The 121,896-nt window shown below is 50.8% G+C and overlaps 4 protein-coding genes across 10 annotated transcripts; 2 read left to right on the top strand and 2 right to left on the bottom strand.

The window, feature by feature from the left end:
- The first annotated feature begins 8,546 nt into the window (after window positions 1-8,546).
- OLFM2 (olfactomedin 2) lies at window positions 8,547-69,439 on the top strand. 2 transcript variants are annotated; one of them, XM_079115759.1, is made up of 6 exons: window positions 8,547-8,725; window positions 64,157-64,306; window positions 66,052-66,198; window positions 66,414-66,633; window positions 66,948-67,054; window positions 68,351-69,439. In XM_079115759.1, exons 1-6 carry the CDS (start codon window positions 8,654-8,656, stop codon window positions 69,026-69,028), a joined length of 1,374 nt encoding a protein of 457 aa, XP_078971885.1. In that variant the 5' UTR covers window positions 8,547-8,653; the 3' UTR covers window positions 69,029-69,439. The 2 variants fall into 2 exon arrangements, with proteins under 2 accessions (XP_078971885.1, XP_078971884.1); XM_079115758.1 differs by lacking the exon at window positions 8,547-8,725 and adding an exon at window positions 22,722-23,057.
- Window positions 69,440-73,252: 3,813 nt separating this feature from the next.
- On the bottom strand, window positions 73,253-85,593 carry PIN1 (peptidylprolyl cis/trans isomerase, NIMA-interacting 1). The gene is made up of 4 exons (XM_079114623.1): window positions 85,379-85,593; window positions 82,944-83,156; window positions 74,821-74,931; window positions 73,253-73,819 (listed from the first exon to the last, which is right to left on the bottom strand). The coding sequence occupies exons 1-4, from the start codon at window positions 85,434-85,436 to the stop codon at window positions 73,710-73,712; spliced, it is 492 nt and encodes a 163-aa protein (XP_078970749.1). The 5' UTR covers window positions 85,437-85,593; the 3' UTR covers window positions 73,253-73,709.
- Window positions 85,594-91,284: 5,691 nt separating this feature from the next.
- On the bottom strand, window positions 91,285-92,907 carry UBL5 (ubiquitin like 5). 3 transcript variants are annotated; one of them, XM_079116618.1, is made up of 5 exons: window positions 92,760-92,907; window positions 92,367-92,433; window positions 92,078-92,161; window positions 91,904-91,941; window positions 91,285-91,422 (listed from the first exon to the last, which is right to left on the bottom strand). In XM_079116618.1, exons 2-5 carry the CDS (start codon window positions 92,420-92,422, stop codon window positions 91,379-91,381), a joined length of 222 nt encoding a protein of 73 aa, XP_078972744.1. In that variant the 5' UTR covers window positions 92,423-92,433; window positions 92,760-92,907; the 3' UTR covers window positions 91,285-91,378. The 3 variants fall into 3 exon arrangements, with proteins under 3 accessions (XP_078972744.1, XP_078972746.1, XP_078972745.1); XM_079116620.1 differs by having other exon boundaries at window positions 92,367-92,423; window positions 92,752-92,855; XM_079116619.1 differs by lacking the exon at window positions 92,760-92,907 and adding an exon at window positions 92,548-92,745.
- A 5,752-nt stretch (window positions 92,908-98,659) lies between these two features.
- FBXL12 (F-box and leucine rich repeat protein 12) lies at window positions 98,660-107,101 on the top strand. 4 transcript variants are annotated; one of them, XM_079115963.1, is made up of 4 exons: window positions 98,660-99,135; window positions 104,372-104,452; window positions 105,406-105,461; window positions 105,729-107,101. In XM_079115963.1, the coding sequence occupies exons 1-4, from the start codon at window positions 98,868-98,870 to the stop codon at window positions 106,548-106,550; spliced, it is 1,227 nt and encodes a 408-aa protein (XP_078972089.1). In that variant the 5' UTR covers window positions 98,660-98,867; the 3' UTR covers window positions 106,551-107,101. The 4 variants fall into 4 exon arrangements, with proteins under 4 accessions (XP_078972089.1, XP_078972091.1, XP_078972090.1 ...); XM_079115965.1 differs by lacking the exons at window positions 104,372-104,452; window positions 105,406-105,461 and having other exon boundaries at window positions 98,660-98,953; window positions 99,063-99,135; XM_079115964.1 differs by lacking the exon at window positions 104,372-104,452.
- The last annotated feature ends 14,795 nt before the right edge of the window (window positions 107,102-121,896 follow it).

The following is a 121,896-nucleotide window of genomic DNA, read 5'->3' as shown; positions in this document are numbered from 1 at the left end:
CCTGTCCCCGGGAATGAGTGGAAAGAGTGGTCAAGCAGACGTGGCATGAGGTCCGCCTTCCCCGTCGGTTGGAGAGCACGGTTTGTGGCACTAAGAACATTCACTGGCTCAGGGGCCGTCTGCACATCCATCTCCAGGATGTCCTCATTGCCCCTGATGAAATTCCGTCTCCGGCCAACATGGGCTGCCTTCGCCCCCTCCCCGAGCGTTTCTCCGTGTTTACTGAGCACGGTGGGCGGTCTCCACAGGCGACACATGTGACCTGGCAGGGGTTTCAGCCGCGCTCACCGCGAAGTACTGAGCACATTCTTCTGCCACTTGGTGCTGGGCTGGAGCTTCTGCCCCTTCGGGTGGACAAGCGGCTCTCTCACTGCCTTTGTGTTGGGCTGGTTTGGGAGTGACCGCCAGGGAGGGAATCCAGGGCCTCCACCCTGAACCTCACCCCCAGCCCTTTCAGGGTTATTTTGGGGCAGGGTCTCACTCCATTGCCGGGGCTGGTCTGGAGCTTGCAGCCCTTCTGCCTCGGGCTTGGGGGTCGCTGGGTGACCCTGACTTCCGACTGCAGCGTGGGACTTTCTCGTCAGATGTTCTGTGTCCTCCGCCTGAATCAGAGGTGTTTCCCGCTTCGCCGGGGCGTCAATGTCTGGCATCTCTGTGCGCACATTTCAGTGCCTCTAGGCTGGAGGGATGCCCGAGAATGCAGGTGCCGGGCTGTGCAAGAGGCCCCCACATCCTCAGTGGTCAGGGGTGGGGACTCCATGCAGGTCACCGAGCCCCATGGTCTCTTTCTTCTCACCACACTTCAAAGGCTCCCTGATGGCCGCAAATTACAGGCCATGTCTTCCTACCTGGCAGCGGCCCCATTGCCTGTCACCATCCCTCACCAGGTGACCTAGCCCTCTGCGCCTTGTAGCCTCAGGGCTTTGGCATCTGCTGAACTCTCTGCTCACTGAGCCTTGCTAGTTCCTCCTCATCCTTTGGGTTTCCGTATGAGTATCACTCCTGACACCAACCACCCCAGGGTAGATCAGGACCTTCCAGACATAACCAGATACCCCATCCACATGTGCATGCCCCATACTCTAAGGCTGCGGACTGCTGAGTTCATAGGCACACATCTGGAGGAGGGTCTGGAATGAGCACTCAGTGCTCAGTCTATACTTGTGGATCAAATGGAGGAGGCCTCGCACCTACCTCAGGCCAGGGGCCAGGCCTGCACAGAGTCCTTGACCAGAGTCCCAATTGTATTTCCTAGCTGTGTGACTTTGGACAAGTAGCGTAACCTCTCTGAGCCTGTTCTGTCCCATGAACCCCTTCCCAGGGCTACTGCAGGGGTTGACATGAGCAGCAGCCTGGCCCGGCCCAGGGTAGACCTCTCGGCAGCTGTAGGAGCTACTGGGCTTCCCAGCCAAGTTCCGGCCCTGTAACCTCAGTTAGGGCCTTCCCTCTTCCTGCCTTGGCAGAGCATGGAAGTGCGGCTGGGTCTTCTCGTCCCGCCAGCTCATGCCTCAGTTCCCAGGCCCTTAATTGGAACCACATGCGCTGGACACCCGCCCGCCTCCGGTCCCCCCCTGCCCAGGAGGCCTCCTGAGTCATCCTGGCCTCCTTGTCCCACTCAGCCTCATTCCCACGCTGCCCCGGCCCCGAGTTGCATGTCACAAGATGTCAGTGTGGTGAGTCCCTGTGGGTCTCTTTGTGTGTGAACACCCCGCCCGGGCTGCGTGTGAGTGTGACTGTGTTCGAACTGTCCCTGCAGGTGTGTTTCGTGCCTTTGTGGTGTGTGTGTGTAAAAGCACGATTGCATGTGAATGGCCTGCCTGTTTGTGGGTCAGTGGGAGGGTGGGTGCACGGACTATGTCTGGTTTGTGAATCTGCGTGTGGGTGTGAGCTTGTGCTTGCACTGTGAGTTTCGCGTGACCATACCGTAGACGTATGGGTGTGTCGTCGTGTGTCCGACCATCTACGCTGGGATCTGAGTGTGCCGTGTCTGCCACGTGGGTTTTGTGGGGTTCTGCGAGGATGCCCTGGTCGTGGATCTGTGCGCGTTGGAGCGAATGCATCTGCGAGCTCCTGTTCCTGGGTAGCTGTGACTGATTTGCCTCTGGCTGCTCTTGCACCGTCTGACGGCCGGGTGTGTGTCCGTGGGTTGCCGCGCCTGGGCCACTTGTCCAGCTGTGCTGTCTCTGGCTAACTGAGTGCCTAAGTCCTGCATGTGTGCATAAGTTTGCTGGAGGCTCCATCTGGGTAACCGAGGTCCAAGTTCCTGTCCCATAACTGGGTCATTCGGCAGGTGCGCATGTGTGTGTGTGATGCCCCAGGGGCAAGGAGTCCCAGCTGCGGCAGCAGTTGGACAGTGACGAATGTCCAAGAGGAGAAGAGTGAGGAATGGATCCGACAGGACAGCTTTGAGAACCCCTGAGTGTCCAGGGCTGAATCCAGGCCTCCCTCAAGTGCCTCTTCCCAGACTTGGAAGGGGCCTGTGTTCCCGTCTGTGTGAACACTTGGAGAGGAGGGATCAGGAGTCCTGGACCCGGAGGACACCTGGTGTGATCCCCGTGGAGAGGCAGGGCTGGGGAGGGCTGAAGAGGATGCTCAGCTCAGCTGGGCACAGCCAGGCCGTGGGAACCCAGCTGTTCCCCTACACCTGCGGCATAGGGAGCCTCACGTCTGGAGTTAGACAACACCCAGTGAGCATCCAGCTCCGCTCTGCATCTGCCACGGGGCTGGGTAGAGAGTCTTCACCTCGCTAAGCCTTGACTTCTCCAGAGGGGCTGAGGAAACACTGTGGGTGCCCTGCCTCCCCTCAGCCCGCATCTGTTCCTGTGCACACTCCTTCCAGCTCACACCTGGGCGAGCAGCCGTGCTGAGCCAATGGTTGGTGGTCTGCGAAGCTGGTCCCCATGGTGGGCGGGACCCGGAGAATAAACACCGCCCCCACTCTCAGGTGAGCTCTGAGGTCCGGACTCTACACAGTTTCCCGGGGTCCCCAGCAGGATCGAGTCTCAGTTGCCTACATGAGTTTGATGCAGAAGGACAGATGCAGGGGAAAACCTCACTGGCATGCTGCAGAGGTCCAGAGGTCGGCTTTGAGGAGGGTGGGGTGCGGTTGGAATCCCAAATCTGTTCCTCATAGCTGGGTGACCCTGAGCACTTTACTTGACCTCTGAGCCTCAAACTTTTCATTCTTGAATTGGGGATAAGCATCTCTAGCTCACAGGTTTCAAGAATGCGAGGAGGTGATGCTGGGAGAATTCAGTCCGGTGCTCAGGGCTTAGTCGGAGTTCAGTGAGTGGGGACTGGTGTTACGAGGGAGACGTTCCCAGAGTGGCCTGGGGTAGGAGGGCTGCTGAAGTTCTCACCAGACAGATGCAGGGAATGAACGTTCTAAGCATATGTCAGTCAGGGCTTAGCTGTGGAAGAGAAGAATCGATACCAGGTGCTGTGGTTTCGATGTGGTTCAAGTGTTCCCTAAAGGCTCATATATTGGAAGCTTGGTCCTCAGTGTAGTGATGCTGGGGGTAGAACCTTTAAAAGGTGATGCTAGTAGAAGGTGACTAGGTCTTTGGGGTGCTGCCTTTGGAAGGGATCAATGGAGTCCTCACAGGACCGTGGTTGGTTCCTGGGAGATTGTGTGGTTATAAAAAGAGCAATTGTGACTCCTGAATCCCTCTGGCTTCCTGTCCTACCAGGTGATTTTCTGAATCCCCCTGGCTTCCTATCCTACCAGGTGATTTTCTGAATCCCCCTGCTTCTGAACACACTCCCACCATTGCCATGTCATCTGCCATCAAGTCCTCACCAGACAAGAATATGCAAACATCTTGCTCTTGAACCTCCAGAACTGTAATCTAAACAAACTATTTTCTTTATAAAGTCTCCGCCTCAAGTATTTTGTTATGGCAACAGAGAATGGACCAAGATACCAGGGATCTTGGTACTTACAAAATGGTAGAAGGTGCCAGATCTGGTGGTGCATGCCTGTGACTTGGGAGGCTGAGGCAAGAGGATTGCTAGTTTGAGTCCAGCCTTGGCAACTCAGCAAGACCCTACCTCAAAATAAAAAATGAAAAGGGCTGTGAATGTAACCCAGTGGTAGATTGCTTGCTTAGCTACATGTGTCAGATCCTGGGTTCAATCCCTTGTACTGGACAGAGAGAGAGAGAGAGAGAGAGAGAGAGAGAGAGGGAGAAAAGAAGAAGAAGAAGAAGAAGGAGGAGGAGGAGGAGGAGGAGGAGAAGGAGGAAAGGGAAGGAAGGAAGAAAGCGGCGTGAGGATACAGCTCATACCTCAGTTAGAGCACTTGCCTAGCAAATGCAAGGTCTTGAGTTCAATCCCAAGAACTGCAATAAAATAAAATAAAATAAAATAAGAATACATCACTGTAACAGACAAAGTGTGTTATATCTACACAACAGAATATTATTCAATCATAAGAAGAACTAAAGTTCTGATGTACACTACCACTTGGATGGACTTTGAAAACACTGCTCTAAGTGGAAGGAGCCAGGTGCAGCAGGACAAATACCATGTGACTCCACATACATGGACATACAGAGCAGGCAGAGAGTAGATGGGAGATTGCCAGGGGCTGGGATGGGGAGGGCAGGGAGGCATGGCTTACTGGTTGCAGAATTTCTGTTTGGGTTGAGGAAACAGTTTTGGAAATGGACAGTGGTACTGGTTGCACAATGTGGTAGAAGTAATGAGTGCACACTTAAAACGGTTAAAGTGACAAATTTTATGTTATGTTTATTGTATCACCACTTAAAACTAATGACGGAATATACCCAAAGCCATTGATGTGCACATGTTAGAGGGTGAATCGTATGGCATGTGAATTCTACCTCAATAGAGCGGTTAATAAGAAGAAAGCACTGCTCTGGTTGCAATGTAGAGATTTGGGGGCCACCCTCATTTTTACTGCAACTGCCTCTCCATAAAAGTGGGTGATGACATTCATGGCAGGAAATAGGAACAGACCTGCAGGAAAATCCAGCCTGCACAGCTGTGGCAACCGCTGCCTCTACCAAGACGGCAGGAAGATGACTTTCCCACTTCCGCCAGCACTTCTCAGGCTTCAGGTTGATAGAAACTATTGGCACAGGGAGGGTAGCTGCAAGGGAGTCTGGAACAGTGTTAGCCGTATAGATCTGCCTTGTAGGAAGCACACTAGGAGGATGGGCCCGGAACCAACCTGCTGTCTTTTGTTTTGCTGACACATTATCCTCTCCCTCTTACTGGTAAAGTTCCCCATCCCCCTGCTTCCCACCTCCCTCCTGGTGGAGTTGAGGGACAATGACTGTGCTCTCTGTCCCAGGGAGATGATCTCTGAGCCTGATCTGGCTGAGCCAATCCCTCAGATTGGTTCAGGATGGGCACATGACTGGTGATGGACCACATTCAGTATTTTGCAAGGTCTCTTTTTGCTGATGTTGCTGATCTTGGAAGATAGAAGCCTCTGGGAATGGATGTTGTCACCTCTTGTCTCAAAGAGAATTCCTCACAGAGGATGGCAGAGACAAGAAATGGAGAGAGACAGAATCCTGATGATATAACAGAACCCTGTGAATGCAGCCGTGCCTAAATTCTATTACCCCTGGATTATTGTTTTCAGGTACATAAGCAATATATACATATATTCTTTTTCTTTTGTTTTTTGCAGTGCTGGGTGTTGAACCCAGGACCTAATGCATGCTAGGCGAGCTCTCTACCAGTGAGAGATATACCCAGTCTAGCCCTTCATTTTTGCTAAATTCAAGTGAAGTTGGGTTTCTGCAATTGCTACCAAAGGACCCTGAATAATAAAGACAGGCATATGTAGACAAGAATGCTATCGATTCATTCATTCATGAACTTCTTGATCATTTTCCCTCTGACGGGCCCTGTGCAGGGTAAGGAAACAAAGGCCTGAGATGTGTCCTTTGGTTGAACACACGAAGGGGTCATAGGAGAGCAGACACGATGGCTGCCTTACCACCAATTAGGAAAAATCAAGTGTCGAGGTGGCAAGATCCGATGCCCTTCCTGCTTCCCACTTGTTGTCAGAGTGACCTTTGCCTGATGCCAGACACTGACCCACCCAGTTCATCGATTCTGCCACAGGAGATCCTTGAGAATCTGACCCTGATCTCTTTTCAGGGGTGGTTCACAGTCCTGACCACTACACTGTAGACACCATGCTCATCATGACACGGGCCCCAGTGCTGACGTTGAAGCTGTCACAATACAACCAGGAAACCAAGTATGACCCTGACCACAGTGTGACCTGATCATAATTTTGACCATAGCATGGCCAGGCCTCTGTTGAAAGCAAGTTCAGGACAAGGACCACAGCACCAGGACAGTGATTGTCTTGCCGAGCACATGGCAGCCAGGAAACTGACAGTACTGGTCACCACACTGACCACAGCACAACCAGGAATGACCAGCGGTGACCACAATGCTGACCACAATGCTGATTGCAACGGAACCAGGATGTTGATGACAGCAGAGATCACCATTCAGTAGGACACTGACCACAGCCTGATGAGGACACTGAGATTACCACTGACCACAGCAATGGTCACGATAATAGCGTAACATTGTATTGGCTCCAGTCCAGTCTGAAAACACCAGAGCCCCAGTCAGCTAGTTCAATAGAGGGGATTTCACAGGGGGAATCAGTCACAGAAGCATTGGGTAGGTTTGAAGAGAATGGGGGAGGAAGCCACAGCCACAGTCACCTGGACAGAGTTCAACCACGATGGGGGACACCTAATGGGGCTGAGACAACCAGGAAGATCCAACAGCCACTGTAGAGTCACCCAAAGTGGAGAGAGGGGAAGAAATATTCTGGTTTAGACTTTCTTTTCTCCCTCCAATCTCCTTCCAGACCTCCCATTTGGCTGGGCCTAACCAGAGGCAAGGGAGCCTGGGAAATGTAGTTTGCTGTAGTCAAGGGCGCTTGGGAAATGTAGTTTACAAGATCTCTCTCTCTCTCTCTCTCTCTCTCTCTCTCTCTCTCTCTCTCTCTCTCTGTCTCTCTCTCCTAATACAGAAGAGAACATATGAAAGATGGACCTGAAGTCATATTGGCCAAAGTTCAGCATTATAACATGGGCCATGGCCTGGCCATAACAGTAACCACATCCCTGATCAGAACCCAAGGAGGACACTATTCATGGTCCTGAAACTAAGCCCTTTACAAGGATGCCCACTCTTGGTCAAGACTTTTAAGAATCTACCAACCTACATGGTGACTGCAATTTTGGCCTAAGGATCCAGCATAAGACAGTCTCCCATTTCAAAAAAGGAGGTAGAGGAATAGATGCAATGTCTTCTCAGGCTCAGATTCTGCCTTGTGACCAGATCCTATAGCCAGTGTCCCCAACTGCTCTGTGACAATGTGCTCTGGGGACTGGTGCACTATTTGCTCCTGGGTCACAGATGTCTCCCAATGATAGGAGATGCTGGGAGGAAACAGGTCTTTTAAAAGAGGGGAAACTCCTTGCCTGAGGTCACATGGCAAAATAGTGACAGAGCCAGGGCTATTGGACACCAAGCTCTTCCTCTTTGGCCCAGCAAAACCACCAATAATATGCTATCTGCCTGGCACACAGTAGGGTCAGAAAAATGCCAGCTTTTCTCACCCCTTCCCCATATTTTATGGCAGATTCCTCCATAATTTGATTTACTTGCCCTTCCCCCAAAAATCACTGAAGGGCTACAGGGATACTTGATGACTGCAGAGACAGACCTGGGGCAGTGAGAGGCATAGAAGGGCCACAGAGCCTCTCCAAAGAAGGCGGACAGGACAAGGACGCCCTTCATATGCAAATGCTTCATGTGGAGGCGGCCTTCATATTTTGGTTCTCTCGGGAATCTGATCTGTCATTTTGGGGCATTGAAACATAAACAAGGAGAGGCTGTCCAGGTGTGGCTGGGGGCTGGGGGAGGGGAAAGCTTCCATCAGGAACGCCCTAGGGAATGTGCGCCCAGGGAGAGTGGAAATGAGATGCCCCTGCGGGAGGCCAGGTCAGCTCACCTGGTCCCCCCACCGCCTCTTCTCAATGTCACTTTCCTGCTCGGGTTTCTGCCTCTCACTCGCAGTGTCCATCTCTGTTCTACCTGCCCCTGTTCTGGCGTTGACCCCTTCCCAACTGCCCATTTCACAGGCTCCGTGCCTCAATTTCTCTGTAGATGACAGTTCTTGGATAATTTCTCCTCCCTGCTACCAGGCCTTCCTCCCCACCGATCCCCCTCCCACCTCCATCCTCAACGTGGGAAATATCCCGGGAGGTGAAACTGACAAGCACGTGACGGACGCCCTCGCCCCATCTCCGTGACCCACTCCCGTGATGGCCTGGGGTGGGGCGCCGGGTCTGGTCCCCGGCTCCACGCGCCAGTGCCAGCTCCCGCCTCCCGGGTCCCCCGACCCGGCTCGCTCGGCGCCCGAAGACGAGCTGGGGGCGGGGCGGGGGGCGGAGCCCGCAACAAAGACTCGCGGCGAGCTGGGGGCGGGGGTGGGGCGGAATCCCGGCCGCCGGCGAGGCGGGGGAGGCGGCGGAGGAGGGTCGCCCCTGCCGCGCGGGCGGGGTCGCGCCTGGTGGCGGTCCCCGCGCCGAGGCGCCGCTAGGGCGGGCGGGGGGACGGAACGCCGGGCTGGGGGCGCGTCATGTGGCCGCTCACGGTCCCGCCGCTGCCGCTGCTGCTGCTGCCGCTGCTGTGCTCAGGCCTCGCCGGACAGGTAGGGGCCCGGCGGGCAGGTGCGGGCGCGGGGGAGTCCCAGAGGGCAGGGGCGCGCAGAGGGTCCTCGGAGAAACCAGGTCGGGGTCTGCACGAGCTCCCCAGAGCCGCGGGGCGGCGAGGGACGAGGGGCGGGGGTCGCAGCGGGGGAGGGGTGGGCCATCACCCTGGCCTGGGGGAGTAGTAGGGGACTTCAGATGCAGCCTCCAGCTGGGATGCTTTGGGAGACGGCACGATCCTGCTTTGGGGCTCTTAACCCCTCGGTGACCTGGAGCCCACACCCCGCCGTCTCGCTGGAGCTGAGTGGGGTGGAGGGGGAAACTTCGGGGGCCTTCGGGATGTGGCTTACCCTTCACTTCTCCATCATGGCCGAGGCGCCAGCTTGTGAAGCCCCCCACTTCTCCTCTGCACCCCCAGAGTGGGGAAGGGGGCGGGACTCACGTGTGAGTGACTGATGGGGACGTGTGTGAGATGCTGGTGGGGGTGCAGGATAAACGTGTCTTTGTGTCGCGCTGGGTGTGACCGAGGGGAGTTTGTGTGTGTGGCTGTGCAGGTGTTGGTCCAACTGTGAGTGAGTTGGGGTGTGACTAGGAAAGGGTGTTTGTACACGAGAGGCTGTGTGTGACAGTGGGTGGCTGTGACCGGAGGCTTGGTGTGACTGTGAGGCTTGTGAGCTTGCCGTGAGAGTTGTGCGTGTGTGTGACTGGTAGTGGGACACCAGTTCAAGTGAGGACCATGTTAATCCTGGTGGTACTTGTGCAGCCCTAGCTATGTGACCAGGACCGTGTGACAGTTTTTACATGACTGTGTCCAAATGCCTGGGTGTTGCACAAAACGCGTGTGACCAGGTGTGTGACTGAGTGAGAGCTCTAAGACGACCATGTGCCATTCTGTGCCTTTGAATAAATCGCTCTACAAGAGGGTGTGGGGATTGTGTGTGCAAACGAGCATTCATGTACCCATGGGTGTGCGCGCCTGTGGGTTTCCTGCACACCCCATTCATGTTCTCACAGACACAGGTCTGTCTCAATGTGGCACCCCATCGCTTGGGCAGGTTTGGGGAGCCCTGCAAAATGAGGAGAGTCCAAGCTTTCTTCAGTTATTGAGAAGCCTCTTTTTCCTCCATCTTATGGGTGGGAACACCCCCAAATTCTAAGATCCATAGGGGCTCAGAGGGAAGCTGGGATCAAAAATAATGAAATATCATTCTAACAGCAAACATTCATAATGCTCGTTCTGTGCAAGGCGCTCTTTCAAGCACACAGCCCCAACGAGGCATTGACGCTCCTCAGTGCCCTGCTGGTGGATGCTATTGTTGCCCTTATTTTAGAGATGGGGAAACCGAGGCAGGGAAAGGTACAGGCACTTGCTCAAGCCCAGACAGCTCAGGAGTGGCAGAGACAGGACTGAACCGAGGCAGTCAGGTTCTTGAGCCACGTGCTTGCCAGCTTGTTGAAGAATTCATTTCATGGGTGTGGACAGTGCCTGTGCAAAGGTCACTAGGTGGGGTTTTCAGGTAAAATCGCAGAAGAAAAACAGTCTAGCACCTTCCTTAACCTGATCAAGATAAAAGGAATCAGCTGTGCCCACCCCTAGTGTGTGTGTGGGGGGGGGGGGATTGGGAGGAGTTGAGGATGTATTCTAGGAAGGAGGATTTCCATGAGGAGAGTTTGTGGGGACCCCTCCCTCACAGTTCCCCATCTCAGTACCTACACATTGGGTGGGAAAAGGAGTGCATCCAGCACCTGTCATCGGGCTGCACACAGTAGGTACTCAATTGATAGGTGAGCTGGAGAAAAGCAAAGAGAGACATATGAGAGAGAGAGAGAGAGAGAGAGAGAGAGAGAGAGAGAGAGAGAGAGAGAGAGAGAGAGAGAGAGAGACACTAAGTGGCACACACTTAAACTGCACCAGGGATGAAGTTGAATTTGGTTTCTATGAAGGGTTTTTGGAATCATCCCCTGGGGATTCTCCCCCACCCTGCCCGTCCCTAGACAACTCTAGATTTCCTGTTCTTTCTCCAAGTGGTGCCAGAGAGTTTGCTGAGAGAGGTGCACTTAGGGGTGAGTCCCACCTACCCCTGGGACTGGGAAGAACTTGTTCGGGGGCGGATCTAAACTGTGTACTCATGGAGGCGGGGCTAATCAGAGAGCCATGGAGGCGGAGCTAATCAGAGAGCCGTGAAGGCGGGCTAAATGGCAGATGGGGCGGGGCTAAGATGGGTAATGAGTTGGGGCGGGACTGATGGAGTCCTGCCTTGGGCTGCAGTGCCCCAGGCGGCCTTGAGGGGCGCTGCATGGTGGAAAAGCAGTTTCAGTCCCCGGCTAACCCCTAGGAGAGAGGACTCTGCCTGCCCCGCCTTCGCTCCTTCCATCGCGTCCCAGATACCTCCCCAGTCCCTAATGGGTTTCTCCATGTGTCGTTCTTAGAAATCATGTATTCATCCTTTCAATCAACAAGTCTTCTAATCCCACCCTCCTGGAGCTGATCTGGCAGAGGAGACAGAAAGAACGACATAAACATATAATACCATGTAAAAGACATGAAGAATAATAAATAGGATAAAGGAGATTAAAGAGTGCTGGTGGAGCCAGGCACAGTGACACACGCCTGTAATCCCAGTTACTCAGAGGCTGAGGCAGGAGGATCACAAGTTTGAGGCCAGCCTGAGCAACTTGGCCAGATCCTATCAATAATAATGATGATGATGATGATGATGATGATGATAATAATAATAATAATAATAATAATGGGCTGGGGAGATAGCTCAGCTGGTAGAGTGCTTGCCTCACAAGCACAAGGCCCTGAGTTCGATCCCCAGTACCGCAAAATAAATAAATAAATAAATAATAATAGTAATAATAATAACAATAATAAAATAAAAAGGGCCACGGTGTAGCTCCATGGTAGAAGGCCCCTGATTCAAATCCCCACTACCAAAAACACAAAAAACGAGCAATGGGGGACACTATTTGAGCAGGTTTGGTCAGGGAGGTTCTATGAGGGGTGGCATTTGAGGCAACGCCTGAAAGAAAAGAAAGAGGATGCCTTGTGAGTATCTGGGAGAAAAGCCTCCAAGGCAGGAGGAACAACAAGTGCAAAGGCCCTGCGGTGGCAACAGCTGGGGTGAATGCCATGTGGCCGGAGAAGTCCAGAATGGCAAGACCACACAGGAACTTGTGGGTTGTGGGCAGGAGTTTAGATTTAATTGGAAAGCAAAAAAGTTGCGATGTAAGAGGTACTGTTCATCCATCCAGGGTTTCTCCCACTTGTTCTGGTTTCTGGTCAGAGAGTGGCTCTGTGAATGACCTGAAGCAACCAGAGGACCTGATGCCTCTAAGCCCACCATCTTTCTTAAGGGAAAAAGTTCCCTCTTCTGACCCTTGGGAAGTTCTCCCTACCATTTAACTGTGTCCTGGGCACTATCTGGGTTCAGGGTTGACCCTTTCAGGTGTTCTCAGGAGCATGATAGGGAGAGAGAGTCCAGTTTGGATAAGATGCTCCAGGACCTTTGCATTTTCCATTCCTTCTGCCTGGGACACTGTTCCCCAGGAACAGTTACTTGACTTCCTCCCTCTCTTCTTTCTGCATAGATGTCACCTCCTCCAAGAAGCCTGCCCTGATAGCCATCAAAATAGCCTCCCCACTTCCACTCGTAGAGCTCTTACTGATATTTTCCTGTATCGCCTTGCTACTGCCTTTCCATGATTTGTCTGTTCATTCATTGTCTGTCTCCCCACTAGAACAGGAGCTCATCAGGCAAATTTTGTTCTCTTTCCAGTGCCTGGAACAGAGCCTGGCACACAGTAGGTGCTCAGCAAATATCTGGTGAATGAGTGAATGGATGGACCTCCTAACACACACACAGGGTCTCTTTCTTTCTCAGATCATGAGGTTCTTGTACAGTAATCCCCTCTAACCTGAGGAGTAGTACATTCCAAAACCCCCAGTAGATGCCTGAGACTTGGGATAGTACCAAATTCTGCATCTACTGTTTTATCCAATATGCCCTGCATGTTCTTACCACTACCCATGGAACCGGATTCTGTCCTTCCATATTTCATTCCCTGGTGCTTCTTTTATATCATCGCACTTATGCTTTGGGACAATTATCAGGTAAAATAAGAGATGCTTGAACACAGCACTGAAATATCAAGATGGCCAATCTGATAACTAGCAAGTGGGGAGCATGCCAGAGGGATGATCCATGTTCCAGGCAGCACAGTGCAGAGGTGTTCCAGGGTTCGTCCCAGTTGTTCTGGGCCTGACCACGCTATTAAGAATGGTGTGCAATTGGGCTGGAGATGTGGCTCAGTGGTAAAGTGCTGGCTGCCTGGCATGCACAAAGCCCTGGGTTCAATCCCCCAGGGCCAAAAGAAAAAAAAAAAGAATAGTGTGCAATTAAAAACTTAAGAAGCTAGGCCTGAGGCACATGCCTGTAATTCCAGCAGAGCTCTGGAGGCTGAGGCAAGAGGATTGCAAGTTCAAAGCCAGCCTCGGTAATTTAGCAAGGCCCTAAGCAACTCAATGAGACCCAATCTCAAAAAGGGCTAGGGATGTGGCTCAGTGGTTAAGCACCCCTGGGTTTCATCCCTGATTAAAAAACAAAACAAAACAAACAAACAAATAAAAACCCAAAAACGTTATGAACTGTTCATTTATGGAACTTTCCATTTAATATTTTCAGAATGTGGTTGACCTCAGGTAACTGAAACTGCAGAAAGCAAAACTGTTGCTACCAGGGAACCACCGTGCCCAGGGAGGATGAGGGGCTACTCACCCCTGGAACAGAGGCATTAAGAAAACCCATCCTCTTTACTTGTGCTTGAAGTCCCTTCCAGGGCAGCACGGTTTAGGTTAAAATGCTGTTCTTCCCGAGCTCCTTTGGAACATGTGAATGTCCCAGGTGGAGGGAGGTAAATGAAATCTATCAGACTTCAAAACTCAGAGCTGGCCACCGCTAGGCCTAAGATAAGGAGCTGGGGCGACACCTAGTGGTGGAGTGAGGTTTGTGCAGGAACTTTGTTCCTGTGTGCTTGAGGCCGTGGGCCGTGTGTGTGTGTGTGTGTGTGTGTGTGTGTGTGTGTGTGTGTGTGTGTGTGTGTGTGTGTGTGTGTGTGTGTGTGTGTGTGTGTGTGTTGTCTCAAGCCAACATAAGATTAGTCAGGCACTTGTTTCTAGTACTACATTTAAGCGGATACAAATCTTTTTTTTTTTTTAATTTAGTTAAAATAATTTTTTGTGGTACTGGGGTTTTAACCCAGGAATCTTTGCCACTGAGCTACACCCCAACCTTTTTTAATTTTAATTTTGAGACAGTGTCTGGCTAAGTTGCCCAGACTTGCCTTGAACTTGTGATCCTCCTGCCTTAGGCTTCTGAGTCACTGGAACTACAGGTGTGCACCACCACACCCAAATAATGTAATACAGGCAAAATTTATGCAAAATATCTCTGAGCAAAATTTCAAAAATTTATATAAAAATAGGATTCAATTCTGCCCCTGTACAGCTTGCCTCACTTTAACCCTGGCCCCACAGGAATGTGTCTGTGTATGTTCAGAGACAGTGTGTGTGTGTTCAGGAACAGTTACCGTCGTGCCTCCGTATCTGCAGGAAATTGGTTCCAGGACCTCCTACGATACCAAAATCTGTCCATGTGCAAATCCCTTATGTAAAATGCTGTAGCTATTGCATAGAACCTTTGCAGTCCTTCTGTAGACTTTAAATCATCTCTAGGTGACTTGCAATACCTAATAAAATGTAAATGCTATGGAAAGAGTTTTACTGTTTTGTTTAGAAAATAATGGAAATAATAAAATGTCTGTACATGTTCAATACAGGTGCAATTTTTCCCCAAATATTTTTGACCCAGGGTTGGTCGAACCTGCAGACATGGATCCCAGGGATATGGAGGGGCCAGCTATATTCAGCATTGGCCAAATGTGGCACAGGGACATGTTTGTACCACAGTTATACCTATGGATGTGTGTGCACCGTGACCCTATTCCCTGTGGGTCAATCATGTGGGTGGGCGTGTATTTCTTATGAGCCCAGTGGCTAGTATGGGCAATGGCTCTGTCTCCCCAGAATTCAGTGTCAGTTTTGGGGAGCCAGTAACTTGCGGTTGTGATTTGTTTGTGCTTTCGTGTATTCACCCGGAAACCATTCGCTGAGAACCTTCTGTGTTTCAAGCCATATGCTGCACGCCAAGGACTGGGTGATAGTGTGCACTCTCAAGCAGTGGGGAGGAGAAACTTACCTCTCCAGAGGTTTCGAGCCTGGTTGTGTTGGGAAGAGGGTGTCATGACAGGAGCAGAGTTTGATGCCACTTTTAGCTAGCAGAGCATCAACACACCTTCACCCCCAGGAGGGAAACCCAGCCTGTCTCCCATTTTCTTCCCTCCATGGCTCAGCCACAACCCAAGTCGAAACCAGAAAAGAGCAGAGAGTAGTCTGAATGAATTTTGAGGTCTGTATGCGGACACTTATTTGCCTGGCACCCGTAGTCTCTTGTGCCTGTCTACTTCCATTTTACACATAGTTCTGACTATCCTAGGCAGCTAGCATCTGAGTCCTGCTTAGCAGATAAGAAGACAGGGTGTCAAGAAAGAAACCAAGCGGCAAAGTCAGCTGAGACCATTGAACAGGAGGTGGACAGTTCCCCATCTTTTAGGTCCCAAGACAGCACCACAGATTCCCAGTTCTTTTATTGCTCACCTCTCTCGTAATTCCTATGGAAAGGACCCTGAGAAAGCTCTGGGGTGTGGAGAGATGTGAGAGCTTGCTGCGGAGTGGCTTTCAGTTCACAAGTCAGGGAGACGGATGTGGGGATATGGTGCATTGTGCAAAGTGTTAAGTCACACAGGCTTCCTGGAGGAGGTGGCTCCAGGTGAGCCTTGAGGGTCCATGGGTGAAGACTGGAGAGTGGACGTTCCACGTAGAAGAAGGTTGCTGGCCAAGCTGACAAGACCCAGAAGCAGGCAGTGTATTCTGGAATGGGAATGAGGGTGGAGCGTGGCTGGTGTCCACGGGGAGGTGAGACCTGGCAATGAACTTCAACCTGACTCTAAAGACGTTGAATGTTGGGTTAAGGGTTTTAGAATTCATGAAGCTGACAATAAGTCATGGAAGAGATGTGGGAGAGAGAGTTCAAATGAAAGATTTAAAGAATTTTAAATTGTGGGTAAAATACAAATAATATAAAAGTTATCATCATAACCATTCCCAAGTATTCAGTTCAGAAAGATTAAGAAAATTCACACCTTTGGGCAACCAGCCTCTGAAACTCTTTCCATCTTGCAGAACTGAAACGCTGCCCCTGTTAAACACCTCCTCGCACCCCTCCCCCTCCCCTGGTACCCCTCCCATTGTGCTTTCTGTTTCTGTGAATTAGACTGTTGGTAGATGTCCTTATAGTATGACTTAAAAGAGGCCTTTGGTGACTCATACAGTCCTCACGGTCCATCCATGTATACAGGGATCATTTCCTTCCTTTTTAAGGCCAAACTGTATTGCATCATAAGGACGACCACACTCTGTTGATCTGTACCTGGACACTTGGATGGTGTCCGCCTCTTGGCTCCTAAGGGTAATGCTGCTATGAATATGGTGTGCAAATATCTTACTGAGACCTTGCTTTTGATTCTCTTGTGCCTACACCCAGGAGTGGAGTCCCTGGATCATACAGCAATTCCATACCATTTTTGGAGGGCCCTCTGTACTGTTTTCCACAGCAGCTGTGGCCTTTTACATTCCCTGCTACGGTGCCCTGGAGTTCCACATCCCTGCAAACACATGCCGCTCTGTCTGAAAGTCTCTAGCCACAACATTTTTGTTAATGGAATAATAGATAGTGCTGTTCGGTGTGTATTTCTTTTAAAAACTTTAAAAATTTGATTCATTAACATGGAGCTTGTGGCCAACAGCATTATAACTCATGCCCAAAAATAAAGTTTATCTAACACGCAGTTTTTTTCAGAGCCTTCACTGGCTCTCCGTGGAGGGTAGCATTTAAGACATGAAGGTGGCCGGGCATGGTGGCTCGGGAGGCTGAGGCAGGAGGATCTCAAGTTCAAAGTCAGCCTCAGCAAAAGCAAAACTAAGCAACACAGCAAGACCTTTGTATAAAATACAAAATAGGGCTGGGGATGTGTCTCAGTGGCTGAGTGCCCCTGAGTTCAATCCCCAGTACCCCCCCCACCCGCCCCGCCAAATAAGTACTCATTTATAGTATGAAACAAAGTCATTTCCTTGTTCAGCCTCAGCTAGGAACATTCACAGTCAGTTCATGCAACATTTTGATACTCTGCATATGGCCACAAATTACCACAAAGTCACAGCGAATCATGGCCTTAGACATATAAATAAATTGTATCAGATAGGCAAATTTGCCAGTAGGGAATCTGCAAGTGACCAGGCTGCATTCTGTGTGGCTAGGAGTGGAACTGCTGGCTCTGGGGGAGGTCCTGCTGAACAGCTTCCAGAACCCCAAGACTCTTCCAGAGAGTGCAGCAGCTCCCCTCCCACCAGCAGGGGGAGCATTCCTCCTCAAAACCTGCACATCCCTCTTCCACTCTAGACCTTCTGAGGGGTGCACAGTGGTTCTCCCTGTGGGCTTAATTTGCATTCTCTGATGGTTAATCATGCTAAGTACTTTTCACCTCTTGATAGACCACCTGGATACCCCTTTTTGTCTGTTTCAGTCTTTTGCCCGCTTCTCTATCAGGCTGTCTGCTGCTTTTCCCTTATTGCTCTGTGGGAAGGTGTGTGTGTGTGTGTGTGTGTGCAGATTGTATGTAAACACACACTTTCATAAATATAAAACCAAAATATGAGTTCTTTATTGGACATAAATTTTACAAATATATTCTCCTACTCTGCGGCTTGCCTTCTCATTCTTTTAATGGTTCCTTTAAACCAATAGAATTTCTTCATTTTAACATAGTTTAGATCATAATTTTTTTCCCTTCATGGTTGGTGCTTACTTATGGGTCCTGTTTTAAAAAATTTCTTGCCCACAGCAGGGTAATGATGATACCCTTCCACGTTTTCCTCCTGAGAGTTTTACAGTTTGTCTCTCACGCTTACATGAATGATCCATCCAGAATTGGGTTTTGGACATGATGTGAGGTAGGGATCAGCCTTCAGTCTTTCCTTCCATGAACTGGTTCAAATAACCCAGTACTATGGAGACCCAGATCAAAACCTGGGTGACTTTGGGAAAGTTCCTTAGCATTTCTGTGCCTCTATTTCCTCCTTTAAGATGGGAACGACAGTCCTGTCTATTCTGAAAGTTAAAGGAGTCATTGCCTGTGTCTTACAGCAAGCGGCGCCTGGTGCCTGACACACTCGGGACACTTTAGCAGTGATTAATATTACTCCAAACGCTGTGAACTTTTTTCCCCGTGGGAATTTTTCTTTTGTGGGGGATGCTCCCGTTACCTTCAGTGGCTCTCCAGCATGAAGCTCAGAGCGATGGGGAGGAGAGGAAGAGCCACTCTGTTGAGATATTTTCTGCATCAGGATCCCTTGGCTCTGGTGGGGGAGGGAGGGAGGATAAGGAGTTAAAGGTGAATAACCTCCAGTTTCTGACTGTGGGTCATCAGGGCCAGGACCAGGGTGGAGCAAGTGTCCCCAGTCCCTCAGAAGGCACTCACTCTCATGTTAGTGCACGCACAGGGCACCTGGGTGGGGCGGGGGGGGAGGGTCACAGGGAACGTATAAAAAGGTCCTTGCTTTTTAACAGCTGCTTGGAATATGGTTCATATATCATAAAATTCACCTGTTTACCTGTGCAATTCAGTAACTTTTCATAAGTTTGCAGTTATGTACCCATCACCCCAATCCCATTTTAGGGCATTTCTATTCCCCTGAAAAGATCCCTCATGCCCCTTGTGCTCCCTCCCCACTGCTGACCCCGATTCCAGGCAATTGCTAATCTACCTTCCATTGCTATTGATTTGCCTTCTCTGGACATTTTGTATAAATGGAATCATAAAATATGTGGCCTTTTCTGTCTGGTTTCTTTTACTTAGCAAAATATTTTTGAGGTTCATCCACATTATAGAAAACATCAATAGTTGTTCCTTTTGTGGCTGAAAGTGTTCCCTTGTATTGATGGACCCCAGTTTGTTTCTCCATCGTGAGGTGATAGGCATTTGGTTCCCTTCATTATGAATAATGCTGCTCTGAATATTCATGCACATGTCTTTACATGGTTGTGTGATTTACTTCTCTTGGATGGATGGAATTGTTAGGTCCTATGACAAATTTATGTTTAACTTTTTAAGAAATTGCTAACTTGTTTCTCAAAGTAGTTGCACAATTGATATTCCTCGTAGCGATGTATTGGTTCCAGTTTTTCCACATCCTTATCAATACTCGATACAATCTTTTTGATTCAATGCCATTCTAATGGGTGCAATGTGTCATCAGTTCTGTGAAACACACTAGTGGAAATGTCCAAAACTCAGGTGGGCTTAGTGGTCTGAGCTCTAGGTGGAGATCTGGGCTATAGATAAGCCCCAGGTAATAGATTCATTTGGTCAGTCAATCAAGAACAATTTCTTAGAGATGTGGATGTAGCTCAGCAGTAAAGAACTTGCCTAATATGCACAGGTCTTGGGTTTGATCTCTAGCAACACCCCCCAGCCCACCCCCACACACACATAAAGAAAGAAAGAAAAAAAAAAAGAACAATTTCTTGAGCATCTACTATATGCCATGCTGTTCTAGGTCCTGAAGATGCAGCTGTGAAAAACATAGACAAGTTGGTGACAGTTCTAGGGGCCTACAGTCTAGTGGAGGAGCGAGATCATAAACAAATAAAAGTCCAATATAATAATATCACATGGTGACAATGCTGTTAAAAAATAAAGTAGGGTAAAGGGTAAAGCTTCATGGGGTTCTGATTGTAGATGAGGTGGTCAGGGAAGGTCATTCAAAAAAGATGGCATTATTTGGACTTGGGGGTAAGTTGGGTGGGGGAGCTATTGCTGAACACTCATGAGGCCCTGGTTTCAGTCCACAGCACCCCAAAGACCAGATCACTCAGGGTCCAGTCAGGGAAACAAACAAAGTCAGGTATTTCAGTGAGAGAGAATTCAATACAGGGGATTGGTTAGGTGGAGATGGAAGAGTTGAGAAGCCAAGTGGAAATCCAGCTACAGGCCTCAATGGAATGCTGCTGGAGGGACCCTGCAAAGGGGTGGTATGAGGAAGGGTCTCTTGTGGGACAATGGAGGGGGTGTGAGCACAGTCACAAGACACCCCCCACATACCCCAAGCAGAGCGGAGCAATGCCTGAGCTTTTCCCCACTCACCAGTCTCCCTCCAGTGCCTCCCATTGGTTGAGCTTAACAGGAAGTCAGTGTGCAAAGGAACCTGGGAAATGTAGTTTTTCTGGAGGGCATGGCAGGACTCTGACCCATACAAAGATATAGAGTAGACATAGATGAAATAGAGGAATAAGCCATGTGGGCATCTGTGGTAATAGAGTTTTGGATAGAGTGAGCAGCCAGGGCAAAGGTCCTGAGGCAGGGGTGTGCCAGATGGAACCAAGGCCTGGGGAGTGGGTGGGATGGTGCAGATAGAGTGCACCAAATGAGAGGGGCAGGGGCAGGACGAAGCCCAGGAGGGAGATGCAGGCATTTAGGAAGTAGGGAGGGACAGTGAGGCCACAGAAGTGGGGGAAACTAGGGAGTAATAAGGTGTGTCTGAAATCAGGGAAGAAACAACTTTCAAGAAGAAGGGGAAAGCCAGGCACAGTGGCACATGCCTGTAATCTCAGCTACTCTGGAGGCTGAGGCCAGAGGATGGTGCCAGGCTTAGCAACTTAGTGAAAATAAATAAATAAATAAGTAAATAAATAGAGGGTTGGGGTATAGCTCAGTGGTAAAACTCCATGGAAGGTGATCAGTGCCTTTGGGGAGAGGAGTTTGGGAAGTGTGGAGGAGGTGGGAGGCCAGGAGGTGCATCCACTGGGTGGAGAAGCTTGATTGTGCTGAGCTAGGGCAGTTACCCACAGCCCTCAGGCAGAGAAGAGAAGCGGTATCATTGGGTTTCAAATTGTCTAAGCCAGGAGGCCTGGAGCCAACTGGTCTTGGGATCTGAAAACAGATAGACCTGCCTTCAGATCCTGGGTCCTGTTTACCTGCTGGGTCTCCCTGGGCTGCTCCCCTCTCTTCTCTGAGCCGGGTCTCCTTATGGGTAAGGGGACTTGTACTTTTCTTAGGAGGTTGAGTAAATGCTAGCAAGTTCATTTACAGTGTACAGTGCTAATAAATGGAAGCTTTGATACAACTAAGCAAGGTCACTGTTTGTTTTTTTGGTCATTTATCACTTGCAAATAATAACAACAAATGGCATTTACTATTTATGAAAATTTATCATGTCCCAGACACTCTGAAAAGTGCTTTACAGGCACTGTCCTTCCTCTCTTTTCCCCTGGCTCACTCTGTTCTGACCACACTGGCTTCTTTCCTATTCTTCGAACATTCCTGCCCCAGGGCCTTTGCACTTGCTGTTCCTGTTGCTTTGAATTCTTCTCCAGATATCCAAATGGCTCCCTCCCTGGCCTTCTTACCTATCTGTTTAACTGTAACCTTTCCCAATTTAAAGTCTACTCTCCCCTCCTTAGTCCCTATTCCCCTTCCTCCTGATATTCTATTTGTATTTCACTTTCTTTGTCTATTTCTTGTCTGTCTCGCTCCATAGCTCCCCTCAAGTAGGCATTTTGTCTGGGATGTGGACCATGCTCAATAGAGCACTTGGTTTCAGGAGAGCCAAACCATTTACTTGTAACAGATCCACCAGTCCTCAGAACCACCCATTTTGCAAATGAGGAAACTGAGGCACAGAGGGGCAGCCATTGCTGGAGGTCACACACGTGTAGAATCTGCATCCCGGTGTGGTCGAGCTCCGAAGGCAGTCCAAGACCCCCGCTTTCTCCCCTATGTTCTGCGCCTCTCCCCGGGCGAGCCCTCCGAGAGCGGCAGCGGCGGGAAAGGCCTGAGTCATCGCCGCCTCCAGACGGCGGCGGCCGCGGGCCGAGGGCCACGGCGGCGGCGGCGCGAGGTGATGCGGGGACGCCAGGAGGGGGCGTGAGTGCAGGCAAAACAGAGGAAATTAAACCCCGCCGGCGCTCCTCGCCGCTGCCCCGCCGACCCCGCCAGCCCCGCCGCCGGCTGCCGGGAGGGTGGTGGGTGGCCGCGCGTCCCTGTCCCCCGGGAGCTCGCCCCAGAGCGGACCCCGTCCTGGAGGAAGACGGTCCCGAGTCCGAGAGCCCCGCCCCCGGCCCGGGTTCCCCGGAGGCGGCCCGGCCTGCACCCGCCTGCAGAAGGCGTCCCCCGGGTCGCGGCCGGCGCTCTGCGGCCGCCCTTGGAGGCCCGGGGAAACCCTCCCGCCGCCCAAGTGACCCCGTCGCCGCCCCGCCAGCGAGTGCTCGCGTCCGCACCGGGCCACGCCACGCTGGCGTCCCTCGTCCGAAACTAACGAGGGACCCCCGCGTGGCCTTGGCACCCGGGAAACCCCTTCCCCCGGGCGAAGGAGACCCTCGGCTGCTCCTTCGTGGGAGCGCACGGGGTCTGGCCCCACGCCCCGCTCTCAACTGGACCCGGGCTTAGAAAGCCGGGCTGGCGTCCCACAGTAGTAGGTGGGTGGGGACTTGCGACTCCGGCCCCCCGCCCGCTTTGGTGGCCGAGGCGGGGCGGCGGCCCCCTCTCCAAGCGCGGCGCGCGGCGGGGACCTCGGAGGGGCTGCGCGCGGAGGGGACGGGAGCCCCCGGCCGCGGGGTGGGAATGCCGCCGGGGCGGGGCTGGGGAAGCCGCGCAGGCGGGGCGGCGCCCGGGGGTCCCCACCGGGGGCGTTCCCCAGCCGGGCGGCGAGCCGCGGGGGGCAGTCTGGCCGCCCCCCGCCCCCCCGGGCTCCGGGCCGGAGCCGTGACGTCACGGCGGCTGGAAGTGCCCGGCGCGGAGGCGCGGGAGGGGGTGGGGGCCGAGCCGGCGCTTTATAAGCGGAGCCCGCGAGGCGCGCCGAGCCGCAGCCCGCGTCCCCGAGCCCCCCGGCCGGCCCGGCCCCGGCCCCCGGCTCGCGCTCGCGCCCCTGGGGCGGCTGGGTGGTGAGGGACCGAGCGCCTGCCTGGTGGCCGGCCGGACAAGGGACGCGCGGCTGGTGGCCGCGGGGCATGAGGCGGGGGCGCGATGTCTGTGCCGCTGCTCAAGATCGGGGCCGTGCTGAGCACCATGGCCATGGTCACCAACTGGATGTCGCAGACGCTGCCCTCGCTCGTGGGGCTCAACGGCACCGTGTCCCGCGCGGGCGCCTCCGAGAAAATCGTGAGTGGCCGCCGCGCAGGGGGCGCTCCCGGGGGGCGTGGTGCCCGCGCCGCGGCCGCCGCAGCCCCCGCAGCCCCCGGGGGCCCGGCACCCCCGACCGCCCGGCGATCCCGGTCGGAGAGTGCCCTCCCGAGGGATGCCTGTCAGGGCTCGGTGGCGGGACGCAGAGGCGGAGGGAGCCGGGGAGCCGGGACCCCCAGCCGCCTCCGCGCGGTGCAGCATCCTTATTGTTATTAGTGAGCAGCGTCCGGGTGCCAAGCTCGCTCCAGCCCGGGGCGGAGGCGGCCAGGGCTGCGGAATTGAGCCGGGTCCCGGCTGAGTGGGGCGGAGCGGGAGGGTGAGATTCGAGGGGCTGGGAGCGACCCGCCTCTGCATGGGGGCGGGTCTCGGGGTCTCCGAATGCCTCCACCTTCAGGGTCTCTGTCTGGTTGTGTCTAAACGCATCGGAGTAGTTCGTGTTCTTTCTCTCTCTCTCTCCCCCCTTTTCCTTCTGGTTTGCTTCTTCGAGGCTATTTATGTCTCTCCAGTCTCTTTCTATCTCTGTCGCACTGTCTCTGACTTTGCATCTCTTTTTGTTTTTCTCTTTTTCTCCCCCTGCGCCCACCGACCCTAACCCCACCCCAGCCCCTCCCTGCTCCTTACCTGTCTAACATGCGCTGAATATGTATCCCCATAACTCGCCCACCCTGGAAGGCAACGGGGCTGAGCCCGAGGCAGGGGCTCAGACTGTCTCCAGAAGCTCCAGCATCGCCCCCTCCACGCCATCCCCCTCTATGGCCCTATCCTCCCGCTTACCCGGAGGGAGATGGAGGGTATTCAGTCAGATTAATAATGGTCCTGTTGTCCTGAGGAGCGGGGAGGGGGCTTCCTCCATTGCAAACTTCCCTCAGCCCCTCCCCTCACAGCCGCCGCCCCTCTGGGAGCCCCTCCCATCTTCAATCTGTTTGAGGAACTCCTCCCAGTAGATGGGTCTGGGATGCACTGGACTCCAGTTCTGCTCGTGCTGCCCCAACTCCTCCAGCCCCCCTGTTTAGCCCTCCATCAGCCTCACAGCTTCTTTCTCTCCCCTGGCTGGAAGGAGAGGTCTTTGCTCCCAAGGGTTGCAGGCAAGCCTGGGTGTGTTGGAGGACACCATCCACTGTGCCCAGATTCTGCCCAGTCCCTGGGGGGAGGTGGCATTGGGCTGGACCCAAGTGAGATTGTTCATTCCACAGTCTCAGACTTGCAGCCAATGTGTGAAGCAGTATTTTTCTGTGTGTCTCACATCAAGTGACATTGTTTGGGTCTGTCCTGGTGTGTGTATCTGTGTGTGTGTTTCAGTATATGAGTGTGGGGGATGTGAAGAGAAAGTTTATGTGCTCTGCTAACATGAGGGTTCCAGTTGCGTTGTCCTGTGTGTGGGAGTCCATCCAGAATCAGCGTGGGTGTGTCCCTGAGTGTGTTTGGATATGGAGGCGTCTGAGTATGTCTGCAGTTGTATGCCCCTTGCTGTGGGTGCGTGTTATGTGATTGCATATGCACATCAGAGTTTGTATACTTGAATGTGACATGGGCTTCTTGCTGCTACTATCTGAGGGGGGAGAGATGCATTCACTGAAATTGGAGGCCAGTTCCCCTCCCCCATTGGAGAGTGCCAGTGTGTGTAAACTCATGCCTGTGTTACATGCAGGTGTGTGTGTGAATGTGAGCTTATTGTGTATCTGGGGAACGTGTACATAAGTGTGCAAGAGTGTAATTTGTGTGTGCATATGTGTGCAAATGTGTTCACGTGGGCAGGCACTTTTGTGTGCACTAAGGGTGAATGTGTATGTCTTTGTGTGTGCACAGATGCAGAATATGTATGTATTTGCTTGCCTTGTATGCATGTGGGTGTGTATTACATGTCTTCAAGTGTGTATGTGTGTCTGTTGAAGTTCCAAAATAGACTTGGAATCCTTCGTAGCTAGCAGTCCCCGAACCAATGCTGTCATGAAATCACCTGCTGAGAGTTAGTGGCCCTCCCATCCCTGACTCCCACCCCATCCCTCAGTCTTACTACACCTTGACAAAAAAGCTCTGTGAAATGAGATGCTAAAGGACTCAGGATGGGGCCTGGGAGGGGATTGGCACCTGGGGATGCTCAAGAAAGGGTCTCGGAAGTCTGATAAACTTACATTTGAATCTAGATTTTCTCCCACCTTGCTCTGTGCCTCTGGATTGATCCACGAGTGGCTATACCACTCTGAGCTATAGCTTCCTCATCTATAAAATGGTAATGATAATTCCTACCTCACAGAATAATTGTGGGTAACAGAATCTACTGTCCAGGTCCCCATTCATCCCTTCTTCTATCTGCCTACCCATCCGACCATCTATCTGTCTTTGCATTCATGTGTGTGGGAGTCCATCCCAGAATCAGCGTGGGTGTGTCCCTGAGTGTGTTTGGATATGGAGGCGTCTGAGTGTGTCTGCAGTTGTACGCCCCTTGCTGTGGGTGTGTGTTATGTGATTGCATATGCACATCAGAGTTTGTATACATGAATGTGACATGGGCTTCTTGTCACATTCTTTCATCTCTCTCTCTCCAGCCAGCATTTCACCAACCCGCCCATCTCTCCATTCTTTATTCCATCTGCCCAGCCATCTTTACACCCATTCTTCCACGCATCCATCTTATCTCTGCCCTTTCATCATCTTTCCATCCATCCATCCATCCATCCATTCCTTCATCCTTTTATTCAACTCCCATCCACCTGTCTCTCCTTCCACCCATTTCCATCACTTATCTGACCTTTCACAGATCTCTGCTTCCATCCATCCATCTCTATCATGTATCCACCAACCCCTGCCCCCCATTCTCTATCACCCAACCATCTCTTTGTCTGTCCTCTATGCATCCATCCATCCCTCCGTCCCTCCATGTGTCCATCCACCCATCATCCATCCCTCCATCCCTCCATGTGTCCATCCACCCATCATCCATCCCTCCGTCCCTCCATGTGTCCATCCACCCATCATCCATCCCTCCGTCCCTCCATGTCTCCATCCACCCATCATCCATCCCTCCGTCCCTCCATGTGTCCATCCACTCATCATCCATCCCTCCGTCCCTCCATGTGTCCATCCACCCATCATCCATCCCTCCGTCCCTCCATGTGTCCATCCACCCATCATCCATCCCTCTGTGTCTCCATGTCTCCATCCACCCATCATCCATCCCTCCGTCCCTCCATGTGTCCATCCACCCATCATCCATCCCTCCGTCCCTCCATGTCTCCATCCACCCATCATCCATCCCTCCGTCCCTCCATGTGTCCATCCACCCATCATCCATCCCTCCGTCCCTCCGTGTCTCCATCCACCCATCATCCATTCCTCCATCCCTCCATCATCCATCCATCCATCCATCCATCCATCCATCCATCCTTTGATCCATTTTATTTACTGAACAAAACTACCAAGTGCCTCTTCTGTGTCAAGTTTGTGTGTATTTGAAAGGCCCCAGCTTAATGTCTTTCAAAACAGATGCTCAATTAGTAGTAGGACTTTGAATTTAAAATGTTGAATTCTGGTCTTGCCATTTACTGACTGTAAACTTTGGGGAAACATTTAATCTCTCTAAACTCCAATGTTTGTGTTGGTCAGGGAGAATTCAGTATCTCCATTAGACTATAAGATGCAAGAGGATGTCTGTGTTTTGCATAGTAGGCTTACAATAAATATGTGTCAAGTGACTGAATGAACAATCACGCCATCATAGAGATTCTCAGATTCCACCTTCAAATGGAAACAAATGACTGGGCACATAGTGGGTGTTTAGTAAGGATGGGTTGTGGTCACTGTTGTAGCCAAGCACATAGTAGGTCTGGAATAAATATTTGTATCTAAATCAATTTCCCTTTCATAAGGATTGGGGAGGGGAATGAATGGAAGTGACCGGGCGCATAGTAGGTGCTCAGTAAGGAGCAGTTGTAGGAAGATACAGCACACCAACCCGGGAGAGGCTGAGGGTTTAGAAACCTAAGCAGTGTGAATTCCCGGCGCCCTGATGCAGTAGGTTAGGTGCTGGCATTTGGCTTAATAAAGGACCTCAGCGATGTGGAAGGGGTGAGCCCAGACCCCAGGTTGTGCTTCTCTCTGGCTCACCCCCCCTCATTCCAGAGAAGCAGCTTAGCATTCTTGTGGTTATGGACCATTTTCGGGCAGAAGGGGAGAGGAATCTGCAACTGCTAGTACCTCTGGACATCTCCCAGCCATAAACCACCCCTGTGGGATGGGAGCCTTCGCAGAAAGGCTTCTCACCTGGGGACCATAAATCCAGACCCAGACTAAGAGCTGTCAGCGCCATTGCCAGCGGCTGCCATCATTACAGGGCCTGAAGTGAGTTACCTGCCTCTTGCATGCTATGCCCTTGTGCCTTCCCTCCACCCTAAGGGCTGGAGAAATGGGGGAGGGGTGTTCTATTTGGGGAGGACCCTTTTGCTCCCAGGAAGTATGGGGAGGGTCTGAGCAGCTGTCAACAAAAGGCTGTTTGAGTAGCTCTCCGCAAAGAACCAAGATGCAGAATTCATATTTTCTTGATGAATTTTGGGTGGGGGTGGGGGAGAGTCTCAAATCAGTCAAGAGAGGCCAAATGACACTGAACCGACCAACAACCCCAAGCAGCATGCGTTTGACACAGCCTGGTTTACTTCCTGCTTCCCTGATGTGTCCGTCTTTGACTGGTGGGGGTGGGTGGAGAGCTCTGTCCATGGTGGTCACCCACGGACTCAAGGTGATGGATGGACCCAAGATGATGGGTGCTCTCTGTGACATGATCGCGGAGGGAGGAAGAGTCTGGGGCATGGCAAATCCCCTGCCGATTCCTAAAGCTTTGCCTGAGAAGGGACATGCATTACTTTTGCTCAAAATTCATTGGTTAAAAGCAAGTCACATGGCCATGCCCTACCTCAGGAGGGTGAGAAATATGATCTGGACCACGTGAGATGAGAGTCAGGTATTTGCCAGTCCCACCTACTCTGCCAGTCTCTCCTCCTCGACTTAGATGACAGGAATTCTCACAGGTTGCCTCTGCATTCATTCATTCACACGCTTGTTTATTCAACCACTATTTCTTAGGCATCTACTATGTGCCAAGCATTGAACTACAAACACAAGAGACAGAAACCCTTATCCTGTGGATCTGACTTTCTGGGGCAGGGGTGCGGGGTGACAAGTGTATCCAAATCTATCCTATGTCAGATGGCACTCACTGTCCTATAAAGGAACATGGAGCAGGGGGTGGAGAGTGAGTGACCTCTCCGAGGAGGTGACTATTTGTGCAGAGATCTGAAGGAAGCAAGGGAGGATATCTGGAGGAAAAGAGTCTGAGGTGGAGAGAACAGAGGTGCAAAGGCCCTGAGGTGGAAAGTGCCTGAAATTGAGGAACACTTGGGAGGCCAGTGGAGCTGGTGCAGAGCGGAGGCGGGGACAGTGAGGGGAGGTGAGGGTAAGGAGGTGACAGGGGCCATATCTCGTCCGAGGGCTCGTGCAAGGACTTTCGATGTGATCTGCAGCCTTCCCAGCCCCTTCCGGGCTGCTTTCTCTCTGTTGCACTCTGAACCTTGGACAGCCTCTGTATCGTCAACTTACTCACCTTGTTTGATTTTCCTGCTCTAGAATGGCGTGGCCATAATGGTAGGGATTCTAAAAATCAGTCTTTGTAGACTCTTTTGGGCCCAGTGCCCATCCTGGAACGTAGCACATAGTGGGTGTCCAGTAAATACTTGTTAAATGAATACATGGATGACTGAACCGGACGTTTTGGAAGGTTCTGTGCAGGGAGGGATGGGATCTGACTCAGGGGTCATGGTTGCCTGCTGGGGCCTCTGAGAAGGGCAGACTGGCAGGGACACAGGGTGGGAGCCAGAGGACCAGGGCAGAGGTGGCTGCACTTCTCCAGCGGGGGGGGATGACAGAGCTGGATTTTGGAATTGGCCTCCATCTGCCGGATCCACTTGCTCCCTGTCGTGGACTCCTAACATCCGCTCGGCCACCCTCACGTGCGAGGGCGTGTTGGCTGAGCACCTACTTTGTAGTGGAAAGGGTTGCAGAGTGTGGGAGAGTAGGATGCCTAAGGACTGGGGTGTGGCTCGGTGGAAGAGCGCTTGCCTCGCACATGTGAAGACCTGGGTTCCATCCCCAGCTACACACACACACACACACACCAGGTCCCTGACCAGTTAGATCACAGTCTCATCTGCATTACTTGTGACATGACATGGTTTGTTTAGTGACAGGGATATTTCTGGAAGGTTGTGGGAGCAGAGAAGAGGCACTGAAACCAGGCTGGAGGTTTCCTGGAGGTGGCCATGCCTAAATTGAGTCTTTTATTTATTTTTTGTCCTGTGGCAAGCTAAGAGCACACTCTACCACTGAGCTACACCCCCAGCTCCTACACTGAGTCCTAAGGTCGAGAAGGAAATGGTCGGGGGAAGGAGGGCTGGACCTCTGGACAGAAGGAAGGGAGGATGGGGGGCACTGGAAGTACCCGGAGCGTCAGCGATGTCCAGGGCACAGGGATTTGGTCTGGGTGCTCGGACATCACGTTGGGCGGGGCAGGAAGGGACTGTGAGGCCGGCAGTTGGGTTTTCGAGAGGCTCAACCGTGAGGACATCTGTCTGGATTGTGGGTTGGAAGGCTGCTGCTTTTCAGCAGGTACCTACCTTGCCTGGCTGAGCGAGGAAGGAAAGCAGCCGTCTGGGGGAGGCCCAGGTGCTTTGGAGGAGCTTGGTGTGGGGTTGGGCATGTTCATGGGTGGGAGGGAAGAGGCCAGGCTGGGAGGCCAGAGGAGGCAGGGAATGGGTCTGCCTGTCTTTGCCCCTCTCTGTCTCAGCCTCAATGCCTATTTTTGAGCTTTTTGCACCCCCACCCATCTCTGGCTCAGTGGATAGAGATGTCCTTTATTTCCTTCTTTTTAAATAGCAGTGGATCTCACTATGTTGCCCAGGCTGGCCTCGATCTCCTGGGCTCCAGTGAGCCTCTTGCTTCAGCCTCCTGAGTAGCTGGACAGCAGGAGTGCCTGACTCAAAGTGTTCTTTCCTCGCTAACTGTGTATTCACAGCCCAGAGCAGATCCCCCTTAAATGTTGGCTGAGAGACCACTGCTGGCCCTCCGTGTGTGTTTATGTGTCTCTTTATCTCTGTCATCCTCTCTTCTGTTTTTTTCCAGTACTGGGGATAAACTGAGCCCCGCTCTTGCTAGAGAAGCACTCTCCCGCTGAGCCCCAGCCCGCCCCCGTCTCTCTCTCTCTCTCTCTCACTGTTTCATTCTCTTTGTCTTATGTGTCTCTGTCTTTCTGACATCTCTGTCTCTGGACATCCCCAACTTTATATCTCTGTCATGTCTGTCTCTCTATGTATGTCTGCATGTCTGTCTATCTGTCTTCTCTCTGGGATTCTGCCTGCCTGTTACCATCCGACCCTGACAGGGCTGGGGTGGAGGGCGGGATGTGTATCAGGAAGGCTTCGGTGGGTGGACATGATGGGCCAGGTGAGCATAAGGCCATGAAGGCCCCACAGAGGCCGGGGCATCTAGACCCCTGCAGCCCCGGGGATGGGCGTTGGAGGTGGAGGTGGAGGCGGGCAGCTGAGTTCCAAGCCCCCTCCACCCGCCACCTCACTCTCCTGCTGCCATCCGAGAGGGCGTCCCTCTAGGACCCAGCCACCAGGCCCCAGCGCTGGCTCCAAGATGGAACAGCTGTCTGGCTACAGCTGCAGAAGCTCATTTTGAACAAGGGAGATGATTGCGGGAGTGACTGGGGGAGGGAGAGGGAAGGGAGAGGGAACGGGAGGCTGGCGAGGCCCGGGAGGAATCAGGCCTGATTGTCGCTGCGGTGGCGGGTGCCGAGGCCGGCCAGGCGGGAAAAGGCAGAGGGAGCCGCGTCCCCCGGCCGCCGGCCCACCTGCGCCGCTGCTGCCCTCCGCCTTGCTTGCGAAGTTTCTCGGCCTGCCTCTCGGGGCCTGGCCTGTCCCCACCGCCCTCCTCCCAGGCCTGCGGTCCGCCTCCTGCCCTCTTGCAGCTTCCCCATCTCGGTCTCCGCCTGGACCTCCGGATGTCCAGCCTGGCCGCCGGTCCCTCGTCCGGTCCCTGGGCACCGCGGTCATTATCGGAAGCGGCCGAGGCAGGCGGCAGCCCTCCTCGAGTGCTCTTTCTTGTCATTTCTGCCATACTCCAGGGCCAGAGACAGAGGCGACAAATTCCCAAGGAGCAGATGGAATCGTGTCCTTCAATAAAGGGATATTTGCAAAGATATCTCAATTAGGACTAATTAATTAAGCGAGCCACTTCCCCTGCCCTCTCCCCGACCCTGCCGTCCGCAGCCCCCCGGGGGGACACCAGCCAGCCCGTGGATGGCGGAGCCTAGGGCTCCACAGTCTCCTGTTTAATCATAACCGCTTCTCCCTGATGCCCCCCAATCCATCCAGAAGGGCAGGATGGCCGCGGGAGTGCAGGCCCTGGCAGACGCGGGGAACTGCTGGACCCCCTGCCCCTCTGGCAGGGTGCATCCCGGTGTGCTGGCGTGTGCCTTCATGGCAGGCAGGCACCCCCGTGTAAGGGAAGTTGATGCCACCCATGTGTCTGAGCCCAGGGGCGTGGGGGAGCATGTCAGAGCGTGTCCCTTGCGTGGGGACTGTCTGGGCATGGTGAGGCAGGCTCGAGCATGCCGTGGGCCCCGCGGGGGCGGGGGGGGCTGTCCTGGCGCCACTGCAGCCTGGTCCTGCAGAGGCCCGAGCTTGCAGGGAAGAGCTCTCCTCCGGGGTGTGGCGAGGGGTGTTTTGTCGGGCCCCTAGGCAGGGAGAGCTGAGCCATGACAGATCTACAGCTTCCTGGGCTCCGTGACCAGCTCCAAGCTGCACTTGGTGAGTCTCCCCAGCTCCTTCAGCACCCCTAGATCAAGAGGGTTGGGTTCTAGCTCTTGGGGTACTAATTCTCTGTCTTCTGTGCCTGACTTCAGGTTCCCAGTTTCTCCTTTGATACTCCTACTGGACCCCTTAGGATCATCTCTTAAACCCACCTCTGCCTGTCCCTTTGTACCCCACACAGGAGTTACGGGTGCTGAGGGAAGGTGCTGCTTCTCAATTTTACTTTCTAGTTATGAAGGCTTCAGGATAATGCTCAGTCTAGATTGGGGCCTTCAGGTGTATGATTGAAAGAATGTTTCAGTGTTCATGTAAAGACAGGTCTGTTGACTCAACCCTTGGTGTAATGCCCCAGAAGTTCATGTAGCCTTCGGTATGACAAGTCTGTTGATGCAGCCCTCAGTGTAATGTGTGATGCAGTCTTTGGTATAATGGCAAATCTAGTGATGCAGCTCTTAGTATGATTCCAGGATAGTGTTGGGGCCATAAGCACATCTCGAAATGTGGCTTACATTCTGCAGATAGACACTGGCTGAGACATTTGGTGCGGTGAGAAGGAAGAGGAATCCGTTTGTTCTTGTAAGTGCATTCTCTGGCCATTCCGGAGTTCAGGATTCCCTAACCCTGTTGGCCAAGGCCGGCTCCATTAGCCCTGGTAAGTGCCATGTGACCTCAGCAGGACATCAAGCTTATTAGTAAAGCATGAATTCTGCAGGAATATTTCAGGACTGACTGCAATGCTAATGAGTTCACTAGGGAGACCTAAGAGGGCAGTTGACAGACGGTATACAGATGTCAGTTCCTACTGAGATGATGTAGGGATGTTCGTGGATACAGGCAGGTGGATACAAGTGGACGAAAGAGTTATACACGGAAGGACACAGGTGTTCTTAGATAGAACCAGATGTGTAACATGTTTACGGCTTCTAGGTGGACTTACACGTGCACCCGGTTGTCCAGAATGTACAGAGGGCTGCGGGCATTTACAGGGAGGTGTTTACCTGTGTGATGGGCGTTTGTCAGTGTGGCACGCCTCTGGGGACAGGCAACGTGCACGTGTGGACATGACTGTAGAGTGTCACAGGGTCATGAATGATCAGGGCTGGAGGAGAGCAGACCCCGTATCCCCAGGATACTGGTACACAGTTCTCACACTGACCTGCGAGCTCGCAGTTGAACACTGTACAGATGGTCCCTGAATACAGTGTTTTTGACTCATGGTTTTTCAGTTTTAGGGTGCGAAAGCAATACCCATTCAGTACAGACCACAGTTTGGTTTTTGATGGGTTGGGTTCCCAGGTTAGCACCGTGCAGCATGATAGCGCCATGTGATGCTGGGCAGGGTTGGGAAGTCCCAACCCCATCAGCCTCGCAGTCACAGGTGCAAATAACCAGTATTCTGTGGCGTGCCGTGTGGCTGAGTTATGCTGTTCCGCGGGTTGGGTGTGTTAAGGGCATTTCAATGTCTGGGTTTATTCGGACATAACTCCGTTGTGCGTCGAGGAGCATTTGAACGTGAGGACAGGATGCTCGCTCACATATCCAACAAGGGAGCGAGGGCGACCGTGGGTGTCCCCATCCTTGCTCCTGTCCACCAAGGCACACGGTCACTTGTCTGGATTTCTGTTGCTATGCTGATAGGTACATGGCCAATCACACCCCTGACACCTGTCCCCTCGGGACAATTATGGGGCAAATGCACAGAAAGATGCCTGGCACAAGCAAGGGCCAGGTGGTGCCAGGGATTGGCGTTGGCACCGCAGAGTCCCTATTACCCTCCGTCATGACGAGTCCTGCGTGAGGCGTTCTGGTCCTCTGTGTCTAGTTCACCTGCTCATCTCTGGCCCTGCCTGTCCTCATGTCCACTGTGGCATTTGTCCAGCTCCAGCCTCATCGTTCGCTCCCCTCTCTTGCTCCAGCTGGAGAGGGTCCTTGGAAGCATCCCGCCTCCCCTTCCTGGTTTCTCTCTCACCAGTTGGCTGGTCCCCCACGTCCCTGTCCATTTTCATTTGCCTCCTGTTGGGCTGGGGTGGGGGTGCGTCAGGGACTGGGTATGGAATAGGAATCTCCCTAACGGGCCCAGGGGCACAGGAGCTGTCAGGGGACCGCTGAGGACCCGGGAGGGAGAAAGCCGTGATGCATTCATTCAGTTGCCCCTTTGTGGATTCGAGTGACAAATACTTCCAGCACACGGCACCCTGCCAGAGACAGACACGGGTTGTGCTCCTGCAAGCTGACCTTCGGTGGGAAGAGACCGATGGCAAACAAACGAAGGAGAAAGTATGGTCTGGTTCCATGCGCAGGGCAAAGCGTCGAACAGGACGGGATGGTGGTGCACAGGGACAGTGCTCATCAGCTTTCTGTCACTGTGACACGTACCTGAGATCATCAGCTTACAAAGCAAAAAGGTTTATTTTGGCCCACGGTTTTGGAGGTTTCAGTCCATGGCTCTGTTGCTTTGGGGCCTGTGACCAGGCAGCACATCATGGCAGGGGGCACGGAGTGGGACAGAACCACTGATCCCATGACCAGGACATGAGGGAAGGAGGGAGGGGCGGGACTGGGTCCCACTGTCCCCTCCCAGGGCACGCACCCAATGACCTAAGACCTCCAGGAGACCCTATCTATGAAGAGTTTCACCAACCCCCACTTGTGCCAAGTGGGGACTAAACTTTTAACACTCAGGCCTTCGGGGAATGTTCCGGGCCCAGCAACAGCAGGGAGCTACTCCGAGCCCTCTGGAAGCCAGTGCAGCACCAGCTCTTGGGTCTGGCCCTGGCGTGCCCCCGCACCCGAGGCCTCTCTTTTCTGCACCCCTCACGTCCCCTGCCTGTGGCTCTGGGTTTGTGCGGCCCGTGAGCCTCATGGACCTTCAACTCCATGGCCCACACCTTCCAATCACCTTGGCCTCCATGACCCAAGTCCCTCTCCCCGGGCTGAAGGAGTTGATGGTCTCAACTCGTACCAGGATCCACTCGCGGTCCAGTTAGCTGAGCCCGGACCCCTGGGGCATCATGGGACTCCTGGCTCCGGAGGTCTTCCGTCTTGCGGAAGGAAAGCTGGGGGCGGAGGGCATGGCAGATGCACTTGACACTGATGGCCTAGAGCCGCAGGCTGTGTTGCAGGGCGAGACGCCCGTGTGGATTTAGTAAGCCTGGCCTGGTCCATGTGTGTTGTACTAGAGACACAGTAAACGTCATAGATAAATGGACGTCTGTTTTCTGTAGGTAAGTGCTGTGAGGAAAACAGCAGGCAGGTGTGAGAGAATGTGTGTGAGCCAGCCTCAGGGTGCAGGGCCCCCCGGGTCAGGCTCTGGAGAGGAAGCTGGCCACGGAGGAGCTGGGAGAAGGGTGTTCAGGGAGAGGGAACTGCAGTGCAAAGGCCCTGGGGTGGGAAGAGCTTCTTGTGCTCTGGAAGGAGCTGCCAAGGACCAGGTGGGCACCAGGATGCACAGGTCGGCAGGGGTTGCTGCATTCGGGACCTCACAGGCCACCGAGGGTTTTTGAGTTTATTTTCAGGATGGTGAGAAGCTGCCGGATGATTTGCAGGCCGATCTGATTCCCATTGCTTGAAGACCTCTCTCCAGTCACTGGGTTGGGGAATGGATTCTGGAGAGTGAGAGTGGGTAGCGGGAGGACCGGGAAGGAGGGGACTGCGACAGCCCAAGCAAGATCCTGTGCCGTGTGGGCCAAGAGGGAGGCAGCCAGGGAGGAGAGCATGGGCAGGTGGGAGCGTGTCTTGGAGAGGCGCCCTCGGGACTCACTGACCCGTCTGACCAGAGAAAGTGGGAAAGAGAAGCAGGGCAGGGATGGGGTCATGGCTGCCAGGGTGGAGTCTGGGGAGAACGTCTAAAAGATGGGGAGCCAAGCCGGAGCAGACCTCAGAGGTCACCGGTCTCTTAACAGCCAGGAGGAGACAATGGCTGCAGTCCCCTGTGCTGCATGGAAGCCAGTCTTGGGACGCCTCGTTGGGGCAGCTGGGGTCTCTTGTTCACCCTGGCTTCTGACTTCCTGCTGCTGTTGAATTATCAGGCTCCCTGGCATCTGTGCCCTTCTGACATTGCTTGACCTTTACCAAGCCTGGGAGCTCAGCTGCCGAGGTCCCGGAGAACCTCCACTTCTGGACTCCGCTCACTTAAACCTGGCCCTGAGAGCAGCAGTGCTTCTGCGTACTTACTCAACCAGTACTACGAGCTCGTGCTGGGAGGAGAGGTGGGGAGCCACACAGACACTGGCAGGTAGCGATCACATTCCCGAATAAACAGGAATGGGAGCTGTAATAACAGCTTGGAAGAAAAGACCTTGGTGCCGTAGGAACCTCAGATGTGGAGATTTGATCTAATTCGGAAAGTCCAAAGGAGCAAGAGCTGAGATCTGATGCCAAGGGAGAAGAGTGCTCTGGGCAGAGGAAATGGTGTATGCAAAGGCCCTGGGGTGAGAAGAAGTATGGAAAGTATGACCGACCAAAGGGGGCCTCGGAGTGGGCAGACGGTGCAAGACAACAGCAGAGGGTTCAGTAAGGGGCAGACCCACAGTGTTGTGTGGCTATGATGAGGAGTTTATCTGCATCCAAGAGTGAAAAGAGCCCACCTGTGGGGCTTGGTTGGCAAGGTTGGGATCACCTGTGCATTGTGACAGTTCAATATGTGTGTGACAGGTGTGCAAAAAAGAGAGTAAATTGAGGTAGACCAGACAGATTTCCCAGCTGTGAAGATGGCTTAGACCACGGAGTGGTGGTGGAGATGGAGGGCCACAGGTGACCTGAGAGGGATGGAGACGGGACACAGGGACACTGGATGAAAACGAGACTCCAAGCAAGGATCGCCTTTGGGATTCAAGGCTTAGAGACATCAGGTGAGTGGCAGCTGAGGAGCTGGAGGAACCTGCGAACGTGGAGTCCAGGGAACAGGTGTGGCAGGCAGCCATGGAGGGAGGTGGGGGGGAGCCTTTATTTATTTATTTATTTATTGAAGTGCTGGGGATTTGAACCCAGGGCCTTGTGCTTGCGAGGCAAACACTCTACCAACTGAGCTACATCTCCAACCCCAGGGAGGAAACTTTAGAGAAGGTGGAGTGAGGATAGGGCCACCCTGAGACTAGAGCGACCGTTTCCAACCAGGGGGCGGCCGGTCCCTCAGGGACCCTGACCAGGCCTGGGTAGAGTTTGTCATCACATCTGGAGGGGGAATACTCTGGCATCTCGTGGGTAGAAGTCAGAGATGCTGCTCAGAGTGGGGTTTTCTGGCCCCTGGTAGAAATAGTGCTGAGCCTGAGAAACCTTAGTCCATTTGATCATGAGGTGGAGGAAGGCGAGTCTGAGCTCGGAGGGAGCTCTGTGGGGAGGTCTTGGGCTGTTTTCTGTTGCTATAACTGAATACCACAAGCTGGGTGATTTATAAAGACTAGATATTCACTTGCCTCCCAGCTCTGGAGGCTGGGAAGTCTAAAAGCATGGTGCCAGCCCTGCTCAGCGTCTGGAAGGGGCCTTGTGGCTGCCTCCTGACATGGCAGAGGGCACCACAGGGTGAGCCACCCTGACCACAAACCGCTCCCTCAATGACCCACCAATCCACGGGTGGACTGCCGAGTTCATCAGGGCAGAGCCTTCAGGAGCTAAGCACCTCTTGAAGCCACCACTTCCAAGTCATGAGAACCAGGGAAATTTGGTGATTAAGTTTCCAACTCATGGATTCCAGGAGACGTTCCCAAACCACACGGGTCATGGTGACCAAGGAAATGTATATATATATATATAGAGAGAGAGAGAGAGAGAAGTCAGCAGAGCCGAGTTCTGCTGAGGTCTGAAAAGACGGTGAGTCAGAAAGCACCTATTGGATCTAGAAACACGGAGGCCCTGGGGACTGCGGGGGCTTGTAGTGGTGCAACAGTGGGGTCAGAAACCAGGTGAAAGGATGGAGGAGCGGTGCAGGAAGCGGGACATGGAGGCAGCTAGAGGAGGCAGCAAAGAAGAGGGGGAGAGAAGAAGATGGAAGAAGGAGTCAAGTGAGGTGTGTTTGGTTTGTCTATTTGTTTTCATAGCACTTGAGTTTATCTAAAAAGCTAGAAAGAGAGAGGAGAGAGAGAGAGAGAGAGAGAGAGAGAGAGAGAGAGAGAGAGGAGTTGAATAAGCAGGACGAAGATGAGATGGTCTGTATGACCATCCCAAGGAGGCAGAGGGATGGAAGGCAGAACCGCAGAGTGAGAGGTGGCTTCTCCACCCTGGAATTAGGAGGGGAAAGAAGGAGACAGAAGTTGGTCATTTGTGACTAGGGACAAGCAGACTTCATTTTATGGTTCTTATTTCCTCGGGGAGGCTTGGAGGTGAGGCCAGGGATGGTTGGAGGAGATGGAAGGCTTTGGGCCTTTCTGCTGAGCGTGTGCTGGCCTGTGGCAGTGCACGCTCATCCCCTGCAATGTTCCACCTGAAGGCCTTGTGTGCGGTTTGGCCATGGAAACTGGGGACAGCTCTGACGGGGAGGGGTTTTCAACTCCAGGATCTCTGAGTAAGACTCACGATGGGTTCTCAGAAAGTCTCCAACTCCTGAAGATTAGTGCCATTTAGAGTAGTTAATCAAGAAACCCTTGTAATAATCCTCAAAAAAGACCCATAAAATCCACCTTAATGAATTTCAGATAATGGCTTTGGAAAAATAAAATCCCCTTACCCTCGTTAATCCTGGGACACACCAGTCATTTGCAGTAGATATTTACCCACAAGTCCCTGAGCCCTTGGAGGGAAGCCCTTACCAGCTGGGGTGCTGTGGAATGGGATCCCTCGGCTGTGAAAGTTCCACCAGGGCCAGGTGGCCCCACGTACTGAGATAGACCCGGCTCAGCTCAGGTCCCCAGGTGGAGGGATGCTCAAGTCCTGGGAAGAACAAGGATCCGTTTCTAAGGCCTAGACATTCCCTGGTTGGCTCTGTCTCCCTAGGGTCAAGCCGAAGCCCTGGATAGACAGGAACTGAACTTGGGTCTAGGGCTAGACCAAACATAGGCCTGGTCCTAGGAGACCAGCATCAAATCCAAATCCTGGGTCGATGAGGGCTACACTGTGAACTTGGGATGGGCAAGGCCAAACCCAGATCCAGGGACAGACCAAGGCTGAACCCTGAGCTAGATCAGAGCAGAACTCATGTGGATAGAACAGGAAGTGAGTTCATCTTGGGGCAGCCTGGGGCGCCCAGGCTTGTCCTCCCTGCTGGTTGAACTACCACCCGAACTGTGGAGCACCTCTGGGGTTAAGAACCACTGCGAATGACTTGAGGTGTTCCAAGATCGAGGAGGGGAAGAGAATTTCATTTTCTCATGCCGGGACATCTGAGGATCTGGCTTGACCCATGAGCCTTGAGACAGACTCAGCTGAGCCTACACATAGCTGCACACTGTCCCCATGGTCCTTGGTCACCTGGACATAGGTGTGCTACACCCTAGTCTCCCTCTCTCATGGGTCCTGTGCTGGTCAGTGTAGGCCAAGCTACGCTGCGTAACAAAACCATTCCCAAGTCTCAGAGCAACAGTACAAACCAATGAGATTTGGCTCCTGCTACATGAGGGTTGGTAGGTGTCTCTGCCTCGTCTGGTCACTTGGGAGCCCCTGCTGGTGGAGACCTTACATTAACACAGACTTCTTCAATTATTGATGCAAGAACAGGGCAAATCACATGCCACCTCTTAAAGCTTTCTCCTGGAAGTAATGTCCACTCCTAAGGGCAGGAAGTCACGTGGCCATGCTGGTGAAGCACAGTCCTATCATCTGCCCAAGAGAAAAGACCCGCAAAACTGTCAACAGTTCCACCGACTACCAGTCACTTACTTGTGCATGCTGAGAGCTGCACACTGAAGTATACACGCACACACGTGTGCACGCTCCTACACAATTCCTTCCCACGTGGGACCAGTGCTGACCCCTACCATCGTGAGATGGAGCGGGAGACACACATACCTGCCTCCCAAGCCCCCGTGCCTCGCGGAGCCTCAAGGGGTCTCCTTGTCCCTCCTGAGCTGGGGATCTCGGAGTCCCCGCCTGGAGCTGGAGCGGGAGCTGACAGCACAGCCCAGCACCTCCTCTGGCCCTCGAGTGGGCGGTGTTTTTCCACAGACACGGGGGAGAATCTTAATAGGCGCTGGGAGGTCTCTGCATTGGTGGGAGCCTCCCCACCCCGCCAGCTGCAGGAAGGGAAGCCCAGAGGGGAGACGCGAACCCCGAGAGACCCACCCTCCCAGCACCACCAGGGACCCTCGCCTGCCCTCTGCGGCCAGCCCCACTCCTCCTGCGACTACTCAAATATTCCAAGGCAGGAAGCTCATGAATATTTATAGGGGCCTGGCAGTGAGGGAGATAAAAAAAAAAAAAAAAACATTTGGAATTTATGAACCAGGATCCATCTATAAATAACAGGCTGGTGGCTGATGGGGTTCTTCCCTCACCACTGATTCCTCCAAGTTCAGCTCCAACCCCCACTGAGCCTCCCAGAGCCGCCTCACACACGCGTGTGCATGCACACACACGCGTGCAGCGCTTCATGGGGATGCACTATTCCGTGGCCTCCGGTGCATGGGCCCATGCAGCCCCTCACACCCGCTGAGCCCACAGACACGTGCTCACACCCCCTGGGCCAGCTGCCGCCTCTCTTCCCCGCACAGAGCACCGTACAAAGGGCCTGAGCGTGTCCAGGAAGCCTCCTGTGTCCACCCTCCAGCAGCGACAGCCACTGCTGCTCAGACTGGCACACATGGCACACAGCTGCACACAATCACACACGGTAGAGAAAGAAGCCCACGGTCCCAGCCCACGCAGCCACCTCCTGACCCCTGATGCAAGCAGGTGGCTTCCCTTTTATGGGCCTCAGTTCATAAGATGCATGTCGAGAGTCTTCACTTTGTAGAGTTGTAGTGCAGATTTTTTAAAAATAACAAATGTGCTGGGCGTAGTGGTGATCGCCTGTAATCCTAGCAACTCGGGAGGCTGAGGCAGGAGGATCACAAGTTTGAGGCCAGCCTCAGAAGTTTAGCGGGGCCCTAAGCCATTTAGCGAGATCCTGTCTTAAAATTAAAAAAATAAAAATTTAAAGGGCTGGGGATGTGGCTGAGTGATTGAGCACTCTGGTCTAATCCCGGAAACACAACAAACAAAAATGTGATGGGCAGAATGCTTGCCTAGCATGTGCGAGGACCTGGGTCTGATCCCCAGTGCCACACACACACAAGCAGCTGCAAGCACGTGCTGTATGTGAGGTGCTCTGTTCTAGGTAAGGTTGACATGCCAGTCAGTAAACGTGGGTTAAAAACACCTGTCTGACATTCTGAAGGGAAGAAAGATAATTTGCAAAATTAGTGCATCCATGATATAGTATGTGGGGAACTGGGTGAGTAGGAAAGCAGGCAGGGCATGCTGGGACCCCCAAAGTTCTCTCCAGCCCGATCAGGCCTCTTGAAATGATGACATTTGAGTAAAGATGTGAAGAAAATGGAAGGACGTTCCAGGCAGAGGGACCAGCCAGGGCAAAGACCTGATGGAGAAGATGCGTGCTCAGGGTGTCCTGGCAAGAGAGAGGAGGTAGGGCTCAGGGCTCACTTCCTCTTGTTTAGAGAGGCACTAATCCTGTCGACCTCCCAAAAGTTCCACCTCCAAACACCATTGACAAATGCATTTGGGAATTAAGTTTCTGGTGTGTGAACCTGGGGGGACATGTTCAAACAACATCATTCCCCAAGTGAGGTGGGAGCCACTGAGGGTCCTGAGCAGAGGGTGGTGCCATGAGGCAGGCGCTCACGGTGCCCTCTGGTGGCGGTGGGGAGAACAGACAGCGAGGCCAGTGTGGGAACCAGGGCAGAGCTGGCTACCATGCTGGACGGGGGCCAGACCCTGGAGATGGCAGTTGAGAGGTGGAGAAATGGGTACAGGCTGACAGATCAGAGGTAAGAGATGTAGCTGGTGATTAGTGTGTAGTGACATCTGTCTCTAAGTGACTTCACTTAAAAGGATCCGCTGGTCGGAAAAATGTTTCTTGAGCACCTACTCTGTGCCAGGCCCTGTTCTGATCTGAGCTCACAGTTAATGAACAGAGCAATAAAAAAGCCCTGCCCTTGGGGAGCGGACAGTCCTGGCAGTGAAAACCAGGAAGCACAATACACTTCCTGCAGGCCGGGAGGCGTCTATGCAGAGGAGTGCACCTCAGGGCTAGCCCCCGGCAGGGCTGGGATGCACCCTGAGGTGGGAGCTGTTCAGGGTTGCTTGGTGGGTCACCTGTTTAGGTGGAAATGACAGAACGGGTGCCTGGTGTGCGTGTGAGCTTGAGGGAGCACCAGCAGGAGCACGGTCCTGCTCTGGCGTCCGCCGTCTCCTCCTCTTAGGACTCGGAGACAGGTCGCAGCTGGTGATTAATAGGGGTGAGGGAAGCGGTCCCGCAAGGGAGGGCCGGAGCAAGGAGGAGGTCTGGGTAGAGTCCACGCTCAGCCTGCTCCCCGGGGGTGGGATTTGTTCCCATGCATCCTGGCTCCTCTGGGGTGGGGGACACCAAGTTTCTCCAGGGCACAATGGCTCCCCAAAGCCCAGGGAAGGTCTCCAGGGGTCAGCTGCTCGCCATGAGCCTCCACGGTCAGCAGCTGTGGAGTGTGCACAGCTCGTCAGCAGGGGATCCAGGCAGAACCCCAAGAGCAACCCCCACATCCCCGGGGCCCAACGAGAAGGGTCACCCGAGCACCAAGCATCAGTGCCAACCACAGTGCAGAGCCTGACACCAGAGCCTGTTCTCAGTTCTCCCGGGATGAGCATCAGGCCAACTTGGCACCGGGACCCCCCCACACAGCTGAGATCCTTTCCGGATCCATTAGCCGCCAGAGACTCAGCTCTCCACTTCCCAGATTTGCCTGGGCATTGCCAAAGGGGGCCAGAAGGGAGAGAACCGCCCTTGCAGAGGTCAGGATTACTTAATTTTCCCCTGGCCCTCAAAGAAAGCACTGCTGCCACCTGCAACTTCAAGAAAACCAAGACCCAGAGAGGCTAAATCACTGGCCCAAGGTCACACAGCTGAAAAGTGGAAAAGCTGGAACTCCAGTCAGCTGGCTCTGGGGTCTGCAGGCTCCGAAGGCCACACACAACTGCCTTAGACCCTGGGAACCCTTCAAAACCCCGGGCCCCTGTGTCCACCTTGGAATGGGAGAGGAAGAAGGAAGGGCTGACAGAACAGGACAGAAGGCTCGGGGAGGGGTGACACGGGAGAGAGCAGAGCGTCACTCATTCATGCTCTGACGCTGGTCCACTCTGTCCAGCACGTCCCGGCACTGCAGCCCACCAAGGACGACAGCTTGGCCCAGCCCTCTGCAGCTCAAGGCCCAATGGGCCGCACAGATACCCACCTAGGCCAGGAGGAGAGGAGAGGAACTTGGTAAGAGGAGGAGCAGGCTGCAGGAAGCACACACCTCCGGCCTGTCCTCAGAGGCGGCAACGGCTTCCTGGAGGTGGAGATGTTTTACACAGAGTTTTGAAGGAGGCACCGAATTGGGGGAGTCCTGGGGTAGGTGGCAGCGGGGCCCATAGAAACGCCAGCATCTGCACAGCCCCACGGCCTGGCCTCTAATACCACTCTGCCACTTAACGCAGAAAATGAGCAGCACCACCTCAGAGTTTTACGGAAAAGATTGCGCGGATATGCGCTGAGCACCCGCCGTGTGCTTAGTGTTGTCTTGGGCGTTGGGAATGTGGTAGTGACAGAGGCGTGAGGTCCTTGTCCTTGTGTACGCTCCTCTAGTATTGGATCCGTGTGTCTTTATGATCATAACTTACCTGAGGCTGGGTTCCTTTATAATGAAAAGAGGTTTGTGTAGCTCACAGTGCTGGAGGTTCAAGGGCATGGTGCTGGCCTTGGCTCAGTTCTGAGGAGAACCTCAAGATGCGTGGTGTCACAGGAACAGGAACACGTGGGGGGGAAGATCAAATCAAGAGACAGGAAATCAAGAGGAGGGACCAGGATGGCTTTTTTTTTTTTAATTTATTTTTTTATTTTTTATAAACAACCCTCTAAAGAGAACTAACCAGTTTCCCTCCACCCCCACATTACACTACAGAATTACCTTAATCCCTTCCAGGGACAGCGCCCCAGTGACCTCTCACTAGCTCCACATTTTAGAGGTCCCACCACCTCCTAACACTGTCACACTGGGGACCAGGCTTCCAACACATGAACCCTTTAGGGGACAAGTGACATCCATTACCTAGGTCACACACTACCCTAACCAACAAATGTAGGATATGGTTTCTCTCATAAGAAGCTCCAGACAGGGAGATGAAGACTCAGAAGTGCAGCTTTAAGGAGACAATCAAGGAAGGCTTCCCTGAGGAGGTGACTTTTTGGCTTAACTCTTAGCCATGAATATGAAGGATCCAGTATCATCACCAGAGGCTTGTTATGGGGATGAAATAGGATAGTGTCTTAAAATGTCTTAAAAGTGGATAGCTTGATGGGTTAGTCAACTTTAGAGAGAGGCGACCAGAGTTCGAGTCTTGCGCGTGGGTCATTTACCTGGTGGCCATCCCCTGTCCTTCCCTGTTCTGCGTCGTGGAGGAGGTGACCTTTGAAAACTGCATTTCCCAGCCTCCCATGCTCGCTGGCTCCCTGCTTTGTTCAGCCAATGAGAAGCTGCGGTGGGAGTTTGGGGGCAGGAGCAGGAGAGGAGCAGTTCCACCCCAATCTCTGCTCCAGGCAGTGACCTCGCCTGGGTGGCTTCCCTGCCTGGTGGCTCCCGCCCCTGGGCTCCAGTGACGCCGTGTCCTCCCTTTCCTCTGCCACCCTGTGGGGTGGCAGCTGTTGCGACTGTCTGAATGGCTTCGCCTTCCCCGGCCCTTTTGCAGCCTGCTGCCTGCTCCTGTGGGTTCCCTCTGTGGGGCCCTCTAGCGTGGCCGCGGTTCCCCTCGCAGCCGGTGGGGACACCTCAGCCTCTGCCCCTTGGCCCTTCCTCTCCGACCTCCCCTTTATGCCCCCGAGGCCACCGCTCGGGAAGGTGCATGCAGGTGGCCACTCAGGAGCCGAGTCGCCTGGGCTCGCTTTAGCTCGGTGCGCGGGTGCTCTCGGCGGCCTCCGCAGCAGCCCCGGGAAACCGGCGCCCTTTGAGATGCAGAGAACGAGGCCGGACGCGGAGCCACGAGGTCCTTTCCGTATGCACGTTGTGCCCCGCCGGGCTGGTGATGGCCATCATGCCCACGGCGGCCTGGCCTCTGGTGGAGGCGAGGCTGAGGTCCAGCGGAATGAAGCCCTTCCTCGGGCGGATGCATGCAGGTGCCGGCAGCCACAATGCCGCTGATTGGGGGCCCTTCCGCGCCCCGCCACCTGCCAGAACAATCCTCAGGCTCCCGCGGCTGGCTCTTCTCCCGGCCTGGAGGGGAGGGGGCCAAGGCGGCAAAGGCCTCTCTAGGGGAGCTTTGGCTGGGAACAGCTGCTCCATGCTCAGCCAGGATCGATTTCCCTTCAAGTGGCCCATTCTCACTAACAAAGGGCTTGGTGACCCAGGTGGCTGTCACTGCCCGCTCCCCTCCATGCAGAGGATGTGTCTCTCGGCTGGAGTTGATTTTTCTGTCTTTGAGATTCATTTCTTTGAAAGACCTGGAAAACTCTAAAGGATGGACTGAGGCGGCCCTGATGTGCTTGCCTGGAGTTCCCTGGCAGATTTCTCTCCCTTCCCCACTGGCACACAAGTATGGGCTCAGCCGTGTCCACCCCCCTGTCCCCTGCCAGAAAAATCCACAGGATGAAGGCTTAAACCCCAGCATCCCGGAATGTGACTGTGTTTGGAGAGAGGGGCTTTAAAGAGGTGTAGCTGGTCCTCTGGACCCCCAGTTTCTGCATCCACAGACTTGATCAACTGCAGGTCCACAACAATTGGGGAAAAAGATCGAGAAAGTTCCAAAAACCAAAACTGGAATGTGCCGTCTGCTGGGCACTACAGTGAGTCCACGGGACGTGTGGACACGCCCTGCTGCTGGCCATTTCCTAGGTCCCCAGTTCCCTCCAGCCCTCAGTCGAGCGTTGCTCACGCGGGTCTCCTGCGAGTTCCGTCTATAGCCTGCCATTGTGGGTCTGTAGTGACGGGCACACACGTTTCTAGTCATTATTCCCTAAACATTAGAATATAACAACTATTTTCATAGCGCCTCCATTGTGTTAGGTACCATGAATTATCTAGAGATGATTTACAGGAGGAGGTGCGAAGGTTTTATGCAAACGCTGCATCATTTCACATCAGGGATTTCGGTGCCCCAGGGGTGTCCCATCCCAGTCCCCTGTAGATACCAGCAGAGGCCTGTAATTAAATTTCAATGAGGTCCTCCGGGTGGGTCCTAAGCCAGCACAACTGGGGTCCTTATGAGAAGAGATTAGGGCAGAGACACACTGGGGGAGACCAGGTGAAGACACATGGAGAAAGGCAGCCATCGGCAAGCCAGGGAGAAAGGCTCAGGAGGAACCACTTCTGACATCTAGATTTCAGACTTCTCATCTCCAGAACCATGAGGCGATCGATTTCTGTCACGTAAAGCAGCCCGTGTGGCACTTTGTTCCCGCCTGCACGTGACTCGGTGGTCTCCCAGCCCCTCAGGGGGAGCTCCAGTCCATCTTTTAAGGCTGCGCGACTGGGCTCCTGCCTGAGGTCTCCACACCTCCAGGCCGGCAGAGTCCTGGTGGAGACACGGCTCCCCCACGGGAGGTGAGAAGAGGACTCAGCGAAGCAGCTCTCCCCAGGGAAGCGGGCAGGAGGACTGGCCAGGGGGGTTGGGAGCAGCCCCGGGGTCTGCAGCTGAGGGGACTCTTGCCTCCCCCAGCCGCAGAGGCCATGACCTCTCCAGACAGATGTGCTCATCTGTTAGGCCTGCCACAGTGAGGCACCCTTGGTACCTGTGGGGATGGTCCCAGGACCCCCAGGATACCGAAGTCCACAGGTGCTCACATCTCTTACATAACATCACGTGGCATTTACAGAACCCGCACATCCGGCTGTAGACTCAAGTCACCTGCAGCGGCTTCTCTTACCTAGGACGATGTGACTGCTCCGTACGTTGTTGTTACCCCATATTGTTTAGAGGACACGGGAAAGAAAGCTGTACATGTCAGGTACAGGTGCAGTTTTTTAAAGCATGTCTTCCACCTGTGGCTGTTTGAATCCACAGATGTGGGGCCCATGGATGCGGAGGGCCAACCATATGTGCAAGCTCCTGGGTTACTTTGAAGCGCGACAGCAAAGGCCACCGAGGGCCAGCTGTACCTTTAAAGACCCATTCTCCAACATAGTGCGTCTGGGATGCTGGGGTTCAGACTTCAACGTGTGGATTTTTTTTTTTTTTTTCTTTTAACGGGCTAGGGGACAATGACAAGACAAAAGCCTACACGTGGTCAGAACAGATGCATTTTGTGAATATTTCCGGTCTGTGGTTGGTTGAGCTGGCAGATGCAGAGCTCGTAGATACAGTGGGCATCTCAGACTGGGTGGCTTAAACAACTTAACTTCTCATAATTCTGGAGCCTCCAAGTCTGCACAGGGTGTCAGCAGGGCTGGCTGCTCCTGAGGCCTCTCTCCCTGGCTTACGGACGGCCCTCTTCCCCTGTATCTTCACTGGATCCACCCTCTGCATGCTTCTGTGTCCTGCTCTCCTGTTCTTATGAGGACCCCAGTTCTGCTGGATTAGGACCCACCTTCGGGACCTCATTTTAACCCAGTGACCTCTTTAAAGATCCTACCTCCAAACGCAGTCACATTCTGGGATGGGGACTTCAACATGTGAGTTTTGGAGGGGCACAGTTCAGCCCAGAACCGAGGGGATACTCAGCCACCAGCCACTGCCTACCACCTGCCTGGAAGGAAGGGAATGAGGGCATGAATACCCCCAGGCTCTCTTTTCTGTCCTCCTGCTTCCTATGACTGTCCCCATGGGCCAGACTTTGCTGGGAGCTGGAGGGTGGGAGAGTCTGGGAGGTGCGGGCAGCGGGGTGCTGTGGTTCACATGCAGTGTGTCCCACGTGCAAAGTCCTAGGCACTGGAAGCTTGATTCCCACTGTGGCTAGTGGGAGGTCCTTGGGTCATTGAGTGCTGCCCTTGGGACCAGGGGAAGGGAATGCTGGTCTCCTGGAGTTAGTTCTTGGAGAGCAAGATATTAGAACAGTCTGAAGATGACCCAAGTCTCCCCTACGGCTTCCCACCTCCCCGTGTAATCTTTCTTCTGCATCTGCTCCCCTATTGTGATCTGCCATGAGGTCTTCACCAGAGGCCAAAGCAATGGGGCACTTGACCTTGGACGTCCATATTCCAACATTGTGATCTAAATAAATCTCTTTTCACGATAAAGTATCCAGCCTCGGGTATTTCATTACAGTAACAAAAAAATGGAATGCTACCCAGGGGTCTGTCTTCTGGAGCACAGAGCAGATGGAGCAGTGCAAAGATTGGATCTTGGGGTGTGGGGGAACAAACAGAATTTCAGCTCACCCCCAGCCTCCCAGTTTGACCTTTGACTCTCACTGGACAATGCTCAGGACCCTCTGTGCCCTCTGCCTCCTCCTCCTCCTAGGGGGCCTTGATGAGAACAGGGATCTCTGTCTCACTGACAGCTGTGTTCCCAGAGCCCAGAACAGTGCCTGGTGCAGAGCAGGTGCTCTGTCAACACGTGTGGGACGAGCAGATGTTCTTTGTCCACCAGGCCTTTGCCTGTGCCGTCCCCTCCCCACCCAGTCTCCTGTCTGTCCCTCCAGTCTGTTAGTTGTTACTTCTCCCAGAAGCTTGTCCCCACACCCTTGAAGCCAGGCTCTGAGGCCAGCCCTGCTTTCACCGGGCCTGGGTCTTCCCACCACGGCGCTGGTCACACCTGTTATAATCGCCTCTCCACTGTCTCTCTGCCTGGCCCCTCTGTGAGTCTGGGGAGCTCCCTGTCCTATCTGCCTTGCAAGGAAGACAGCTGCAGGCGTTTCTCAAGCTCTCACCTTGAACCACGGCTTTAAGCACTTGGAATACATTAGCTCACTGCATCCTCAAAACGCCAACGTCGTCATCACCTACCGCCCCCCATTTGAGAAATGAGGAACCCGAGGCCCAGAGACAGTAAATAACTCGCCCAATGTAACACAGCACCAAGATTGAATCTCAGGCTCTCTGGCCTGCCTTTGCGTGTTCCCAGGCAGCACACATTCATCATCTTTATTCCACAAGCAATCACATCACACGTGTTGGTATGTTACATTGCAGGGGCGAAGCCATTTTAATGTGTGAACGTTGCCATGTCGGTAGTAAGTCGCCTATCACGGCTGGGGCACGGGATGGTTAAGTTACTCGCCCAAGGTCACACAGCAGAGCCAGGATTTGAACCCAGGAGACCCGGATGCAGAGTCTGTTGAGGAACGGAGTGCCTTTGAGACTCATGTATTTGAAACCCTGGAATGTGTGTCCAAAGGTACAGCCAAGTGACAAAAGGATCAGATAACCAAACTAATCTGCCTCCCCTCGGGCACACTTGGCACCCAGCAGGTAAAGGAGCCCGTAGGAGGTTGGTGGCAGGCAGTGCTGGCTCCTGTGCCCTGTTGTTTTTAGCTGGCGGGCTGATGCCCAGGCACCTCCTGGCCTCCCTGTTCAGCCTCTGAAGCCTCCCTGCCTCTTCCCTCCCTCCAGGTCCGGCTTGGGATCCTCAGAGCAAACACCTCCATTTTGTGCAGGGTGTCCCTGGCTGTCGGCACAAAATGCCTCAGCCAGCCACGGAAGATAAATTTCCCCCATGACGACCTTTTCCACGCGCTGCTGGATTGATTTCAGAAATCCATCCCTGGCCCACAGGCCCAGCCCGGGCCCCCACTGCAGGCGCTGATCGCTGCAAATTTATGCCCCGGCCAGAAATTGAATTCCTGTAAGTCGAGGGAAGTGTCTGAAAAAGCTCAGCCTGGCTCATTTTTACCTCTGACAAACTTGAGGCGAGAGATTAAACCTGGGCCAGTGTCCTCCAGCTGCAGAGACCGCGGTGGCAGAGAAATGACCCCGCCGCAGGCATTTTTCTTCCGTTTCCTGCCTTTGGTTGGGCTTCCCAGGGCTGAGAAATAAAAAGCAGTCAGACCCTGAGGCCTGTGTGGTTAAAGGGAATTCCCATTTCTGACCAGCTAATGTTAGAAAGGTGACATGTTTGTGTTCCCAAAGACAAGGTTTCCTGGTCCCTGTGGCAGATAAGGAGCTGCTCAGAGGGATGGGAAATCCAGCCACTAAGTTAGGCTGGGACAGTGGTGCACACCTGCCCTCCCAGCTACGCGAGAGGCTGAGGCAGGAGGATCACAGGTTCCAGGCCAACCTGAGCAATTTAGCAAGAGCCTGTCTCCAGATAAATACAAAGGACGGAGGTGCGGCTCAGTGGTAGAGCACCCCTGGGTTCAGTCCCCAGAGCTGCGAAGTGGAAAAGCCACTAATTTATCTGCATCACCAGCCACCCTGCCCCAGCTCCTGAGCCCAACTCAGCCCCGGCCACCTGGTTTGGTTCTCATTCAGCATCCTCGGGCTGTGATGGAGAGAACCTCAGAGAGTCTGTGGATGATTCCAGAACCCTCACTCCCACCCCCTGTCAGAGGCCCAAAAGCCTGGGAGGGAGAAACAGAGAAATCCAGTGACAAGTCCGGGAAGGAAGAAACCGCGCCTTGCGGGAAGTTCTCTCTCTCTTGCCTTGAAAAATGAGACGTCGGATGCAAATGTGGCTGCCTGTCTTTGGTTCAAAAGCCCCTAAATATTAAAGAAACGAATCCTTGATGTCTACAAAGAAAGGATCAAAAACGAATCTTCCTGAAAGGAGAAGAGCTTTTATGTCCCTGTGAACTTTTCTAGATCTCGCCTCTGGCAGGGATGCCCACGGAACACGGGGTGCAGCAGGAGGCAGAGCTACATGACTGCAATTCACAGATCCCTTCACTGGGACTCTGCATTCTCGGCTGGGCTTCCGGCGGGGAGCATGGGGGGAGGACATGGGGACCCAGTTTCTGCCCCCTGTTTCTCTATGAATGGAACGAGGGCCTCATGCATGCTAAGTGCCTGCTCTACCACTGAGTCACACCCCCAGTCCAGTTCCTGACCTTCAAACCCGTCAAGGACTCAGGAGCCAAGGTGCATGCCTGTAATGTCAGCTATTCTGGAGTTCAAGGCCAGCCTAGTGAGATGCTGTCTCAAAATAAATAAAAAGGGCTGGGGGTGTATCTCAGTGGTGAAGCAACCCTGGGTTCAATCCTCAGTATCATTTTTAAAAAGCCATTGGAGTTGGGGGGACCGGGGGCCTGGCTCAGTGGTGGCACTTGCCTAGCACTGCGTGAGGCCCTGGGCTCAGTCAGCACTGAACAAAACGAAACGAAACAAAACTGGTGGGGCTTTGTACAAAATTCCTGACTGGTAGTCCTCAAAGCTGTCAAGGTCATGAAGAATAAGACTGAGAAACTGTCACCGACCACAGGAGACAAAGGCGACACCATAACTCGAAACAATATGGTATCCTGGACTGGATTCCAGAGCAGAAAAAAGGATATGAGTGGGAAAACGGGAAAATTCAAGTAAAGTCTGCATTTAGTTAGTAGTAATGCTGCCTTCTCGGTGGTGAGGGATGTGCTGAGGTTATGTAAGATGGGAGCCACGGTGGGCGGGGGAAGGCCCACGGGAGGGCCCCGCACCTGGCGTCATTTTCCTGTAAATCTAAAGTTATTTGAAATAAAAAGTTTATTAGCCAAAAGAAAAAAAAAAAAAAAAGAAAATCAGCAGAGGAGCTGCAACAATTCTGGAACAGTGCTGGTTCTGTGTGTTGATATAAAAGCTCCCAAGACCAGGTACTTACTATGTGCCAAGCGCTGTCCCCCACTAATGCATGCTAACTCCTGTCACCCCTACGGCACTCCCGGGAGGCCCAACCCTTGTGATCTAGACGATGCTGTGGTTGGGACACCGTTGGAGTGTGTCCGCCCAGCGCTCATGTGCTGTGTGCCTGGACCCCAGAGTTGAGGTGGTGGAACCTTTAAGAGACACGGCTCAGGAGGTAACTAGGTCCTTGGGGGCATCACCCTCCGAAGAGGCTGATGCAGTTATCTCAGGACCCCAGTTAGTTCCTGAGACAACGAGTTGTCTTAAGACTTGCAAGCCCGATCCCGAGTCCCTCTTGCTTCCTGTCTCATCGTGTGATCTCACGTTCACATACACACCCACCATGGAGATGCCATCTGCCGAAGGCCCTCGCCATGGCCACGCTCTCAGATGCGTAGAACTGTGAGAGAAACACACCTCTTTTCTTTATGAAGTGCCCAGTCTGAGGCATTTTTCATAGCAGCAGAAAATGAACTGATACGGATAAGGAATCAGAGGTTAAGGAAGCCACAGAGAGGCCCTGGGTTCAACCCGCACCCCTCCCAAAAGTGTCACAGAGAGGTTAAACCTCTTGGTCAGGGTCACACAGAAAGGAGCAGATCAAAACTTGGACCCAAGCATCCTGTTCTGATGGACTCTTCCAGCTGCCTATTCCTTCACAGATACTTACCAAGCAGCCACTATCCCCCTTCAGGTGCTGGCTGGGGGGACCGAACTCTTAAAGGTCTCTCAAGGGTTTCAATTCAGGAAATTAGCTATAGAGATGGTGGAGGAAATGGGAAACTAATCAAAGATGGAAAAGAAAATCAGAAAGGCAACAGCAAGGGAGAACCCCATACTCCCAGGACTGGGGACCAGAGAGAAAAGGTGATGTACCCAGAGCCCAGCGCTGGGACTACAGAGGGAATTGAAGTCCCAGCAGAGAGGCAGCCACAGACAAAGTGCAGGAGACAAGAGAAAGCAGGAGGAAAGAAAGAAGCAGCCTCTCCTTTGTCCCGCCCTCCTTCCCTCCACGAGCGCCTCCCATTGGTTGATCCTTCCTCGAAGTCAGAGAGCAAGGGAGTGTGGGAAATGTAGTTCCCAACCATGCAGGGCAGGGGCAGGAAAAGGAAAGGATCTAAGAGCAGCTGGCAGATGAGCAGCCCCATCCTATGTGCCCGACACTCTTTTCTATAGCAACTGACAGAGCAGAAGAAAATTCAGCTGTCAAGAACCTTGCACTTACGTGAGTGTGTGGTGTGTACACGTTTGAGTGGCTAGAAGGGAGACAGTTCTTTATAACCATTTTACAAATGAGAAAAGCAAAGAGATCTTCTTGGGAACCAATGAAGAGGAAGTAGCAGACCCAGGACTTGAACATTCATCATGTTTCAATCTTGTCGAGTTTTTATGAGGATTCCTGAAAAATTGGCTGCAAAGCACTTAGCACAGGACATAGCTCAGAGAAGGTGTGCAAAAATCGTTAGCTGTTGTTTATTGTTGTTGTTGCTGCCACCGTTGTTGTGATGCTAAAGGATCTCTTCTTGCAGGTTTTCACATCCCATAGTCACAGTACCTGAGTATGTTGGGGGGGGGCAGCATTTAAGAGTAGAGCTGTATTAGTTCATTGCTTATTGCTATAACAAAATCCCTGAGGCTGGATAATGTATAAAGAAGAGAGGATTATTTAGCACACAGGTCCGAAGACTGAAAGTCCAAGATTGTTGGTTTAGCTTCTGGGGAGAGCCTCATGGTGAGGCATCACAATAGTGGAAAGACAGCAGAAGAGATCACCATGGTCAGATAGGACGTCAGAGCCCCTCAGGGGTCAGACTTGCTATTTCTATAACAACCCATTCTCATGGGGACTAACTCAGCCCTTGAGACCAGCATGCCTTGCTTCCAAGGGCGGTGCCCTCGATGACCTGCTCCCCTCGGCCTCCCATTTTAAAGGTCCCACCACCTCCCAAGAGCACCAGACCAGGGACCAAGCTTCTAGTCCGTGAACCACAGGGGACACTGTCACATCATACCAGGCTACAGCAGGGCCCAGATCTAGGAGCTCACACCAGCTGAGGCCTGACTCCACGACAGGAGAGAGACGGATGTCCTGGATGGCACAGCATGAACAAAGGTCTGGAGGCAGGAGAGGGAGGCCCGCCGGGCAGGACTAGTGAGCATGTTCTCCTGGCTTCTGAGCTTTGTCCCAGAAGCCCTGAGAGCGGCGCAAGGTCTGAGGTGGAGAGACAGCTGTGGCCTCTCCGGGGAGAGTGGCTCAGAGGGCATTCGATTTGAGCTCAAGCTGCGACGGAGAGAGCCGTACGGGCCAGCACCAAATCCCAGCTCAGAGCGTGGGCACCTGGATGCTCCTCTCCGTGCCTCAGCTTCCACACCTGTAAAATGGAGCTAGTATTAGTACCGACCATGAGATGGGGGCCCAAGGATGTCATATTCCCAGTATTTGTCAAGCATCTCTGAAGGGTGGGCTGCGGAAGGGGTTAACTAAGGGTGAGCCTCTGCGGCGAGAGCAGAGCACTTGCTGGGTGCACAGAGGCCTGGGTTCCACCTGAAAAGAAAACGGAAAAGAGAGGAAAAGGCCCCTTGAGGGTGGGGTTGAGCTTGACGTCTGGTGCTGGCCTTTCTCCTGCCCCTGTCCCCTCCCTCGTCCACTCCCGACTTGCAATCCCATCTCACTGCTGACGGCAGCCCTGCAGCCAGACCCTCTCTGCCAGCCTCTCCCCACCAGGGGCTTAATGTCACCACTTGGACTTGGTCATGGCTTTGTGAATGGAACTTGCCTCAGGCTGAATCTCCTCCCCGGCCAACTCCCCCGGGGTGCCCCAGCCTTCTCCATCTCAGAAAATGGCACCCCATCCATGGCCCCCGTGGCGGGGACCCCAAGAGAAGCAGTCATTCTCATTTCCTCTTTTTTTCCTTCTGCCTCACATCCATCCTTCAGCAAACCTCTGGCCAAGTCTACCCATGGCCTGTCTCAGTCCGTCCTCATCCTTGTTCAACCTGATGGCGAGGGGAGGGCAGAGGACAGCATGTTCAAAGGCTCTGGGGTGATGGAGAGCTCGGGGGAGTCGGACACCTGTAATCCCAGCTACTCAGGAGGCTGAGGCAGGAGGGTGGCAAGTTGGAGGCAGCTTGGGCATTTCACGAGACCCTGTCTCAAAATAAAATCAAAAGACTGGAGATGCAGGTCAGTGGTAATGGGACCCCTTGGTTCAATCCCTAGTATCAAGAAAAATAAAAAGTCTGGAGGTTGTTGAGGAACAGAAAGGGGGCCTGTGAGCCCCAGGAGGCCCAGGTGAGCGAGTTTCCTCCCGGAAGGGCCTCCCCAGAGGAGGCACACTTGAGTGCTGGGGCGGAGGTGGACTTTGCTCTTCCTCAAAGCACACTTACTTGATGACTGATGATATCAGAATTTGCAGTCTTTTAAAAAAATTTTTTTTTTTGTAGTTGTAGACGGGCAGAATGCCTTTATTTTATTTGTTGATTTTTATGTGGTGCTGAGGATCCAACCTACTGCTTCACACGTGCTAGGCAAGCGCTCTGCCCCAGAATCTGCGGTCTTCATGCAGACCCCATCCATAAGCCCTACTCTCACAGCTGTCTTACAGACTGGCTGCACACAGTCTGGGCCACACTCGGACCGTATGCCTGTCTTTGTCAATTCTCCTCTCTCTCTCTCTTTGCCATGCTGGGGTGGAACCAGGGCCTTGTCCATGCTAGACATGCGCTCTCCTGAGCCGCACCCCTGCCCTGCCTTCATAAATTCCTGCACAGGACCAGCCTTCCCAGCAGCTTTCCGGTGCCGCGGATCCAGGCGGGAGAAAGTCAGGCACATGCAGAGACTTGTGTCTCTTCCTGTTTTTCCCTGAAAACCTATTTCGTTTATTTTGGTCCACACTGTGATACCACAGCCTTGAAACGTCTTTGAATATAAGGAGTGGCCTCAGGAAGGGCTGGTGGCCGGGGAGCGCGTTCGAGTCTTCCGCTAAGGTCTGGGTGGCGCGGAAGGTGTATTAGTTGCAGTCCTCTAGGGGACAGAACCAAGAGAACCACATGCAGTTATGCAAGGGGCTTCACTAGAGTGGCCCACGCTGTCAGAGGCTGGCGAGTCCAACAGTGGCCGCCTGCAGGCTGGAGGCCCAGAGGGACCAGCTCTTCAGACCGAGAAGCTGGAGCCTCAGAACCAGAGGGGCGGCTGAGGCAGCCCCATCCAGAGCTGAAGGCCTGGGAGTCTGGGAGCCACGGAGTGAGTCTGCCTTCAAAGAAGCCGGAGGCCGGTGTTCACAGACTGTGTAGCAGGAAACGAGGCACCGGTTCAAGAGGAGGGAGCTGGCTCCTTCCTCCGTGTTCCTGCGACCCCAGCCTGTTGGACAGTGCCGCCCACCTTCCGGCAGGTCACTTAGCCACTGACCCACATGCCGATCGTCTCTGAAACCCCCTCACAGACACACCCAGAAGTGTGCTGTACTAGTCTCCAGGGCATCTCTCGGTCCAGTCAAGTTGACCATCAAGATTGGCCACCACAGAGGGTCAGTGGTTGTACGGTGCTGCGGCCCTGGGAAGCCTCTAGAGATGGGTCAGTTTGGTTGGGGGGAGTAAATAAGTGAAGGAAGGAAGGAACAAATGGACGTCTGGGTGTCTCTGTGTTTGGATGTGTAAATAGATGAGTGCATGAATCCATGAATCAGCCCAGTTTCCCTGGCCCTGCTGCAGGGCTCGCCCCGGCCAAGCCCCCGTAGCTCAGGCCCAGGGAGGCCTGTGACTCCCGGCCCTCCAGCCTGGAGCAGGCCAGTGACATCTTCTTTAAGGCCCGTCCAGCTTATCGTTCAGCGGGGATTTGCAAAACACCTTGAGGCTCGAAGAGGGCAGCCTGCTATTATCTCAAGCCCTCCAAAGGGACACGGCCCCGTCACGGCTCAGTCGCAGCCGACAGGCATGTCCCTGATCATTCGTCACAGCCCTCTGCCATCCCGCCAGGCAGGGAGCAGCCAGGGCTGCTGCTGAGCTTGCCTGGTGCCTGTCTGCCGCCTCATCCAGACGAGTCTTCCCCGCGAGGAATGGAGGCCAGTGTCTGTCAGAAGAAGCATGTGGTGGAGCAGCAAAGATATTTGCTCTCTGTCCCACGGGTCCATCGATGTCTGGTCATTCAACAAACGTCCACCATGCTGGCTTTGGGGACTGAGTGATTAATTATTTGCAAAGCAGACCAAACTCCCCACCCTCATGCCATCTCCTGTCGAGGGACAGAGGCATGCATGCCTTGGTCACACTAATGAGGCCCTAGTGGCCACTGTGACTCAGGCTTAGAGGGAAGTAAGAGGGAGGTGCAGCAAGGGGGATAGACAATGGAGTCAGGTGACCTGTGTGCGAATCCTGGCCCACCACTTATGGACTTGACCTCTCTCTACCCCACAGGGGTAATGACAGCACCTGCCTCACAATGTCCTCATGAGGATTAAATCAGTCTGTTCACACAAAGTGCTGGGGAAATGTTTGATTCCCAGCGAGTGTGATGGTTTGGGTATTGTTTGTGCCCCCAAAGGTTCCTGTGTTGGGGGCTCAGTCTTTAGCATGGAAGGAGTTGGGAGGTGGTGGGATCTTTGAGATGTGGGGCCTAGTGGAGGTGCTCAGGTCAGGTGGGGGCCTGGGACCCCAGCCTCTCTCCCTCCTGCACTGGCTCCCACCACTGTGGTGGCTCCCGTCTGCCTCCAGGCCCTCCCCAGAGCAGAGCTGATGCTGGCACCATGCCCTCGAACCTTCAGGACTGGAGGTTAAATAAACCTTTTTTCTTCCAAAAGTAGTCTGCCTCAGGTGTTGTGTTACGTGAACAAACACAATAAGAAATAGCATCAGGAAATGGGCACAGGCTGCCCTGAGAGGTGGGTAACCTGTGGCAGGAAGAGTGGAGAAGTTGGCAGAAACCCTGATGCTTGAGCCCCAGGAATGGAGGAGAGTTATTTTGGCCAGGAGATGGGCCGGAAGTGTGGATGGAAGAGAGTCAGACAGTGCAAAGGCCTGGAGATGAAAGAAGTATGATCCATTCCCGTCAGGAACCACTGCCAGAAAGAGCAGGACCCGCGAGCCTGGTTTGTGGCCTGTCAGGATGAAAAGGGGCCCTCCCCCGCCTGGCGGGCTGCAGCAGACGCCCGGTGAGGACAGGCCACAGTTCATGGTCCAGATGCAGCAGTGCCTCCTCCCGCCCCACTCCTCCTCTCCCTCAGCCAGCAGCCCCAATTCCAGGACGCTTTGCGGGGCGCTGGATTTATCAGCTCTGCCAGCTTCTCGCAGTCCAGCGTCTGCATCAGGCTCACGCCATTTGGATTCCATAAAGTCACTGAAGTTAGACTTTCGAGAGTTACAAGGGTAGCGATGAAAATAACAGCAGTGGGCGGGGCATGGTGGCACATGCCCGTAATCCCAGCGGCTCAGGAGGTTGAGGCAGGAGAGTCGTGAGTTCAAAGCCAGCCTCAGCAACTGAGTGAGGCCCTATCTGCAAATAAAATTTTTAAAAAGGGTTGGGGAAGTAGCTCAGTGGTTAAGCACTCCTGGGTTCAATCCCTGGTACCAAAAAAAAAAAGAAGAAGCGGTGAGCCTGGGAGCGTAGCTCAGTGAGAGAGCATTCGCCTGCCTACGATGCACCGATGTTCACTCTAATTGTTTGTGCAGGTACTGTTAACTCATCTCATCCACCAGCAACCCTGTGAGGTAGGGACAACTAACTCCCCATTTCACAGATGAGGAAACTGAGGCACAGAAAGATTAAACAACTTACCCATGTCGTACGGCACATGAATGGTCAAGCCAGGATCTCAGGACCCTGGCTATACCCCATCATCCAAGTAGGAGTAAGAAACATCTAGAGGAAACAATTATTTCTATCGTAAGGATGTTGTCTGGAAAGATGCGGGTGACATCACACAGAATCCTTTTTGGGAGGACCGTGGGAGCAATCCCTGCCTGTTCTCAGAACCAAAAATAGTCGAGCCTTCTCCTGAGCATCTGGTGTACTTTTGTTTCGGGACACTGGGAACCGCAGAAATGACCAGCATTCTCTTTTCGAGTTGGCTGCTAAGGAGCTTCGAGCTGAATTTATGGCCCGACATATGCTGAGGGGCTGAGTTTTTCAGGGATGAGTTTTTCTTAGCCTCATTTCTGGCTCTGACTTATGTCCCTACTTTTGTTTTCCTCCCTTTACTCCCCTGAAAAAAAAATTTCTTTAAACAGTCTTTAAAAGAATCTTAACAAGTACCATGGGCTGGCAGTGTAGCTCAGTGGTAGAGTACTCGCCCTGCAGGCACAAGGCCCTGGGTTCCACCCCCTCACAAGGTACATGTTCTTTGTAGAAGATTTGGGAAAGGAGATAAAGATGATTGTGAATCCCAATTTTTAATGACTGCATAATATTCTACCCTGTGGGTGCATCTTAAAATTTTAAATCATTCCTCCTGTTGTCAGATAGAGGAAAAAATTCTATCTCCAGTCTTAAGAAACACTACAGTTAGCGTGCTTAGAGCAATCCAGTATGTGTTTGTGTGATTTCCATGCAATGGACTACTTGCCTTGGATTGGCTGGGTAAAGGCAAGTATAGAAATCTCAAAACCTCAGCTGTGGATTGGCAAACTGCCCTCTGGAAATGCCTAATCCTGCTCTCACATTTAATTGGAGCTATCTTGTGGTATTTTACATATCCTTGTAACCCACTTAGATGCTTTTCTGGAACAAGGCAGGGTACAAACAAATGTATAAGCCCTGAGCCACCTGATGAAATCTTCCAGGCTCAAACACTATGATATCTTCATTTTTTAAAGGCTTGCTCTCTTCCTGTTGACTAATCCCCAGTAGCCAATGCTCAATGAGGGTCTATCCCCCAGGACGCTGGATTAATCCCTTCACCCTGGCAAACTTATTTTTTTAATTAAAAAAATTTTCTTTTCAGTGCTGGGTATTGAACCCAGGTCCTCATGTGTGCCAGGCAAGCACATTACCACTAAGCTACACCCCCAGCCAGCCAGGGATGGTTTGGGAGCCCAGATATAGACAGCAGAGCTGAATGAGATGATGATCCTGGACCCAACTGTGAGAAAAACTTCTCTGTGTCTCCTGCTTAGTTAATCCTGGGCCTGTTATGGAGCCTGGTGCTTAATCGGGGTAGCAGTCTCAGTGAAATATTTGAAAAATCCCAGCCAGAAGAGCCGATTTGAGGAACAGCTACTTGAGTGCATAGCTTACCCTCTTAGAGCCCATTGGCAGGAATATTAGGCTGGAAGCAGAGCTCAGCGAGAGCAACTGGCTTCTCCTGAGCGTTTGCCATATCTGAGGTGAGGCAGGCCACCCCACTGGAGATTGCCGTACCAGGAGAACTCATGGATTCTCATACCCGACATTGTAAGTGCTTCCCTCGGGATAGACCACTTTATCCCTCCAGCCCCTCCGAGAGTTCACGACTTTTGTTCTAAGCTAGACCCAGTCTGGGAGAAATGGCATTTGGACTTTCAAAACACTGAGCCTTGCAGGACGTTCCAATGGCTCCCAGGGACATGAACTTGACTGCATGTTTGAACTTAAACCTGCAGGGCAAAACTCGGGATCTTAGCATGCTGAGACTTGGCAGTCAAACCCCAGGCATTTAATTATAGTGCTGCAGAGAACACTCCTGCGAAGTGCGTCCAACGCAGACAATTATTTTAGGAAAGCCACGGAGGCCTTCTCTCCGTGCCACTTAAATCTCGCTTCTCTTTTACAATTCAATATTTCATATGTTGAGAGAAAATGTCTTGTTTGCTTCAAAGGACACGCTAGGAAATGTAAGAAGGAGATGTTAATTATGTTGAGCTGGGTTGCTTTGTTTCTGCACAAATGAGACTCTTTAGGGGGGGTCTGTCCTAATTGCTTGGGGATTGGAGCCAGGGGAGGACGTGCAGGGACGCTTGGGCTCCTGTTCATTGTTTTGTTTTGTGTTGTTTTTAAAGACTCGGATTCAGCCTAAAATGAGGTGAAACTAATTCTGCATTCTTCCAGAACAAAGGGAAAGCCTTTCTCGGGTCATCCTTCTTGTCTTGGGCTTCAGAGGGGAGGACTGGGTGCAGGTATGGTCAGCCCTCTGTATCCGCGGGTTCTGCATCCTCCAGTTCCGCAGATCCAAAATACCGGCATGCTCTGTGCCAGACATTGTCCCCTCATTGTACAGTGTGACAACTATTTCAAATCATATCTGTCGTATTAGGCATTATAAGTCATCTAGAGATTATTTAAAGTTCACGGGTGGATGTGCAGAGGTTCTGTGCAAATCCTGGGCCCTTTTGTGTAAGGGACTTGGGTATCCTCAGCTCATGGTATCTGCAGGGGTCCTGGATCCAATCCCCCACAGATACCAAGGGATAACCCCCGGAAGGACCAGTGGGGAAGCAGGAAAGGGAGAGAGGAAATGAGGGGGGTTCACGCAGAGCCAGTTAATGAGCAGGTCACACCCTGGGCCACTGCAGCACAGGGCCTACAGCTCTCTTAGGAGACTTCGTGCAACTTTGAAGTTCTCCCAAGGAAGAGGCAAGAGGAGCCAATTTATCACTGGCGCCCATGAGTTGTTGACAGTGCTGGGGGAGGCTCTGCCTGCCTGTCCAGTGCAAAAGGCCCAGTGAGCCCTGACCACCAGAGGAGGCCCTTGCTGGTGGGGAACCCTGGGTGCTTCCACACTGGGCCAGGGTCAACGCCGCCCAGCTCAGACCCGGGTGCATGGAAGGCTGGGAAGGAGAGTTCCCCCAAAGGAGGGCATGTGGACTCCCAAAGAAGGGGTTCCCCCAGTTTAGGTAGAGTGTTTAAGGCACAAAGAATGACTCATCACAATAGTTTTGGGCGGTGTTTGTGAATGGTTTATTTTCCTTATAAATTAATGGAGGAGTCAAGCTCATCTGTACAATTATATCATTAGCTCACATTCCAATAAGCTTTTTTTAAAAAGGCTTTATTGAGCGGGGGAGGACAAGGTGGGGTAATAGCTGGAGCCTCTGCAATTACTCCTAACTCAGCCTGGCTTAGCTCTGCTGCAGCTCCTGGGAACGGCCTCAGCCAGGGGATGAGTAACGGTGGTGTAAATGATCAATTTCTGTGGTGCTGTTTCTCTGTAAGACATTCGCAGTTTTATCAGAATTTCTTTCATGCCCATAAGAACGCATCCCAGAGAGGACCAGAACTTTCTATTTCCCATCTCGAGGCCACTACCCAGCATCACTTGCCTGGACTCATGCAGTCACCTCTGCTTGGTCTCCCTCCTTGGCATCCCCCCTCCCTTGGCAACAACTGGAGGTCACCGTGAGCACCCAAGTCAGGGTATACCCCTTCCTTACTCAGAACACTCTGTGGCTCCCGAAGCGTCCGGAGAAGAGGCCAGAGTCCTCGCTGCCGCCCAGGAGGGCCTGCACTGTCTCCCACCCTCATGTCCCTCCACGGACCCCCTGGCTCACTCATGGTCCTGCCTTAGCTCCTGCCTCAGGTCGTCCTCCTTACTCTTCTGCTGCCTGGAACAGCCCTCCCCACACAGCCGCGTGACTCCTCCCTCACCTCCTTCAGGTCTTTAGTCAAAGTTGCAACCTGAAGTTGCAACTCTGGGCCTCCCCTGCCTCCTCCCCTCCTTCCCCCCTGAATTACTTCTCCCACTGGTGCTCAGCATTTAAGAATAGCTGATGCTTACTTATTTATGTCCACCCCCTTTAATAAAAGCACCCATATCAGCTCGTGTGTGTGTGTGTGTGTGTGTGTGTGTTGTGTGTGTGTGTGTTGATCGTTGCTATGTGTGTTTTCAACATCTGAGGTAGAGACGAACACAGTAGGAACATAAGGATTATTTGTTGAATAAATGAGATCACCGTGCCCTATTAAAAAGAAAGGGACCTACCTGTGACCAGATCCACTATGTCTGAAGATGCTCTGGGGACCTGACTGGGGGTCTCGGCTCCATCTAGTGAGTTCAGTTGACCCTCTGGGTCTGCTGCACATTGTGGATCCACTGAATTCACCAAACACAGACTAAAAATATATATATTTTTTAATTATTTATGTACTGAACATGTGCAGACTTTTTTAGTCATTATTCCCTAGACAATACCATAAAACAACTATGTACGTAGCCTTTACATTTCATTAGGTGTTACAAGCCATCTGGAGATGACTGAAAGTCCACAGGAGGAAGTGTGCAGTTGCTCTTGTACGCAAGCACGTGTGCACCTGCAGATGGTGGTGTCTGTGGGGCATCCCGGAACAAGTGGCCCCTGGACACCCAGCAGACTGTATTCACTGCCTTTGGAACAGCATTTCTTAGATCCATTCAGATATCATTCAAAAATGTCCCTTTCTCTTCTTCTAGTTCCCTTAACCCTCAAATTCAATTCAAATGTTTGTTCCTGGGGACACCTCCTCTAAGAGCCCTGCCCATAGAAGAAAGACCCCTTGTTAATCTTTGCACCATTTCTTCAGAGCATTCTCTTCAAAGCATTGCAAGTGGTTCTAGAAGCGTCATTAGGATTCCGTGTCTGATGTCTATCCTCCCTGCTGGCTCAATGATGGGTGCTCCCTCCTCCTCTCTCCTCCTCGCTCATTTCCCAGACCCTATGTCTGGGACAGAGGAAGCTGTTACTGGGTATTTCCTAATAAGTCTGGAAATTATGGCCTGAGTTCCCTGATGAACTTAGCATTGCCAAGGCTCTGATAAATCCTACAACGAAAACTTATTTCACCCAGCAATGCATAAAAGTGACCGCACAGCACGCTTTCCCAGCGCACCTGGTAAGATTGCCAGTGTTCCAAGGAGTGAAATTGACCTCCAGGAATCTGAGCAATATAAAATGACCTGAAGAACCTTACTTTAGGAGACATCAGAAGGCGATGTCTTTTATCCAAGAACCCGAAACGTCTCTGTGAGCATTTTGTCTCACTTGGCTATTATTTTGCCTGGGTTTCTCCAGGTGCGATGGGTTCGGGCAGCAAGGTTCATGAATCCCAAGCCCAGGCGTCACCATAGGCTGGAGAAGCAGAGAGGGAGGTCCATATCTGAGGTCATTATTAGTGGACCTATGTTCTAATGGAGGTCATGGAGGTAGCACTGTGTGTGTGTGTGAGGGAATGCATTCCTGGCTTGGGGAAGAGCTCGAGTCCCACAATTCCCTGCTGAGCCGCTTGATCCTCCCTTACCTGGGTCTCCCCATCTGTAAACAGGGCTCCTTGAGGAAAGCTTGTGACCACACTGCAGCAGGCACTCAGTACATGGCCCAGCAAGTTCTGGGCATCCAGCTACGGGCATCTGTGACTTCCAGGGGCCCCCCTTTCTCTCCCAGCAGGATCAAGGTGGGTTCCCCATTGGGTTCCTGCTCTGACCCCAACCTCTGGCAGACTCTCTTCCAGAGTCCAGAAGAGGGCTGGCAACTGTACACCTCGGCCCAGGCCCCCGATGGCAAATGCATCTGCACCGCCGTGATCCCTGCGCAAAGCACCTGCTCCCGCGATGGCCGGAGCCGGGAGCTGCGGCAGCTGATGGAGAAGGTAGGAACCTCCAGGTGCCTCCCCACGCCCATCTTGCCCTCTGCCCCCATTCAGGTCAGCCCCAGCCAGCTCCAGCCATGTGGATCATCCACAGCTGGATGATTATCCAGTGCTTCTCTGGGTGGATGTGTTTGGTGCTGCTGGGGATGGAATCCAGGACCTCACACATGCCAGGCAAATGCTCTACCACTGAGCCACATCTCCAGTCCCAGGTGGATATTTTAATTCAATATCTGTTAACGCTTCCTGGGGAGAGAAGCCAAGAGCTTGTGGTCAGGGAGGAAGGAAAATCCCCGTGACAGCACCTGAGTCTCGTCCACGAGCCCAGGCCCCACTGCACAGGCCCTGTACGGCTTTAGTGCACCTGCTGACAGTGTCTGTGCCCCTCGGGGACCCTCCCCCTCCACTCCACTAGGAGGAATCTCATGTAAAGATTTCTTCTCCCTTTGATCATGGTCAGTGTAAAGTGGTCCCACCCAATCCATCTCCAGGGCTATTTCAGTGCCCTTTGGAGATTGATTGCCATCATTGCCCACCTGAACTGCCCACTTGTCAGCTCTGATGCTACTGATGAAAGGGACCAGCACCCTCCCAATGCTCCTTCAATAGAGGGGAAGCTGAGGCTTGGCAGTGAGGAGCGTCAGCATCCGGGTACCCTCCACCTGTTGCCTCTTCGGGATCCTGAACTGCCTTCCCCACCTGTTTGAGACACCGACGTGGTGCCCTCTGATTGCTGATAATGGCTATAAAAATGTCTGTGCATCTAGGGTGGGTGGTGGGCTGTTGAGTTTCTGAGCACTTCCAGGAGTTGTGTGAGCAGTCCTACAGGACAGTCTGCCTTTTGCCAAGGGTCCGCTGCTAAGTTTACCTTAGCCAGTGGGGTTCAGTTTAGCCAGTGGTTCAGTTTAAGAAGGCGGAATCTACTTTAGGCAAGTAAGGCCCACCTTAAGCAGGGGGGCTCACTTTAGCCAAGTGGAGGTGGGAGCTAGAGGACCCTTAGGGTGGGTCAGGAGAGGCCAAGGCAAGGGAATTTTCAATTTAATCATTCAGTCAAAAGTTATTTACTTAGTATCTACTTTGGGGCTGGCACTGGACGCTGGGGATTTAGCCATGGACAAGTTAGACGCTGACTCTACCTCTGAGGATCCCATCTGAGGAGGTAGACGTATAAGAATGTTCAAAATAGCTGGGAAGAAAATCACTGGACGAGGGGAATGTGAGCAAGACAAGGAGGTCAGGGAAACTGCTCAAAAGGGATGCTGAAGTTCGTCCCTGAGGGATGAGGAGCCAGTCTTGGGAAGATGAGGGGAACATCGCTCCAAGTGGCGGGATCAGCAAGTGCAAAGGCCCTGAGCAGGAAGGAACTTGAGCCTCTGAGACCTGGAGGTTAGGATGGAATCGTCCAGGAGGGGAAGCAGGGAAGGGGCAGGACCAGCTCTCGCAGGACCTGCAGGGGAGAAAGCTGATCTGATTTCATTTTGGAAAGCTCCCTCTTTCTACTCTGGGGAAAACTTATGACAGGGAGTAAGGGCGGGAGCAGGAGGACAGGGAGCAGGTGAGAGTGGTGGAACCAGAGGTGGGGAGGGAAGGAGTGGACTTGCTGTGGGGAGGTTGCTGGTAAGAGCAGAGGAGGAGGAGCTTGGCTGGGTGTTGTGTGGCCTCTGGCCCTGCCAGGTCTTCTCTGGGATGCCTCTGGGTTCCAGTGTGGGAGGAAGTTTGGTCTCCAGAATTGTCCCCATTCCTAGGTCCAGAACGTCTCCCAGTCCATGGAGGTCCTCGAGTTACGGACGTTTCGTGATCTCCAGTATGTGCGCAGCATGGAGACCCTCATGCGGAGCCTGGATGCGAGGCTCCGGGCCGCTGACGGGTCCCTCTCGGCCAAGAGCTTCCAGGTGGGTCCTTCTGGGTTCAGGTCAATGTCAGGGGAGTGATTACAACTGGTCTCATAAGTTTCAGGAATAGGGTCATGTCTGGGAGGAAACAAGGGTCGGCTGGGCTCTGGAGTCCAGTATGGGTCAAATGTCAAGGGCCAGGGTATATCAAATACAACAGGGTGAAGTCATGGGTCCCAGTCTGGGGTTGGCAACCATTCTACCTTGGTGGGCAGGAGCTGAAGGACAGGATGACGGAGCTACTGCCCCTGAGCTCAGTCCTGGAGCAGTATAAAGCAGACACTCGGACCATCGTGCGCCTGCGGGAGGAGGTGAGGAATCTCTCTGGCAGCCTTGCAGCCATCCAGGAGGAGATGGGCGCCTACGGGTATGAGGACCTTCAGCAACGTGTGATGGCTCTGGAGGCCCGGCTCCATGCCTGCGCCCAGAAACTGGGTATGCCTTGACCCTTGACCCCTGACCTCCATACCCCGCCCCAATACCACCTGTGTGCTCTGAAGCTGGGCAGTTTCAACCTCTAACTTCTAAACCTCAACGCTTGATTTCTCTGCCCAAGACCAAATGTGGATCCAGAAACTGGAAATGATCTTGACCCTGACTTCCAACCCTTCCCCCCACCTCTACTCTGGGATCAGATTTCTGCATGTTTGCTCGCCCCTGGTCCCGGCTCTTCCCAGTCTGGTCCTTGCCCTGCCTTCCTTGGGCTCTTCCCCCACCCTACGCTCATCTCCTCCATTCCTGCTTCCCAGGCTGTGGGAAGCTGACTGGCGTCAGTAACCCCATCACTGTTCGGGCTATGGGGTCCCGCTTTGGCTCATGGATGACTGACACGATGGCTCCCAGTGCCGACAGCCGGGTGAGTGACAGTGTCCAACCCAGGGGTCAGATTCTGGGTGGGACATGGCCTATGACTGCCCACAGGTAGCCAGAATTTCACACCAATGACTCTTGTAACCAAAGTGTCCTGGGATCCCCAGCACCCTTAGACTTTCCCTTGACTGTCTAGTGACAAGCAAGTGACCAAGGACCTTCTAGCCCTGTGAATCCCAAAGTCTGTTGACCCCAATGAGTACATGGAGCCTAATGGTTACTGCATACAGTCATGCATCAAGTGAATGACAGAGACTTGTTCTGAGGATAGCATTGTGTCACTGTTGATATTACAAGGTGTACTGAGACAAACTAAGATGGCTTCAAGGTCACTAGGTGACAAAATCTTATGGAACCACTATATTGTATACATGTCACTGACCAAAATGTCATTATGTAGCACATGACTGAACTATGACCAGTTCCCAATGACTGGTGGCCTCTAACAAACTACTCAGTGACCCACACCTTTCCTGCTCAATGACGTTTGGACTCCCTGGGGCCTCTTTGGTCATGACTGCCCATCACCTAGACCCACAAGAACTGGCTACAAACTGCCCAGTGATTATCCTGCACAGTGACCTTCCTAGTGACTGAGACAGTCACTGGGTGGCCACTGAGTACCACAGACCATAAGTGGTAAGAAGCCTGTGATGACTGGTTCCCCAGGGGTTATTCACCAATCGGTTGGTCTGGAAATCCGACTTGGACTTGTGTTCCACTCCCCTTTTCTTAGCTAGGGAATCTTAGGCAGCTTCTTTACTGTCTCTCACTCTGATTTCCTTATCTTCAAAATGGTCCTAATTTCAGCATTAAAGTTCTTAAGATTTTTAGCTCAGTAATAAGGGCACTCAAATACTAATTAATACCATGATAACGGAGACTGCTGACAATGAGGAAAACAAGCCGAGTTATCTTATTTCAGGGGTTACCCGTGGGCAATGAATCCAAGTGACTGCATATTACCTGATGGCTGTCCAGTGACCACTAACCACCAGTGTCCAATGACCAGTGAATTCCTGGGCTAGTAAGTCTCCAGCAAAGGCAATTTCCCCCGATCCTTTGGGATCGAGCGCCACCCACCTGGTATCTGTTTTGAGACCAACAGTACTGGCAGTCACTTGGACTGTGGTTGTGAGTGGTCAGTAGAAAGCCCATGACTGAGTAATGACCATTTAGGTGGCAGTTGATCTTTGATGACCATGGTTGAATCCTAAATGGTTGCTGGGACCCTTAGGTCACTGACAGTGGTCCCTCCAGTGACCAGAGGCTACTCTCGTAGGTCTGGTACATGGATGGCTATTACAAGGGCCGGCGGGTGCTAGAGTTCCGCACTCTGGGCGATTTCATCAAAGGCCAGAACTTTATCCAGCACCTGCTGCCCCAGCCATGGGCAGGCACAGGTCACGTGGTGTACAATGGCTCCCTGTTCTATAACAAGTACCAGAGCAACGTGGTGGTCAAGTACCACTTCCGCTCGCGCTCCGTGCTGGTGCAGAGGAGTCTCCCTGGGGCTGGCTACAACAACACCTTCCCCTACTCCTGGGGTGGCTTCTCCGACATGGACTTCATGGTGGACGAGAGCGGGCTCTGGGCTGTGTACACCACCAACCAGAACGCAGGCAACATTGTGGTCAGCCGGCTGGACCCGCACACCCTGGAGGTAATGCGGTCCTGGGACACTGGCTACCCCAAGCGCAGTGCCGGGGAGGCCTTCATGATCTGTGGCGTGCTATATGTGACCAACTCCCACCTGGCTGGGGCCAAGGTCTACTTCGCCTACTTCACCAACACGTCCAGTTATGAGTACACGGACGTGCCCTTTCACAACCAGTACTCCCACATCTCCATGCTGGATTACAATCCCCGGGAGCGGGCCCTGTACACCTGGAACAACGGCCACCAGGTGCTCTACAATGTCACACTCTTCCATGTCATCAGCACCGCTGGGGATCCCTAGGTGCCTCCGTGGTCAGGCTGCCCCGCGTGGGCTGCTGGGGCCCTCCCGCTCCGCCTGTCCCTGTGGTGCCCTCTGCCACCTTTCTGCACAGCTTTCATTCTCTGCCCTGGATTCCTATCAATGCATCTTCTCCATTTTCTCTTCTCCTTTATTGATCTCTGCTTTTGATACTCCATTTCTTGGTCTTTCTGCCTTTATTGATGTCCCCCTGTCTCTTTCTTTTCATTGATCTGACCCTCCAGTTATGTCTGTCTCTCTCCCCCTCCCTCTCCTGCTCTTTGCTTCCCCTTAGTCTTCATCCCTCACTCCCTACCCCCAGACCCTGGAGTTGAGTGCATGGATCTCTCTTTTTTTAAACTTATGCTTTTTTCTTTCCGGGTTGCTGGAATAAACAGGACCTTTGACATTTGATGCTTCGGTTGCTCTGTGTGTCCTGGGGTGGCTGAGGCGGAGGTGAAGTCTGAGCTTGGAGACCCAACCCCACTGAGCCCCTATCCCACTCAACCAAGGACAAGCAAGACCAGCCTGGAGCTCCCCTTTGCCAGGGTGAGCCCTTTGGGGAGACATGTGAGGAGATCTGATCCAAAGGTGTTTCAATCAAAAGCAATTCGTTTAAAAGCAATATGATCAAAACAACTGAGAATTCTATAACAAGGATGAAAACTGGCCTCAGATGAATATTGTCGGTGGCTTTTCACTCATCGATCACTCTGGTGCATCGTTGAGCTGTCTGGCAATGTTTTAATGTGTTTTAAACAATTTGGCTGCTTTTAAGAATCTGGGTATGAGAGGTTAGGGCCCTGCCAAATTTATCCTTTTTCTTCTCTTTTGGCTTTGTAATTTCAAAAATCATTTCTAAACAAGTCACACCTGTTCTGAGTTATAACAAAAAGTTCCAAACAGCCTAAAGGTGTGTGTGGCCTGGACTTCAGTGGAACGCCACACTCCATTCCTGGAGCCTCTTTACCTGGAAGGGGCTTTGTCAGGGGTGGCTCCGAACATGGGGATCAGAACTCTTGGAGGAGACAGCCAAAGATAGGAGGTGTCACAGGCGGGAGAGGTCAGAAGAGGCTGGCAAAGGAAGGAGAAGCCAGATGTTCTGGAGCCTTAGAAATCTGGCTAAAGGTGAGGCTGAGGGGCCCCGGGCTGGTCACAGAAGGGGAAGAACAAAATGAGTGCTTTGCGATGTCTGTCTGGTGTCCTATGTGAGACGGACTGAAGGGATGAAGCTGGGGACCAGCAAGGTGTCGCAGAGATGAAGGGCAAGCTGGTAGGACTACAAGAGGGGTGGGAAGACTCACCCCAAGGGCTGTTTTTTCTGGAATGGAGGTGCTCCCCCCTCTCCATCTTGGCCCCTAGGGTGGTCCCTAGTGAACCCAGAGCAGAAACATCATGCAAAGACACCCCCCCCCCCCCCCGCCCTGAGCGCACTCCTCTGAGGCCACAGGGAAGGTGGTGGCAGTTCCTCCCAGAGGCTTACGTCCCCATCTCTAATTAATGGCCTTCCTGATTAAATCATCTCCGCTTTGTGCTGGCATCTCCGGGAACTTGGACACTGGGGCCATATTGGGAAAGAACCCCATGAATAATAAATGGGGCTACCTAATGGACTCATTTAAAACCGATTTTTAAAGAAATCCTCCAGAAGAGCAATTAATTTCCATTTAAATGAACAAGTGTGACATCGGGAAAGGATGGATTCCTGGATTAGCACCTGAAGAAGCACTTTGATCCATACAAGCTAAACAAACCAGCACAACGTTACCAGTCTGGGATGCTCAGAACAGCTGTATCTACCCCTGACCCCACACATTTATCAGAAGGCAGATTTCCCAGGTGAGAGGACAGGATGGTTTATCCATCCGATACTGAACCCTCCCGGAGTAGGGTAATGATTGGAGGATGCTGATTCAGTCTTTGTCCAGAATATGTTTAGACATGGGGACCCACATCCTCACACCAAGAACAGAGCTGACATGGACATGTTGGTCACATCTGTAGATCAAGTCCCCAGAGGCCCCAGGCACCTGGCATCACAACTGCCAACGCTTTCTCTTGCACACAGAGGTTTAGCACTCCTTATCTGTTCCTGTTTGTGGTTTTATTCCAATCAAGGATGAGCAAGGGGAGAACTAACACCACCCCTTGAGGCCAGAATGGTCTTCACCTGCCTTAGGCTGCCACTGCTAACTGTAACCTCCCCATCATCACAGATGGGGATCTGGCTATAGCCAGGAAGCTGTAATAATCCCGTTTGCCCTGAGATCACCCGTCTAGCCCTGCCCAGTAGCCAGAGGTCAGGGCTGATGCACATGGTAGAGGAGGAGAATCAACTCTCTGGGATAGGACCTGGCCTGGGAGGGGCCTCTAAGAGACCACCAGAAGGGGACTGGGGTGTTCAGCGGTTGAGTCCTTGCCTCACACGTGCAAGGCCTGGGTTCCATCTCCAGCACTGGGAAGGGAAAAAAAAAGAGGTTAGACTACACTGTCACCATCCTAAAGGCTTGGGATTTACAGCTCCAATTCTGGGCAAGAGGGGTGGGTGAGAATGGAGCAGGTGAGGGAAACCACAGCTACTTAATAATGAATCACTCAGACACTGAGTGGGCTCCGGGGGCATGTTTGTCTAACAGCAATGTTCTTTTGAGTTTTGGCTACTGCATGGATAGACAGAAAAGGGAGAGACTGAGATCCAGGGGACAGGTGGTCACACTCGAATGGGGGGGGTCTCCTGGAATGGCACAGGAGACACACACACACACTTTATGGATGCCCAAAGTGATGGTGAATACCACAAACGCTATTTCTGGCCTCACAGAGGGTAATGTGTGCCCCTCCCTGGCAGCATTTGACTCAGCAGGAGCCCGAGGGAGATCCTTCCCTGGGCTCTTGTGTCACAAATCAGAACACAGGGCTCTCTGTCCCTGGAGCAGCACTCAGCAAAACCTGCTCCCCAACCCCTCACTTCCAATCATCCCCAGGGGCTTCCCTGTACCGAGAGCCGTGCAATTGCTTCCCCCACCCCACCCAACTGTTGCTGCAGACAGCGGGGCTACCGCCTGCCTGCCTCCTAGCCCCCACGACAGAACATTCTGCAAGGAGGTGTAGCCAACCAAGCCGGCTCTCCCCAGCCCAGCAGAGCTCGGAAGAAACTCATTAAACCTTCCTAATGACAAACGCTCCAGCAGGCGGCTGGCGGGGAGAGCGATTGCTCCAGAAACCAGCCAGATGGGAGCAGGCTCAGGTGATTGTTTATGAGTCTCAGTCCTGGAGTTGGGGGTGGGGGACTCCCTTGGGATTCAGTCTTATTTTGCTCAGGTCTCCAAGTCCTGCCAGCTGGGGCCACCCCCACAACCAGGCTGGTCCCCACCAAGTGAGGGGGCCAGTGGGTGGGCAGACCATTTTTTCATCTAAGACCCACAATCTCCGACTGAATTCTGAGCCTCCAGCCCGGGCCATGGCACAGAGGCAGCTGTGCGGAGGTGAAAGTTGGCAGGCAGGCCACACTTGCAGTCACCCTGGCAGGGGCCCCACCCAGAGGTGGAGGGAGGGCATCCATCTCCCCAGCCCCTTCCCACAGGCATCCTCAGCTCCACAACAACAGTGGAAGCCGCACTCTGCTCCCAGCCCCCTCCACCAGGATCCCTGCTGTCAGAGGCACCTGGTATTAGCCCACTTCCAGGGGGCCTCTGTTACCATGGTAACGGCATCTGCAGAGGGTGCTGGGTCTGGCGGCTGGACCCAGGAACAAACTCGTAGAAGTGCTCCAGGTGACAGGGGTACAGGCATCCAGGTGCTAGGTGTAATCTGATCTAATTCAACAGTGGTTTGTGTGTACAAAGCGGTGGGGGGGGGGTGAAGAGCACCCAGCACCAGGGGCCTCAGCCTGGCTGCCCCAGGACCACTGGCAAATCTGCCGGCTCCATTCCCAACCTGCTGAATGGAAGCAGTCAGGTGAATTAGGTGGGGCCCCTGCATCCTAGAACAGGTCCCAGAGAGGGCGTGGCACACCCGGGATGGACTGGGCTGGATGGTGCCTGGATGCCCTGGTTGTCCTGCTCCTGGGAAGAATACCCACAGGACCACCCCCTGCCCCCAGGTACAGAAGGGAGGTTTCAGGGCATGAAGAAGAGCTGCAGCAACTTGGGACGATGGACAATGATCCCCTCCCCACGAGTGCCCCACGCCTCACCAGGGAAGAAATGAGACACAGGACAGCAGAGCAGTAGTTCCGTGTTTAATGGAGGGAGCAAAGGGTGCTGCACTGCTGCCCAAAGGGCCCGCGGCTGGGCGGCTGGCACTGAGCATTTGCTGTTTGCAACTAAACAGAGGAACGGGGCAAACCGAGAACCAACAACTCGAGGCCTTCCTGCCTGCTTCTGGGACCCGGGGACAGGTCACCCCCACCCTCTGGGTCTGGGAGCCTCCCTACCCCCATTGCCCTTCTGAAGTCAGTTACTTCAGGGGAGTCTGGCAGGGATGGCCCCACCTGCAGGTAGGACAGGGAGCGGAAGCCCAGAGCTCCCAATCTTGAAGAGCCCCCCTCCAGCCATTTTGGAAACAATAAATACTGTGTGACGGTAGCAGGGAGGAGTGCTCATTGGCCAGCTGGCAGCAGGGGAGCCCGTGGGCCCAGCGGCCCTGCCCCGCCCTGCAGGCCAGGCCTGGGCCGCCCACACCCTCACTCCGTGCGTAGGATGATGTGGATACCAGAATCCGTGAACACAGGCCCACTCATCTCCCCTGTCCGCAGCGCAAATGAGGCATCTTCAAATGGCTTCTGCATCTGACCTAGGAACCATAAGGACAGTGGAGAGAAAGGGGTCAGCTGGGTCAGGGCAGGGGCCAAGAAGAGGCAGGTGAAGAGAGCATAGCAGATGGGGCTCCTGCCTGTTTCCACCCCATACTCATCTATCACTGAGTTTATGGCCTGTCACAGTGCAGAGCTGCAGCCTAGCCGGAGGTGGCAAGGCCATTAAGGAGGCCCTGGGAAGCCCGAGGACAGCATGAGGGATGGCAGGCAGAGCTGCTGCCCTTGCTGCCACTGTTATGCATTTAGAGAAGCATTTTGGTGATGAACTCCTCTTCCTGGGCCTGGTTCCCCATAGGGGCACATCATCTGTCCCACAGGCCTCCTGGGAAGGGTGGGGGCGGTGGCTAACAACTCCTGTGACTCCCCCTCTTTGGCAGTTCCTGTACACCACATGCCATTCCGGGTCTCTCCCTCATTCCCTGTAGACACTGAGGACTGGGAGAGAGGGGCAAAGAGGAAGAAAGGGGGAGAAGGAGAAAGGAGGCGGTAGGAGGAGGAGGCCAGGTCACCTTGGCTCCCTGATTTTGTACAGGGAGTTTAGACAGGCCTAAACTCAGGGCTGCTGATCCCCCCACCCCCACCCTGGTTTCCCCATGTGAGACTGGAGAGGAGGATTCTAGGGGACCCAGTTCTATAGCTCCTGATAAGGAGATGCTAACAACAGGATGGAGCCAACCCTCATGGGCCCATGATGGGGACAACTGTGCAAAGACACAGACCCTGGGAGGGAACGACATCAGGATGAAGGTTTTGCACCCGCTCCTGTGAGGCTCCTACGCTGCCCTGGCTTCTAGCTCCCCAAACAGGGTAGCCTCTAAAGCCTGAGGGAGGGACTGCGCTGCCACCTGGTGGACTGGGAAGCCCTGTGTGACAAGGGCCAACCTCCTGAAAACCAACATGCCCCTCCCAGCTTCTACCTGCCCTCATGGCTGCAGGGTGGTCCTTGCCAAGGGTAGGGTGATGCCCTTTCCTTGCCCACCTCTGCTGAAGGCACCCAGGTCCCCCCTGGCCTTGGCCGAGCTGCAGTCGCTGAATTGTGAGGCCAGAGACTCAAAGTCTTCCTCTCCCGACTTGATCTTCTGGATGTAGCCTGCAGGGATAGGAAGAAGAGCCCCACATCAGGGGCAGGGCAGGAGGTCACCCTGAGAAGCTATGCAAGCCCTCCTCTGACAAATGCACATGTTCCTCACAGAGACACACCAGCACAGGCCACTAACACTCTCCCTGCTCCTGCAGGCTCCTGTCATCCATCCACATGTGCCTGTGATCCTACAGTGATACTGATGGCCATGCCAGTCACTCTCCCCCATTTCACTCACTCACACACACACACACTCACCTCCTCCCATCCCTCAACACAAGATATTTAAGAGAAAATTTACCTCTAAGTTCCAACAGGGAGTAAGAACAGGAGACGGGAGACCTAAGGGATGGTGGACCCCACAGCAGGAAGCTTGCCCAGCCCCAGGGTCGTCTAAGAAGGTTTAGGACAGGCAGGAGGCCAGGGTTCAAGCTCAGCTCTGCCACTGTGGCCAGCCAAGTCCTCAGCTGTGGGCCTCAGTCCTCACTTGTGGGACAGGGGAGGCAAGCCCTGAGCTCACTGGAGCATTGAGAAGAGACCCAGAGGGGACTCCAAGGGATGCTGTGTCAGTCCTGTGCACTGTGGTCCCACAGGCAGGAGACCTGGCTCTTCTCCAGCTTCTCTGACAAGTGTCTGGCAGAGCCCTAGATGTGCAGCCCAAACCAGCCCCACTGGACCACAATTCTCCTGGAGGGTGAGGAAGCCAGGGGCAGGGGAAGAAGGAAAAGGACCCCAGCAGAGGGGAGTCACAGGGCAGTGCCAACAAGAATCTGGTGACTCAGGTTTTGGAGTATAATGTGGAAGAACTGAACACATGTGCACAAGTGTGCAGTGTGTGAATGCACTAGGGGTGACTGTGCAGTGAGTGGGTAGCATGTATCAGTGTGTACTTGTGTGTCTGTGCATGGGGGTGACTGTGTGTGCACACATGCATATGTGTACCAGGTGGGGTCGCCCTTCCAAGTCCAGGTAGTCTCTGAGGTAGCCAGGAGTCTGTGAGATAGAGGACAGTCTATCCTGTCCTCCCTTTGTGACCCTCCAGCTTGACAAGCAGCCCTGGCACAAGTGAGTATTCCTGCCATCTCCTTCCCAAGTTCCCAGGGCAATGGCCCTAGACCCTGGAGCAGCCCTTGGTGATCTGGGCCTGCACATCAGCCCTGCACCACTTTTCCAACTGGCCCAGCAGTTGCTCTCTGGAGTGCACCGGGGACACTACCCACCCCAGCCATGTGGATGGGCAACTGGGCACCAGCCCACAGCTGCCATTCTCTCGAGGTGCGAGGATCACCCAACACACCTGCCCTTGTAAAATCACCAACACACTTCCACCGTTGCTCCCATCTGACCTACACAAGGTCAATAGGCCTGTCAGCTGGCCTGACACACCCACCTGGTGCCTGTTTGAGCCCCATAGAGACCTTGCTGGACCCGCCTCAGCATCTTCCTCAGGCTCCTGTGGGACGCAAATGCCACCATAATCCACACAACTTGCACCAAAGTGGAAACCGTGTGACTGGGAGAGCATGAATGCTGCTTCCGTCTGGCCACACGTCACGGCAGCCACTTCGGCATCTGATCTGCATACTGCCAGGGCACACAGCTCAACTGTGCCTGCATCACCACCTCCACCTGCCCAACCATCCTCTGGCCTCTCACACTGTCAATCTTTTGCCAGCATGCTACTGTGACATGCAGCACAGTACCAGGCAATAAGTGAGATGCTGACAAGGTCACTTGCTGTCACCATTCTTCCTTCCACGTGAGCTGCACATCTCAGGGACAAAGCTGCCCCTACTCCTCTCTGATCTGCCCTTCACTAGAGGCACTGCCTGATGCCTGTCAGATAAGCATGGTGGCCATGCAAGGCTCCTCCCTGCTCCCTGGTTGGGCTGCATGTGACACTCAGGTCTGGTTGGAAACCACCCTCCTAGGCTACCCCTGTGCCACAAGCATCCACCAGCAGCTCTGAACTGAACCAGACGTCCTTAGTCACCCCTCCTGCTCCTCTTCTTCCTGGTCTTGTGAGTATATCCCCAGTCTTACCTCTACAGGACCAGGTTGCCCCACCTCTCGTTCTGTGTGGGCCACAGTGAGCCAGTCAAGGAATCCTGATGCACAGGGTTCCTGGGGTACCGGCCTGCCTCCTGGAACTGTCTGCAGGCGCCCAGCATCCACAGAGCTAAGCCTAGCCACAGCCCTGTACAGTGTCACCTTGTTGCACCCCCAGCAGCTGGGGGCACAGGATTCCCCAAGACTGGACAGCCTGGGTTTCTCTCACATTCAGGATGTAAGTCACTTCCACTTAAAAATGAGTAAGAGTCACGTTTTGGCCCCAAAGTTCATATCACCCAGAGCAATCTCTGATCAACAAGCTATATGTTCTGTTTTGATGGAAGCCTCACACGATTATTTTAAAAACCTCTTTCTTCCTGAGTTTTCCTTCTTCAAGGATGAAATTCAAGGGGTCAGTTCCATGTCCCCTCAACAGCTCAGTCTACACATGTCCCCACCACAATGATGTCACTCCTACTCCTGCCCCCACCCCACTGCCTCCACCTCCAGGCCTTTCTGAAGACAGTTCTGCCTGGCTGGCACTTGCATGTGTCTTCTGGTCTTTCCTTCAAGCTTTCCCAAAGCCCCTACTGCATGAGGTGCCACCCGTGGATGCTGCATTTACACTGTCCTGTTTGTGTCTGTCAAGGACAGGGGCTGGGTCACCTTTGCTCATCACTAGCTCCACCAGCACCCAGTGCTGGGCATAAAACAGATATTCCCCAGTGTCCAAAGAATTCATAAATTAATAAGACAGAAAAGGCCACAGGGAAGGAGGGAGACAGGACCAACCACTGGTCATTAGGTAGAAACATTGGAAACTCCTGCCTTTTGTACCTGAACCTCAGGTCTCAAGGTGGAGGTCAGACTTCCGGGCCTCCTCCAGGAGCAGGCCCTGCCACACTGGCTGAAACTACGCCTGCCCCAAGATGGTGCCCCTTGCATATGATCGACAGGGCTCCAGCCAGGGCTCTGGCTAAGAACTACCCGGACCCAAGGCAGACTCTTCAGGAGTGGGGCCTTCCCTTCCCCTTGCTTCAGGGTGCTCAGGAAATTATATGCAAAACAGAAGAGTACTTGTGAGGCTGGCCCGTTCACAGTACATCCCTGAGACCTAGAAGAGCTGACAGGTCCCTGGGCCCAGCTCTGGACTCCAACTGCTGAAGTAAATGACCACTGGAGCAATGTCTGGTACAGAGAAAGCCATTCACAGACAGGAGCTGTCCATCCATCTGTCATAGGCTGAATGTCTGTGTCCCCCAAACGCACAAAATGAAACCCCAGCCCCCAGTGTGACTGTGTTGGGAGGTGGGGGCCTCTAACAAAATAATTAAGGTCAAAAGAGGTCATAAGTATAGGACTCTGATTTGTTAAGATTAGTGTCCTTATAATAATAGATACTGACAGGTATGGTGGCACATGCCTGTGGTCCCATCTACATGGGAGGGTCACTTGAACCCAGGAGTTCCACACCAGCCTGGGCAAGGCAGCAAGACTTCATCTCAAAAAGAAAAACAAAGAAGAGATGCTCTTCTTTCTCTCTCTGCACCAGCACTAAGGAAAGGCTATGTGAAGACTCATCAAGAAGACAGATGTCCACAAGCCAAGAGAGGCCTCACTAAGAACCCAGGTTCCATAAGGCGAGAACCTGATCTGGAACTTCAAGTCTCCAAAACTGTGAGAGAATAAATTTCTGCTGTTGAAGCCACTCAGTCTGGTACCTTGTTATGGCAACCTAAGCTAATACACCTTAGTTACTTAAGGGAGAGTAAATGAACAAAGAGGGTGACCCTCTGAACCTAAAAAGATTTAGAGACTAACTTCCCCCTGTCCCACCAAATCCTATAGTCTGCTTCTAGACCAAGCACCTTAGGGGAAGGGGTCTGCTTAGGGAGACAGATGATAGGATTAGGTCCACTGTACCACAAGTCCTAGGATTCAGCAAGTTGGACCCAGCCTGAGGCTAACGGGCTGGAAGGATGCCACTGACGTGGGGGAACATCAAGCCACAGGAGTTCACTGACCTTGAACCTTGGGAAGGGTATGTGGGAAGGACTGCTACTCATACTCTGAGCCCCAGGTCCTGGACAAGCAGGAGGTCTTGGAACAATGGGAAACAGAGAATGAGAGCTTGTCCATGGTCTGGCCTCCTCAGACAAGGACACCAACAATGACACATGGCTGGGCCTCGGATTCCTGACAGTCTCTGGCTGTAGCCCAACAGCTGCAGAAGACCAATGCTGGGAAAAGGAGTCTCAGCAGAAATGTAGAGACACTGGTTCTGTTATGGGCAGTCTGTCCTCAGGGCAGAGAGAAAACACCAGGTATAAATGCGCATTGATGACACTCACCTGGCCTGCGAGACGGGGCAGGCACTGCCCAAATCATCATCTCCTGATCACCTGGAACAAACCCAGGATAGGGGAGAACATTCACTCTCCTGAGACAGAAAACAAAGTCTGGATGCCCAACACTTGCTGACACACCACAAAAGGTCTGGTTCCCGAGTGCACCCTGGCCAGAGCCATCTCACTGCATCCTCCTGCTGACCACTAAGGATCCTGTCTCAGTCAGGGAGGACAGTGAGGTGAGTCGAGGAGGAGCTCATGGTCCAAGGTCAGTGGAGGGTCTTTGGCTGGGCCCACTAGGCCTCCTACATCCCTGCCCAAAGCTTTTTCCAAGGGCTTCAGGATAGCAGCAGGGGCTGCCCAGGAACAGAGACCTTGTCCTGGTCTGAGTTTCCCCACAGCATGTGCCTGACTGACTAGGATCAAGAGAGAGCCCATTACTACTGGATCTTCATGGCCAGCCTAACCCTGTTCTATAGGTCAGTAAATGAGGTCTCACAATGAAGACACGTGCTCTGTTCCACTAGGCTGGCACGGAACCAGCCCTGTGCTACCTTAGGGTAGGCCCTACTGGTCTTGACCTTAAATCACCTTTTCCTGAAATCCCAACTCCTGCCCACCTATCTATCACCGTGTCCTCCTAATTCTGCTTCCTAACCTCTCTTGAATTTGCTCCCCCTCACTTCTAACCCACCCCACCCCCAAGTTCAAATCACATTGTCTCTAGCTGTAGTTACTCCCACAGCTTCCCTGGGGCCCTCTGAACAGACGAACGTGGAACTCCTGCTGACATTGCCAACTTCATCTGTGTCTGCTTAAGTTAGGCCAAGGGCCCACCGGCTTGCTGACCTCAGCCAGCCTCAGCATCCCAAAGGACCCCTGCAGTGTCGGCCCCACCAACCACAAGGGAAGACACTCTCACCTGCCATGCCATACCTGTGCCCTCTCAACATTCCCACCTGCCCCAGCCCTCTGCCATCTCTCACTGGGATCACCTCACACCTGTCTCCAGCATGGCTGCTCTTCTGATCCCCCAGCCCTTGCCTAGTCTCTTCCTTAGCCCCAAAGATTTAATGAGTTCTCCCCAGACTGTGCCTCTTCCCAAGCCCCCTCTGCTGGAGATGGTACCTCTTGCCATTCCATCTCCAAATGCTCATCTCCTCTTGGTCACTCTTATGGAGTCCAGGGGTCTGAGAACAGGGAACACTAGAGCTGGGAGGACTTAAGAGGTCATCCTATAATTCCTTCCAGCCACTTCCTCCTCTTCCCCTGGGGCAGCCAGACCCACCTCATCACTCAGACTGGGCTCTGAGGCTTCTAGCGTCCCTGACCCTTCGCATTCTACCACACATCTTTCCTGAAGGCATAGTATAGGCCCCTCTCCTGGTTCCACAAGACCATGTGTTTCCTGCTGCCTCCAGGATGGATCCAAAAACCCTCACCTTGCTCAGGGCCCTCCTCACCCTGGCCAGGTCCTGCCCTTGGAAAGTTTCATGCCCCTCCAGTCCCTCTGCACAAATTTCCCCAGATTTTGGCTACATCCTAGCCCCCTCCATTATTTCTGCACTGTCCTCTGCCAGGAATCCTTGCTTCCCACTGACCCTCAAAGGTTGAAAGAGCTGACTCTGGCCAGACTCTCTATCAGGGAGTGGGAACTCAGTGGAGAGAAAGCAGCAGTCCCTGACCTCTTGGAGCTTGGGAGGCAAATAATTAATTGGCTTTCCAGGTTCTGTGTTCAGCTCCTTTCTATAATGCTTGTAATGTTGGAAGCTAACAACTGCCATTTATTGTATGACGATAAAACACTACTCGGGATGTATATATGTGTGTGTGAGTATGTGTGTGTTCATATAATATCCTATAGGCAGGTACTGTAGTAAAACAACAGAACTGACAAGTCCGCACTCCTGGCCAGGCCCTGTGCTAATAAATACAACAGTAACAGTAACGATCACAATGACTGCTAACAGTCAGAATATTTACTAGATGACACATGCTGTTATTTATGCTATGTTATATTACCTCAGAGCCTTCCTGTCCACCTGTGAGGTGGGTACTATTACTATAACACTAATTCTACAAGTAAAGCAGATTGAGGCTCAGAGATGTTCAGTAACTTGCCCAAGGTCACACACCCAGGACCTGGCAGTGCTGGATGAGGCCCCAGATGGCTGGATACTGGCTGTGTGGGGCAGAAGCAGCCTGGGAGGCCTCTCAGAGCTCTGGTGGGAGAGGATAAAGATGAAGTAACCACACATGAGATGGAGACCAACACTGTCTGATAGAATTTCCTGAAAGAATTATAAAGTATTTCATATCCCCACTGCCCTAGATGAATACCACCAGGACATGTGGCTTCTGACACGTAGTGAAGCTGATGAGAGTGAGGAACCATTTTTAATTTTATTTCATTTTAATTAGTTTAAATGGAAATAGCCACACACAGTAGTGGTTGCCATACTGACAGCTCCCAACCAAGGTTCTGCCACCTTTGGCCCACAGGCCAAATCCTACCTGGTTTTGTAAATAAGGCTTTTCCGGCACATAGCCACAACCCTGTGTTCACGTATTGTCCACAGCACCATAGCAAGGGAGTTACAAGGCACAGCTGACAAAGATGTACGGCCCACAAAACCTAAACTACACACCATCTGGCCTTTAAAGAAAGTTTACCAACCTTGCTCTAGATTACAGAGGTGACACAGAACAGAGGTGACACAGAGCAGAGTAGGATACAAATTCCCCCCTTAGGTCAGAGTAAACCCACCAACTCTGCTGGTTTGGTCTATGCTCAGCATTTCACTTATATCATCTGAGTTAATCACAGCAACCCTGCAGGACAGGAGGTTGTGATCCCCATTTTATAGGTGGAGAAACAAGGACTTGGTTGGCCAACTCACACAGCCAAGGTCACACAGCTAATAAATGGCAGAGACCAGATCTATTATCAAGAGTTTTGACTCTGCAGCCAATGCTCTTGAACAACTAGACTTTGTTGCTGGATGCAGGAAGGTGTCAGGGACCAGAACCTTTTCCTAGGGAACAGACTAGAGAAAAGGAACCTTAGGGTTAGAAAGAAAAAAACAACAAAAAACGCTGACTCCCTCCCTAATCTCAAGGGAAACAGGATTATCTTTCTTCACCACCCTAGGAAGAGTCAGCTGTCTTTGAGCACACACCTACCCCAGGAACTAAGTAATTCAGACTTGGGCATGGCACCAGAAGATTGAAGAAATGACTATCTCCCATATTAACAAGTGAAGTACAACAGAGAACATGTGGAATGTAGCTTTTGATTCATCTCTTTAAAAACACTGTTTCCCCTGATGGGCAAAATCACAGCCTCTGGGACACGAGTCCCCAGTGTTTCTCTTCACAAGGCACTGCTGCAATCTAAACCCAGATGTGCCAGCCCCAAGGCTGGGTCCTCTGCCACTACCCTGCTTACTTTCAAATGCCATACAGCAAAGAGAGACGAGGTCATATGAACTAAGCTTACGTCATGTTCAGGCACTCTGTGCAGGCCAAGGTTACGCCTGACAGCTGAGCCAGACCAGAGTGGAAAGTCTGATGTGACCTGAGAGGACTCCCTCCCAAGACCCTGTCCCCTGCCCTGCTCACCATTGATCAGTTCCAGGGCCTCCTCCTTGGTCCGGGTGATCTTCTCCTGCCGCCAGGATGAGGGCCGCCTTGACTGACTATGCTTAACCAACAGGTGTGAGCAGCGGACCCTGGCAGGCTCCCCCTGCCCATTTTTGCTGCCACTACTGCTGTTGCCACTGGGTCGCTCCCATTGGCTGGCGTTGGTGATGTGATTGAAGTAATATACCCGACCTGGAGGGGAGGACAGGAAGGAATTCAGCTGGGGCTATGATCACAGGACATTGCCCTAGGTCCCTGACCAGAAACCAGGATAAGGACTGGCTTATGTGATGCCTTCACATAGCAAACCTGCTGTTTTTCCACATGTACCACAGGCTCGGAAGACACAGACCAACATGGCAGGACCAATATGTTAGCCCTGCAGAGCTAACATTGTATGTGGGGCCAAACAATCATTTAAAAAGCAAGACAAAATAATCAGTCAATGACGACTTCAGGGAGGAAAATAACCCCAGAGTGACAGAAGATGGGAAGGAGAAATTAGGGAACACTTGCAATCAGCAGCCAAACCACCTTTGTTTAAATCTGGCTCAGCCACTGGACGATCTAACTTCCATGGGCATCAGTTTTTTCACCTGTAAAATGAAGATAATAGCACCTGCCTATAGTACTGTTGTGAGGAATGAGTAAATTCAACATCTGTAAATTGCCTAGGAGAGTCTGGCACACATTAAGAGTAAAATGGCTTATATTATCTCCATTGCATAGATGACAAAACTGAGGCCTCACCTTCTGTATCTCTGGTAATAGCAGTAACAGTAATGTTTCCTGCATATTTATTCTGCTCTAGACACGTAGAGAGGAGATAGGAAAGCTCTACTTTTAATTTCCTACCCAGTGTCCTATGATGCAACCTAGGAAGCAGCATTACCGGGGGTCAGATGTTATGCAGGAGTTGAGGAGCATGGAAGAAGAAAGACTGCAGATAAGAAGCTTAAAGGAAGAACCCAGTAGATTCTGGGTGTCACTCCAAGGGCCAAGAATCTGCCTGTGCTACACAGTGGAGCTAGCACTGTGAAGGGCAGGATGTCATCCATCAAGAAGGCTGTAAAGGTTGCACTGAGCAGAAATGTCAAGAACAGGACAAGAAACAGGGCACAGTGGCACAAGCCTATAATCCCAGTGACTCAGGAGGCTGAGGCAGGAGAATCACAAGTTCAAGGCCAGTTTCAGCAATTGAGCAAGGCCCTGTCTCAAAAGAAAATAGATGGGGTGAAGCTCAATGATAAAGCACTTTGGTTCAAACCCCAGTACTGCAGGGAAAAAAAAAAAAAAGGTCCAGAGCTGGGCAGAGTAGCAGGTTTATGCTAGAGGTTGCAGTCACACATCAGCTGCAGCAGGCTTGGCAAGAGCATGGATTCTGGGGGTAAATCCAGCTGAGACACTGATTGAAATCTTGGCAATCCCTCAGTTTTCTCATTTGCAAAATGGGATCAAGAGAATAAGGACATCAAAACTCACGGAATTACTGTGAGGAGTCAATGCTAAGTGTTCACCAGAACACGCGGTGTTCAATAAATAAGAATTATTATTGTGACTATGATTACTATGGGCTCTGGAGGAAGCAGAGCGACCCTAGACCTTACCAGAGATGCTGGAGCTTTTCCAGCTTTGGCAGTGACAGTAAGAGGTGGGCGTTGGAGGTGGACTGACTGGGATAGAACCAGGCCCCAGGCCTTGAAATGCATGATCTTGGACCGGTTCCTTACATGTCCTAGGCTGTTTCCTCACTTTTAAAATGGGAGTAATAACTGCCTAGCCCCCAGAGTTGTGGCAACTTATAGAACATAAACACTTATAAAAGCTCTCAGAACGATGTTTGGCGCCCAGATAAACATGCCCAATTATCAACATTATTATTGTGGCAAACCTAAAGGTTCGCCCGAGCACAGGGGCCATCCTCAGGCAGAACATCATCGGCGGACATTGCAGATTCAGCAGTAGGGGTAGATGGTACGGGCGTTAGCAGGAGTAAGTTGTGGATTTGAGGCATGGCAAGATCCTGGGGCCACGCCCTTTGCACGGTATTGGGGTGTCTCCCTCCCAGAGGGAACCCCCCCAGAGCCAGCGGGTTGAAGAGACTTCCCCCTAGAGCGTCAGGTGCATTAGGCGGAAACGCATCAGCCGGGCCGGCAGGTCCAAAGCTATCGCCGGGGGAGTGCCATGGGATCCCGGGTCCCTCACTCGCCCCGCCCACTGCCTCGGTTTCCTCGGGTCCCGGCTCCTAGGACTCACAGCCCGCACAGGGCGGGTTGGGGCCGTTACCCGGGGGACGGTGTGGAGGGGCAAAGATCCCACCGGAGGAAGGTGGCGCCGCCGCGTCCGAGGGGGAAGCTCGAGCCCTGCTTCCGCGGGCTCGCGCGACCCCGCCCCAGCCCCGACCCCCGCGGCACCTGAGCTGCGGCTCATGCGCTTCTCCCAGCCGGGCGGCAGCTTCTCCTCGTCCGCCATCTTCCCTCCTGCCGCAGCGCCTGCTCCGCCTCCGTTGCACCGCCTGTCGACCGCGCACGCCTACCGCCGCTGCCGATTGGCTCGACGCGCCCCGCACTGGTGCCTGGCGGCGACGCACATTGGACACCCCATTTGTCCCGGCTACCTCTCTGGCTTCCTATTGGACAGAAGTGGGTAGGCGTACCCACCCACGATTTATCTGGGCCCCGCCCCCTCCCTCCTCTTGACTCCTAAGTGGTGCGGAAGGGACACGAACCCGCCCTTTTCAACGCCCTTCGGCAAGTACCAAAAAAGTCCCGACCCCTTCTTGGCGCTCTTCGCCGCGGAGCCCACCCAGGAAAGACAGACCTTATTGATTGGCTCCGCTGGCAGCAGTTCCCTCCTTCAAGAGAGGTCTCCGGAAGACCGCCTGCCCCAGGCGGAAGCGTCCGGCTGGTGTGGAGGTAACTGCGGAACCCACTAGGTTGTCGGAAGGAGACCGCCTTTGCTGTTGCCATAGCAACTCAGTTGCCTTGGTGATGAGTAGCTAGATGCCTAAATTTGGCTTCTCCATCCTCCTTTTTCCCACCTGATTTCTCCAGATGTCCAAAATGAACCCAGCCCTTTTTTAGTTTTTACAAGCCCATTTCCCAATTCTACTGACCCAAACACTTTTGGAACTTACTTCAACTTATTCCCTCTTAATCTGGCTCCTGCCTCCATTCTGAGTGACTGGTGGGTGATGGCACTGCCACTCAAATGCGGACAGGTGTGGGTGGGAGGAGGATGAGCTGTTTGAGGTGATATAAAATAAAGTCCTCGGCTGGGGATATAGCTTAGTGGTAGAATGCTTGCCTAGCATGCAGGAGGCCCTGAGTCCAATTCCCAGGTGGCCCATACGAGGATAAGTAAATTTCAGCAGGTACTGCTGGGTGAAAAAAAGTGTCATAGTTCAGCATGACAATCACAGTATGTATAACACCACACACACACACACACACACACAAAATCAACAAAGAAAGCTAAGAATGAATAGATCACTTATGGAAAGTTATCAATTATAAAGCAGAAAAAAGCGATCAGCTGAACAGCATCATTATGTATAATTACCTCAGTTGTGTAAGAACTAAGCTTGTATCAGAAAATTTCTGGATTAATTAAAATATATTGGCTATTGGTGGTGATGTGAAAGAAGAAATGGGGGACTTAATTTTAACATAATACTTTGATTTTTTATGGGTATATTAACATAACAATCTTTTTAAAGATAGCTTTAGACTTAGGGCAGAGTTGCAAAATAGTGTGTTCATATACCTTTCACCTATGCTTCCCTTGTATCAGCATCTTTCATAATAGAATAGGGCTGGGTGAATAGCTCAGTGATAGAGCAGTCTAGCCTGTGAGACCCTGGGTTCTATCTCCAGCACTGGAAAGAAAGAAAAAAAAAAAAAAAAAAAAAAAAGATTCATACATAATAGAACAGAGGTTCTCAACCAGGATTAGTTTTGTTCCCCAAGGGACATTTGCCAATATCTTAAGACATTTTCAACTGTCACAAGTGCAGGGAGGGTGCATGCCTATAATCCCAGCAACTTGGGAGGCCAAGGCAGGGGGATTGCAAGTTCAAAAGCCACATCAGAACTTAGCAAGGCCCTACACAAATGAGCAAGACCCTGACTCAAAACAAAAAAAAAAATTAAAAAAAGGGCTGGAGATGTGGTTCTGTGGTTAAGCACCCAAGTTCAATCCCTGACCAAAAATAAATAAAAGGGGGGAGGGACATGCTACTGGCACTTAATGGGTAGATGCCATGAATGTTGCTAAACATCCTGCAGTGAAGAGGATAGCCCCACAGTGAAGAATTACCCAGCCCTAAATATCCATGCTGCCAAGACTGAGAAACTGCTATAGATTGATAATCAAAAATAAGAAATCAGCTGAGTGTGGTGGTATATGCCTGTAATCCCAGTGATCTGGGTAGCTAAGGCAAGAGAATTTCAAGTTTGAGGCCAGCTTCGGCAATTTAGCAAGACCTTTAGCAATTTATTGAGACCCTGTCTCAAAATTAAAAATAAGAAGGGCTGGGACTTAGCTCAGTGGTTAATTCCCAGTACCAAAAAATAAATAAATAAATAAATAAATAAACAAACAAACAAAAAGAAAAAAGATTTTAAGATTTGGGGTGTAGCTCAGTAGTAGAGCATTTTACTAGCAGGTGTAAGGCCCTTGGTTCAATTCCCAGTCCTGTCCCCCCCCCAAAAAATCAGCATAGGTATATCATTAACTACAAAACTTAAAAGGCTTTTTGCCCCCCCCCCCCCAGTGTTCCCATTTGTTCCAGAATGTGTCTGTCTGATGTTAGACTGAGATTATGTGTTAAGGTAAAGGATATGACAGAGACCATGTGCCATTCTCAGTCATATCAGATGATGGATGATATTGAAATGCATTGGCAATGGTATTAAAGCATTCATTGCTGCATAACAAATCACCCATAACACAGTGGGTGGACATTTATTATCTCAGTTTCTATAGGAATCCAACAGTTTTGCTAGTGTCAGCAGAAGTGGCTGTGGCCGCCTCTGAAGGCTTGACTTGGGTACAATCTGCTTCCAGTTCGTGTGGTAACTGGTTCAGTTTATAATGGGATGTTGAACTAAGAACCAAGAGTTGTTTGTTGGCTATTGGCTGTGGGCTTGGGGGACCTCTCCATAAGGTAGCTCACAACATGGAAGCTGGCTTTCATCACTTAAGTTAGAAAGCAAGAAAGTAAGCAAGCAAGAAAGATGCTACAGTCTCTTTGCAACCTATTCTCAGAAGTGATATCTCATCACTTTTGCTGTATTCTATTTGCTGGAAGTGAGGTCCAGCCTGTGCTTAAGAGAAAAGGCACTCAAGTAAGGCTGTTGGTTTGATCCCAAGCACTGGGGGAAAAAAAAGAGTGAAGTGGAGAAGGGAGGACTGAAAACATAATTCCATGCTAGAGCAACTGCTTAGCATGTGGGAGGCCTGGGTTGAATCCCCAGCACCAAAAAAAGAAACAAATAAAGATCCCACTCCACTACCCTTTTATATAGTAAAACAATAAATAAATAAAAACCTATCAAAAATACTAATTAAAAAGAATGGGACAGAGAATTTATATAGATATCAACATATGCATACAAAAAAAGCAAGCTGCTACATGATAATGAGTATTACAAAATGTATAATTATTCTATTGTATGAAAACTTTAAGTTGCTATTTCAGAAAATTCCTAGATTCATTCAAATATGTTAATGATTTCCAGAGGCAGGAGGGATGGAATTAAGAAATAAAGAAACCAAATTCTTAATAAAATATTTGAGTTTTTTCTTATAAGCATATAATTGTATAGTCTTATGGTTCTAGCATAGTCTTTTTTTTTTTTGTAGTTATAGATGGACAGAATGTCTTCATTATTATTATTTTTTATGTGATGCTAAGGATTGAACCCAGTACTTCTCACCCATGCTAGGCAAGTGCTGTGTCACTGAGCTATAGCCCCAGTCCTCTAACAATCATCTTTTAAAAACAAAATTGGCAGGCCATATAGCCCATCTCGTAGAGTGCCTGCCTCTCTTGCTGGAGGCCCAGGTTTGAGTCCCCAGCACTCTGAAATTGTGGAAATAACAAACAAAAAACAAAATTGAAGTTTATATAAATGCACTGAAAAAGGCCTATCCCTCAGGAGAGAGAATGGGGTAAGGAAAATGGTTTTACCATTAGCTTACATACTTATAAGCTGATTTTGAAATTAAGGAACACCTTGTTAGAGCTTCATGTAATTTAAAAATATTTTTGTTTTGAGCTGAGCTCGGTGGCAATATGCCTATAATCCCAGAGGCTCAGGAATCTGAGGCAGAAGGATCTCCAAGTTCAAAGCCAGTCTCAGGAACTTAGCCAGGCCCTCAACAACTTAGTGAGACTGTCTGAAAAATTAAAAAATAAAAAGGGCTGGGGATGTGGTTCAGTGCCCTGAGTTCAAGTCTTGAACCACACCCCCCAAAATCTAAAAACAGATTTGTGTTTTGAAATAGGTAATGTGGAGACAGCTTAAGAATAGGAAGACCACAGGTACCAAGAGACATTACTGACATGTCAGGAAGAAATGGAGTCCTAGAGACAGGAGGGAAGCCATGGGCACCGGTAGGGAGGTGATAAGAGAGACCAAGTGGGACCTCAAGAAGCTGTAGGCCAGTAGCATCCCAGACAGTGGCAGGTCCACCTCCCAAGAAAGGCAGGCAAAAGACGGGGAGGGGATGCACAATAGCCTAGACTTGAACATGTATACAGAGAGGGTCAGTGGGCAGTGTCCATAAGAAGGAAGAATGGATGGAGCAAGGTTCTGTATGATCGCTTAAGAGCTCCAGAGTGAGGCCAAGCCAAAGGTGGCTCTCTTGGTCTGTAAGAAGAGAGGGCCAAGGTCAAAGATCTGTGGTCAGGAGAAGAGAGGTCAGGCATTTGGCTTCCCATCTATTCATACCCAGAGGAAAAAACTAGTAATGCTATGTGCCAGGCATCCTGCTCTTTTAATTGCTTTTTCTCATTGGAATGAGTTCCATCAGTGTTTTCTATTGTTGTTTTGGGGTGGGTTCGTTTTTTGTTTTTTTAGGTACTGGAGACTGAATCCAGGGGCTCTGAACCACTGAGCTACACTCCTAGCCCTTTTTCTTTCTTTCCTTTTTTTTTTTTTTGGTACCAGGGATTGAACCCAGGAGCCACATCCCAGCCCTTTTTGTATTTTATTTGGAGACAGTGTCTTACTGAGTTGCTTAGGGCAATTAAGTTGCTGAGACTGGCTTTGAACCTGCAATCTTCCTGTCTCAGCCTCCTGAGCCACTGCACCCGGCTCCTAGCCCTTTTTATTTTGAGACAGGGTCTCACTACATTGCCCAGGATAGCCTCAAACGTACAATCTTTCTGCCTCAGCCTCCCAAGTTATCAGGATTATACACACGTACCACTGAGTCCCTTTTAGAGGAGAAACCTGAGGATCAGAGGTATAACGTCCGGATTGTTTTACCCTGTGCCACACTGCCTTCTTTTGCCCACTCTATGATCTCATTTTTGTCTTTAAAAGAAGTACCAGGAATGGTGAATGTTTATGCATGCTATATCTCATCTCTTTACAACATAGGAGTGAAGTAGACATGAAATAGACAGTTAATTTGTTAGGAAAAGGAAGGCATTAGTATTTTCTGTTGCTGTAACTGAACACCAGAGGCTGGATAATCTGTAAAGATTAACAGTTTATTCAGCTCGTGGTTTTGTTGTCAAGTCCGGGGTTGAGGGGTCTTCTAGGGGGTTCTGTAGAGTTTCCAGGTAACACAGGAAGTCAGAGTTTTTGCAACAGACCCACTCTTGACATAACCCATTTATCCACGAATAGATCAATTCATTCATGAGAACAGCCCTAATGATTTAATCACTTCTTAAAGATCCCAACTCATATTACCTTGTGAAGGAGATTAAATTTCAACATAAGTTTTGGTATGGACAGTCAAACCATAGCAAAGACTTAGGGAGGTTAAGTAACTTGCCCAGGGTGACTGGGTTGTTGGTGGCAAAGCTGACATTCCACTCATGGTTTGTCTGAATCCAGAGCCTATATTACTAACTACTACTACATCTGTCCCTACCTGGGAGCTCTATGGTCTGTTAGGGTAATAATACTCCCAGGGCCTCCTTCCCTGCAGAGAATCACAGTAAACCCCATAGCTCAGGGCTCCTAGTTTGCTGGTCTACCTTGTCACTGATCCAGTCATTCCTAAGCTCTCATTAAGCAGCTATGTACTGATGTGATGAACAGATACATGAGATAGATCTTAAACAAAGATGGCAACAAAGCAGCATCTAAGTCTTTATTAATGTGAATTTTTAAAAACAAGTATCCACACCAGTGTGAGAGGTGAGCATAGGACAGGGGGGAAGGAATTCTGCTCTATTGGTAATAAAGCTCCAGGTTCATCCCATCGTGAATTTCATCTGAAGTAAAGGTGTCAAGGAATCTTCACTGGGGGTTCCATAACCCCCCCTCATCCACTCACAGCTAGATCCAGGGGTCCTACGGACTCAGTCCCTGGCTAAAGAAGTCATTTTGGACTGGGTTAATTTTGACTGAGAAAAAAAAAATCAAAACTATTTTTTGTTTTACAAAGTTGATACTGCTGCATAACAGACTTGCCTGAGTCTCACCCCATCCTGACCTCCTATCTAACAGGTGGAGCTCAGTAATATGTTGAACTTGAGTGACAAAGTCCTTCTAAGACAAGTCAAACGAACTCACCAGTAAACCACCCTCTTCCCTAACAAAATAATTACATAACTACTATTTTCTCAGTGCTTACCATGTGCCATATTCTAAGTTAATACCTATGTGCTTAATATCCAACACGCTTCAACACAGAACCAAGAGAACCAGAGATGGGTATGTAGACTCTTCCTCAAGAGGTCAAACAAAGGATACAGTCCCCCAGAGACACGTGGTCCTTAAAAATCGTGTACCTAGGGAAATAGAGACCTTTCAGAGAAAAGCCTAGAAAACTCTTCACCCTAGAGGCAGGCTGAGCCCAGCGCTCCCCCACCCAAAACCTTCTGGCCTAGGCCCGGGTCCAGCCGGCAGCCCCACCGCTGCACTCACCACTTCTTAAGAACAATCTTGTTCCAACGGGTGCCAGTTTGGGCCGCGATCAGTTTCTTAAGGTCCCCGATGGTGTCATCGGTGCTGGGCGCAGAGAAGTTAAGGCAAATGGAAGGGAGAGGTAGAACCAGGAAGATGACATTCCGGGGCTGAGTACACCGCACTCCGCCAGGCGCCCATCCGCCCCCTCTCCTGGGTTGAACTAAAACCACCCGACCACACAGGCTGCGCTGCCTGCCTCACGCCAAGCACCGCAGGGAACACTGCCTCTCGGGCTGTCGGTGGATACTTGCACTTAACGCGGACTTTCTTCCCCAGACGGTCGTTGCAAACAACCTCGATCATCCTGACTGGAGCTACGCGGGGTGGGAGGGGAGACAGCGGTCAGGACTTCCGGGGTTTCCCAGCCCCCGAAGGCCCCGCGTACAAATCTCCCAGGTCCCACGCCCTAAGACCCTGCTTCTGCTCACCTCCTCTCACCCCCAGACCTGAGTCCTCTTGGGCCCCAAGAAGCGCGTCCCAGGACCCGAGATCCCAAACAGCCGGCGCTTCCGCCACTTCACGTAGCCTGAAGGCGAAGCCCCAAGGCTCCCGGATTCACCTCCCGCCGGCTCGCGGACCCTCGGCGGCCGACTGCCGGCCGCTGCCCGCCACTCAGGGCTCCTCCATTTGACCCGCTCACCTCGAGTCGCCTCGAACCTGAAGACGCCACAGCCTCTCCGCTCGTGCGCTGAAGCCCGGCCGAAGTCGACGCTGGGAACCGGAAGCGGAAGTGCGAGACCGCAAGCGCCCGCTCTTGTGTTCCGGGTACCTTTTAGAACCGGGTCGGGTTCTTCGGGGTTCCGGGGTTGTTCTGGTCCTGCGGTTCCTCCTCGCGGCTTTAGGGTTCAGAAACTGGGCAGTCGGACGCCTGAGATAGGAACAGGGCGTCGGTAGGCGCGGAGCCGGGGAAGGAGCGCCCAGAGAGTCCAGGAGCCGACGCCCAGCGCGTTGGCAGCCGTCGTTTAAGGCCCCTTCGCTGTGGGTCGACCCAGTCAGCTGGTGGGAACACTAGAGGGTTCCCCGGGCGGCCTCTGCTGACCTCCTGTTCCTGAGCTCGAGGGAGTCTCGGTACGGCTTTGAGGCCACCGGGTAGAAGGGGTCCAGCCCTGCAGTCATCCGTCCGGCCCCCGCCTTTATGCAGAACTCATTACCCCTTGCTTGCCCCTCACCTCTGATACACAGGTTGCAGACTCCAGTCTGCAGGCGAAGCCCCATCCTAGACTGGAGCCCCTGTCGCCCACCAGCAATGCCTAATAGGAAGCTGAAAACCGCACAGTTGCAAAATCATTTGCTTTTGTGTCTTCAAGGAGCATTTTGTTTCTTATTCAGGGGTCATGAGGACTGGTGGGGCAGAACTCCACTCCACAAATTCAAACAGCTTCTGCCAATGGACCTGTTGAATAATTACTTTTCAGCAGACAAGATTCTAAGCCTAAATTGATTCATTCTGAAGGGAAGCTTCCGCTTTTTACCTACCGATCCACCTTCTCAAACTAGAACGTGAGATTAGGTAGAAGCCGTGAGAGGCTGTGTGCTCTGGTTTGGATATGGTTAGACTGTGTCTCCCAAGGATTATTGGAAGTTTGGTCCTGGTGTGGTGATGATGTTGGGAGGTGGCGGAATCTTTAAAAGGTGGAGCCCAGTGGGAGGTGATTAGGTCATTGGAGGTATTAATGCTTGTTTAGAAGAGTAAGTTAGTTACCTTCAGAGTGGGCTGTTATAAAAGAGTGAGTCTATTCAGATATGGTGGGATATTCTTATAATCCCAGCTACTTGGGAGGCCAAGACAGAAGGATCACAAGTTCAAGGCCAGGTTGGGCAATTTAGTGAGGCCATGCCTCGAAATAAAAAAGGCTGAGGCCAATGACAGTAGCTCATGTCTGTAATCCCAACAACTCAGAAGACTGAGGTAGGAAGATCAAAAGTTTGAGGCCAGCTTCAGCAACTTGAGCAACTTAGTAAGACCCTGTCTCAAAATTATAAGGACTGGGGATATATCTCAGTGGTAAACTGCTCCTGGATTCCATACCTAGTATTAAAAAAAAAAAAAAAAAAAGTGGGGGGAGCATTAGGGATATAAACTAGTGGTAGAGCACTTGCCTACCATGGGTAAGGCCTTGGGTTCAATCCCCAGTACCACCAAGAAAATAAAACCAACCAACCAACCAAACAAAAAACAACCCACCATGTGATGCCAACTTTCATAAGGCCCTCACTAGAGGACCAACAATGTGGGCCACCCAATCTTGAACTTAGGCCTCCAAAACTATGAGTGATGTAAACCTCTTTTTTTTTTTTTTTTTTTTTTTTTTTTAATGAAGTATACAGCCTTGGGCATTTTGTTACAACAATGGTAAACAAATTAATAATATACTCTGTGACCCTGTTGGGGGCCTGCCCACCTTAGGGAGCTGGCTCAAGAGATCCCATCACAAGACTGCAGATTGGTGCAGCCACTTTGGAGAGCAGTATGGAGATTCCTAAGAAAACTTGGAATGGAACCACCATTTGACCCAGCTGTCCCACTCCTCAGTTTATACCCAAGGTGTAAGGAATCACATGAAAACCACACCGGACACAGGAAATCACATAAGGGAGTTTATTAAGCAAACAGAGTGTCTCCCTGAAGGGTAAGAGAGAAAATGAGAGGAAAAGAAAGGGAAAGAGAAAGGGCATGTGCTAGAGAGAGTGGAAAAGTGAGGAGGAGAAACAAAGTGAGTGAGGGGGAGAGAAAGGCAAGAGAGAAAAGATGGCGGTGAAGCTATCTTTAAGAATCCTGCCAGGCTAATGGGACCAATAACGGAGAAGGATACTTGCAAGCTGACTGATGAACCAATAGCTAACTAGGATGTTCACAGACTGACAGGAGTTGGGGGCGGGGAAATGGCTGCAACATAAAGGGTGGGAGAGCAGCTTTGTACATTACACAAAGGACTTAAAATCAGCATACTTCAGTGACACAGTTACATCAGTGTTTATACTATTATGGGGCGCAACTTAAGAACAGACCGATCACCACTGAGAAGTCCAAATTTGAGAGTCTTTATTAAGCCAGTTGGCTGACTGTCTCACACAATGCCCCAAAAATGGCTATTGGGAGAATAGCCCCAACCATAGGGTTGTAGGGGTTCTTATGCCAAAAATCACATCAATCATAAATGTCTGTTGCTATGATTCGAAATTACAAACTAACATCATGAGATCATCAACAGAGGGAGAAGTGGGTCAAAATGACCCTTACCTAGGTACAAATTAAAGAATGGTTACTAACCCCACACAATCACCATTTACATGGTACATTGGTTAAGAGCAATAGGGATCAAAAAGAGAGCAATTTTTCATTACATAAGAATTGTCATTTTGTATTGCTAAACATGTCATGCTAAATAACTGAGGATGGGTACAGAGGCAGGGTGTTCCCATGGGAGAAACTTATTTCCTACATAACAGAATGGAGTCTGTTTAGTCTTTCCCTTAGAGTCTGGCCTATAACATTCTCATGGAGCCAGATCTGTCAGCCCATCACAATAGCAGCTCAATTCATGATGGCAAAACTATGGAACCAACCTAGATGCCCTTCAACAGATGGGCCTAGAGAGTAAGCAGTAAGCAGTAAAGCAGAACCAATGTCATAGTTTGGATCTTCTTTGCTTTTTTCTTTTCTTTTTTAAAGCAGTGCTGGAATTACTACCACAGAGCACTGTGATAATGGCTAAGGCTCAGTTTCAAAAGGTTCTGGTCTTGCAGTCCTGGCAAGTGACTTGACCTCTAAGCTTCAGCTTCCTCCTGGTATGATCATCTGCTTATGGCTGTGGAAGTAAAGTAAGCTGATACTGGTAAAAACACTCCAAAGCACAACAAAAAAGTGCAGCTGTTTTAAACTTTTATTACTTTTTTTAAAGTTGAAGATGGACACAATGAATTTATTTATTTTATGTGGTGCTGAGGATGGAACCCAGTGCCACACACGTGCTAGACAAGTGCTCCACCGCTGAGCTACAACCCCAGCCCCTTTTAATACTTTTTCTTAGCCAATAGGCTAGGCAAAGGAGTTGTTAGTAATTTTCAGTGTTCCAGGCAAAGAGAAGAGCCTCGAGTTTTTTAGTTAGCAATACTTTTGGCTTCAAGTAACAGAAAGCCTACAGCTGCTTAAACTGAAAACTGTATTTCTCATAACAAAAATTCTGGAAGTAGGCAGCACCTGAAGCAGCAGCTTATGGATGTCTGAGGTTTATCTTGTGCATTTCTTTTAGTCTTTCCCTCCGTGGTCAGAAGATGAGTGCCAATACACAAAACATTTTATCTGTACTCTTGTTTGAAGAAAAAATATCAAAGGGGTTTGAAGTATAAATACACATTTGGAACTTATGTTTTTTTTTTTTTTTTTTTTAGGTATTACTTGCACAAGATAAAAAATGTGAGCAGCATAAAAGGCAATACAAGACTCATGGTCTCCTCACCTTCCAGGGACCCTGGCCCCCTCCCATAGTAAATGCTATTAATTAAAATTTTGTGGGCTGGAGAGATAGCTCAGCTGGTAGAGTGCTTGCCTTGCAAGCACAAGGCCCTGAGTTCAATCCCCAGTACCACAAAACAGAAAAATTGTTTCCTAAAAACAGCATCCTCAAATGTGTGATCAGGAGCCCCCTAAGAAAACAATAAATCTTTCAGATACCATAACACATTTCAGTAGGTGGGGGGAGACTGACTGTATTTTCAAGCACTGTACAACATTTCAAATTATATCAGAGGTTTGATAAACAACTTGTTTTCCATGCAGGGCTTTCTTTCTTTTTCCTTTTTGCCACAAGTCTTGCAAATGCTAGACAAGTGCTCTACCCCTGAGCCACACCAGCAATCAAGCCCCCTTATAGGCCTTTATGTATAAAGTAAAACACATAATAGTTTGCATTTTATTGGAGAAATTAGAATCCATATGTGTATCAAACTATACACACTGCTTTGTTTTTTATTCTATTTATTTAATTAATTTATTTATTTGTGATAGTAGGAATTTAACTCAGGGTCTTGCCCATACTAAGCACTGAGCTACACCCCTAGTCACTCCAGTTTTCAATTTTATTTTGTTTTTCTAGTACGAGGGATCAAATCAAGGGGCCCTCTACCACCCTTTTTATTTTTATTTTGAGGCAGGGTCTCACTAACTTGCTCAGTATGGCTTTGAACCTGTGATCTTCCTGTCTCAACCTCCTGTGTTGCTGGGATTTTAGGGGTGCACCACTTTGTGCCTGGCTGAGAAGGTATATTTCTAACATACTGACAGCACTTTTACTGATCTTGGGCATTTTGAGAACCATCACAGTAAATTACAATGTATTTAAGGAAGGGACTATATTTTATTATTTCCTCCTGTATTCGGAGTCAACACCACCAATCCTGCAATACATTAAGTCCCTGAGAGGACACAAGGAATGATGGTAATCCTACCTACTGTGGCTAGGTTCTAGTAGATCTCCAGGATCACATCACACTGTGTACAGGTTTCTCAGAATTAGATCCAGGAAAGGCCACAGCCACAACATCAAAGCTCACTGATTCCTGTATCATCACACATATTACTGACTTGAAGCAAGTAGCATCTTCACCAACATTCCCAGGAGAATGAGGAAGTAGGACCCAATGCCTACACAGGGTCTCAAGGTCTTCAATTATCTACACCAGGTTCAAAATTTCTACAATCTCCTTTATCTAAATTCACACACTCTATCTAAATTTGCACATTCTTAATCTTCTCAAATCCTGTGGTACTTCCTGAATATGAATTTATCTCACCATAACAAGGCTAGAAAAATCTTATTTCCCTTTGAGTTCACTGCCAGGACATTCCAGTCCTGGGAATCGCACCCAGAGCCTCGCATATGCCAGGCAAGCGTTCTGCTACTGAGCTATATCCCCAGCCATTTTCTTCCTTTCTTTTCTTTTCTTTCCTTTTTATACCCGGTCTCCTACGTTGCTCAGGCTGTCTTTGAACTCCCGGTTCCCCTGCCTCAGTCTCCCGAGTCACTGGGATTACAGGCGTGTGACATCGCGCCTGGCTTCTAACAGCAGTGTGGCCACGCCCCCTTGCCCCGCCCCCGCCCCACCTTCCAGGCTCAGCCGGTCCCCGTTCTGCCCGCCAGCCACGCCTTCTGGGCTGGCCCTTCGTTCCCGGTCCAACCCTTAGTGCTTGGACGCGTCCCGACCCGGTCTGGTCTTCCAGGTTCCTCCGTGACATCTTTTTCCCTTTTCTTGCTGGGTTGCGGACTGAGCCCAGAGACTTGCGCATGCTGGGCTACACTCCCGGGTCAGGCGTGGTCTTTGTCCCCTTCCAAATCAGGCTTTCCGGGCTTGGTCCATGTCGTGAGACACAGTCCTCGGCCCCGGCCCCGCCCGCGCCCCGCCCACGCCCCGCCTCACTCGGTCTCCATTCGCAGCCCAGCCTCCATCTTGGCCACGCCCCCGGCTCGTTCCCGCCCAAAGGCGGGCTTGGTCCTCGGCCCCGCCCCGCCCCTGGGCCCCGCCCCGCCCCTGGGCCCCGCCCCTGCGACGCTTTCCGAGCTTAGTCTTAGTCCCTAGGCAGGGCCCCCCACCATGTCGTGGTGGTCCTGTTCCCGAGCCTGACTACATCCCTGCGAAAGGAACGCGGGAAACCTCGCCGGGTACTGGAAGTCCCGGCCGCCGCCTAGGCACTCCCGGGGGAATTCCGACAGCGCTCTGACCGGAAGCGGAAGTGCGTGGCGGCGGGATCATGGTGACTCTTACTGACCTGCCGGATTCGGTGCTGCTGGAAATCTTCTCTTACCTCCCGGTCCGGGACCGGATCCGCATCTCCAGGTGCGGCCCCTCTCCTCGGGGAAAAGAGCCGGGCAGGGGGCGCACCCAGAGATGCGGATCCGGCCCCAGCGGGGCCGGGGTCGTTCTAACGGCGGGTCCCCTCCCCCAGGGTCTGTCACCGCTGGAAGAGGCTGGTGGACGACCGGTGGCTGTGGCGACATGTCGACTTGACGCTCTACACGGTACGCGGGGTCGGTGGCGCGGGCCAGGGACTTGTTCGGACTGGTTGGACCCCGAGGGCCACCCTTTCTACCCTGGGGCCGTGTGTCAGGAATTGCAAGAATTGTTTTTTCGTCAGTCCAGGCTTGGGATTTCCAGTCGGGCAGTCTGGGACCTGTCTCTGGACCTCAGTTTCCCCATCCTAGAAACCTGCGGGACCGGTGCGCCTGCTTAGTATACGCGAGGCCCTGGGTTCAGTCCCCAGCACCGAAAAAAAAGTTCCTTCCCGCGGCGGTGGTGCAGGGAAAGGGCATATAGCATTGTCTGGCATATACGCCCCATACAGTAGATGCTAGTTTATGATTACATTAGCAAACACTAATACCGGTGATTTGTAGTGGAGAGATTATTTTCCCGAGTCAGCTAACTTTCCAAGTAAATTTCCTGAGTAGTGCAACCAAACCATTTCCACTTTCTCTCATTTGCATTTTATTTTCCTTGTGTTTATTATGAAATATTTCAACTATCCAGAAATGTAAAGAGGATGATTACAACCATGTCCTTACCACCTAGATTTGACTTTTTTTTGACCATACTGGGAATGGAACCCAGGGCTTGCGTATGTTAGGGAAGCACTCTACCACTAAGCTACATCCCCAACCCATTTTTTTTCTTCTGTCTTTGTTTTTTCTTTTTCCCCTTGGTCATACCGGGGATTGAACCCAGGGACCTTCTACTACTGAGCTACACTCCCAACCCTTTTTATTTTTATTTTGACACAGGTTCTGGCTAAGTTGCTGAGGCTGGCTTGGAATTTGTGATCCTTCTTCAGCCTCCAGTTGCTGGAATTACAGGCCTGTGCTGCCATCTCCCTTGGTCCTTTTTTTACTTTTTGTTTTTGAGAAAGGATCTCACCAAGTTGCCCAGGCTGGCCCGGGCCTTTCAATCCTAGTCTCTCACCCTCCCAAGTAGCTGGGATTGCCGGTGTGTGACCCTGTGGGGCGGACTTAACCTATTTTAACTTTTTGTTTTACTTACTGCAGATCATGCATGTGAAAGATACCTACATGTACTTAGCCAAACATTTATAGATCTATTTGTTGTCTTGAAATCCTTTTCACAAGTAGCCAGTATTATAAAAAGAATTTGTACCCTTACTTCGCATCATTTCATACATGTGTTCATAAGTACACAGTGTGGTGAATGAATTTTCTGTTAATAGATGTTTAGGTTGTTTCCAGCTCTTCAATATTATAAATCAGCTTCTCAAACTTTACTGTGTATATGAATCACTTAGGGATCTTACTTGATGGGGTCCTCTCCTCTGCATTTCTACTCCAGGCATTGTCCTCATTCCATACTTTGGGTTACAAGAAAAGCCTTGTGATTGTCTTCTTCTTTTCCCTCCCTCCCTCCCTCCCTCCCTCCCTCCCTTCCTTCCTTCCTCCCTCCCTCCCTCCCTCCCTCCCTTCCTTCCTTCCTTCCTTCCTTCCTTCCTTCCTTCCTTCCTTCCTTCCTTCCTCAGTGATTGAACTCCACTGAGCCACATCCCCAGCCCTTTTTAAATTTTATTTAGAGACAGGGTTTCACTGAGTTGCTTAGTGCCTCTCTAAGTTGCTGAGGCTGACTTTGAACTGTGATCCACCTGCCTCAGCCTCCCAAACCACTGGGATTTCAGGTGTGCTCCACCACACCCAGCGATTGCCTTATTGTGTCCAGGTAGATGTTACACTGAAACCTAAAAGTGCAGTTTCTGAGGAATAAGATAGTTTATACTTTACCATCATCCGTTCTTAATCCAAAATTCCAAAATTAGAAGGCTTGCAAAGTGAAGCTAGACTTAGTCAAGCACTCCTGTGGTATCAGTTACTCAGGAGACTGAGGTTAGAGGACTACTTGAGTCCACAAGTTTGAGACCAGCCTGGGCAACATAGCAAGATCTCATCTCAGAAAACAACTCCAGGCAAGGTGGCGCATATCTGTAATCCCAGCAGCTCAGGAGGCTGAGTCAGGAGGATCGTGAATTCAAAGCCTGCCTGAGGAACTTGGTAAGGCACTGAGCAGCTCAGTGAGACCCTATCTATAATAAAATATTTTACAAAGGGCTGGGGATGTGGCTTAGTGGTTAAGTGCCCCCGGGTTCAACAACAAAACCTCTTGCAAAGTGAAAAGTTTTTTTTTTTTTTTTTTTTTTTTTTTTCAAACTGGGCACAAATGTATTTGGTAACAATATCTGCCCTAAATTGGCATAAGGTTATCAATACCTCTTTCCTTTTCCTACTCAATGTTTTTTTCCATGTTGTTATAAGAGATTATGACTCTGTAGAAAAATTGTTTTTATTGAGATCAACGTTTTTTGAGACCTGATCTTGTTATGTTGTCCAGCCTGGTCTTGAGCTCCTGAGCTCAAGTGACCCTTCTACCTCAGCCTTCTGAGTAACTGGGACCATAGGCATATACCCACAAACCTGTTTAGTTTTTTGTTGTTGTTGTTGTTTGGTGGTGCTGGGGGTTGAATCCAGGGCCTCAATCATGCTAGGCAAGTGCTCAACCACTGAACTATACTCCCAGCCCTGAGATCAACTTTTTAAAAACCAGTTTTTTATAAATACATAAAATGCATCAAAGTAACCCAAGTACCCAACCTCAGTGTTTAACTACATTTATTACCTGTTCATCCATCTATGCATCTATCTATTCATCGCTTTTTCTGTTCATCAGTCCATCTTATTTTTTAAAATTCATTCAAATAAGTTGCAAGAAAGTCCATTTCTAAACACTTTAGCACACATGCCATTAGCAGGAGATGAGCATTCGTTTACAGTTTTCCTTTTTTTTTTTTTTTTGAATGAGGTTTAGCTATGTTGTTCGAACTGGCCTCAAATTCCTGGACTCAAGCAATTCTCCTGCCTGTGCCTCCTGAGTAGCTGGGATCTCAGGTACATCACTGCACCCAGCCTTTTTTTTTTTTAAGGTATACTTACCAGTGAAAGTTAATTTTTAAGAAATTATGCAAGTCATGAGTGATTCTCCTGGTAAAAACATTGAAATTGCCACAGGCAGAGCTAAGAGCTGTTGAGAGTTGTCTCTGTTAACCCCTTCCCCACAGTCACCACCGTCCTTGCTCTGGAGTATTTCCCTCTCTCCCATCCTTTATGCATTTATATATTATGCATTACAGTGCACATTATGCTTTTACAATACAGTGATTACAAAATCCAGATCAGGCTTTGGAGTCAGGCTTGTTGGATCCTAGCTTGACCTCCCCCCCCCGCTTTTTCATTCTTTCTGTTGTGTGTGTGTGTGTGTCGTTGGGACTGGAACCCAGGGTCTTACACGTGCTCGGCAAATGCTCTACCACTGAGCTATACTGGTGGTTGCATTTAAATAAATAAAGCATTAGTTTTTAAAAAAAATAATACATATGCGTGATTCAAAATGCAAAACAGCAAAAAAATTCATGTTTTCTTAAGACCTTAATTAAGATCTCCTTTCTATTTCTGCTTACCTTGTTCTTTCTGCTAGAGGCAGCAGATGTTCCTGTTTGCTTTCTTGTTGCATGTGTGTGTGTGTAGAGGTGGGATACTGGGGATTGAACCCAGGGATACGCTGTCACTGAGCTGCACCCCAGCCTTTTAAAAAAATTTTGAATTTTGGCTGGACACACATATAATTTTAGCAACTCCAGAGGCTGAGGCAGGAGGATGGCAAGTTTGAGGCGAGCCTCAGCAACTTAGCAAGACCCTGTCTCAAAATAAAAAATAAAAGGTCCGGGAATGTAGCTCATAAGTAAAGTTCTCCTGGGTTCAATGCCCAGTGCCATATTTTTATAAAAATTTATTTTTTGAGAAAGGGTCTCACTAAATTTCCTCTCTATCCTTTTGCTTCAGCCTCTGGAGTTTCTGGGATTATAGGCATGTGCCACTGCCACAGGTTTCCGTTTGCTTTTGTATCCTAGGAACACAAACACATAAACAGTTGTCCATTGGTGTCTGCGGGGGATTGGTTCTAGGATCCCCTCAGATTCCAAATTTCTTAAATGTGTAAGTCTGTTTTTTAAAAAAAATGGTGTAGCATTTGCATAGAACCAATACACATTCTCCTATAGACTCTTTCTTTTTCTTTCTTTCTTTCTTTCTTTTTTTTGGTCCTGGTTGTTCAATTTAGGGGCACTGAACATGTACAGACTAGTTTTTTATTTTTGTGTCATCATTCCCTAAACAATACAGTATAACAACTAATTTCGTAGCATTTATACTCTAATAGGTATAAGTCATTCAGAGATGATTTAAATTTCATAGGAGCTGCACCTGGGGGCTCAGGCCTGTAATCCCAGCAACTCGGGGAGCTGCCACAGGAGGATTGCAAGTTCAAAGCCAGCCTCAGCAACTTAGTGAGGCCCTGTCTCAAAATAAATATATATATATAAAAAAGCTGGGGATGTGGCTTTTTTTTCCCCTTAGTAGTCTAACCTACAGTTGGTTGGGTCCACTGACATAGAACCCATGGTTTCAGAAGGTCAACTGTATTCTTTCAAAACAAAACAGGTGGTAGTGGTTGCCCACATTCTAAATTTCTGAAAAAACTACCAGATTGCTTTCCACAGCAGAGCATGAGAAAATCTGCCAACATCCTGATGCAAACACATTTGATGTTGTGAAAGTTAAGAGTTTCTTATATAACATCTTTGAAATAAAAATTAACTTCGTCCATTGGCTTTGTGCCCATTTTAAATTTTAACAACCATAGTTTCTACCCTTATAAGTTACTAGTTAGTATCCAGTATTTCTAATGAGTTAGTTCTAGGGACCCAGACTTGCTGATCTATATTTGGCCAGGAAGTTTGTTTTGATTTGGTACCGGGATTGAACTTGGGGCACTTGACCACTGAGCCACATCCCCAGCTCTATTTTGTATTTTATTTAGAGACAGGGTTTCACTGAGTTGCTTTGCACCTTCCTTTTTTGCTGAGACTGGCTTTGAACTTGAGATCCTCCTGCCTCAGCCTCCCAAGCCACTGGGATTATAGGCATACAGCACGATACCTGGCTATTTATTTTTGATTGGTGCTTTATACATAAAGACGGAATTCACTATGATATATTTATACTTGTACATGGCATGATTTGTTAGATTCATCCAGCATTTCCTCCCCTTTCCCGTTCCTTTTCCCTCTCTCAGTCTCCTCTGTTCTACCGACCTTTCCTATATCCTTATGATATCCAATCCACCCCATTTTTTCCCCTTATTTTGCTCTAGCTTCTGCATATGAAAGAGAACATTCCACCCTTGATTTTCTGAGTCTGGCTTATCTCACTGAACATGAAGTTCCATCCACTGGTAAATGCCAACATTTCATTCTGTATGGCTGAGTAAAACTCCATGTGTGTATGTATCACATATTCTTAATTCTGTCCATGAATATTTGATTCCTGTGTCAAAAGTAGTCAACGAAAATTATAATATGGACTGGGTATGAAGCTCAGTGGTTGAGCATGTGCTTAGCATGCACATGACCCTGGATTCAATCCCCAAGACTACATAGATAGGTAGATTTATAGATAGATAGATAGATAGATAGATAGATAGATAGATAGATAGATAATATGCTAGACATTTTGTTTCTTCCTTTCTTCCTTTCCTTTTGTCTTTCCTTCTTTCTCTCTTCTTTTTCTTTCTTTCCTTCCTTCCTTTCTTTCTCTTTCTTTCTCTCTTTCTTTCCCTCCCTCCCTTCCTTCCTTCCTTTCTTTTTTTCTTTCCCTTGTTTCTCCCCTTTCTTTCTTCTAGGAATTGAACCCAGGGCCTCATGCTTCCTAAGCAAGTGCTCTCTACCACTGAGCTACACCCAAGTCAATTTCTTTTTAAGGTAATATGTACATACAATGAAATGCACTGTGTTTTCAGTTTTATATATATATATATATATATATATATATATACTTTTTTCTTATTTTTAAATTTTTTATTTTATTTTCCTGTACTGGGGATAAACCCAGGACTCTACCACTGAGCTGCACCCCCCAGACCTTTTTTTAAACTTTTACTTTAAGACAGGGTTTCACTGAGTTGCCCAGACTGGCCTCAAACTTAAGCTCCTCTTGCCTCCTCCTCCCGAATAGCTAGGATAAGGGGATATACCACCCCACCTGGTTCCTCTGTTTGTTTTCTATTAATTTCCCGGAGTTAGGCAACTCTGACTGTTACTGTGAGTCTTTTTAATCTTCTTTTTTTAACCTAGATCTAATTTACTCTGGGTAATTTTAGCCTTTTTTTTTTTTTTTTTTTTTTTTAAGCTTTATTCTGTGTGGTTTCTCTCTCCCAGAGGTGGTTAAGAAAGACTTATAAAGGGGTGGGTCATTTTGTTTTCTTACTCCAGAAGATAACTCGAATTTATTCTGATTTATTTACCCCCCCCCCGCCCCCCACACACACTGGACTTGTTCAAAGTCCTAGCAGTCAAAATGGTGGAATCAGGCCCTCTTGCTGTTCCTGGGGAGGAGGCTGATGTGGAAGGGCAGAAACCCAAGGAAACACCAAAACCCCTGCCACCAAGCAGACAGGGTCCTTGGGAACCCCCCGCCTCTCACCCAGTCACCCCAACCTCTGGCTCTTACAGATGCGGCCTAAAGTCATGTGGCACCTCCTTCGCCGATACATGGCATCTCGGCTCCATTCCCTGCGGATGGGTGGCTACCTCTTCTCCGGCTCTCAGGCCCCCCAGTTGTCCCCTGCTCTGTTGAAGGCCCTGGGCCAGAAGTGCCCCAACCTGAAGCGCCTCTGCCTGCATGTGGCTGACCTGAGCATGGTACCCATCACCAGCCTGCCCTGCACCCTGAGGACCCTGGAGCTACACAGCTGTGAGATCTCCATGGCCTGGCTCCTCAAGGAGCAGGACCCCACGGTGCTGCCCCTGCTTGAGTGCATCGTGCTGGACCGTGTCCCTGCCTTCCGCGATGAGCACCTGCAGGGCCTGACCCGCTTCCGGGCCCTGCGCTCACTGGTGCTAGGTGGCACCTACCGTGTGACCCAGACGGGGCTGGATGCCAGCCTTCAGGAGCTCAGCTACTTGCAGAGGTTCGAGATGCTAGGTTGCACCCTCTCAGCTGACAGCACCCTGCTGGCCATCAGCCGTCACCTCCGAGGTGTGCGCAAGATACGGCTGACGGTGGGGGGCCTCTCTGCCCCCGGCCTGGCCGTCCTGGAGGGAATGCCAGCCCTGGAGAGCCTGTGCCTACAGGGCCCCCTTGTCACCCCAGAAATGCCCACTCCAGCTGAAATCGTTTCTTCCTGCCTCACCATGCCCAAACTCAGAGTACTTGAGCTACAGGGGTTGGGCTGGGAGGGTCAGGAGGCTGAGAGGATCCTGTGTAAGGGGCTGCCCCACTGTATGGTCATTGTTAGGGCCTCCCCCAAAGAGTCCATGGACTGGTGGATGTGACTGTGCCACTGTCCCAGCTTGCAGAGTTGAAAGACCCTCTGAGCAGCAGATTGAAGAGGGCAGGTTATGGGGCTGGAGGGAACTGAAGGTGACAGGCAGAGACAGCCAAGGCCTTGGGCCTCCAGACAATGGGCGTCTGGCCAGCCGTGTGGCCTCAGTCTCAGCCTGCCTCTCCAGGCCCAGTGCCCACCTAGAAATGAAGATCCTAGCTACCTCAGGATTGTGTTGCATAGCCTTACTCTACAGCCACCTCAGAAGCCCTGATGAAGGGGCATTCTCCAGGTCACCCTCAGGGTTGTCCTCAGGAACAGGATGGGTGGAATTAAGAGCTAGAAGGACCTGAGGCGCCGATACCCCAGGGATACCTGGAAAGACTTTATACATGTGTACCCACATGCCTGCACACCAAGAGATCAAGGGCAGATGAGGCTTGCCATTCATAATCAAAATGTTCATGAAGGTTCTCAGTTGTATTTTCTGTATTTTCTACCTTTTCCAAGTTTTCCACAACAGATATTATTTTGCTATTAAAGAAAAATAATGAATTTTTTTCACGAAAGCATTCACTTTATTCATTCCTCGAGTCCCTGTTTTGCAGACACCACTTGATACTGGGGCTGCAGCAGTGAGCAAAACAAAAATCCTCATACAGGGCTGGGACTGTAGCACAGTGGTGGAGCACTTGCCTAGCATGTGAGAAGTGCTGGGCACCGCATAAAAACAAAACAAATAAAATAAAGGCATACTGGTCATCTACAACTACAAAAAAAAAAAAAAAAATCTTCATACAGCCCCCAAGAGGAAGACAGGGTGATAAACACATTTATGGAATAATCTTGGAGACTTTGAGACAGTAAACCAAGGTTATGTGATGGAGGCATGGGTGCTTGGTAGAGATCTAAGTAGTAAACCAGCCGCAGGGCATGCTGGGGAAGAAAAGATCCTGAGGTGGGGAAAAACTTGGCATTTTCCAGTAACAGGAAGGTCTGTGCCAAGTGAGCAGGAAGGAGGAAGTGAGGTTGGAGAGAGAGATGGGGGAAGGGCAGTCAGGGCCTCACAGGTGGCTCAGGTTTTAGGGTTTCAATAACAACTTCTTTTCCTGCCTTTTGAGTCAGAACCACTTGAAGGATGCAGGTGTTAAGATCCTGAGTATTCGCCTATGAGATGAGCGTTACTTCTGAACTGGGTCTGAGGGTATGTGGCTAAGCCCCTGGCTGTGGGCTCATCACCTGCCTGGCAGGAAGGGCTGCGACTCAGAGAAAAGCCAGACTGGGTCTGCTTGATTCCTTATTCTAGGCTCACCCACCAGAGAGGAGCAGGACATGTTTCTTCTTGCTATTCCCACTTTGGGCTGGAGAAGAAATTCCTTCTCTGACTTGCCAGGACTGGAGTGTGGGTGTGCACCTGGTAAGGCCACAGTTAGGGCCTAATTGTCCAAAGCTATGACCAAACCTAGCAGCTGTAGCCCAGGACATTTGGGAGGCAGGGTTGAACCAAGTTGGAACAAGGAGATTGAGATTTCACAGCTGCTAGGGGTGGTGAGGGAAATGAAATTAGCTGCCAAGGGAGCTGGATTCTGTTGTGGGGAATATGATGGAGCATCCACATCAGCCCCACACTGGTACCATGGTTTGGATATGATATAAATTTGTCCCCCAAGAGTTCATGTGTTGGAAGTTTTGTCCCCAGGGAGGCAATGTGAAAGGTGGTGGGACCTTCGAAGGATGGATTTAGGACTGGGGATGTGGCTCAGTGGTAGAGCAATTGCCTGGAATGAACATCAGCACTGGAAAAAAAAAAAAAAAAAAGATGGAGTTTAGTGAGACGTCCTTGGGTCATCTGGAGGTGGGCCTTTAGAAAGGATTGTAGGATCTGAGCCTCTGGCTTCTTTGGTGCTATTGGGACACAGCCAATCATGAGATTTTTATTGGAGCCAAGCTAATTCTGAGCATCATGCCCTTGAACCTCTAGAACTGAGAAAAAGTCTTTTTTTTTTTTTTTTTCATTATGATGTTAGCCTGCCTCTGTCATTTTATTAGAGTAATGAAAAACAGATTGATACAGAGTTGGGCTCTGCAAGTTTATTTTGGCTTATGGTTTTGGAGGCTCCAGGCTAAGATCAGGCAGATCCATTGTTTGGGGGCTCTGGTTAGAGTACTGGATGGCAATGGCAGGGAGCATACAGTGGGGCAAACAGCTCACGTGATGTATGAGCCAGGAAGCAAAAGATAAAAAGGAAAAGACCCTGGTCACAATCCCAAGCAAGGCCACGCCCTCAATAAGAATGTACCACCTAAAGGTTCCACCAGCTTGGAAGAAGAAGCCTTTAACACATAGACCTTTAACCCCCTAAAATTAAATGTTGAAATTCTAGCTCCCAAGGTAATGATATTAGAAGTGGGGGCTTTGGGATGTGATTAAGTCATTAAGGACATGGCCCTCATGAATGGGAATAGTGCCCTTATCAAAGAGGTCTCAGCTGGGCGTGGTAGTGCACGCCTGTAAGCCCAGCTACATGGGAGACTCAGGAGAATTGCAAGTTCAAGGCCAGCCTCAGCAAATTAGAGAGGCCCTCAGCAACATAGTGAGACCCTGACTCAAATTTTAAAAGTGGGGGTGGGGCTGGGAAAAACAACAACAAAACAACAACACTCCAAAGAGACCCTTGCCCATTCCACCATGTGAGGACACAGAATGCACTATGAACCAGGAAGCCCTCACTAGACATTAAAACTTCTGGAGGTTGATCTTGGACTTCCCAGCTTCTAGAATTGTTAAGAACAAATTTCTGTTACCCAGTTTATGGTACAGTTGTTCCTCTTTATCCACAGGGATGATTCTAGAATCCCCCACATATACCAAAATCCTCAGAAGCTTAAGTCCCCTATGTAAGTATTGGCATAGACCCTGCACACATCGTCCTGTATAAGTAATCTCCAGGTTACTTATAACAATATAAATGTTACAAAATAATTGTTATATTGTGCTGTTTAGGGAATAAAGACAAGGAAAAAAAATGTCTATATCCAGGCATGGTGTCCTACACCTATATTCCTAGAAGGAGCCTGAAGCAGGACGATTTCAAGTTCAAGGCCAGCCTGGACAACTTAGTAAGACCGTGTCTCATTATAAAAATATATACATATAAAAGGGACTGGGCATGTAGCTCAGTGGTAGCGTGTCCCTGTGTTCAATCCCCATTACCCCTCCCATCCAGACATAGTCTGAACCTGTTCATTGCAGACAGACACAATTATTTTTTCAGATGTTTTTCATCCAAGTTTGGTCGGATCCACAGATGCAGCTCTCTGTGGATACTGAGGCTGGCTGAATTTTGTCAGAGCAACAAAAACAGAGCTTCCTTGGGATTACATTGCAGGTCATGGTTCCCAGGGCTTTTAAGGAAGACTGTCTAAGCTTCTTTCTTCCCATAAGGACCTCAATCCTCAATACCCTCAGTGGAAACCAATGTGGACATTGAGAACATTCACTCCTTAAACAAAAATATCCTCTGAATTTTTTTACTTCTTTTTTTTTTATTGTAAACAAATGGGATACATGTTGTTTCTCTGTTTGTACATGGCGTAAAGGCATACCATTTGTGTAATCATAAATTTACGTAATGTTGTTTGATTCATTCTGTTATTTTTTCCCTTCCCCCCACCCCTCCCACCCCTCTTTACCCTCTTGAATTTTTTTACTTCTTTCTGCAAAAGATATTCCCTTTCTACCTGATCTTTGAGATATTTCTGTGTGTTCTTATTGTAGTAATGCATTTCCACCTGCTGCAACAAGTGCACTCTTTCCCATTCATATTCTCTCTCTCTCTCTCTCTCTCTCTCTCTCTCTCTCTCTCTCTCACCAGGGGATTACACCCAGGTTCTCATGTTAGCTAAACACTGACCTACATCCCAGTCCCATTCTCCCTCTTAAAAAAGAATTTTTTAAACAATGTCTCTATTTACCAATGTCCAGACTCATTTTCATTTGACAATGCAAAACAGACAAATGAACGAAAGTCCTGGGAATCATGATTCCAAAATACACCTTTAATCCATCAGCAGATAGCTATTGACTGTCTTCACTTCAGCATCAGATGACTTCCCACCCTCTCATGCTCCAAACCACTTTCTTCTTAGCTTTCTAGCCATCCTTGCACATTATATCTTTGCTTCCCTAGAATTCACAAATCTTTAGCTCCAAACCCTTCCTTCAGTGGCTCCTCATTGCAATCAGAGTAAAACTCAACATTTTTAGAGTTGCTCGGGTGACCCTGTATGATCCGACTGATTTCACACTTCTCAATAGTTTACATTGGACCTGATTCGCAATTCACTCAAACCATTTCAGACACTGAGCTTCTGCTGTTGACAAAGAGGTCAAACACTCTCCTCTTTCAGGGCCTTTGCACTTGCTATTTATTCTTCCCTCAGAAATTTACATTCTCTAAATTCCTTCAGCATTTTGCTGGGAGTGAAGTGGAAATATCATGTGTAAATAACTGGGTGTGTTTTCTCATATGTTAAACTGTTGCTCTCCATTCCCATCCCCAGCCCAAGTAGTGGGCACATGCTACAATCCAAAGATATAGTGAGACAGAAAAAAAATTTTTTTTACAGTGTAAGGGGTTGAACCTAAAGCCTTAAGCAGGCTATGCAAGCACTCTACCACTGAGTTATGTATCCAGCCAGAAAGCGTTTTTCTTATTTATTTTTTAGTGAGAACTTTCCAGTACGGAAGATTTTATGGTTAGCTACAAAAAGCAGCTGCTGGGAATGGAATGTGAAACCACAGGTATCCAGCAGGAGGCAGAATATCACCTGATTTGCCAAGTAAATCTCAGGAATAAGAGAAAACACAAGTGTATATCACTTCACCCTTTCTTTGAGATGAAGTGAAAAGGCTACTTATTGGGTATCAACTGTCAGCTGGATACTCTGGTTTGTTAGGTCCTTAAGTCAAAGTAACTCCATTTTGAAAATCAGCACCTGCCCACCCAGGCATGACCTTTCTGGTAGACCCGCCCTGAAAGAGTCCCTAACTACAGAAACCACAGCAAAGACATCAAAAACAACCACAGGGCAAGACAGTTTATTTTTTAACTACTCCATTATGCATAACTATGTAGTTTAGAAGTTTTTCCTGCAGGCTGCTGTGCCTTGCAGAGGGGCAGCCTGGCAGGCTCTCTCTGTCAAAAAACCTTGGCTTGAATTCAGAGCTGTGTCTCTCATTGGATATTTGCACCAGCTACCTATCATGGTTTACATTTGTGACTTAAATCAGAACATGTCCCTCATTTCCCCAAAGTCCCCCAGAACAAATAAAGTAAAATTTAAATGAAACTCGTTGTTTCTACACAAGAAATACATGTGTTGTCTAATATGTCATAAGATGTCATTTTTGTAAATCTGTATCCATATTTAATTCTGGTAACTCACTTCATAATTTGCATTTTCATTGTGCAAACTAAATATGTCCTATTTACATATATATCAACTGATATTTTTATTTTCAGGGCTGCCAGGGATTGAACCCAGAGGTGTTTTACCACTGAGTTACATCCCCAGTCCTTTTTGAGAAGGGCCTCACAAAATTATTGGGAGGGTGGAAACTAGTTAAGTTGCTGACACTGGCCTCAAACTTGCAATTCTGCCTCAGCCTCTGAGGTGCTGGAATTAGGGCAACTCATTTTTTTTCCAGTGGAGAGTATTGAAAAAATCCAACAGTTGGTAAGTAAATACATCAGCTGCATCTCCCTTGTCTTGGAATTTTTTAAAAAAATATATATTTTAGTTGTAGGTGACACAATGCCTTTATTTTCATGTGGTGCTGAGGATTGAACCCAGGGCCTCATGCATGCTAGCTGATCGCTCTGCCACTGAGCTACAACCCCAGCCCCTTAGGATATATTTTTTAAATATATGGGAGTGGTAAGTATTACCATATGAGGTCCAGTCCAGCGAAGTTGCAGTGATTGAGAATGTAATTCCCGAAGCAAAACCCTGTCACCTGGTTGAAAGGGGTAGCAGCTGATTTGGTTTGTGCTTTGGCTGGAGTTGAGGCTGAGGATGGCACAGGAAGGCAGTGGTCTGTGTGTTCCCTCAGGAGCTTGTGCAATAGTGTAAGATAAGGCAGATAGGAAGCCAGGGGAGGAGGGGTGACAGGAAAATTTTGGTTGATAAGGAAAAGGCATCCATAGAGTAACTCAAAGGGGCCTTGGCCTGAGGGGGCTCTAGGGGCTGCTCAGATTCGGATTCCAGCCAATGGAAGGAGGTTGGACCAGGAGAGCTTGAGTTCAATAGCAAGTGCAGTGAGATGATCCTGGAGGATGCTGTTAGCCCTTTCAACCTTACCCGAGGACTGGCATCAGTATAGGATGTGTAGCTTTCAGGTGATTTTGAGGCCTTCAGAGACCAGTTGGCAACCTGGGAGGTAAAGGCTGGACTGTTGTCAGACTGGATGGATGCAGGGAGTCCAAATCTGGGAATTATCTGCTCAGTGAGAATGGAGGCAATGGTGTCTGAAGTTTCCCTGGAGGTGGGGAAGGCTTCTATCCAGCCTGTAAAACTATCAACCAAAGTAAGTAAATAACAGAGATTTTTGTGTCAGGGCATGTGGGTGAAGTCGACCTGCCAGTCTTTGCCTGGTTGGTGGCTCCTCATCTGGTGTGTTGGGAGTCTGGGTTTGATACCCCCTTGTGGGGATACCATGGTGCAGAGGCAGCAGGTGAAGTGGACCTGCTGGAGAATAGTTCTCATTCCTGGGAGATAAAAGAGGGGTTGGAGAAATTGAAGAAGAGGTTTGGGGCCAATATGAAGGGAGTTGTAAATGTCTGCCAGTAGGTGGTAACCTTGCTGCTCAGAAAGGGCAATCTGGTTCCCTAGGAAAGTCCAGCCACCTCCCCCAAACTGGCCTCTCTGGGTTATTAGGTCCTTCTGCTCCTGTGGGGAATATTTAGGTTTGATACAAGTGGATAGGAACTGGATGGAGGCTCTTGAGGACTCTGTTTGTTAGGCCCCATGCTATAGAATCTGCCTTGCTGTTACCCATAGCTGTAGAGTCTGAGGAATTTTGATGTCCCTGGCAATAGATGATGGCGACTTGGGATGCAGCTGAAGTGCTTCCAAGAGTTTGGAAATTAGGAAAGGCGTAGACCACCGGTGACCCCTTTGTGGTTAGGAATCCCCATTCCTTCCAAATAGCTGTATGTGAGTGAACAGTCAAGAAGGCATATTTGGAATCTGTGTAAATATTAAGTTGTTTGCCTCTGGATAGGGTGAGGGCCTAATGAGAGCAGAAAGTTCAGCCTTTTGGGAGAAGTGCCTTCTGGAAGGTAACTGGCTTCCAGAACTGAGGTGGTGGTGACTACCATGTAAGTGACTTTATGGTGACTGTTGGGTTCCAGCACAGAACTGCCATCTACAAAAATGGTTAGGTCAGGTGAGGGGAGTGGGTAATCAGCGAAGTCCTCCTGGGTGAATGTAGGGCCTCCAGCACCTGTGGGCAGGAATGGCTGGTGGTTGAAGGGGGTGTGGATAGCGGGAGAAGTGTAGCAGGATTGAGGGAAGAAGAGCAGAGAGTGATAGAGGGGTTTTCTATAAAAAGGAGGTGTAATTCTTGAATCCATGATGGGCTTAGGAGGGGACTTATGACCTAGGAGTTCCTGGAGCTGATGGGTGAACACCATCACTGGCTGGAGTAAGGAAAGTTTCAGGGCTTCCTTAGTCAGCCCAGCTGCTGCCGCCGGTGCCCAGAGGCATGGCAGCCATCCACAAACTGTGGAATCAAGTTGCTTGGAGAGGTATGCCATCAGTCTATAGGAGGGCCCAGCTGGTTGAGTGAGAAGGCCAGTGCGACCCTCTGCCTTTCATCTGTAAAGAGGTGGAAAGGACGGTTAGGGTTATGGAGTGAGAGAGGGGGAGAAGATATGAGAGCATCTCTGAGCTTGTAAAAAGAGTTAGCCACTAAATTGGGGGAGGTGAGGGGCTGTGAGGAGTCTCCTTCACCACCTGGTACAAGAGTTTGGCAAGAAGAGCAAAGTTGGGGACCCAGTGCCTGAAGAAGTCAGCCAAACCCAGAAAGTAGAGAATGTAATCCGCTGTTTCGGGCGGCTGTAGGTCCTGGAGGGCTTGGATTCTATCTGTAGTGAGGCTCTTGGAGGGAGGAGTGAGGAGTATGCCCAAGTATGTAACTGAAGAGCTGGAAAGTTGGGCTTTGGTTGGGGAGACCCTATAGCCCCGGGATCCTGGAAAATTAAGGAGCTGGGTGGTGTAAGCTTGGGAGGTCTGAAGGGATGAGCTGCACAAGAGGAGGTCATCCACATATTGCAGAAGAACACCATATCCCAAGTCACAAGTGGCCAAATCCCAAGCCAGGACTTGTCCAAAGAGGTGAGGACTATCTCAGAAGCCTTGGGGTAAGACTGTCTATTTTAGCTGTTGAGACCTGAAGGATGTAGGATCCTCCCATGTGAAGGCAAAGAAGTAGTAAGTCAGGATGGAGAGGAATTGTAAAGAAAGCATCCTTTAGGTCCAGGACTGTGAATTGAGAGGTGGAAGGGGAAATGTGAGAAAGGAGAGTGTAAGGGTTAGGAACCACTGCGTGGATGGGAATGACGGCCTTGTTAATTATGCGGAGGTCTTGGACCAAGCGGTAGGGCCCTGAGGGCTTACGTATTGGCAAGATGGGGGTATTGCATGGGGAATCAGTAGGAATGGGGAGTCCCTGGTTAAGCAACCAGTCTATGATGGGTTTAAGTCCTTCTCTGTGAGTACGGGAGATAGGAAACTGAGGACAAGAAGGAAATTTAGTCTGAGGTTTCAGTTGGACAGGGACTGGTTTGTGGTGGGAAGCTATGACCGGCTTGGAGTTGTCCCAGACTTGGGGGTTGACTAGGTCTGGGGGCAGTGGTAGAGTAGGTGGTGTAGGAGTGCTAGAGAGTGTAAGGATCAGAGGTAGGAGGAGGTGTGTAGTAGGATCCCTGGGGAGAAGTAGGGAGCCCATAGGAGTTAGAGAATGTCCCTGCCCAGCAGAGGAATGGGCGGGGGGGGGGCTGACCAGGAAAGTGTGTGTGAAAGGGTGTCCCTCTAGGGTACAGGCTAATTTTGCTGTCATTTTTGGGAAGGAGGGTGTCCCATCAATACCCATAATGGAGACCTGGGAAGGTAACAAAGGTCCCAAGTGGGCAGCAAAACAGAATAGGTAACTCCTGTGTCCATAAGAAAAGTTATGACTTACCTGCTATCTGGAGTGTTATCCTGGGCTCCATGAAGGTGATGAGGTCCTCAAGTCTGGGCTCCTTCAGACTTGCACGAATTCTAACAGCTCAAGGGAAGGGACCACCTGGCTGGGCAGTCACTCTTCCAGTGTCCTGCTTGTTTGCAGATGGGACACGACCTGTAGGGGGGTTGTGGGTTTGGGTACTGACGGGCCCAGTGACCCTTGTGACTGCACTTGAAGCAAGCAGCAGAAAGAATTGCTGGTCCCCCTTTTAAATTCTCGCTGGAGCCGCAGGCCACAGGGCAGCTACCAAGGCTTGGTATTGGTGTCACCTTTTTCTGTAAATGAGCCTGCTTGGCCAATTAGATTCCTCTTGGGCATTATAGATTTTAAAGGCCATTTTTACCAGATCTTCGATAAGGGTCTGAGGACCCTCCTCAGCTTGTTTGAGCTTTTTTCTGATGTCAGGAGCCAATTGAGAAATAAAGTAGGTTACAAGCACTGTTGCCCCAGAGGGAGACTCAGGGTCCAGTTTAGTATACATAGTAAGTGGCTCTGTGAGTTGATTAAGGAATAAGGCAGGATCTTCATCTGCATCCTGGGTATTTCCCTCAACTTATCAAAGTCAACCACTGTGTTGGACAGTGCCTGCATGCCCGCTATGAGGTACTGAATTCTACGGGCACAATGGCAGCAACCCTGCTGGTGTTCTTGGTATTCCCAACCTGGTTCTGTTGTTGGCACCGCTGCTGCCCCTGTGGGTACAGTTACGTCCGTTAGGTGGACTTGGTCAGCATGATCTTGTGCTGCCTGCTGGATGCAGGCCCATTCGTCTGGAGTGAGAGTGGAAGAAAGAACTATATAAATGACATACCAGGTGAGATCATAAGCCTGAGAAAGATATCCGAATTCCTTAATATAAGCAGAGGAGTCAGCAGAGAAAGACCCTAGGCACTTTTTGATCTGGGAAAGGTCCTGAAGTGAGAATGGGCCGTGGGCTTGCACAATGCCCTCCATACCCGTTTGCCAGTCTGACTGGATGTGGGCTGGAGAACTCGCATACAGCCCGATGGGTTGGCGTTTTTATAACCCAGAATGGGCGGTTGTGGGGGAAGGTTGAGGACTTTGTGTCCTCCTGGGATTGGCTGGGAGCTCCACTGGTCATCAGGTGACTGTGAGGCACCATTGGGGGGGTGGTTTGTCAGTGCCTAACTGGTTGCTCCTTTGTGCATGAGCAGGCTGCTTAATACCCTGCCTCCATCCAGCCGCCTTGGACGGCTCTAACAGTCACCTATATAAATAAATAAATAAATAAATAAAATGTATATATTCAAAAAGGAAAGAAGATCTATCTTACTCATATGCTTCTAATACATGAGAATTTTTTGGAGGGATGGGAATTGCTTGAGATTTAACCGAGGAGCACTTTATGATGAGCTGCATCCCCAGCCCTTTTTATTTTTTGAGATAGGGTCTCACTAAGTTGCTGAGGCTGGTCTCAAATTTGCAATCCTCTTGCCTCAACCTCCCAATCACTGGTGTTACAGGTATGCAGTGGCTTGCTTTTTGTTAAGACAGGGTCTGGATATGTTGCCCAGGCTGGCCTCAAACTTGCTATACTCTTGTCTCCCCTGTCCAGTAGCTGGGATTACAAGGGTGCTCCACCACACCCAGTTCTCAGAATTCTTACAGAATGAACATGAGACAGCATCTGATCATGAAGTATCCTTGAATCAACAGGAAGGGAGATGCACAACAGAGGCAATCTATGACTATGAACAAGGTGGATGATGCTGATTCTGCAGTGCTGGGGATTGAATTTAGGATCCTGCACATGCTCAGCACATGCTCTACTACTGAGCTACGCTCCCAACCCTGTGGAAAAAATTTCTTACAGAATTCTATTCTAGCCGCCCCTTGCCCCCGCCCCGGCTCCCACTGGCCCCTCTGGAGTGAGGCCCCAGCTCCCGCCCAGCTCGCAGTGCTGCGGGTCTACAGCCAGCGCCTCCGCGAGGAGTGAGGAGGGCGCATCGGAGACCCAGCCCCGTGCTGCCCGACCTCTGCAGACCTGGAGGAGCTGCAGCCGCATCCGCACTCCTCCCCTTGTCACCTTTCCGCTGGCGGAGGTGCCCACTTGCACCCAAGCCCCCGCCCCAGCCAGCGGTTGCACTGCAGGGAGGCAGCTACAGACGCAGTCGGGACTGGGCAACTGCTCTTCGGTGCCAGGATGCTGAGGAGGGGCTGGGATGTATGCCTTGTCCCTGGAGTGGAGCGAAGGACCCCCAAAGTGTGTGTGGGCAGCCTCAGAGACAAGATGGGGACAGAAGCAGAGCCCAGCTGAATTGGTTGATTCCGCTGCCTCTCCTCTGTCCTTCCAGGGGCGGTAGGGGCAGTAGCATCTCGCCCTGAGTGTACAATGTGGGGACTCAAGCTCAGCAGCTAACCACCTGCCACCCCACCCCAAGGTGCGGGAACCCCAAGGTGAAGCCACAGCTGGAGTGGCAGGGAGGGCAGAACTGGCAGGTCAACCCACTCCTCAACCCCCTCAGGCCTGACCCAGGCTCTTATGCTGGATTCAGGGAGGTCTTAAGAGCCCCCACCCCTACACAACCTTGCAGGCAATGGGTGGGAGGTGGGGGGCCTTGGGGGCTGCAGTAGCCTCCCCCCAGAGGAAACTTCATTAAAACAAAATCTTGACTTTCCTGGGACAAGTGGCCCTGGACAGGCAGAAGCCAAAGCCCGAAGAGACCCAGGAAGAACAGAGGAGGCTCACTGGGACCATGCCTTCTCCCCTGGCAGCACAGAAGAGACCCAGAGGTGAGGGCCAGTGCCCAGGGAACGAGGAACGCCAGCACTGCTGCTCCCCGGCTGTGCTACCTCCAAAGGAGGAGAGGAGGGGCCACTTTCTCGGCTCCAGGCCTCTTCTCTAAAGCAGTCCTCACCACCAGCTAGATTTTTTAAAGGCTGTATAAATGCTTGAATGTGAACACTTCTGCATCTTCTGATGGTCTCGCCAAGGTCCAAGAAGTGGCAAGCTGGGTTTTGGAAATAAGTCAGGAACCTCTCTGTGTGAGCAGTAAAAGAGAACCTGTCTGAGAGGTAAGAGCAACAGGAGCAGCAGCAACCAAGACAAGAGGAGCAGGAGCACACTGCAAAGAACTGTGAAGTTGTTGGAACAAAACCTAGACCTGGACACCAAAATGATTCCCAGTAAGCACAAGTGGAAGAAAACAAGAGTGGGTTTATTTCAGTAGACAAGGACTTCTTGGGAAGCCAAGAACAGGAGGAAGATGGAGGACATGCTGATGAACAAGAGGAGGATGAAGAGGAAGAGAAAATGGACCAGGAGAGTGATGATTTTGGTCAGAGTGGTGACAGTAGCAGAGAAGATGGACATACCCATTGTAACACGGTCACCAACTCCAGTACCGTGGACCTGCCCATTCACCACCTCTCCTCCCCGTTCTACACAAAGACAACAAAGATGAAAGCCAACAGTCCCTCCTTTCCTTTGGGAAAGGAATTATGTAAGCCTCAGAATGTTTAAGTGCCACTGGGCTTGTGCCATGATCAGCAACACCAACATCTGGGGACCCAAGGACAGCCAATGGCCAAGGGCAAGTACAACACCAGGTGACAAGGTGTCCAACTATCTTGCCTCCAGGAATGGCTGAAACTGCTTCAGGTGGCCTGTGTACATGTACTAATTGAAATGTTTCACCTGCTACAAAATGTGATTATTCATCTATAAAATGGAATAAAAAGTGGATAGAAGTATATTGTTAGATTGTGTGCATGTACAAAATATGTAACAATAAATCCCAATGTTATATATAATTATAATACATCAATAAAAAGTTTTTTAGATGGGGAAAAAACCTCTCTTCTATATGGATGTATCATTCCACTTACTCAGGAAGCTGAGGCAGTAAGATACTAATTTGAGGTCAGGATGGGCAATTTTTTTGGGGGGGGTACTAGGGCTTGAACCTTGGGGTGTTCTCCCACTGAGGCACGTCCAGTCTTTTTATTTTTTATTTTGAATTACTGAGGGTCTTGATAAACTGCTGAGACTTGCCTTGAACTTGCAATGCTCCTGCCTCAGCCTCCTGAGTCTCTGCGACTGCACCACTATGCCTGGCCAACCTTGGCAGCTTAACAAGGCCCTGCCTCAAAATAAAAAATAGAAAGGATGTAGCTCAGTGGTAGAACACCTGAGTTCAATCCTCAGTACCACAAAAACAAAAACAACCCTATTCTTACTCTGAACAAAAGAACCCATATTGGAGGGTTTTATAATTATAAACAACATGGAAAGACCTTCGCCACTTGCCATGTTATTTTTCAGACTCAAGAAAGACCCTATGAATGCAGTGACTATGGGAAAACCTTTGTTGATTCCTCAGACTGTCACTGTAAGGGGTCTGAGGAGGTCTCTCTAGAGGGAGAGGGGACCTCTACTCAGATCTTCTAGTCTCTTGATACATTGAAGAGAAGAATTTAAGCACACATCAGGTTTCAGCAAAGAGGAAAAGGTTTATTAGAAAGTGAAAGGGGAAGCTGGGCATGTTTGTGCAGGCCTGTATCCCAGCAGCTCTGGAGGTTGAGGCAGGAGGATCACGAGTTCAAAGCCAGCCTCAGCAAAAACAAGGTGCTAAGCAACTCAGTGAGACCCTGTCTCTAAACAAAATACAAAATAGGCTGGGATGTGACTCAGTGGTTGAATGCCCCTGAGTTCAATCCGTGTGCCCCCCCACTCCACACAAAAGAATAAAGTGAAAGGGGAAGACACACGTTGTCAGAGCAGCATGCGAGCTATCTTGAGAGAGATAAGCAGTGCTTTTGGGGTCTCAGACTCTTCTTTTAAAGGAAACGCTGTTGTGAGGGGTGGCATGGGAAGGTATGCCAGGATGGCCTCAGCCTGCTGGTCACCAAATGGTTTGTGGCAGTCCGGTTGTTCTCAGGGTCTTTAGGTTGACTTCGTCTTCTCTGTTTGATCAATAGATAATGTTGGGAAGGTAACTATATTATAGATTTCTTAAAATATCAACCCCCTTAACTTTTTTCCTAAAAACCCATGTGTTAGTACATTGCCTAGGCTAATTATCAGTGCACAGGGCAATTTCCATAAGTAAGTGAATTTACAATAACTTTCAGATTGTGAAGGCGTTTATAGTAATTTTAGGACTTAAAAATTTGTCAAGGATTTGGGAGTGATCGGCCTAGGAGAAAAACTGGCTGGGGAGAAAAGGTTTGAGGAACTTCAGCACAAGGCTTTTCCATCCCCCTTTTCTCTTTCCTACCTACTGATTTTCTGTCATATCATGATACCTTCTCATACCTTAAGTTACACATGAGAAGTCCTGCTAGACAGAAGCTCTGAACCTAAGAAGTGTGTGGGAAGCATTTACTGATGCCTCACATATTAGTGAGCATCTTAGGAACTATTGATAGAGAAAAACTGTGTTTGTAAGGAATATGTGGAAGCTTTCAGCTGTCCCACAAAACTTATTTATACATGCAAATTCACATTGGAGAAAACCCCAACAAATGTAAGAATTGTGAGAAAGGTTTCACTAATTTCTCCTATTTTTCTAAACATGCAAGACCTTACAATTGAGAGAAGCTCTATGAATGTAAAGAATGTGGGAAAAGCTTCAATTGCTTAGTAAATTCAGAAGGCCTCACATTGGGGGAAAAAAAACCTATAAATGGAAGGAATGTGGAAAGACTATCTTGTTTTTAGCTCTTTTCACATACATGAAAGGATTCACACTAAAAAAAAAAAAACCTATGGGTGTAAGGAATGTGGGAAAACATTCAGTGATTTTTTCCAATCTAAATATGTATATTAGCTTTCACATGAGAAAGAAATCCCATGAATTTAAGAATTATGGAAAATCTCAGTGTTCCTAGGAGACTTAGAAACACATAAGAACTCACACTAAAGAACAGCCATAAGAGTGTGAAGGATGTGGGAAGACCTTCAGTTGTCCCTCCCACTTCAGGAAGCATGTGAGAATTCACTCTGCAGAGAAATTCTATTGGTGTAAAGAACATGGTAAAGCTTTCACTGATTCCTCCAATCTTACCATACATCTGAGAACTCACACTGGAAAGAAGCCCT

The sequence above is a fragment of the Sciurus vulgaris genome, assembly GCF_902686455.1.
Source record: "Sciurus vulgaris genome assembly, chromosome: 16".
Taxonomy (NCBI): Eukaryota; Metazoa; Chordata; class Mammalia; order Rodentia; family Sciuridae; genus Sciurus; species Sciurus vulgaris.
This window is presented reverse-complemented; position numbering and strand designations above follow the sequence as displayed.

What these genes read in the sequence shown, in the direction of transcription:
- OLFM2 (XM_079115758.1), top strand. Translation starts at nt 22,923, where the DNA reads ATGTCTGTGCCGCTGCTCAAGATCGGGGCCGTGCTGAGCACCATGGCC. An exon ending in TGCCTGCGCCCAGAAACTGG is followed by an intron (nt 66,634 to 66,947) that starts GTATGCCTTGAC and finishes CCTGCTTCCCAG; the next exon opens with GCTGTGGGAAGCTGACTGGC. An exon ending in CTCCCAGTGCCGACAGCCGG is followed by an intron (nt 67,055 to 68,350) that starts GTGAGTGACAGT and finishes CTACTCTCGTAG; the next exon opens with GTCTGGTACATGGATGGCTA.
- PIN1 (XM_079114623.1), bottom strand. Translation starts at nt 85,436, where the DNA reads ATGGCGGACGAGGAGAAGCTGCCGCCCGGCTGGGAGAAGCGCATGAGC. An exon ending in GGCCCTGGAACTGATCAATG is followed by an intron (nt 74,932 to 82,943) that starts GTGAGCAGGGCA and finishes CTATCCCTGCAG; the next exon opens with GCTACATCCAGAAGATCAAG. An exon ending in CCTGGGTGCCTTCAGCAGAG is followed by an intron (nt 73,820 to 74,820) that starts GTGGGCAAGGAA and finishes TATGGTTCCTAG; the next exon opens with GTCAGATGCAGAAGCCATTT.
- UBL5 (XM_079116618.1), bottom strand. Translation starts at nt 92,422, where the DNA reads ATGATCGAGGTTGTTTGCAACGACCGTCTGGGGAAGAAAGTCCGCGTT. An exon ending in AAAGTCCGCGTTAAGTGCAA is followed by an intron (nt 92,162 to 92,366) that starts GTATCCACCGAC and finishes CTCTGCGCCCAG; the next exon opens with CACCGATGACACCATCGGGG. An exon ending in CCACGTGTCTCTGGGGGACT is followed by an intron (nt 91,423 to 91,903) that starts GTATCCTTTGTT and finishes CCTTTACTTCAG; the next exon opens with ATGAAATTCACGATGGGATG.
- FBXL12 (XM_079115963.1), top strand. Translation starts at nt 98,868, where the DNA reads ATGGTGACTCTTACTGACCTGCCGGATTCGGTGCTGCTGGAAATCTTC. An exon ending in TCGACTTGACGCTCTACACG is followed by an intron (nt 99,136 to 104,371) that starts GTACGCGGGGTC and finishes ATTTTGCTCTAG; the next exon opens with CTTCTGCATATGAAAGAGAA. An exon ending in ACATGAAGTTCCATCCACTG is followed by an intron (nt 104,453 to 105,405) that starts GTAAATGCCAAC and finishes TTTTTTTTTAAG; the next exon opens with CTTTATTCTGTGTGGTTTCT.